The sequence below is a fragment of the Lepidochelys olivacea genome, assembly GCF_965140295.1.
Source record: "Lepidochelys olivacea isolate rLepOli2 genome assembly, chromosome: 5".
Taxonomy (NCBI): domain Eukaryota; kingdom Metazoa; phylum Chordata; order Testudines; family Cheloniidae; genus Lepidochelys; species Lepidochelys olivacea.
Window position 1 is genome coordinate 114,689,258 of NC_140415.1, and position 144,179 is coordinate 114,833,436.

General features: G+C 41.3%; 2 long non-coding RNA genes across 2 annotated transcripts in view; one reads left to right on the forward strand and one right to left on the reverse strand.

The window, feature by feature from the left end:
- The first annotated feature begins 46,143 nt into the window (after positions 1–46,143).
- On the forward strand, positions 46,144–110,373 carry LOC311521351. Its single transcript, XR_014711864.1, has 4 exons — positions 46,144–46,248; positions 48,898–48,973; positions 109,511–109,657; positions 109,826–110,373. It is a non-coding gene; the product is annotated as an uncharacterized lncRNA (long non-coding RNA).
- Positions 110,374–136,577: 26,204 nt separating this feature from the next.
- The window catches only part of LOC311521221, a 15,184-nt gene continuing 7,582 nt past the window's right edge, over positions 136,578–144,179 (reverse strand). The window contains exon 3 of the long non-coding RNA XR_014711826.1: positions 136,578–136,964. This is a non-coding gene — a long non-coding RNA (uncharacterized lncRNA). The remainder of the gene's footprint in view (positions 136,965–144,179) is intronic.

Consider the following 144,179-nt stretch of genomic DNA (forward strand, 5'->3'; position numbering starts at 1 on the left):
TGCTGCAGTCCCACTTCCCCCTCCTAAGGGTCATAGAATCACAGAATATCAGGGTTGGAGGGGACCTCAGGAGGTTATCTAGTCCAACACCCTGCTCAAAGCAGGACCAATCTCCAACTAAATCAACCAATCCCCAACTAAATCAGCTAATTAAGTTCCTTCTCTTTCCTCCGGTGCAGAGGCTGGACTAATCAGGCAGCCAGGGCAGTTCCAGAATACCCCAGCCATGCTCATCTCCAAATATACCCCTTGTGCTGTAGGGAAGGAGGCCTAGGAGCTGTCTCTGTGTCTTCTGAGAACTCCCCCATGCAGAGGTAATCAAGCAGGGGATGTAGGGATGTTTTGCATCATGTGAGTGGTGCTAAGGTAGCAGAAACAGGGCAAAGAATATGTCCTAAAGTATTGATTGTGGCCCCAGGACATTTTTAAAATAATATGTTTGGCTCCAGGGCTGACAAGCTTGAATATCACTGGAGTAGCTGTGGGGAGGGCACAGAGTCAACTGACAAACGGATACAGTTGGAGTTATTATAACCTTGATGTTTTCTAGTGCTCTGGCCCTGTGTCTCCCGGTGCTGCTTCCTCAGTTTGCTTCAGGTTTGCTAAACCTACCCTAAATAAGCACATGCTGCTTTCAGAGTGTAACTACTCTTGCATTTTTCTGTGATTTATTAATTTTCTATTTCCTCTTGGATTGTAAATCAACAAGGATGTACCAATCACAAAAAGCATTTACCCAGGAAAGAGCTTTGCGCTCACATGGGTAAAATATATAAACATAAAACCTTTGGAAAATATTGAGAGAATGAGGGCACATAAAACTTCACACTGAAGCTGATCAGGCAGGCTGTTCTTTTGTTTGTTTTTAGCAGTAAAAAACTGCAATAAGCTGTAATATGCAGCAAGTACTCCAGGAATGAGGCACACAGCTGACCTATCATCATGCCCAGAGTCATTTCCCTAGGGAAAACGGCAGTGTTTTCCAAATGGAAAACTTTTTTATTCAAACTACGTTCCATTTCCATTATGTGGGTGACAGTTATAGCTCTCTCCCTGCCATAAAATGGTTCCAATCCACATACAATCCTATCTTTATTGTAACAACACCGCCAAAGCTGTGGCCCAAAGACTTCCAAGACTGCTATAAAAAGGCCGCGAGGTGTTTGTTACAGTTTCAGGGTAACTGCATCTGTATTCTCCCCTCCATGATCCACTCCAGTGGTTTCCAGTCAGGTCTCAGGTATCGAGTCACCACCTGTCTTTGGACTTGTGGCCCATTCCCTTCTGACTGGGGATTTTAAGGCTGCACAGCATCTGCCTTAGACTGTGAAATCCCTAGAAAGCCAGTCTGGCTAAAGCTCAGTGCCTGCACTTTGCTTTCTCTCTGAGATCTATGAACAATGTATTGCCAGCAGTTACAGGTTATCACACATCTCTTTCTAAGCAAGCATGTTTATTCTTAAAGTAAACGTACTACAGAGAAAACAGAGAAAATTATAAAAGTTCCTATATGCATGCTTATCAGAGGTCACCTATCAGCCTTATGGGGCCATAGTAGGCCAAAATCTTTTTAACTGTCCTGCAAGGGTTGAGGCTCATTGTGGACAGAAGGTCCTGTCCATTTGCTGGATCAGAAAGAAGGCTCTGTGTCAGTTCAAACTCTCCTTTTATACCAAAAGACCTTTGTATCCTAGTCTCTGGAAAGCCCATCTTGAACCAATCTATGCAAACCATTTCAGGGCGTAGTACCTCTCTGGAGTTGTTTAGTCTTGGTGACTCACTTTAATCACCACCCACTATTTTTAGTTTCTGGGGGAGCTGTGGTATCCATCCCCCATGGAGTAGAACATAATCATTCATAAACCATTCATATATTTAATAAAGTAACCTCCCAAAGACACTGCATGGGTTTGCAATATCTGTCACAGCATTCACAAAGAGAAAGGAGAAAAGGTAAATGGATGGGGTGGAAGGTGGGCAGGATAGGTCTTCAATGGACAATTTTGCTCTAAAGAGCAGTGAAGCAAAACTCACAAGGTGCATTTCAGGAGCAAACTCAGGTGCACTTGGAATATCATGGAAAATATTTGAAGGCAGGAAAAGAATAATTTAGAATGTGAAGTTAGGAGTAATGTGGGGACATTGAGCAAAGGAAATTTAAAGATGAATATTAGGAAAAAAATTTAAGCACTAGATTCTTTAAAATGTGGAACAGACTCCCAGTCTCCATTCTAGGAACACAGGAATTACCATACTGGATCAGACCAGTGTCCATTCTAGTCCAGTATTCTGTCTGTGGCAATGGCCAGTAACAGATGCTTCAGCAGAAGGTACAAGAACGTTTCTTCCCAAATCCCCTTAGTTAGAAGTTGTCTGATGCAGGAGGATACACTCTTCTTGTTCTTGTAGTCCTTACTCTTATTAAGATCTAGTGTGGTGAATGGAAGAAGAGATTTATATTTGATTCAGATATGTGGGTGAAAAATCATAGACAAAGAACAATTCTAAACCCGCTGGAATTATGAGTCTTGATCTCCTATTGGTAACTATCCTCGTGATTAACAGCTGAGCGAAGACAAGTACTGGAAACAGAACATCAAATCCATGGCAAGTTGCAGTTCAACTTTTAGCTTTCTAACACACAAGAAGACAATTAGTTTTTCTTTAGGATTTGATGATTTATAATAGCATTAGTGATCTCCAGGTCAGACATTTCCTGGCAGCTAATGGCTGGTTGGGTTAAGAGCCCTGAGCTTTATATCAGACCCTCTACTCATCCAGCTAGTCATTAGCTGCCAGGAAATGCATGATTCAGAGGTCATTATTGCTTAAATATTGCCTCTAAAAGCTTTTTATTACTAGCACTTCGTTTTGCTTTTGTGCTGTATTAGCAAGCCTAAGTAGTAATACAATTAGCTATAATAACAAATCAGGCCAATAATAAGAGTTCTACAGGCAAGGGACAGATCCAAGAATAATCACTTTATTTTCTACACATTTCCAGTTCAGGGTGTGCTATTGACACTGTAATAAAGACAAACTGAAAAAAAAGAATCAAGTGACCTAGTCAAGGCAATTAGGAAGGAGGAAAAGTCCCACTGTCGGAGAAAGAGATAGAGAATACTACAGTTCAAAAGTTTTAACCATGTTAGTCATATTCCTCACAAGAGGGAAATCCATAGGTAAGTGATGCAGAGCATCTCAAATGATATTGCAATAGGTATCTCATCATCAGTAAGCTCTTTGGGACTGCCTTTTTGCTATATATGTGTAACCGTGCCTTCCACAATGAGATCCTGATTCCTGATTGGGGCCATAATACAAATATTAAATAAATAGTATTAAATAATAAATAATAATAATGTGCTCGTGATCAGACTTTGCCAAAATCTAAATTATCTGCGGGGAAAGATTTCAGCTGAACTTTCCACTGAGAAAATGACAACAAAACATTCTGTTTACTCAACCTGAATAGAAATGTTTTGTTTGGGAGCGTCTGCCTTCCTCTGAGTAGCCACAGTGCCTCTTGAAAGTTGTAGTTCCATGGTCCCTCCTGCCCCCATTCTGTCCTATGGGACCTCCTCTCTAGCTGCATGCCATCCCTCAGGATTCACTATGATCTCACCCGGGGGGCTCAATAGTTCAATTTTTCATCCAAAATAGGGACAAAAACAAATGTCAATGTATTGGAATTCCTGGAAGGCAGAAGTTCTAATTTTTTATCAGTTCTAATATCCAGGAAAAATATGTCAGTAATTTAAGGGTAAAACACATTACAGGGATGTTGCAATTATCCTCAAAACAAGCACAAACCCAGGGAATTCAGAGTTAAGTTAAACTTAAACTTAAGCTCTGGACATGCACATTTAAGGCACCCAATCTCAGCCCTTCCCTGTCATGATGGGGGGTGGGGGTGAGGGGAGGTAGAAAAATGAATTGCTCATTAAAAATCTTTCCAGTCTAACCTGCAACCGCAAACATTAAAATTCCTTAATCGGTCATATAGTTATTTCATGGCATCACTACAAGCCCCACTTAACAATGATCCGAGCTATTGACCTGATCTTGTCTATTAGTCTGTAATAATAATTAGATATAACAAGCATTAATAATTTAACCTAATTACAACCTAAAATCTTCAGTATGAACAAGATTTCAATTAATCATCACTATATGGAAGTTTTGAAGGCTATCCCATTATTAAGTTGATTTGGGACCAAGAATGGTGTGACATTATGTGCTATATTTCTTAAAGGTTCCATTTTAAAAATAATTTTAACTCTAATTAAGGGATCAAATACTAAATTATCATAAAATTCATTAAAAAAATCAACGAGTAAGCACATTTCATTTGGGGAGGACACACTCTAGTCTCTGTAAATGACAACAAATACATGACTTACATGCAAGACTCAGCCTTTACTATGGAGTTGCAACCAGATCCTGCATAATTAACGTATTTTGAGCTTTGGCACAGAAAAGGGGCCTGGGAGAGAAATAAAGACACTTCTCCAGAGGGTGGACACCTATCAGATCCCTGAATATAAGAATGGTGTGGCATACCTTTGGGGTAGACACATTTGCGGCATGAGGGGAGGTTGCTAGCAGAGCCACTTCTGGTGGAAAAGATTGCACCTTAGTGTTGTGGAGATATATGTATACCTAGACAGAGCAGCACAGGTCCAGGAATTTTAACAAATGTGGACTAATTGCTTAAAGTTTTGGCATAGAATTTGAACCCACTCTGCTTTAGGATACCAGGTGAACACATTGCATAAACCTACTAATATTTTAATCAGTTCGGCATAAATTCCTCGTGCAGTGTTTTTCCTTTCATCCTTTTTTCTTTTACAGTAGCTGACAACAACCCATTATTTTTGCCAGGTGCAGTCAAGATTAGCCATTTTGCTCCTCATACCTACTTGTTATCCCCATTCCGCAAAGCAATAAGGAGACTCAAACCATAGTTCTTGACACTAAAGAGCCTCGGGCTTTTAGTGCTAGCTCTCTAATCTGTAGCACTGTTGTTGTACAGCCTAGTCAAGAACAGGATCTTGAAATATGCTGTTTTGAATGCTGCATTTGCGGTGACATTAATTTGGAGTTCTGGCTGATGTGTGTGGCTTACTGTAAGTCTGAAGATTTGACGAGTTTATGTGCTTCCTGAACACCTAAGCAAGAGCTGCTTATTTGGATTTGTTACTGGAATCTGGAATAGCTGACTGGCTTGTCTAACAATTCAGGTTTGTATCTTTGCTGTAAAGGGATTTTGAGTTATAAACCTGTTATTTCATCAAAAGCTCTGTTGACCTTTGCTGATTCATTATAAGAAAGAAAGAAAAGCAAACCTTGTGTGGGCCTTCTAATTATTGTGCCAGTCTTCGTGGCAGGAGCTGCTACCGTTAGTTTTGTTACACTCTCCATATTACACATTGTCTGTAATACACAGATTGAAAACCAGGAAGGGGGAAAAACAGGGTCAATCTTACAATACACAGTAATTGATCATATCCGGTGCATTATACACGAGCCTGTCTCTGTATTACCCTGTCTATTGGAGATTCACTGCAAAAAGTTGTGGTGCCAATAGAATAATTACTCTTGCCTTGTCTCTCTTTATCAGCCTCTGAATGTGTGTCTGAGTGTCCATTGCAATTCATCATGCTCCGTTACTACTATAAACCATGCTGTATGGTAAATCTCCATTTACTTATGATTAATTATTATTATTATGGATTAATTGCATTATACTAGCACCTGGAAGCCGCAATGAGAGATTGTTATGCTAGGCTCTGTTCACATATGCAGTAAAAAGGAAGTCGCTGCTCCAAAGAGCGTACAGTCTTAGCCAGTGACGAGACACAATAGACAGATGAAACAAAGGGGTGAGGATGGGGCAGGAGGGAAGATAAAGCATTAATAATAATTCTCTCATGTCTTTGTAGATAGTAGCTGTGCATATAGTTTAGCTCACCATCTGCCTAACTGTTCTCAATTTGTAGCATTCTGTAGCCATCATGACAGCAATGAGCCTTAAGTAGGTATTTGAAGGAGGAGAAAATATTTTAACTAATGATATGAAAATGTGGAGAAGTGTGAGGTTTCACAAAATCACTTGGGGATTTTTGGTGATGGGGTTTGGTAAACAGAGGAATCCAGGAGGATCCATATACATAGATATGTGGCCTTCAGTGAGAGTTGCACCTGTTTATGCCAACTGACTATGGTGCATGCACAAAAAAGCTGAGATAATATTCGGTATGTTTGGGGGATAGAAATAAAGTTGGGTCAAAGCAAAGGACAATCCCCCTAGTCATGAAATACTGTTGAGCAGTATGCCCATGGGAACTTGCTAAACCAAGAGCTCGTAATAAAATCTCAGAAGTGCCTAACATATGGGACAGATAAGATAAATGCAATTTGTAGCCCTTAAAATGTAAGCGGTTAAACAGGAAGGGTTAGTAATGGTTAATTATTAATAACAATCTTAAGCTTCTCATGGACCAGAGAAGTTAGAAATAGGAAAGACCTATTAATTTGTAGTGCTGTGGACACTTCGATTACATCTATACAGCAATTAATAAACACAGATTACATCTACACACCTCTGGGTGGCCCAGGACTCAGGCTCATGGGACTCGTGCTGAGGGACTGTAAAACAGCTGTGTAGACACTCGGGCTCGAGTTGGAGCCCGCGCTCTGGGACCCCACGATGGGGAGGCGGTTCCAGAACCCAGGCTCCAGCCAAAGCCCAAATGACTACACAGCAATGGTTAGCTCCACAGCCTGAGACCTGCAAGCCTGAGTCAGCTGACCTAGGCCATTTGTGACTGCGCTGTGGCTCTTTTATTCCAGTGTAGACGTACCTTCAGGGCATGATTCGGTCATACCCCCTGTCATAAATATAAAGGGAAGGGTAAACCCCTTTGAAATCCTTCCTGGCCAGGGGAAAGCTCCTCTCACCTGTAAAGGGTAAAGAAGCTAAAGGTAACCTCGCTGGCACCTGACCAAAATGACCAATGAGGAGACAAGATACTTTCAAAAGCTGGGAGGAGGGAGAGAAACAAAGGGTCTGTGTGTCTGTCTATAGTCTGTCTTTACCGGGGATAGACCAGGAATGGAGTCTTAGAACTTTTAGTAAGTAATCTAGCTAGGTATGTGTTAGATTATGATTTCTTTAAATGGCTGAGAAAAGAATTGTGCTGAATAGAATAACTATTTCTGTCTGTGTATCTTTTTTGTAACTTAAGGTTTTGCCTAGAGGGGTTCTCTATGTTTTTGAATCTAATTACCCTGCAAGATATCTACCATCCTGATTTTACAGGGGGGATTTCTTTATTTCTATTTACTTCTATTTTTATTAAAAGTCTTCTTGTAAGAAAATGGAATGCTTTTTCATTGTTCTCAGATCCAAGGATTTGGGTCTGTGGTCACCTATGCAAATTGGTGAGGCTTTTTATCCAACATTTCCCAGGAAAGGGGGGGTGCAAGTGTTGGGAGGATTGTTCATTGTTCTTAAGATCCAAGGGTCTGGGTCTGTAGTCACCTAGGCAAATTGGTGAGGCTTTTTACCAAACCTTGTCCAGGAAGTGGGGTGCAAGGTTTTGGGAAGTATTTTGGGGGGAAGGACGCGTCCAAACAGCTCTTCCCCAGTAACCAGTATTAGTTTGGTGGTGGTAGCGGCCAGTCCAAGGACAATGGGTGGAATATTTTGTACCTTGGGGAAGTTTTGACCTAAGCTGGTAAAGATAAGCTTAGGAGGTTTTTCATGCAGGTCCCCACATCTGTACCCTAGAGTTCAGAGTGGGGGAGGAACCTTGACACCCCCATACCCAACTAATGCACACTCTGCTATGGCTTATTGGGTCATAAACACTACCCTGGTACACATGCAGTGTGTTGAGCCCTTGACTATTAATCACATATTAGATATTAAAGCACAATATTTCATCTTGGCCAAAACGGAGCACTTTGTACCCAGAAGAATCCCAAAATGTGTTACTTATTTTCCTGTTATGGGGCTGGGGTAGTAGTTCCTCACTTAGGACTGAAAGATAGTTTCTGTTCTGCGGGAGAGCTGGCGCTGTCTGCACGCACTCTTTTGGGGAACTAGTGGTAGTAACTGTGGGACCCTATTAGTGGAGGCAGGGCATGGTGTTTTTAACGTCATTTCATATAGGTTTGGGCTTAGTTTTAGACCAGACAGAGTTAGAGGAATATTGCCCATGTCTTTCTAGCTTTGCCTGGCCCAATTAATACATACCCCTAATATTTACAGCCTTATAAAATCACTAAAGAATCAAATCCTAGTGTGAATCATGCCCCTCCACGTTCACTATTTAAAAAGTCATTGCTGGTAATAAGTAAATAACCAGAGTAACCTTTTAAAGTTCAGTAATAGATCTGGATATTCAAAATTCTTTATGAGCTTGACACAATGCCCATTTAGTCCATGGAAAGGCTCCCTTTCACATCATTGGCATTGGATCAGGCCCTATCTACACAGCAGCTGGGAGGAGTAATGCCCAGCTCAGGTAGATGTAGAATCACTTGCTCTATACGAACTAACACCTAAATATAGCAGTGGGGCTATGGTTGCGTGGGCGGTGCCTTGGGCTAGCTACCCAAGTACAATCCTGCCCAACCTCCTGGGTGTGGCTTCATCGTGAGCTGCCACAGCCACATTGCTATATTTAAGTGCTAGTTCAAATAGAGCTAGCGTGTACATGTCTACCGGAGCTGGTAATTACACTTCCCAGCTGCTGTGCGGCCCTACCCTCGGAAGGGCAATGCAGACTTATCGTCATCATAGTTTGTTGCACCAAAACCACAGCCAAGATCTGGAGTTATCACTTATCGTAAATAGTTCCTCCAGAGCATAGGCGCTGACTCCGTGGGTGCTCCATCCCCAGAGCACCCACGGGGAATAAATGGAGGGTGCTGAGCACCCACCGGCAGCCTCTTATCAGCTCCCCTTCCCTCCCTCCTTCCCTGTGCCTCCCGCTTGCCACAATCAGCTGTTTCGTAGCATGCAAGAGGCTCTGGGAGGGGAAGGCAGAGGAGTTAGGACATGGAGCGCTCAGGGGAGGAGGTGGAATGAGGCGGGGGGGCGGGGAGAGGTGGGGTGGCAGTGGGGACTTGGGGGAATGGTGGAGTATGTGGGGGGAAGGGTCTGGGGCAGAACCAGGGGTGGAGCACCCCCCGGGAGATTGGAAAGTCAGCACTTGTGCTCCAGAGTACAGGATGTTGATGGGTGCACTGCATCAGGCAGTGTTCAAGTATTTGCCTAGGCTCTCCACATTTACATTTGGGGGTCATTCCTCCAGCTTCCACTTGGTCATATTGTCACCAGTCTTTGCCACCCCAGCTTTCATGCGATTTAGGCTACACCAGTGTCTTTGTTCGTAGACAGTGCCTGGGGAGGTGGTGGTGGTGGAGAAATGTTGTTCTGAGAGAACCAGTTTCTCCAAGATCGTCGGCATTTCCTGCCATTTTGTTATCCTGTAGCTTTCCACAGTGGTATTTCGGGGTAAGGAATTTTCAGAGGCAGAGCTCTTTCTGGAAGTCAGCCTCTTGGGTGTTGGAATGTGTCTATATAATAGGCGTCCTGGATCATGAACCTGTTTTTGGTGTCTCCTTTCTACTGAAGGCATCCCACCTCACTGAATGTGGTGCTATCCCTGCTAGGCAGTATAAAGACAGCATGGGAGTCAGTTTGATCTACTGGATTGGTTGAGTTCAGTATTAATTTTCTGTGCCTAGTTTGGGTATGACCATTCAAGGGAACAATACTCTGCAACTGAGTAAAACAGGGCATGATTGCTTGCTCGGAGTGTTTTGGGGTCAGCTCCCCATTTTGTGCTGGCCGGTTTTTGAAATACTCAATTCCTGGAGTTCATTTTCTTTTTCAGCTTCTTGATGTGTCCTTTGAATGCCTGCGTTTGGTCTCATGTGACCCTCAGGCACACTGGATGTTCCTCAAGGATCGTGCCATCCCACAATGTCTGCAGTTTTTGCTTGGCCTGATTGCAATTTAGGTGGAGGGCGCACACTTGTGTCTTGCTATGGTTTGCAAGGACATGAGGATTATTTCTTACTCTTTTCCCAAAATTCCAAGGGATCTTGATTTAACATGTAGTGCAAAGGATGGTAACAGTAACAGTCCATCCTCACCCCCTAGGACCACACTAACGTATCAACAGAACTCTACTTTCTAGTATGGAGCTTGAACCTATAAACCTTTTGCTTTCAAGAAACTAGAAAGGCGTCATCTTGGTGAAGATACACTGAGATAAATTCATCCCTAAAGTAACTCCAAGTCCCTGTATATTTGGGTTTTTTCTTTGTTTGTTTATTTTTGCATGTATTTCTAGCATTGGCAGGACATTAAACACATTCATTTCTTTGATTCATGGTCCAACCCCTGAAAATAGCAGCATACCAGAAGCAAATTTTCAGCTTTGAATTCTAGTCAATTAGTTTTAAGCACTTCTTTTCTAAAACATTTATATGTAGACTTAATTGGAGTTAGTGTCTCCACAGAAAGAAGAGCAAACTTTTGAGAGTGATGGAGGTAAGCAGCATCCAGAACAGGTCCAGTTTATAAAATCTGTCTGGAAGAGATACCACTGCATATCTAATCCTATTTAGGGCTACTGGGTATTCTTTTGGAGTTCTGGCTAACTTGGAAAATATCATTTAAGGGATAATAACTAAGTTACATGGGAGAAAAAGGCAGAGCTGTAATTTTCTAAAATGTTTGTGGGCACTCGGAGTGACTCTTATTTTAATCTGCCAGTAGATTTTAAGGCAGGGTTTTGGAAAGCATGGGGAAGTCTATAAAAGGCAAAACATGCTATTTTGATTATCTAAAACATAGTAAATGGGTTAATTTGTATTTTGAAAGCCTCTTGCAGTACACTCGGTAGTGGCTACCATTTGAATCCCAGCCATCTTTGCATATCGGCTTTTGAAGCCCCAAGAGCTTTTGCCATTTGTTCCGATTAGGTCTGTCTTCAGCAGATAAGTCTCTCAGGTAATTTGCAGCACTGGCACAAAATGAAGTCCGTTTGATGGTCTGAAACTTGAAAATGTCTCTTACCCAGTTAATTAATGCTGCTCTTTTTAAATTCCTGTTCATGTTTCGTTTTATGTGCTGTTCTCTCAGATGTGTGAACCCCAATGCACTCATTCCAGGAGTTATTTTCCTGAGCTTGTAAAGAGTTGCTTCTTATGTGAGTAGCTGTACTTTTTGCCATGTGCTAAATAATGGTCTGCTTTCTTTTTTACATTTGTATGCCCAGGCACACACTCCCACCAGATCATTTTAACTTCCTATTATGTGTGCTGTAGCATTTAAATCTAAACTGACCTTTTTTAGGATTACTCTAATATTTTACATTCCCCAGCATGTCTTAGATTATTTAACACCAGAAATAAGCACACGATATGGAAGACTTTTGCTTTCTTTAATATTATGGTTGAAGTTGGGTGCTCTGAAGATTTCCTTTAAATTTATAGTTTTTTTCATTGAATCTGGCACTGCTAACATTGAGCACAGAAGAGATTTCTAACTGTTAAAGCACTGTATTCTTAAAACTCTTGTCTCCATTATGTAGTTACTTTATTAATACTCTGCTTAAGCTCAGGCCTGAAGTGAATGCTTAAAGCAACAAAGACAAATGTCTCGGTCATTGATGTGTAGAAACAGAGAAATCGCACCCATTCATCTTAGCCCACAAGTGTGAAAGTTCAAAATGTAAGAATCATTTCTCAGTATAAATATTCTGTGAAATGTGTTTGAAATGTGTTTGCAAATGTCAGTTCTGAGTCTACAGCAGTTGGCAGCCATTTTGCAAAGCAGTGATACTACTTGTGTATGGCAGCCAGCGTAAGATATTTTTAAACCAGTACTAATGCAGAACGGGTACTGTTTAACAAACAGAAATAGACGTGATTGAAAAATAAAACAAGCCTTGTAAAAGACACTGGGAACTTATGTATTTAAGGGAATTCCTTCCCCACCTTTCTCCTCTACTTCCACTTACCCTGTGAGCTGATTCCAATTAAATAAGGGGATGATATAGTAATCTATCCATATAGGACTAAATGTTGACTTTTTCTACACATTCTCTAAGGAGGAGCAATAGAACCCCAAAGCATTTACTAATTAAATATTTTAGTATCTTTAACTAGCACAGTGCATTATTTATCAGCACTGATACTTGTAAGCTTTTTAAAAACTCTGGGATCTTCTGAAGTGAGTGAAGTGTATCAATGATTTTCATTGTATAACCATCGAAGAAATGGGGGAAATAGCAATAAAAATATGACCCAGAAACAGAATAGCCAATGTTGTCAAAAACAGTTTGTGATACTTTAGATCAGACAAATAGTTGTTTAATGCATTTTCCCCCCAAATCAATAACTGAGATTGGCAAAAAGAAAAGGAGGACTTGTGGTACCTTAGAGACTAACAAATTTACTTGAGCATAAGCTTTCGTGGACCCACTTCATTGGGTGCATAGAATAGAACATATAGTAAGAATATATATATATATATATATATACAGAGAACATGAAAAGGTGGAAGTTGCCTTACCAACTGTAAGAGGCTAATTAATTAAGATGAGCTATTATCAGCAGGAGAAAAAAAACCTTTTGTAGTGATAATCAAGATGGCCCATTTAAACAGTTGACAAAAAGGTGTGAGGATACTTAACATGGGGAAATAGATTCAATATGTGTAATGACCCAGCCGCTCCCAGTCTCTATTCAAACACAAGTTAATAGTATCTAGGTTGCATATTAATTCAAGTTCAGCAGTTTCTCTTTGGAGTCTGTTTTTGAAGCTTTTCTGTTGCAAAATTGCCACCTTTAAGTCTGTTACTGAGTGGCCAGAGAGGTTGAAGTATTCTCTTACCGGTTTTTGAACGTTATGATTCCTGATGTCAGATTTGTGTCCATTTATTCTTTTGAGTAGAGACTGTCTGGTTTGGCCAATGTACATGGCAGAGGGACATTGCTGGCACAAGATGGCATGTATCATATTGGTAGATGTGCAGGTGAACAAGCCCTTGATGGCGTGGCTAATGTGATTAGGTCCTATGATGGTGACACTTGAATAAATATGTGGACTGAGACTGGTAATTCTATTGTACTTGTTAGGTACTGAAAGCAAGAATTAATAATTGGATCAGTACTATACCTCAAACATTAAGGGATTTTATTCTGCCTTTATAATTTCAGTTGCAGAACAACCTCTCTCATATTTTCATGCTGTAGATCTTTGCTTTGTTGTTGTAAATTGAGTGTGTTTGGCCATCTGGCCATCCAATTTTTCCTAGTTTTTGGCTAGACAACTGCTTATTGATTGTTTTCAATCCTGTGTACAGTAAATGTAAAGGAATGAGTGTCTGACACACTGCCATGGCCCTAGAGAGGGAAGTGCAGCTGAAAACATCTACTGAACTGTACAGCCAAAGCAAAAAAATTGATATGAAACAGTTTCAGCATCAAAAGTTGCTCTTATTACTCATAGGGGACAAAGCTTGATACTACCACATAAACACTAGGAAATACTGCCGTGCTATCTCTTGGGTACAAAGTGAGTTGCGTCATTAAGCTAGCGTAGGCTCAAAGCAACCCATGAAGTCAGAATTTAGGAGCAAACCCTCATTTGGTGGCCTATGATTCCACATCCAAAAACATATTGAATTCATCCTAGCTTCACAGTGGTGTATTTCCATTGGCTTCAGTGGAGTCACTCCTGATTTAGACCCACCTAAGGAAGAGTAGACTCTTGCCTGTTGTGTTAAAATGCACTGTGTACCTAAACTCACAAGTAGAATCAGTTGGGAATTTTCCAAAGAAATTTTTTTTGTTAAAAATGTTGATTCATCAAAACCAGGGTGGAATTTTTTTTGGGGGGGGGGGAAGAGGGAGACCGAGAGATATACCCCCACATCCCAGAATAGTCAATAGTGTGGTGGTTAGGACACTCACCTGGCACATGGGAAACTGAAGTTCACATTCCTGGCCTGCATTAGGCAGAGCAGGGACTTGAATCCAGGGCTACCACATTGCCTAATCACTGAGCTAGTGGCTATTCTGGGGTGTCTCTCTCACTTTTTTCTCTTTGTGAAAAACTTGCATCATCCAATGCACAACAGAAAAAAACCTGAAATCTCAAAAATAGTTTCAGAATGGCAAAAATATTTCCCACCCCAGTCTACTCACAACCCATCTATGAATGAAATCACAACACATCTATGAATGAAAACACATTTGCTTAATCTTTCCACCTAGTATTTGGGTGAATAATGTGTAGTCCCTCAGGCCACGTGAAACCTGCAGCTTCATTTGGATTATGGCCACTGAAAGCTCCTCTAGAGGTGCTGTGGAGTATGTAATTTAGGGACTGCTAAACAATGTAAATGTCTTGCTTTGTATGATGCTGAGAGCATCCTAATTACATCATTCTTTTTAATTTCTAAACTTCCTTACACTTCTTACTTTTTCTCTATGGATACTATTGCAGGCTTCTTCATTTAAAAACTGCTGCGGTAGTATCAATCAATTCTACAGTGTAGAAAACAAAGCTAAGGACTCTCATGAGAAAGTGGTTCCATTTAGATTTGGGGCGAGTTTGAACATTTGATACAAATTAGAAAAATTAAGATGGCCTTTTGGCATTTTGGAAGAGACAACTGCACCAGCTCAGTCTAGAGACTGATATTGCATGTGTCTCACTTCATATCTGTGTCAATTACTAGAGCAAACCTATATTTTTGTGTAACCATAAAGAGTATGTCAGCAAAATTCCAAAGTCCTCACTTTGATCCACTGATTTTTTACTGGATTTTGGTATTAGTTGTGAATCTCATCTTATATTTTTGAAAAATTTGTGAACCCTCTAGGTCCCTCTTTTTACCACCCTTGCCTTTTGTGTGACAGTCACCTGCCCATCTACAACAGGTTCATTTTGAAGGTCTGCGGCACAGGTCACTGCTCCCCAAACCTAAAAGGCCATGCTGGAGTGCGGCATGAGCAGGAAGCCCCTGGCTCATGTTGCTAGTTGAAGGCAACACTGAATATGGGACTAAGAGAAACCTCATAATCCCTAGTGTTTAGTTAATATCAGAAGCTCGGTGATCCTTGTGAGTTTCCCTGTGAAAAAACTTTAGCCCATGTTTCTGTTCTGAAAAGTGGCTTAGGGTTGGCCTATAAAGTTGGACCAGTGTAACTAAATCAGGTAAAAATTGACAGTTTAGGAATCCATCTTGATTTTCAGATTCTAATTTGCTGGATTAAGCTAAATCTATGTAAATGAGGCTTAAAGTGGTGTAAACGAGGTTTTCACTGGTATAAGTAGATTAATTTAAAATTGATTCAGTTACACTGGTCCAATTTTTCTAATATAGACAAACCCTTGGCAAAAATAGTACAGTGAGGATCCAATGTTTATTGTCTTTCAATTACTTCCTTTTATACCCAATTTATAAATTGAGGGAAAGCCCGTCTTCCACCTGTGGAAATCTAATGTACAATCAGAAAATCAAGCTGGGTTCTTTCCTGCTGACCCAAAATTAACAAACATTCTGTAGCTGGAACTTAGTTAATAGGTGTGATGATGAATGAGCCAGCACAAAATCTAGCTCACTCTTTCAGAGATGTGTTGGCTCTGCAGAACTAGCAGAAGCATAAAGTAGAAAAACTTACTTTAGTCAGTAATATCAATAATTATGCTCCTGAATACAGACAGAGAACAGTTTAATCAACTAAAACCTTCCCAGGTAACAGTTACAATATCAGCACCATAGTCACCCCAAGGGTGACTACTACAGGAGAAACAAAGGACATCTAAACAAACCAAGGGGTACATTGGCTCTCTTTTTCTTGAGGACATCTACAATGGTCATAAGTAGTGCTCCTGTGCTGACAAAAGTAACTCATGCCCACCTTGTCTCTGACAGTGAAAAACACAAACAACAAATACAGTGGATAGATGAATTTCAATTGTGGAACAAACCACTGCTGAAGGAATTATTTTGAGAACAAGTGGTCATGTAATCAGAAAGACATCAAGGTTCACAGACAATAATTACTGACTGATTTGTTTGTGGTTGATGTGTTTTATTTTAATTTTAAAAAAAGATCATAACTGATACTGACCCCCACTATGTGATGGGATATTAACATCGGAACTTGGACCCATGATAGATGAGTAGGGCCAGGAAATAGAGTTCAGTCTGTTACCAGCATTTCTGTGTGTTATATCTTTATTATACAGCTGTCACCCACCCCAGACTCCCACATGCACTTGTCTCCTCACAGTTTCCTATCTAATAAGGCAGAAGGCTAACTATCTAATTCATTTAGATCAGCCTGGCGTCAGTCCCCTTGAAAATAATGAGAGCTGGTGGCCCTTTTGAGTAAGGGCAAAAGCTTGCAAGATTGCTGCTGAGCACTGGGACATCATCTGGTCCATTCTCTGCCTGTGGCACACAATAGTTTAGTCTTCTGAGGGCTGTGATACTTTGGTCCAGGTCCAGTTGTTGGGCTTGGAGTGGAAATGGCTGGGTGATGTTAGTAACCTGTATATATCAGAGGTCAGACTAGATGATATTGTGGTCCTTTCTAGCCTTAAACTCTGTGTATGACTATGACTCTATTAGATGCTTTATAAAAATATCTAAAATTGTGAGAATTGCAACACTATTGTTCGAGTTGGCAACTCAAGATACTTTCAAAGGCAAGCAATTCATTCCCCTCCATGTAGACAGATCCTAGACGATACTTTAAGTGAACATAGTAGCGAATACATAGTTTTCACATCTCCCAGTCTTTTCATGAGACTCAAGATTTTAGGTAGTGTTATGGTTTGGGTTAAACCACATTCAAACTGATGGGCAGCCACCCTCCCATTCAGGCTAAATGAGGGATCAGGAGCAGTTAAATGTCTGTCTGTTTCATAATAGCCCAAACAATAGATCCTCATGTCAAGGCTGAGCAGAAGCCATGCTATGGGAGTTGAGAGGTTTCCTGGGGACCGATATAACAAACACATGGACCAGGGCATTCATTGGTGGTGCTGCGTGTTTGAGAAAAGCAGGGAAAAACAGGGCCAAAAAAGCCAAAGACAAAATCACAACAAGTAATGGTAACATGGCCTTTAGAAAAGCTTAGAGAAAGCTTTTGACTGGAAAGGGGCTTGGAACTGGGAGCAAAGACACACTCTCTCTCTGGTTTGATTCCTGCAGTGTTTGAGAAACTAGGACTTTGGAAATAAACAGCATTGCATAAAAGAAACCCCTGACTCCATCTTCAGTTTCTCGTCCTAATGTAAACCTTCCCCCAACACCCTGAATTTGGCTATCCACTTGGGTCAAAAATGGGTAACAGTATTTCAGACAGCTGGAATAATCTTTGTGATCCCTGCCCCTTATTAAAAATGGCTTCCATCTGCTAATATTTATAGTGGGACTCAAGGCAGCCTGCCCTCAGTTATGAAAGCCAAGGTTTCCCTTCACCCTTTCCGAGTGGAAATGTAGCTTCCCCTATGGGCAACTCCATTTCTCCTTGTGTTGAAGTTAGGCAGGAGATGGGGTGGGAGGGTTGAGAAATGTGAGGGGACAGGGAAAAGGAATGAGAAGCAATAGGAAAAGTGCAGGGGGCGAAGTAGAGGAATAGTAGGGTGGCAGAGAATGACGCTGTGAGGGGCCAGGGTTGGAAAGTGTGGCGTGAGAAGGCAGGGGGCAGAACACTGGTGGTTCTCAGCTCTGAGTGACCTTTGTGCTGTTCTAGCTGTGTAAAGGGCACTGAAAGGCATCTCAGGCAGGCTGCTGAGCATTATCTCACTGCCATGAAGTGCTACACCAGCTGTATGTCACCCACTCATCTACTTCACATATAGAGGACAAATCATGTTCGGAAGGCGTGTGGAAGGGCTCAGCTCCAGCCCTTAGGATGCTGTAAATTATACCGGGGGGAGCTTTTTGGCTCCCAGAGGCCCATGATCAGGCCTTACTTCCCCCACTAGCTATTCTAAGAGTGAGCCTGGAGTGGATCATGTTCTAGCTCATCATTTTTGAACCCTTAGGGTTGGTAGTACTGTGGGAATACATGTGCCAACTGTCAAATACTGAACTGAAAGAACAGGTACAACGTAGCTGTCATCTTTGTGGTACACTGTGTGTGCCATTCTGTATGGATTAACAAAGATGAGCCTATAATGCAAAAAAAAAAAAGCCTAGGAGTATTTGACTGAATTGTTTCAATTAATTTACTTTGGCTGTATTTATATCCTTGTTTTTGTTGGCTTCCTGGGGATGTATATGTGAACAGCATAAAGGATTAGGGAAAGTTTTCCACCAGCATTTCCCTTAGAAATCTGATTAAAAGAGTTACATTTGTACAGTAAGTGAAGAAATAATACTAATACTATGTCACTTAAATGAATTATTATTAACCAGCTCAACTTAATGTTACATAGCAAGCTTTTGAGCTAAACAATTGTAAAAAGATAATCAAAAATATCTTTGAATAACAAACAAAACTGAGAAAATCGCAATCCATTTGAAGGCGTTCTGTTGAACAGAATAAAGGCAAAGTCTGTAGAATAAATCTAGTGATTAGGCTGTAAGTGCTCAGATACTGAGGAATGCAGTTTAAATACCTACATACATGAAATCCACCATTAAACAGAATGGCTGTGGTTTTGTTTTTGGTTGTTTAGTGTGTGTTGGGATTCCCTCTGTGACCCATGGTGCCTGGGGCAGCCCTCTCTGGAAATGCCAATGTCAGGGCAGGCTGCAAAAGGGAGAACAGATACTCCCAAGACTGGTGGGTAACACTGAAGTTAAACCTCCCAACCAGTCACAAACTGTGCTTCTGATCCTCCATACTGGTTATTAAGAAGCAAAAAAAAAGAAAAAAGAAAAGAAAAGAAAAGAAAGAAAGAAGTCACACAGCCCCCTTTGTTGCATTCCAGTCTCTGGCTCCCAATCAGCACCTAGGTTCAATACAGTGAGAAGTTATTTTAAACTCTGCTCACCTATACAAAATGTTCTTCTGACCCCAAAGGGTCAGCCACAGCACCAGGTCAATAGAGGTTTGGATCTTACCCACTATGCTTCCAGCCAATCCTATAGTGTCTAAAACTAAAGGTTTATTATAAAGAAAAAAGAAAGAACAAGAAGAGAGATGTTAAATGGTAAAATATTCACATACGTATAAAGTCTTTGAAGTCCATATATCAGGTTCTTAGCAGTATTGATCAGTTTGCTGGCTTCAAAGTCCCTCTGGAATACATCCACAGCTTGGATGGGTCATTCAGTCCTTTGTTCAGAGTTTCAGTTTGTAGCAAAGTTCCTCCAGAGGTAAGAAGCAGGATTGAAGACAAAATGGAGAAGATGCAGCTGCCTTTTATAGTCTTTTGCCCTGTGGCCTGTGCTTCCTTTGTTTCAAGCACAAACTGCCCAGCACATGGCTTGAGTTCTGTCCATAGGCATGCCTTGCTGAGTCATAAGGTGTATCTGCCTTGTCTCAATGGGTCAGTTGAATAGCGGATGGTCCTTGATCGGCCATCAAGAAGGCTAGGCAGTGCTGATCCCAAACTGTCTGGAGGTGTCATCAAGAAGCATAGCACAAGTTTTGTAATACAGATATACATACATATCTATAACCCAAAATACAAAGCTGCTACAAACACATAAACAAGATTACCATATATGGCAAATTATAGCATATTTGGCACAACTCATTGCAATTTTACAATATTGATATTCATAATATCCTAGAGTATCCCCCAGATTCCTTACAGCATCACACCCTCTAAGACTTTTTCCACTTGGCTTCTCCAAATTCTCCAGAATACCTAGTCCAGTTCTGGGAGAACACTTCATCCAGTTCTCTCAGATCCAAAAACCTCAGTTTAACTCCAGCTTGTGACTCGGGTTACTTTATTAAGCATGTAACAGCGCTATGCCCATGCTGGCCCACCCCAGATACAGGGGATTTAGGTACAGGGTGATACCACAATTCCAAATCATGTCACACTACACAGTTTATATACATTTTTCCTAGCTACTAACATCTATACTTCTTGAATCAAATTGGTTGGATATCGTACAGATCATGTAAGGATCAAATTGCTTTTCAGACTGTGTAAGGACCAATCACGTATATCCTCACCTTATCTATATTTCAAGTTTATCAGTTCACTGTGGTCCTACTTCTCTCAACTACCCTAAAAACACCATTTCCAGCCCAGTCTGTCACAGCCTTGTTTACGGTTTAACCTGGCATTCAAACAAGCTATATGCAAGTTTATTCATGTCCAACAAGATCTATACCTACAGCGTGGAAATTCAGAAAATCTGCCATAAATTTTGAAATCTTTTCAAAACTAATCTAAATGCACGTGGAACTCCTTGTTCTGGAAATTAAGCAAGAAATCTCATGGCAATAAAATTTCTCATGAGATTTTCTATAGTTTTTAGTTTGTAGTAGTTAGTTTAGTTATCTAGTGGACAATCACTTTTATGTCTTTCTTGGTATGTTTTCATATTTCTATACCAGATTTTCTCATATACCAAGTTCTGCTCAGTGCAGGATGGAAGGTGGCCCCAGGTTATGGCTCCCTCATGCTCATGGTACATTTGTCCTTTTCCAGGTCCAGGCCTAGGAGGAGCAGTCTAGGGTCTTCTCTAACTTACACCAATTGGCAATGATCTCTAAGGAACCATATAAGTTCAATAAGTGTATAAGACCCCCCCCCCCACACACACACACACCAAACCTGGCAGCTCTGCTGAGATCAATATAGGTCCTGGGGATCCTCAGGAGGTCTGAGCCATCTGTACCTCTACACCAGCTGTGGTTTCTGGCAGCCCCTTGACCCTTATTGGAACCAAGCTACCAGATACTGCCCCTGGTTGTAGCTGACTCCAGGTGCCGGGGGCCCCATTAAAAGACACAATACAGTCCAATGATGTATTATCCTTTCTAACTAATCACTGTAGAGCCAGAGTGGAGATGGTGCATCCCCTGCCCACTTTGTTTTCCTTGGCCTGCCCACTCTTCACCTCATCCTCAGAGTACATGGAGGTGCCACTGTATGTTCTGGAGGAGGTGGTGATGGAGCCACCCCTGAAAATACTATTTTGTGTGGTAAGCAGGGGATCCATTTGTGGAAAGGATCTTCCGCACATGTATTGGGAGGCACAATCTCAGCGAGGATTTAGCTGTATGTGAGTAGTTCTATTGAAATCAATGGGACTACTCACATGAGTAAGGACAGCTTGTGTGAACAAGTACTACAAGATTTGACCCTAGTTGTAACCATCTTGGGTTCATTAAATAACAAACCAGTGAATGAGAGAGGAATAAAACATTAATAAAACACAGTATCTCTAGTGAACTGCTGCACACAAGCAGGCAGTGTTCCCAACCCCTGGCTTCAGGGCAGATCTCCAAATTACCACACTCACAACACAGTCCCTTATGAGGGAGCATCTCCAAATTGCAATCTCTCATAACCATATCTCTTCACTAGTTCTATCAAGGTTAGACACTGGGTTCTTTAAAATCCCATCCTTACCAAAGAGTCATGAGAAATACATCTACATTGATTAACTAGTACACACTGTATTCTTTTAAAACTGGATTCCATAATCTAATTTGTCTTTCTAATTGACCATACCTATTAATTTCAACTCTATGAACAAGCAATATCCACATAATAACAATTGTATATATAGGCAGCAAATAGGAAACCCACACATGGCCAGCATTCAGTAAGCAGTGATTGTTTGAATCCACAGAACAGCTCATATAAATGTTGCATAATGTTAAAAGTTAAACCCTTGATAACAAACATTTTAGATGGTCTTAGAATCAAAGTGCCCCTAATAATTAATTAGTAATAATAATACCTACCTTTTGTTTAGATTTTTGTCATAGATTTCAGAGCACATTTCTTCAAGGGAAGTCTGGAAAGGAATCTTCATCTTTAAAAAGTCTTTGTTTAAGTTTAAGTCAGGACGGGCTTGCTCCACGAATAGTTATCTGTTGGCAGACCTTAATTAGATGGGCTGTTCACAGTTAATGACCCAGTCCAAGTAGTCATCAGCATGGGAGGTTGTTACTTCATCTCAGTGACCCTTCTGCCTCATACAGTATAGACTCTTTCCCAGCCAGACAAAGAAACCTTTGCCAGTAAATCTATGATCACTGAAATGTTTCACCCAGAGCAGAGAGTAGTGGAGCTTGGAGCTGAAAGCTGAAGCTCTTGGTAGCATCTTTTATCATCCTTCTATGAGGGGTTGAATCCAAGGAAATCACATTGTTCCTGGCACCCCTTCTGGTTTCTGTGCCTTTCTGTCAGCTAATTACCATTAGGAGAGCAAATGAACTAAGTTCAGCCTAAGGTCTATACTATATTCAAGGCCAAAAAGCTGTCAGTGAGCATTTGGCATAGCAGAACCTGGTCTTATCTTTCTTTCCCTCATTTGCGTAACCTGCAGTGGCTAGGGGGGCTGAAAAAAATGGGTGCTGTTGGCAAGGGAAATGATGAGGCCAGGGCATTCAGGCAGGGGCTGCTTCACTGCATCTCCTAAACAGCTTCCATCAGCAGGAATCTTACGGTATATCCCCTTGCTGATTTCAAAGCTGTCTTCTCTTGGCAGAAGTGCCGAGAAAGGGTAAAAAGCAGAAACACCCTCCAGCCCTGTGTCAGGGTGAATCACACCTATGGTGGAAGGTGCAAGTTACGTCTTCATGTGCCAATTTCTGTTAATCCAACTCAATCTGCATAATAATCTCAGAATTAACTGATGTAACTGTTGCAAGATCCTCATGTAATTGCCCCATTCCACCTTAAGTTTTAAGAAGCAAGCCTTGGAGAAAATATGTCAACAACTTGACCTCAAAAGCTAATTTGTTCTCAACAACTTTCATCAGCTGAAGTATGACCCGATGACATTTCCTATAGAAATGAATGCCTGTTATTCAAATACTGCAGATGTCACCTCCCTCTGAGCATTCTCATCTCAAATTCATAGATTCCAAAGCCAGAAGGGACATTTGTGATCATCTTAGTCTGATCTCCTGTATAACACCGGCCACAGAGCATCATCAGAATAACTCCTATTTACCCTGACGGTTAACAGTTTACACCTTATTTCTGAATATACACCTAATATATGAATTTGTTTAGCTTCAACTTCCAGTCACTGGACGGTGTTATACCTTTATGTGCTAGACTGAAGAGCCCATTATTCAATATTTGTTCCCCATCTAAGTACTTATGGACTACAGTCAAGTCACCCCTTAATCTTCTCTTAATTAAGCTAAATAGTTTGAGCTACTTGAGTCTATTATTATAAGGCATGTTTTCTAATCCTTTACTCCTTCTTGTGGCTCTTCTCTGAACCCTTTATAATTTATCAACATCCTTCTCAAATTGTGGACACCAGAACTGTACACAGTATTCCAGAAGAAGTCTCACCAGTGCCAAATACATAAGTAAAATAACCTTGCTATTCCTTATCAAGATTCTGTTGTTTATGCATCCAAGGATTGCATTAGCTCTTTTGGCCACAGCATCACACTGGGAGCTTATGTTCAGCTAATTATCCATCACAACCCCCAAATATTGTTCGGAAATCTCATTTTTCATATATTTATGTTGTTTCTAATATCTAAATAATTAGAGACTTTTAAAATGCAGCTCTTATTTCCCCTCTTCTTCCCCTCACACTCAAATACAAATAGTTAAAACAATTTGCTCTTGTGGGTCATGGGACATAACTCACGGAGTCTACTGTTAAGCCTATTATTGAAACCAGTGATTGTACCATAGTGTTGAGAAGTGTTCTTTAAAAATATTTACATTAGAAATTAGGAAACCAGCAAAGTCAAATCTAGCCAAGAACTTTACCACTTGTGTAATGTTGAAGTAATTGGGACTATGCCTATTTCTATGTCTATTAAAGTTATGTACATGCTTTGATGGATAAAGGCTCATCATCAACTTGAAATCTAGTTACTTTCAAAAATATATATATATTAAAGTAATTTTAGGTACTACAGCTGACCCCAATCCCCCCTGACCATTTTGTTTGTTTTACAGTCACATTTTCCTATGTTTAAAAATGTTTTTTCCCTCTCCTATTGCTATATGAAAGACTCACACAAACAATAGGAAAAGCTGACTAACTCAATTGACAGGAGAAATTGTGAAACTGACTATACACTAGATTCTGTCAAATGCATGAAGTAAATACACTGAAAAAAAAAGATGTTGTTTCTTGTCTTTCAATTATTGTAATTGTAGGGGTTACTTGTACCAAGAGCAGGTTAAAAAGAAATTTTGGATAGAGCTGTAATTTTAAAATTATGTAAGTTTACATTAATTTAATGTAACTCGCATAGACACATAGTACTAGTAGACAACAAAGAAACTTCAGTTTTAGTCATGGTCAATATGAAGAAGTTACCTAACTTGCTCCTCAAAAATCCTTTTTTTCTTGGTGTTTATTACATCATTTATAGTGGTTGGTGATTTTTTTTTTACTTCAGCTATTCTGCAAAGTAAGCCTAAGTCCACCATTCAAAACAGTGTCTTCCTTAAAGATTTTGAGGTGAATGATGTTGAGCTGAATGACATGACAAGCTGATAATGCTGACTGTGTAATGGCACTTATCACCATTTAAAATTATTATCAGTTTATTTTTATAGAGGTGTATAAATTGTAACGTTAGTTATGATACCTGTGCTTAACTTAATTACATTGATATACTGATGCTGTCAGATATCATTACTAATACTTTATAGCACAATGTAAACCCATTCACTGTGTCTGCATCTCAGAAAAGAGACTTTATGGTGTTCAATGGCCATCAAATTAGTTCTTGAAAACTTTGAAAACTTCTTTTTGAAGTGTGCCATAAGAAGTAAACATATTGTTCTTGTTTGGGGAGTAGAGTTTTAATTTAATTTTAACATAGTGAATGCCAGTGAAAATGAGGTAGAATCAGAGGCTAAAATAGGGAAAGAACAAGTCAAAAATTACTTAGACAAGTTAGATGTCTTCAAGTCACCAGGGCCTGATGAAATGCATCCTAGAATACTCAAAGAGCTGTCTGAGGAGCTATCTGAGCCATTAGCAATTATCTTTGAAAAGTCATGGAAGATGAGAGAGATTCCAGAAGACTGGAAAAGGGCAAATATATTGCCAATCTATAAAAAGGAAAATAAGGACAACCCAGAGAATTACAGACCTGTCAACTTAACTTCTGTACCTGGAAAGATAATGGAGCAAATAATTAAGCAATAAATTTGCAAACATCTAGAAGATAATAACATGATAAGTAACAGTCAGCATGGATTTGTCAAGAACAAATCCTGTCAAACTAACCTAATAGTTTTCTTTGACTAGGGTAACAATACTTGTGGATAGGAGGGAAGTGGTAGATGTGGTATATCTTGACTTTAGTAAGGCTTTTGATACTGTCTTGCATGATCTCATAAAGAAACTAGGGAAATGAAACCTAGATGGAGCTACTATAAGGTGGGTGCATAACTGGTTGGAAAATCATTCCCAGAGAGTAGTTATCGGTGGTTCACAGTCACACTGGAAGGGCATAATGAGTGGGGTCCTGCAGGGATCAGTTCTGGGTCCAGTTCTGTTCAATATCTTCATCAATGATTTAGATAATGGCATAGTGAGTATACTTATAAAGGTTGCAGATGATTCCGAGCTTGGAGGGGTTGCAAGTGCTTTGGAGGATAGGATTAACATTCAAAATGATCTGGACAAACTGGAGACATGGTCTGAAGTAAATAGGATGAAATTCACTAAGGACAAATGCAAAGTACTCCATTTAGGAAGGAACAATCAGTTGCACACATACAAAATGGGACGTGACTGCCTAGGAAGGAGTACTGCAGAAAGGGATCTGGGGGTCATAGTGGACTACAAGCTAAATATGAGTCAACAGTGTAAAACGGTTGCAAAAAAAGCAAACATCATTCCGGGATGTATTAGCAAGAGTGTTTTAAACAAGACACGAGACGTAATTCTTCTGCTCTACTCCACGCTGATTAGGCGTCAACTGGAGTATTGTGTTCAGTTCCGAGCACCACATTTCAGGAAAGATGTGGACAAATTGGAGAAAGTCTGGAGAACAGCAACAAAAATGATTTAAGGTCTAGAAAACTTGATGTATGAAGAAAGATTGAAAAAATTGTGTTTGTTTAGTCTGGAAAAGAGAAGACTGAGAGGGGACATGATAACAGTTTTCAAGTACATAAAAGGTTTTTACAAGGAGGAGGGAGAAAAATTGTTCTTAACCTCTGAGGATAGGACAAGAAGCAATGGGCTTAAATTGCAGCAAGGGAGGGTTAGGATGGACATTAGGAAAAACTTCCTAACTGTCAGGGTGGTTAAGCACTGGAATAAATTGCCTAGGAAGGTTGTGGAATTTCCATCATTGGAGATTTTTAAGAGCGGGTTAGACAAACACCTGTCAGGGATGGTCTAGACAATACTTACTTGTTCCATGAGGTGCAGGAGACTGGACTAGATGACTCTTCGAGGTCCCTTCCAGTCCTGTGATTCTATGATTCCATGTTTTATTATGACTTTTTTGTATTTTCCATCAAAGGGCACATAAAAGGAATTGTAAAGGGTTGCAGGCCCTGCAGAAAAATATGAATGTGCGGTGAGCTTGATGATTCTGATTATGTCATTTGCACCAGTGGATGCTGAAACTGCAAATTTGCTGTGTAACATAATACTCATGCTATTATGTAAATAAATCTAAAGATTTTTTTCAGGATCTTGAAAAGAAAAAGGCCAAAATTAAGCCGATATTAAGATTACTTTGAAAGTAATGAACGTCAACATCAATTTTTTTAAGCACCATATCTTACCCAGTGCGAAGAAATTGTTCATGAGCCCATGAGAATAGAGGAATTTATATGTGGAAGAGGTTGAGTATAGGATATTCTGCACCCTTGTTACTAGAAAGAAAATGGGGTGCCACTTGCCACATAACTAAGGATCATTAAAGCAATTATTTAGCTCACAACAGTATTGGACTCTGAATCTAATGGATCAAAGCATAACATGAGAAGAGAATAATTTTTTTAGAAAATGGGCCATTCCTAATATTTTACAATTTTATGCAGACCTTTTCATGATCTCCTCTGGGACTTCATTGTTGCTCAGCTTGTTGCCTTACATAGGGTGAAATTCACTCCACCCACAGAAAGCATGAATGCACAGGATTGGGGAGGTGAAACCCAATCTCCAAGTCAGAGCCAGAGTCCAGGGCTTCTCTTCAGCCCTGTGCCCCTAGAGCTGTTCCACATTATGCTATCCGAGCCCACTGTGTGGATCATTGAAGCCACTGAATCCACATAAATAGGAATCCCCAGACTTATCGGGGCTCAATCCTCCTTATGATTTACCATGCAAATGAAAGACCAGCATGGAGATGCTGGCATTGGTGTGTAGGAAGTGCACAGATACTTCTGCCTAGTCACTCACCCATGGCTCCATTGCAAAGCCACTCTGTGGTTCTTAAATGGCGCAGAGGGCCTTGAACTAGCTTTCTTCATAGGGGTATTTTACCTTATATTGAACATCACATAAGTATTCTTTGGTTATTGTTTTCTTCAAGGCTTCTTGTGAAGAATTTCATGTAATCAAAAATGATTTAATCAAAAATAGTTTCAAGGGAAATATTTCAACCAGCCCTAATCTTGGTGTCTCTCCATGGAGGTCTGTGGTGCAACACCCAGGATGAACCTAGCCTACTGTCTTACCTTTTCCATAACGTATAATCTCTCCCTTTGGGCTTGGTTATTGTTGGTTTTCAGATTCTGCAATTCTATGCCTGAAATACATATTTTCTTTCTGCTGTTATCTAATCTCAATAATATTGTTTTGCAGCATCAGTGAATGTGCATTTTTTCTTCTTGCATAGCTGATTTGGAGAACTCCAAAAAGCAGCCTGCTCTAATGTTTGAATAAAGTTTTGCAAGGGCAAATTTACTTTCAAGTTAGTACAATTCAGTGAGTTTCTATCTTCCTTAGTTTGATCCCTGCCAGTCCATGTCTCTTCATTACACTTGGGTCAGCAACTTTAGAACTGAAATGCCTTGCAATCAGAAGCACACTGGGCAAATTCATCCCCAGCATGACTCTACTGCAAAGAATTTACACCAGGGATGAATTTGGCATAATGTCAATGAATTACTGTTGTTGGCTCTCTAGCTCTTCATTTTTATCATCCTTGATCGCTTCTGTTGGTATTTAAACTTGAATGGTTGTCAGATTTATTGATGTTGTTTTGAAGGTGGGGGTTAAATAAACTTGACACTAGCTAGATTATGTCCAGAATAAATGCCACTCTTTAGTCAGCTTTCATTTCTATCTTCACATACAGAATCAAATGTGTATATCCTGAATGTGAGGTGGTGGGCTAAACACATACAATATCCATTAGAATAAAGTGAGAGCGGTGTGGCTTAAACCTCATGCCCCAAATTCAGAATATAACCCATGAGCTTCCTTCAGTGTAGTGGTGAAGTGGATGCAGTTGGTTTCTGAAAACACAGAAAAATTTGTGATTTGATCTTTCTATTATATAATTCCCAGTTATTACAGGGTTTGGCTGTTCCATACAGTGATCTGATTTTATGCCTTTGCACTTCCTTTTCCTATGCTGACATCATCAGGAGCTCATGAAGGCTTTGGTGCTGCTCTATCATCATCTTGGCAAATCATTTTCAAAAAATGTCACTGACTTCTATGGGCACTATCTAGAGTTCCTAGGACTCTTTCTAGCATAGTGGTTAATGTAAACGCAGGGTCTATGGCATGAATGGGATTTTAAACCAGCTCTAAAAGGGCAGATGAGAATTCCTCTGATGGAGAGGAATCCACAGCTAGCGTAAAGCTGACTAAGTGAGCTTTACCGTGGTCCCATGTTCAAGGGTCATGTCAAGGCTGGCGAACGATGGGGTGGAAGTATAAGAGGGGCCAGAAGGGGTTGGGCTACAGGGTGGTATACTCTGCAGGTCCTTGGCCAGCAGAATGGTGCCTAAGAGGCCGTTCTAGCCCACATAAATTAGAGCAGACCTGTAGTTCCTTGAAGTTGTGCTAGAGGCTAATTCATCCACAGCAGGTCACTGAATAGCAAATGTGACAATGTGCTATAGTATCTAAACACACACACACACACCCCGTGGGACCTCAGGATAGTGAAACTGAGTAGAGTGAATATCCACAGATATGCCTTGATTGTGATTTGAACCACATGAGGGAGCAAGAACCCTCTTTACATCCTTCAACACGGGGAGTGTGAGCCTGAGCATGCAGGAGTAAGTGGGTGCAGCATGCCTGCTTGCAACTGGATAAGGAGTGAGCAGTGAGGTGTTGGGAATAGGCAGAACCTTCTCCCTATGCCCAACCCCCAATCCCTATCCAGCAGAGGTCAGCTAGCACTGAGCTGTCATAATTTGCTGCTGCCGCTATAGGCCAGCGCTACATTGCTGCTACCTGAGGTGTCCCTGGGGCACAGTGCCTCCTAGAGTTGTTCCTGGGATGATGCAGCTCACGCACCCCTTTAGCTCAGGGCTGTGCTGAAAGTAAATGAACACTGTGAATTGTTTCAGTGTATTGCAATGTGCAAATTGAAGTTCTAGGACATCAGCTTACAGGGATGCTGTTCCATGGAACACCAAAAACATCACTAACAGAAGGTTCACTCTCTCTGTTCTCTCTGCATCATACCCACACATGGAAACAGTAGTGACCTTGCTAAGGGGAAAATACAATTTCTTCATAAAAAAATCACTCACTTTATAAACAAAGAAAATATAGAAACAAATTTAGTTCAGAAGACATAAAGCATGGTCTTACAACAGTTCTATTCCCTAAAATAGGTCAGCTTTCTACTTTACCTTTCCATGTGGTGGAACAGTGGAGTTCTTTTAACTAAATTATTAATGTATTTGATATTCATGCAAAGGAGCTTTGTTGCGTTTTAGTGAGAGTTTTGCTGAACTAACAGAAACAGAGATCTTCCTTTCACAGAGATTTTCCTTTCAGAGTGAGTCTTCATAGTGACTATATTCTCCTTCTCCTTTAAATACACCCACCCACCCACCCACCAGAAGTATATTTTATTCTTTGTGGGGAGGAATATGTGTATGTGTTTATATGATATACACACACACGCTCTAAATGGTAAACAGTGATCATTTAAAGCCGTAAAATAGCATTTCAGGGGAAAAAAATAAACATTAGTGGTGTAATTCAAGAACCTCTAAAATAGCAAACAATTATCCACTGTGTCTGGAGCAGTAAAGATGGATAATATAGCAATGTGATTTAAAAATTGATCTTCGCTCCACTCAGCTGAGCATAAAGGAAAATATATGACCTGCTGAAGAGACATAGTGAGCCTGCAGCATATAGTAGATCACTGCCACAAGATAGAAAAGGCTTTAAAAAGACCTTCCTACTAAGAATGTAGTTTTCTCTCTGAGGTAAATTTCTAGCTAGACTTTTACTTGACCTTGAAAATCTAAAAGTGTAATCAATGATCATTGAATAACAGCTGTACAGGTACAGTGCATCACATACTTTTTCCCCCGTGCACATTTACAGATAATGCAGCAACACTGGCATAGGGGTATGACTGTCATGTCTTCAAAAGGGCAGCAACCCATCTTTTCATTATGCCCCAGACCACAACTGTGGTTATTTTCAGTCATGTTACCCCTGCAGACTACTAGTGACTTACGGCTGGTAGGCTATTATTTCTGAAGCCAAACACAGAACGCCAAATTTTCAAAAGATCTCCATGCACAGCAGTTCCTGTTTAAGCACCTGAAAATCCAGCCTCTGATTTAGAACTCAGCTCTCGTTTACGCAACTAACTGAAGTGACCACGATTTTCAAAAAGTGCTCCACATTCAGCAGTCCTCAGAAGGCGCTGTTGGCTGCCGAGCTCCTTTGAAAGTCCAGCCCCTCAATCGTAGACACCAACCACTTTCGAAAATCTGTCCCAGAGATTTCAAATCTCATACCAAGACACTCTCACACAGCCTAATAAATTGCTGATTTATACTGATAGCTAAAAATGGATGTAATTGCTGATGGACATGGCAGATATTGGACCAGATCCTTAGCAGTATTTGGAGGGTGTAATTTTCTTAACTTCAGAGGAGTTACATTGATTTACACCAGTTGAGGATTTGGCCTGATTTTTAAGTGCCCTTTAAATTTATGATGTCGAATAACTATGTATCATTATAAATAATAGCAACAGTAGAAGAATGTCACTGAATCATTAGTAAAATGTAAACAATATTTTACCACATTTGACCCGATATGCTCTCTATCTGTTACTGTATGTTCCTATTGTATGAACAGAATCAAGCAGACAATACATTATGGTATTTTTAGTAATCAAAGAATGATACTGAACCAAATAATTCACTAATTTAATTGCTGGGCTTTCCTGCTCTCAGCACAAAGAACCCAGTGAGAATGCTGAGATTTCACATACATCTTTCACTTCATCTTTTATGCCGATCTTAACAAGTTAAGTGGCCATCCTTTCCACCTTTATAGAAATTGCACCAAGCTCCTATTTTTGTTTTTTAAATCCCTATTTATCTGTGGATCTAAAAGGACAATATATATTATAGCTAGTATACATTGGTCTTTTACGAAAGACATCTACAAAGCAAAGCTAACTTCATGGAAAATACAGGTCTTCACAGCACTTTCACCAGCTCTTCATCATACAGCTGTGTTCTATTTTCTATAGTCTTTTGTCAGAATTGAAAAAGAAGAAATCTATCTTCATTCAGATCCTCTCTACCTCAAATGAGAAATCCATGGAGGAGTCTACATTCCATTAGTTGAATAACAATTAATCAGACAAGAGCTCACATAATGCCGCAGAAAATCTACAACAGAAGCCAGCCTGATCTCCAAGGGTCGAATTCTGATGGCAGTTAATATTAATGTATTATTTATGATTTTTAGTAATACTTCCACCAGCAATATTTCAATGGGGGGTTACATAGGTGTAACTGGGAGCAGACTAGGGCCCCATGTCATCATTTTCAAACTGTCAAAACAAGTCTTCATTTGGTCACTGCTTTCTTTCAGTTCAGCTCACCAAGGCAAGGGATTTGGACTTATCTCTTACACAAAAGTTCTGTGATGACTGACAGGAACCATGCCACAACTCTGTAGGTACCAGTCTCTCTCCCATGGGAACAGCTCTGTCCTACTGCGACATCCTAAAGAGAGCTAGGTCTAACACTGTCTCATATTCAACCTGTTTGCTTTTCTTTGAAACATACATATCCCACAAGCTTCATCTGCTAGTCAGTCACTGAATTCTTTGTTAAGGGAAATGGAGACATCTTGTCCATTTCTAAGCACTTGAGCAAGAATTTTTCTCCCAAATAGTCCATCTCTGATGCATCATTAGGAATTCCATGTACTTACTAGATGTTCTAGTTAATTAAACAGGGCAAAAGACAATATTACCACTTTTAAACTTGTGCAATTCTATTGGAATTCACTGGAGTTATGCTGCTATAAAACTGGTGAAAGTGAGATCAAAATCAGCTCCAATTTCTTTTTGAAAGTTTTCCGTGTACAGCAGACTGAGTTATAGCTGCCTACAGACAAAGGATTAACCTGACTGCTAACCCAGACAGCATCCTCCAAAAAAACCCCACAAAAAACACTTTTGAAGACATTTATGGAAAGCCCTATAGAATTCAATAGGGTGAAGCCAGTAAGGTTGTATGGAAATTGCTCTAAACACCTGTACAATTTAACAGAGGATAAAATAATTTCTATAGGATTTTTTGAACCACCCTACTACAGACACACCAATCTTTATTCAGTTCTGTAGGGTGGTTCAAAAAAGCTATTTAAAGATAATTTTCTATTAACATCTCTGAGGACTTATCCATAAGGGAAGAAATTGGAATTTGCACACAGTAAAGGTGGCAAATTCATTTTTGCAAGTTTTCCCTCAATATTTGCATCTCCCATCTCTCTAGTTCTTTTTTCTGAATGGTTCAAAGCCCTTCTATCAGCAGCCTTGTTTCAAAGCACACAGAAAGAACTCTCTCTATACAGTTTGTTAATGTTAGTGTATGGTAAAATAGTGGTATTATAGTTCCATTGTTCCTAATATGATGAGAGAGAGAGCCACTCTAGAGTGGCTGACTGCCTAGGTTATTCTCTCTAAACTACCCTATTTATGTAATGAGAGGAAATGTAATTTTCAAGCTATCTGCTCACTTGGTTGGAGATCTATGACTGATGCATTAGGAAAAGTATACACAGCTTGGCTTAGTGTTACCTTTTTTATACTGATCACTTCATGGAACTAGTTCTATATCCTGAGGACCCCACTGTGGAGCCCTTATCTTGGAGAACCCTGAGGGTGCAATCTTGCCCGTTAAAGTTAATGTGAGTTTTGCTATTAACTTTGATGGGGCACAATTTTATCCTGAGAGCTTCCCATTCAGTTCAATGAGATTTCGACCAGGTCTTTCCAATATTCATGTAAGAAATCCCACTGACTTCAGTGGGAATAGTTGTGTGAGTAAGATTTCATTAATTGTTCCAATGTAAAAGCCACTTCCCTGACTGCTATTTGAAAAAAGCTAAATGGGAAGCTCGTCCATGCACATGGTTGGGCAGTTCAGATAGAAAGGAAATTGAGAAATGGCCTAGGCACCCATGAAGTCCTCCCGTTGGCTTAAATACTCCAGCCTCTGCAAGTGGCGGTAGCATTGTCGGCGGGAGAGTTTCTCCCACCGACACAGCACTGTCTACACTGGTGGTTAGGTCAGTGTAACTTCTGTCACACGGGGGGTGGTTTATTCATACCCTAGAGCAACATAAGTTATGCCGACATAACCTGTAGTGTAGATACAGCCTAAATATGGCAATGGCTGAACCATTAGGGGGCTTGCTTGAATGCTACCTTTTCCTCTGAGGTATGAGCAAACAGCTGCTGCATTCAGTAGCACTTCAGCGGTGGCTGGGGTTCTTCTCAGGTTTCAGTTTCTGTTAAAGAGTCAAACCAGGAGTGTTAAACTGCTTCAGATTTAGCGTTCCTTTTAACAAGCTAAAACCTGAAAGGAAGCCAGCCTCCTCCGAATTGCTGTTAAATATGGCAGCACGGTGGGAGTTCCAAAGGGGTGAATGGAAAGGGAAGTGGGATTTTTTTGGTGCTCTAAAAGAACTGCAGGATTTAGGCTGAACTTGCTATGCCTGCTCTCCCCCAACCCCATTTTGAAATAGTGGGGAAAAGTTTTTCCATTCTTCTGAGTATGCCTGGGCAGATGTAAAACTGACTTCTTAATATTTACATTGCTTATATAAATAAGACGATCAGGTGATGAATCTGTTGTGGCAATGGAATGCCTATATCCCCTGGGAGAGATTCAAATCTTCCTATTTAGTTTATATTTTAACAGCTTTAATATTTAATTCTATGCTTTTACTTCATTTAACAAATTTATTTCTATACACATTTATTTAGCAAGTACCACACTAGCATCTGAGTGCCATGAACTTGTTTAAAATGCAGTTGTTACCATTTAAAAAGGACAGTTTTGGTCTATGACTGCTGGTGGCAGGGTGCTGCTACAGAAGCACTTAATCAGCTCCTGCCACTCCAGCCCCAATCAAGGAGAATGGGTTGGGGCTGGGTGAACTGCCCTATGTTTGCCTGGTAATGGACCACACCTGCCAGCCTCATTAGCAGGAACTAAGAGTGGGAGGTCAGGCTTAGAGGGAGTAGGAGCCTCCTAGTCTGTTGCTGGCCTGGCCTGTGGTAGGCCAAGCTGTTGTAAACCCTGTATGTCGTTGGAAACTGGTGGTATAAAGAACACGGGTGTTGCACCAGACTGAAGTGTCCCTGATTCACGGAGGAGAGTGGCCAAGGGGCTGCATCTGGAGGGGCGCAGTGTGAACCCCGTTACACGTGGGGGCTTGTCCAGGATCTGAAGCCACGCCAGGGAGTAGCAACCCGAGAATGGAGGGCATCATGCAGATGCTTGCTATGCAGCAGGAGGAGCTGCAGAAGATGCTGCAAGCTTTCCAGCAATCCCACCAGGTGGAGAGACAGGCCTTACTCGCCTGGCAGGCCGAGCAACAAAAGACCCTCCAGGAATTCATCCGGGAGCAGGACAGTGTACAACAGCAGCTCCTGCACCAGTTGGTGAATCCTCCAGGAGGAGATGGCAACCGCGCACAAGGGCCAGGATTCTGTAAAATGGGCCTTGACGACGACCCCAATGCCTTTCTATGTGTAACCCTTCTGCCCGTCAGAGTTGGCAGCAACAAGAGCCGGGTTCAATATCTAGGGGATCCATTCCAATAACACAATGCAAACCGGCTCGAGCCCCCACCCAGTGACCTGGGATAAATATATACCACCCCCCGCTGGGCGCCTCCAAGAGGCAATACTTCCCCTCTCGCAAGCACCTAGTCTGAGTGTAGCAAAAGCCTTTTAATAACAGAGAGAAACAATGTGGCATTATGTTTGGGAAACACCACCAACAGGATTCATAACACAACCCATGAGCAAAAAAAAACCCACCCAAAGCAAATTGGGGCATGCCCTTTCCCTTTGGTTCTTGAGTCCAGCAACCCCAAATCACCCAAAGTCCCAAAAGTCCAATGCCCCAAAAGTCTCTGTCCCTGGTCAGGGCAGCCCCAGAGTTCGAAAGTTTATCTGCGGAGCTTTACCTCCTAACCTGGGTGGAAATGGGACGGGGGTAAGAGGCACCTTACATGATCTGAAGCTGACCGCCCCATAGCTCCATAGCTGCGCTCCGCTCCGCCAGCCGCCCCACAAACTCCTTCGCTCCGCCAGCCGCCCCACGAACTCCTTCGCTCAGCTGCGCTCCGCTCCGCTCCGCCAGCCGCCCCACGAACTCCTTCGCTCAGCTGCGCTCCGCTCCGCCAGCCGCCCCACGAACTCCTTCGCTCAGCTGCGCTCCGCTCCGCCAGCCGCCCCACGAACTCCTTCGCTCAGCTGCGCTCCGCTCCGCCAGCCGCCCCACGAACTCCTTCGCTCAGCTGCGCTCCGCTCCGCCAGCCGCCCCACGAACTCCTTCGCTCAGCTCCACAAGCAGCTCCTGCCATCCACAAACTGCTCCACCAGCCAGTCCGCAAGGCACTCCAGCCGGCCCACCAACCGCTCCACAATATAGCTTCAGGCTCCCCCACTACTTAACACAACACTCAGTGATTTCAGCTCTTAGATGAATTCAGCTTGTAGTAGGGGAGCCCCAGTGCTGGTGCACTGTAAGCCCAAAATGAGCTCAGCAGCCTATAGCTAGACTTCTAATGAAATCAAAATTAGCTCTGATATTCCACAGTGGAGAGAGGAGGAAGTGCAATCAGCATGTAAGGCCCTCACCAAGGGGCCCATGCCACCAAGTGTTAATACTTGTGCCCAGCCTCTCTCCCTTCACACAGTTTTGGAACCCATGACCCTTGCCTAGCGAGTGCTACTTAGTTGATGGTGAATCCCTCCATCATAACAAAAGGCCACGTACAGTTCCAAGCACAGTTCCCATAATTAGGGTAATAACAATTTATTCTTCCTGCCCCAATAACAGAGACACTGGGGATCCCACAGCAGCCAAAGTGACCATTTGGGCAGCTATGGTCTCATTTTAGGCGTGGTGGGTGTGCCTATGCAAATGAGATCGGCCCCTGAAGTTCTTTTCCACAACTTGCCACACCTCACCACCAGATGTCAGGGTGGAGCTCATCCTGACACTGCTTACATATGTACTTTTGAATGGGTAGCCATGGGCGCCGAATGCGACAAGATGACCTGGGCCCTAAAACTGGTCCCCCATCTGGCCAGAGAGGCACAAGTAGCCTACATGGCCCTAAGTAATGAACAGGCCAAAGATTACGAAGAAGTGAAGGCGGCAGTCCTGGACTGGATGGGACTGTCTGCAAAGTGGGAAAAGTTTTGGGTGGCCCAGTGGACAGGGGGTTTGCGGCCCCGAGCTTCTGCCCAAAAATGTACGGACTGAACCACATGGTGGTTAAGGCCAGACACCCAGTCAGTGGAAGAGATAATGGACTGGGTGATTCTGGAGCAATTTGTGCAGGACCTCTGAGAAAACATCTGAGTCTGGGTCCGGTGGCACCAGTCGAGTACGATGGAGGCCACGGTTAAACTGACTGAACAATATGCTGAGACGGACTTTCCTCAAAGCTCAAAGGGATGGGCAGTCGGGCTGGGACCTGGACTCGGGGAAGAAATTCCAAGACACCCCCGCCCCGGGGAGGAACCCAGAGCGAAAAAAAGGAAGAGGCTAAAGGAGTCCTTAGTCTCCCAGGCCAGTTGGTCTGCTGGTGATGTGGGCAGCCGGGACACAAAAACCTAGATTGCTCAGAAATGGAGTGTGGGCTAGCTGAATTCTGTGGCTAGATGAATGGCAGACGGAGAAAGCAGGGGCGAGGACTGGCCACCATCCCCATGTGGGTGGGAAGTCCCAGAGGGACTTAGTGGACACAGCCTCTGCCCACTCCCTCATTCAAGGGCTGGTGAAGCCCCAGTGGTTGATCCCCAGAGCAAGAATGAGGCTTAAGTGCATCCATGGGGATTGGAGGCCTTACCTTTTGGCCCCGGTGTCCCTGGAGGTTGGGGGCTGGTTTGCCTGACAACAGGTAGGGGTGATAGTGTACAGGAAGAGTGGGGAAACCCCGTTGAAAGGTGGGGAAACCCCTATGCCCCTCGGCCCCAGTGAGGGGGAGGACCCAGGTTCCCAGAGAACAGGAGAGCTAAACCCTAGACAACAAAGGCAAAAAGAAGGCGGGGGAAAAACAGGGGGTGAGAGGCCAAAGGAGTGCCCCAGTATAGGACACCCAGGGAAGGAGGCCCGAGGACTAGAAGGGGAAGCCCCCAGGGAATGTCCGAAGATAGAACCTCCAGGCAGGGAGAGCCAGATCCCCCCTGGGCTGGGTAACTGAACCTGAGGCCCCAGGCAGCCAGGGCGATGTCCAGACCCACCCAGCTCTCCTGTTGGGCAGAAAAGGGGGGGCAGCTGGGAGGACAACTGTGAGGCTGAGACATGTGGGCAGTCCGCCCCATACCCAGTGTGCCTTCTGTGGGTGGGGGATGGACAAACCCTGTGAGGAGGTCCCTGGGAAGCACCCAGTAGGAAGTGGTGGGCTCCCCTGGTGCAACCTCCTGGGCAGAGGAAGAAGGGGACGGACCAGGCCCCCGTCCCAGCTCTTGCTTAATTGGGGAGCAGTGTGGCAGAGTGCTGCTACAGAAGCCCTTAATCAGCTCCTGCCGTTCCAGCCCCAATCCGGGAGAATGAATTGGGGCTGGGTGAACTATGTTTGCCTGGTAACTGACCACATCTGCAGCCTCATTAGCAGGAGCTATAAGGCTGGAAGGAAGGAAGAGAAAAGGGGGGCAGAGACTAAGAGCAGAAGGTCAGGCTCAAAGGGAGTAGGAGCTTCCTAGTCTTTGCTGGCCAGGCCTGTGGTAGGCCAAGCTGTTATAAAGCCTGTATACAATAGGAAACTGGTGGTTGGTAGGAAACTGATCACAAATAAAGAACACGGGTGTTGCACCAGACTGAAGTGTCCCTGATTCATGGAGGAGAGGGGCCAAGGGACCAAATCTGGAGGGGTGCAGTGTGAACCCCGTTACAATGCCATGCAATGGTATCTAAGATATCAAAGTTTTCTGCTATACCTAATCCAGGATATAGCAGTGGTGAGTGTATTGTAACTGTTGACTTTTAAAATGTTCAGTACATATAGGGTCTGATAACACTTAAACCAGTGTCTATTCAGAGTATTACGCTAAATGGACTTACAATGATGTAAATCAGAATGAGTCAAGAGAACACAAAATTGGTAAACAGAATGAAAACCTAACCTCACTCCAGCTACCACTAACAATTCACTTTGTTACACAGCAAGTATTCAGGAGCAGGGCCTGAATATGCCACCAGTGCTGGGAAGAATGCCTCAGAATAAGCCTTTCTCTGTAACCTGAAGGTCACCAGCCTGTGAGCAAATTGCAAATTTGGGTTCCTCCCTGGGGAATGTCCAGCTACTGTCTCTCAGCAGTTGAGCCTTAGAGACTGAGGGTGGGATTTTCAAAAGTACCTAAATGACTTAGGCACCTAACTTCCCTTTGAAAGTCAATGGGAGTTAAATCCCTTTGGGGATACTAGGATGTAAACTCCCACAATGAAAGTTGGGCACCTAAATACCTTTGGGGAGCTGGGCCTAGGCACCTAAGTCACTTAGGCATTTCTGAAAATTCCGCCCTCAGATACAGTGCACTGCAGCCCAGATAATTGTTACAATGACCTACCCATCCAATGAGAACACAGCTCCAAAAATAAGTGTTCAGAGCCATATTATAATCCAGACATCTGGAATGGTAATACCCATTGTAGCCTAACATTTAACAAAAGACAAAAACAGTTACATGGCATTTTATAAGTGCATAGGCACTGACAGCTGGATAAAGCACTTCACTCTACAGATGTCAAGGCATGACATTTGGGGTAGCTGTTGTGTGGGAGGAGTGCTCTTTGTTCCAGTGTAGCTGAGGAAGAGGAGGAAGAAGGTGTACAAAAATACGCCTTTAAGCAGTAATACGAGAAGTTATTGGATTCTCTGGGACAGAACACATGCAGGTCTACTGTGCCCACTCTTGGTGGGAACAGAAGCCGTGGACTGAAGCATCAAATCAAACACAGCCTGTTGTGAATGAGTTCAGCACACAGCACAGTGGGCAGACAGGGAGCTGAATTTGAGTCCAGCAGAGATGACCCATTACCATTACCAGATGACGTAAATAGAAAAACACAGTAGATGCGTCAACAGCAGCGTCCCGCCACTGGAAGCATTTGTGTATATCCATTGAAGAATCCAGATGCTGAGCTGCTGTAGCTCCACTGAAGTCAATTTGCAGTATAAACACTGACCTCAGTAGTTACTCTGATTTACACCAACTGAGGCTCTGGCCCTTATCCTCTGAGTCTTTGGGCCTCTTTCTGATTTCATGTCATTTTTACAGTGTTGTAATTCCACTGATTTCAATGGCAATACTTCTGATTTAGGAGTATTGCTAGAATCAGGTCCGTTATCTCTTAGATACATGAACTTAATGACATGTCTCATGACACTAGCTCTACCCCCTTGGGCATATGTCTTATAATATAGTCTTTAATAACATGACTACTGATGTCTCACATAATACAATATGATATTTTTTAATTGATGTAACTACATGTATGTAACTTGTTTTGATACTTCTTTCATTCTTGCATACTAAGAATTGTATTGTACCATAACTATTTTCACTGTTATCATAGTCCAGGCTTGGGTTAGGGTTTTAGCACCCAAACCTAAATTGGGGTAAATCATTGTTGCTCAATTGGCTATACCAATTTATCTGACTCATGCACTTTTCAGTCTAACTTCTCTTCTCTCTAAGGAACTGTATGTATGCATGCATTTTAATAATTTGGTCAATAGGCATATACTACTCAATTTCTTTTCAACCACCACACAGCCTAAATTAGCTGCTTTATCCCTGCGATTGCACCTAACTACAAAGTTTATTTACCCCTTACTTCCTCCCCTCCCTGGTCTTCCCGTTCCACCACTCCACACACACTGCAGCCTTTGTTACGTGCCGTTCAGAGGATGAGGCAGTTAACTCATTTAGCTAAAAATGTAGGTGACAAACATTTTTTCCCTATTACTCTATGACAGTTGTTTGTTCATTAACTTTAGTTGCCAACGAGTTTATACATGCTCGTCTGGCACATGCCACAGCCATTTGTTCCAGGACAAAAAAACAACAACCTTTGTGGTTTACCCTAATCTGAGCTAGTTTTCTGCAAAAGGGTGGTAGAACCTATTGCAATGGTAGTTTATAGCCCTCTATTGTGTAACATCATTGACCAAAATTATAATGCATGCTGACAACTGAATCCAAGTCTGCATTCTTTTTCAAACTCTCCTTGACTTCAATAACATTAGTCATGCATATGAGCTGCAGGAATAAGCCCTAGAGCAGCGCTACTCAAAGTGGTGCCTGTCCGCGAGCCATCGGCTGCCGGTCTGCGCGCACATTGGAAAAAAAATTGCCGGTCCCCCATATCAGCTAGCTCGAGAAGCACTGCCCTAGAGGACGGTTACATGGCTTCTCTGATATAATGCTAGTTAAATTAGCCGTCATAATGCCATCAGAACCCATTATAAAATACTCCTTTATAGCATGTAAAGTCCAAGAGGCCTATAAATAGCCTCTTAAATTTCAACATGCTCTGTTGTCTCCTCTTTTTAAATTCAAAACATCTTGTTGATGAAAACTGGCATTTTTCTAAACAAGCACGTGTGTGTGTGTGTGTGTGTGTGTGTGTACATATAAAAGGAGAAAAATATTTTGTTTGTATAAAATTTTCCAGTTTTTAAACCAAAATCCTAAAGCTTTCAGGTTTTTGTAAACCAAAATAACCAAAACAGATACTGGAACAAATTATCAAACAATCAGTTTGTAAGCACCTGGAGGATAATAGGGTTATACGGAATAGTCAGCATGGATTTGTCAAGAACAAATCATACCAAACCAACTTAATTTCCTTCGCTGATAGGGTTACTGATTTAGTGGATAGGGGAGAAGCAGTAGACATGATATGCCTTGATTTTAGTAAGGCTTATGCATCCGATGAAGTGAGCTGTAGCTCACGAAAGCTTATGCTCAAATAAATTGGTTAGTCTCTAAGGTGCCACAAGTCCTCCTTTTCTTTTTACAGATACAGACTACCACGGCTGTTACTCTGAAACAGTTCCACCTGACATTCTAATAAGCAAATTAGGGAATGTAGTCTAGATGAAGTTACTAAGGTCTGTGCATAACTGGTTGAAAGATCAGACTCAAAGAGTATTTTGCCATGGTTTGCTGTCAAATTGGGAGGCTGAATCTAGTGAGGTCTGCAGCGTCAGTGTTAGGTCCAGTACATTTTCATTTACGATTTGGATAACGTAGAAGAGTTTGCTTATAAAATTTGCAGATGACACCAAGCTGGAAGGGGTTGCAAGCACATTGGAGGACAGGTTTAAAAAAGTCAAAATGATCTTGACAAACTGGGAACTGGTCTGAATTCAACAAGATGAAATTCAATAAAGACAAGTGCAAAGTACTTCACTTAGGAAGGAAGAATCAAATGCACAGCTACAAAATGGGGAGTAACTGTCTAGGTGGTAGTACTTCTGAACTGGATCTGGGGGTTCTAGTGGACCACAAACTGAATATGAGTCAGTGTGATGCAGCTGCAAAAAAGGTTAATATTAGTCTGGGTTGTATTAACAGGAGTGTTTTATGTAAAACACAGGAGGTAATTGTTCTGCTCTGCTTGGAACCGGTGAGGCCCCAGCTTGAGTACTGTGTCCGACTCTGGGCACCACAATTTAGGAAAGATGTGGACAAATTCAGATAGTCCCGAGGAGAGCAACAAAAATGGTAAAAGATTTAGAAAACCTGACCTATGAGGAAAGGTTAAAAAAACCTGGGCAAGTTTAGTCTTGAGAAAAGAAGACTGCCCTTATTGTAAGACTATTATCGAGAGGATAGTGATCAGTGGACATGGAGAACAATTGAAGGTCGGACAAGAAGTAAGGAGCTTAATCTGCAGCAATGGATATTTAGGTTAGCTATTAGGAAAAACTTTCTAACTATAAGGGTAATCAAGCTCTGGAACAGGCTTCTGAGGGAGGTTGTGGAGTCCCCATCACCGGAAGCTTTTAAAAAAACAAGCTGGATAAATACCTGTAAGGATGGTTTAGGTTTACTTGGTCCTGCCACATCACAGGGGGCTGGACTTGAGGTCTTCCCTTCCAGCCCTACATTTCAATGAAAACTGAAAAACAAGAAGTGTTTGTTTCAATGAAACCTGATTTTTTTTCCAATTCTTCTGTTAAAAAGAAAAAAAAATGGAAGTTTTCTCAGAATTTTTTTTTCTGGGCAGCTTTAGACTGTATCCTTTCTAGGGGTGTGCAACTTACTTAAGGTTACAGTTAAATTTTTGTAGCTGCTATGGAGAGGCTTTAAAAACTAGTTGCTGAAGTGGACAGTTGACATTCCAGTCTTTACTCACCTTTACATTATGTGGCTTTTGAACATATGGTGGTGAAGGCCAACCTTCTCTGTAGGCATTCTTTGATCACCAATGTTCTTCATGAGGCCAAGTGTGTAACAGATTAATGAGAACTCCTTTAATCAAGGCAGTGAGACGTGATGGTGAAGAACAAGTTTCATCTTATTTATTATACCTTCTATAACACTGAAAAGGTAATAGAAGGTATGCCCTAGAATAGGGTATACTGCTAGTTTCATTAATATTTTACTTCACAGTAAAAGTATACTAGGAAATTCTCCCTCTCCTGCACCTGCCCATGTACCAATAAGTTTTGTTTATTATGACTGCACTGTATGCGTATCCCCCAGCACTCACTATAACTTGCCAACTTCCATCCCCACAGCCATAGGGCTCAATGTAGGAAGGGTTCTTTGTGGGAGATCTTTTCTTTGGCTGTTCCAAAGTAATGGTAAGGAACTGGAGGGAATGTTGCCAGGGTTACATGAGGCAGAGCCACATCTAAAAATGAATCCAGCTGCTTTCACCCCATTCCATCTGTCATGTGTATATGCGTGATTGTTCACAAAGGTTTGTTCAAGTCAACAGGGATCAAAAGTTTCATTACAAAATCAAAAACTGAAGAAGTCTTGAAATCTTATGCCTTTCCAGAGGCAGCAAACACATTTTGTTTTGAGCTTTGATTAGACGTTTGAGGGGGCCTAAAAATGGTTCAGATGAAACTCAGCTATAGTCGTTTAGTTTCTAGATTTGAACCTAAGATCGAAATTTACTCATCTGAGTTTTGGAATGAAACTTTTGCACACTGCTAGTATTTCCTTCTTTAATTTCACTTGTGACCAGCAGACAGAACTTTTGTTGTTGTCCATGTTTGCTCACTGGGTTCATTTGCCATATGCAAGTGTTCATCCTTTTAAACAGTACAGAGCTCTGCAGACAGTTCACTTGGGATCGGTCTTCTAAATGATGCTGCTGAAATAGTAGAGCTTGTGGGGGAAGGAGAAGTGGTCTAGGGAAATTTTGTTCTCTATAGTTCAATATTTCATACCTGATCTATTGTAGCCCACTGGCTGGAAAATACTTTATTTTAGACAGAACAAACTTTTATTCTGGGAAAGCCATTTTAGAAGGCTGTTACCATACCTGTGATATTTGAAATATGAATTCATAATTCACAGCTTATCAATAAAAACACATTGACTTTCACAGAGGTTGTCTGGTGGCTTCTAGTACAGCAGTACAAACATTTACTTACATCATGTTCACAGCTGATAAACTGCAGTTGCTAACAGTTTGTTAATTAAATCTTAGTTAAGCTTTGTCCTTCCTGCTTTTGAGCAAACCCTTAACATCTGAGGTTGCAATTTGCATGTATCAGTCAACACAACCACTGAACAAAGTGCTTGTTTAAGTAATAAGATAAGGAGGTACTCTCTCCACATTTCAGCTTTGACTGCCTCAGAGGTACGGTTTCCCAAGATTCCTAGCTGCTGCTTGTTCAGGCAGCTCTGTGGTTTGCACTGCATATTAATTTCTGTCCAACATGGGAATTCAATTTGTACTGTACATTTCATTTCTTCACAGATTTAGATTTATTTCATGTTCTCTGCTTTTAATTAACTCTCTGGCACAGCTGCTGGACAGGATATAAAAACTCATTGCTCTCCCTGTGTATGAGTACACCACCAATCATTTACCACTTAGATGGTGGTGCAGTAGCTATCAGTTTCTATGGCAACCAGAGCCGTGGTGATTGATTCCTTGCCAGTATGGCATCACCACAGGGAGTGAAGCTTGTGATTTTTGTATGCTTGCAACATCCATCTAATTAAAATGGGATTAGAGAATCATCCCAGTATATGTTCAACAACTACACTGCAATCCATTTATGTAAATGTCAACACTATTCAACACAGTAGTCAGAGTGTTTATGAAGAAATAGTTGCTTTGCTCTTTGGTATTTTGCAATGGGTGAGAGAGGGAATAAAAGGAGAGAAATGCACACAGCATTATTTTGGCTAGTAATAAAGGGAATAAAAGTAGCCTTTGACTGATGTTAAAGCTTTAAACGAATAACATCCCATTTCTGAATTTGAATTGTGCACACAGGAAGCAAAAATGACAGGACTATTATGGCTCTGCTGATGTTGTGATGGCTAACCTGGAAAACCGCACTAAGCCTGTCTTGGCAATTGGTTAATTAATTTAGCATGAATTATTTATTTGTCAAAAGCTCTTAATTCATATGATTGATTTTAGTTCAGTGGTATCCCCCGAGAGCAAAGTAATCCTTGTGCTCTCATAATTTCTTTCATACAGCATTCCTCAAGTCTTCTAGCAGTTACTTGGAATTTTGTGAAACCTTATGTATCAGGTGAGATGACAGACACACAGTATGCAAGGAGACTCCAGATGAAAAGAGAAACTCAGGGATTTTGTGAAGGACTAAAAGTGAAACTAGGTTCTTTGGAGGATTGTTAGATGTAAATGAAAAGAAAAAGGGAAAAGAAAGGCCAGAGGGTAACAGATCTGATGGGAATTTTTCTCTCTATATCAGTGTTTCTTCTGCATAACACTGACAAAATAGTCTGTTAACATGAAATATGGTACTTTGCAGTACTTAATGGTCTCGTGTCAGTGTGCATTTCACTTTGCAATGTATTTATATATTATAAAACTTAGAAACATTTTATAAATGATAGATAAACCTAATAACCCTTGGGATTTTATCTAAAATCCCATTAATGTTGGTCACATGGTCAATTTTAAAACATAATTCTATTTGCCACAGGCAGCAGGAAAAGGATTATGTTGAGGTCAATACTGCACAACACATGTCAGCACTCCCATGTCAGCACACAGCTGGGTCTAGCCCAAGATAAGAATCAGTACAGGGGAGGGAACAAAGTGGCACCAGCTCAGGAGCAAATCCAGCCTCAAGTCTGGAGGCAGAACGCACAATAGGGGAGAGAAGAAGCACTGCTGACTCCTTTGAAGAGATGACTTTGGTGCAGGTAGGATACAGAAAGGGGAGCAGAGTGAGAGTGGGGAGGTGGACACAGAGCAAGCAGAAGGGAAAGAGATGGAACTGAAAAAAAATAGTTGTTTGAATTTTAAATAAATGCATACAGGCTCCAGGTGTTAATATGCTACGGTGAGGGGCATGGTGTAAGAACTTGAACAGAATAGGGACAATAGTAATTGCATGCATTGTCCCTCAAAGGAAAACAGTTCACTTGATTGTACCTACTGCTTCCAGCTTCCAACAATGTACCACAAACCCAGGAACTATTTTGACAGCACTGCTGCCTCGGAACAGTGTTAAGTGCTCTTTCCCATTGCGCTAGTGAGTATTTATATTTTGTAGGTATGCATTAATTTAAATACCTAAAAATAAACAGAACATATGGCTACACCCCACTGAAGTCAATAGCTGTCTGCCCACTGATTCCAGTGGGTTTGGATCAGGTCCAGAGTGAGTATCTACAGACTATGGGTCAAATGCCAGCAGCTATTTGATACCCACAGGAGACTGGACACACCTGAATTGTGGCCTGGGACGTGTATACAGGTTGGAGTGACAGCTGGTTGGAAAATAACACACCATTTCTGTGAAGCTATAGGATTCTTTCCACAAGAATAGCTCTGCCCAGTGGGCTGGGTGGCTACAAAGCCATGCCTTCTTCCCCATCCACACCATGCTAATCGCTCCACCTCAAGAGAAACATGTCTTATTTCTGCTGATTCAAACACATAGGGAAAAGTTAGAGGTATATATTTCAGACTAACCAATTTATTTGAGCATAAGCTTTCGTGAACTACAGCTCACTTCATCGGATGCTGTAGCTCACGAAAGCTTATGCTCAAATAAATTGGTTAGTCTCTACGGTGCCACAAGTACTCCTTTTCTTTTTGCGAATACAGACTAACACGGCTGTTACTCTGAAACCAGGTATATATTTCGTTATATATTTTTTATGCTGTGTAGATGTGTTTTGGCCTTATGTTATCCATAGCATCCATGACTGAATTTAAAAGCTTACATGTAATTAGTTATATAAAACTCCCAATTTCCATGTAATGACAATAACTTGAAATCTTGTAGAAAATTAACAGAATTTGACAAAACTGAGAAAACATTAAAAATGAGAAACCCAGTATAACCAGTGTGTATGAAACTGGGTCATAAGCACAGTTATGTTACCTATAGAGCTGGTTAAAGCTTTTTTTGCACAAAAAGAATTTCCTTGAAAAATATCTAAATCAACTTTTTCCTTTGGAAAATGTCAATTTCAATTAATTTTTTCCATTTTCCAAATAGAAAATTCTAAAGAAAAAAAATTTTCAGTTGACATTTTGAAATAAAATGAGAGGTTTTGCTTTGTTTATATTTAAGATGTCATTTGAATTTGGTTTTTGAAAATCAAACTTCTCATTTTCAAGTTTTTGGAATTTTGGTTTCCTCTCTTTTTAATCACAAGAGGGGTAGATGTGATTTTTAAAAAGAGATCAAAACCAGAGAATGGAAAACCGAACTTTCCATTTCCAAAAGCTTTAACAAAATGACAATTAAAATAGAAATGAAACTAAAAGTTTTGTTTCATTTTGACAGTTTAAAATGAAACAGAGTCCTGCATACTGCACACATACAATCAAGATGAAAAGTGATGAGAGGGCATGTTTGCAGTAGAAACCAATGCCTCATAAATCCCAGCACTGGTGTGACTATCATCTTTCTATGGTCTGCTAATAGGAACATAGTGTATAGGAATTGCTTAGATCACCTTAACCTTCATCCAGTGTTGAGAAAAAAAGTTACATTACCTGTGTCATGAGGGAATTTTGTCCCCCAAATAGTCAGAAACTGAGAACAATTCTTTAATGTCTTTAAACTACGATTTGAGGACTTCAGTAGCACAGATATAGGTGTGAGGTTTTTTGCAGGAGTGGTAGGTGAACTTCTGTGGCCTGCGTTGTGCAGGAGGTCAGACTAGATGATCATAATGGTCCCTTCTGACCTAAATATCTATGAGTCTATGAATGTTTTATGTGAAAAAACTTTAACTAAGCAACTAAAAGAATTAACAGGAATCTCATTCAGTGAGAGCCTATATGCAATTTTCACATACCATCATCAACAATGTGGGGTGTTCATTGCATACAAATTCACTGCATAGTGCACACTGCTTGGAGCTCTTCTAGTAAGCAACCTTGGGCGAATGTGGCAGCATCCACTGTCGAGTTTTCTAGGTGCTCCTGTGGTGGCTGGTTTTCAATGATAGCCCAGGGATAAAAGTGCTGCTTTGATGGGCATCAAGGATTCTTCTTTTTAAAACCTGCATCCCCGTGTTGTTCCCTGAGATGGATAAGGAACAAGCACCTTCTTTTTCTTGGTCAAGCGCGATGCCAAGCAGGGTTCTCGCTGACCTAAACAATGACCCTTGCAATGCCAGCAAAAAGCACGTCAAAGAAAAGAAACACTGGCTGTGGATTTATCTTGCACCTGCAGGAGTACATGTGTGCAAGATGTTCCATGTTATTGACATTACTTTTAGGGTCTTCGTCGTGAAGAATCGGGGGTTTTCTTTTTATCCCCTTCTACAGTCGTGTCATGATGTATTGTCAATAGCATTATTACTGACTTGCCCTTCTTTGGAACATAGGAAACCGGAGTGAGTTGCCTTGGAAACCCAAACACTGATGATTTTTCTCTGCTGCAATTTGGATGCATCTCACCAGGTATGTCTAGCTCTTTTCAATGGATTGTTCCAACACAGGTCAAATTTCATTCAGCAAGCTGAATACTACTGAATAAGTTATCCCCAAATACATTTCTTCTAGTCTTATGCTAGGGCTGAACTCAAGCTTTTCTCTGTTTGTTTATAGATGAAACTGATGTACAAACAAACAAACAAACAAACGTGTTTTTCCTTCTCGGAGAAACTCTCAACACCATCTACTACAAAGTCACTATCATCTAATACATTGTCATCACATTATGACTCCCTTTCAGAATTGAAAATCTTTTTAATGTAGTCAGAAGCAGAATATCATGCCCATTTGTTCACCATCTCAAATTGCACAACACAGAAAATCACCTCAAGAGTCTCCTGAGTGTGCAGTATTTGGAGCACAATACCTAGACCTAAAATCTCTTGCAAGTGTTGGGCAAAGGCTACCAGCATCAATCCACTGCATGTTGAAGATACCTAATAAGCCAGGATTTGAAGGGACTAACCTCCCTGGAGCACCTTCTCCCTTAGGGTGACTATATGCAGCAACCAGTGTCACTGCAATTCATTGTTAATTAGCACATGCTAACTATCCTTCTCACTAAAAGCAAATGTGCACACAGAACTACTAAAATAGAGGATAACAGTGCAACACATTTAGGGTACATTTGTACCCCAGATACTCTTGATTAGAAAAAATGTTTTTAGTGTTAAATTAATTTTTTTCACTGAGTTGTATTCATCTGCTTAGGTGACAAATGTCCTAAAATAGCATAGCTGGAGTTCATGAAATATCACAACATATATGCTTGTGGGGTACAGCATTACCCCACAAATGTAGAGAAGGGTTATGTAGTTTGAGCCCTCCAGTGGCTCCCACAAATGGTCTTCTGTGTTCCAGTCATTGCCAGACCAGCATGTAGCTAGGCCTTGTATGATGTTTATAGCTACTAAACATGGCTATTTGACCCCAACTGTGCCCATGCAGTTCCTTCCCATTATGCATGTTGTATAAAGAGCAAGAGACAAAAGCTGTCATTGTAGTGAAGGATGGTATTCTAATCTAAGAACACAGTGAAATAGAGACTGATTACCAAGACTTAGTGTTATTGAAGAGAAAATTGCAGCTTGCAGCCACTGAATCTGAGAGTTAACTACACATTTGGCAAAGAGGTAAAAAAAAAAGGGGGGGGGATTGGTTTGATAGGTCAGAGGACTGGCTTACATATACAGAGTGTTTGTCCAAGTTTAACCTACCTGATGCCTAGCTACAAATGAAGATTGAAGAGCATTAAAAAGGGAACATTAGTCCATAGCTTCCTTAAAAACATGTCACTCAGGTGTCCCCTAAAATGTTATTGTGCCAAAGTTAGGGATTCAATTACATCACTGAAGTGCAAAAATGAAGATCTTAACTCTGCTTCAAGTGCTTTTCTCAACATAAACTTCACTATCGAGTCACTATGTCACCATAATATTGTGGACAGGGCTGGCCCCAGGTGTTTTATTATCCAAAGCAAAATGTGGTTTTGGTGCCCGCCCCACATCTCAAAAGATGCAAGCAAATAAAAAAGAAGTGGAGGAGATTTGGCAGCCCCAAGTGGGATGATTTGACACCCAGGCCAGCCTCCTGGTTTGCCTGCCCCTGAGGCCTGCCCTGATTATGGAGCTGTACAAAACTACAGGGAAAATATACATCAAGTAATGAACAAACTGTTGGAACAAAATGAAAATTCTTTAGTGGTATAAGGATGATTCATGGGGTATCACTTCTGAAGATGATTCAGCTTTTCACAAACAGACATTTCTGCATATTATATATGTCATGCATCACATAACGATGAAAAAAATCAGCAAAGATCCCACAGAATGGACTTCTGAAGTTTTACAATGTACCATCTATGAAGTACTGGTTTATAGACTGGAAAAAAAGAGTTTTTATAAAAAAAATGGAATCCTTATAAACTTTTAAATCGACTGTTCCTTTCACTGTACTCCCTATTACCCCAGCTTTGCATCACAGGATCTGATAGCTTGGACCTCTGTGCCCATCCAGAATCCAGTTGATTCCACAGAAATCTGTGGTAGTGGATTCTGATGCTGGGTCAGGCCCATGTTTATAAAATCATACTCGTTGCTGTCTGTTCGTATACTCATTTCAATAGAGACTTAAATGCTATAGATCTAATCAGGGAGCAGAAATAGTCCAATATACTGTAGGTAACCAATCACACACAATAAATGAATAGCAAATTATCAGATAGAACAATCCATGGGAAGAAAATCATTTGTTCTGATTATGTGTCTAGTCCCTTCCAAGTAATGAATATATTAGCAGAAATGAGGTTCAAATTGCAAATGATTCATTAACATAAAATAAGGGCAATGAGTGCAGCATTTGTAGCAAATGTTGCTCACAAAGAATCATCCAAACATCTGCACTTACCAAGAAAGTTAGGCACATTCCCTCACAAAGAGAATGGAGACCATCTCCCCACACATAGATCGTTTCCAGCTCCCTGCATGCTCCAACAGACACACAGTGGTCTGCACCCGGTGGTTTTCTTTTTTGTTTTTAATTCACAGCAAAGCAGTCAAATTGTCTTTCCTCCATTACTAGCAACTAAATGTAACGATTGTGAAAGGTGCCAGCTAGACAGTCTCACAAACAGAAGGCGTCTGTCCACAGAAGCAAGTCCACTCAAGGACGATAAGGCCATTGCAGAGAAACTAAATGAATTATTTGCATCAGTCTTCATAGTTGAGGATGTGAGGGAGATTCCCAAATCTGACCCATTATTTTTAGGTGACAAATTGGAGGAGCTTCCCAGATTGAGGTGTTTGCAACTAATTGAGGAGGTTTTAGAACAAACTGGTAACCTAAACAGTAATAAGTCACCCAGACCAGGTGGTGTTCACCCAAGAGCTCTGAAGGAACTCAGATGTGAAATTGCAGAACTACTAACTATAGTCCGTAACCATCATTTAAATCAGCTTCTGTACCAAATGACTGGAGGATAGCTAATGTGACGCCAATTTTTAAAAAGGGCTCCAGAGGTGATCCAGGCAATTATAGGCCAGTAAGCCTGATTTCAGTACCGGGCAAACTAGTTGAAACTATAGTAAAGAAAAAAATTGTCAGACACATAGATGAACATAATTTGTTGGGGAATAGTCAACATGGTTTTTGTAAGGAAATCATGCCTCACCAATCTACTAGAATTCTTTGAGGGGATCAACAAGCATGTGGACAAGGGGGATCCAGTGGATATAGTATATTTAGATTTTCAGAAAGCCTTTGGCAAGGTCCCTCACCAAAGGCTCTTAAGCAAAGTAAGCAGTCATGGGATAAGAGGGAAGGTTCTCTCATGGATTGGTGATTGGTTAAAAGTCAGGGGAAAAAGGGTAGGAAGAAATGGTCAGTTTTCAGAATGGAGAGAGGTAAATAGTGGTGTCCCACGGGGTCTGTACTGGGCCTAGTCCTATTTAACATATTCATAAATGATCTGGAAAAAGGGGTAAACAATGAGGTGGCAAAACTTTCAGAGGATACAAAACTACTCAAGATAGTTAAGTCCCAGTCAGACTGCAAAAAGCTACAAAAAGCTCTCTCAAAACTGGGTGACTGGGCAACAAAATGGCAGATGAAATTTAACGTTGATAAATGCAAAGTAACGTACATTGGAAAACATAATCCCAACTATACATATAAAATGATGGGGTCTAAATTAGCTGTTACCGCTCAAGAAAGAGATCTTGGAGTCATTGTGGATAGTTCTTTGAAAACATCTACTCAATGTGCAGTGGCAGTCAAAAAAGCTAACAGAACGTTGGGACCCATTAAGAAAGGGATAAATAATAAGACAGAAAATATCATATTGCCTCTGTATAAATCCATGCTATGCCCACATCTTGAATACTTCATGCAGATGTGGTCACCCCATCTCAAAAAAGATATATCGGAATTGGAAAAAGTGCAGAAAAGGGCAACAAAAATTATTAGGGGTACGGAATGGCTTCCGTATGAGGAGAGATTAATAAGACTGGGACTTTTCATCTTGGAAAAGAGACAGATAAGGGGAGATATGAATGAGATCTATAAAATCATGACTGGTGTAGAGAAAGTAGATAAGGAAGTGTTGTTTACTTCTCATAACACAAGAACTCGGGGTCACCAAATGAAATTAAGAAGCAGCAGGATTAAAACAAACAAAAGGAAGTATTTTTTTCACACAACGCATAGTCAACCTGTGGAACTCTTCGCCAGAGGATGTTGTGATGGCCAAGACTATAACAGGGTTAAAAAAAGAACTAGATAAATTCATGGAGGATAGGTCCATCAATGGCTATTAGCCAGGATGGGCAGGGATGGTGTCCTTAGCCTCTGGGTGCCAGGAGATGGATCATTTGATGATTATCTGTTCTGTTTATTCTTTCTGGGACACCTGGCATTGGCCACTGTTGGAAGACAGGATACTGGGTTAGATGGACCTTTAGTCTGACCCAGTATGGCTATTCTTATGTTCTTTTCTTCACTCAGCTACAACCAGGGCTTTTTAGGACTCCTTTATACTGCTACAGCCCTTCTACATGATGCAAAGGGGCCAGAGCATGGATAAAGGTCTCACCTATTTCTAAGGCCATTTTATAAGTGCCTGTCTTACACCTGTGCTCCCATTCCATAAATAAAAATACATACATAGTATTTTCCTATCTCTACCTCTAATTTAGTTTTGGAAATGGGAGTGATATTAGTGTGTTTCTTTTGTTCAGAAAATGTTTTGTCTGTGGTTTGTTTGAATCTTGGCTCCAGGAGAAGTATTGCCAGAATAAGGACAAAGGCTTGGGCCCCTTTAATATTTGGGTATCAAGACACTTTTATTTTCAAAGCACATCCAAATGTTTCACCACACAGGCCAACCCACACAGGCATTTAAAGTAAAACATGAAATCTGTACAAAAGGCAAACCTGTGAAAAATCTTATATATTTTACTCTTATGTGGGTGATAGAAATAATTACCTCTAGACATATCATTGCACTGCGCACAGTTGGCACACAGGAGATAGCCAGGTGTTGGATGTGATAGGAATGTGCAGCCTGATTATACCTACTAGAATCCAAGTGCTGCAAAATATCTCTTAAATGAAATGGGGGCAAGAATGTAAAGATACCACTTAATTTTTCCATCTGCAGCTAAGTTATGGCAGTGTTTCAAGATGAATTTGTTAATCACATGGGACTTGGGCATGTATGTGGTAATTAAAGGCTAGAAAAAATTTCTAGCAGCCAACAATAACTATCCTAATATGATTAAGTATTTTTTCTTCTTCCTTTGCTAGTTTCGTTTTCCTTTCCCTACTATCTACCCCAATTTATTTATGAGTTTTAAATTTAAAGTCAACACGCTGCTTGTGAAAGGCTCCAGATTCATGACAGTGGAAGCGGAAGTCATTCAGTCTATGATTAAATGGAATTCACCCCTGTGCAGAGGGCCCAGGCAAGATTCGTATACAACTTCAGTCACACTTAATCTCTCAAGATAGTGTGAGTAGTGCACAGGCCTTGGGTAGGCCCTCTCCACATGAGCGGATTTCTCCTAGTCAGTGTATCCACAGTGGCAGTACAAGCTTCTCCATGCTATCCTGCCAATGTCCTCATCACTTTCATGCAAGGATGGGAGTCGGATAACAAAGTTCACTTGTCTCCTCACCTCATTGCTGAGATTGCTTGTACGGGTGCTAAACAGTGTTGATTAGGATTAGTTCTTAAGATATGGACATTTGTTCACTGAGACCATCAATTCTTTGATAAAGGCTCCTGAAGAACCATCAGATGGTAACGAATTTGTATATCCACTGTATTTAAATTATAAAGCTATCTTGCCTAAGTCCACAGCTAATTGCATACTTTATGTATTATTGAGCAACAATGAGGTCTAGGCAATTAAAAACAGAACATGGAGACAAAGCCTGCCCCCCGAGACCTGTGTTTGCATGTGAACAAGGTTTTCCATGAAGGAACAAGAGTTCTCATTCTTGGTTATATTCTCTGATGTTCATTTTTAAAAAAACTTTCTGCTAGACAATGAAGAAGCAGAAATGCTACCATATAATTTAGGTCATCCCAAATAATGAACAATAGTCAAAGTAAACCGTTCACAAACAACTCCTATTGTGAAATGTGCTTGTGTAAACTGTTGTTATGAATGGACTGAATAAGGTCCTGATCTCAAAATGATCTTTATTATGGATACAGAGGTCCCCCCACACAGAGCTCATAGTAATGTTGAGGCCTATATGTGTAAAACTCTGTCAATTTCTATTTGTGAGCAGGAAAATAAGGGATAAATTAGTCAGATCATTTATTTTCAATGAATAATTTGACTAGCTTTAGTAATATTAGTGCATGTCTTTCTCATGGGGCTCACTCATCATTAAGGCACTGCCTCCAGGCCCCTCTGGGGATTAGCTGCTTCAGATACCTCCTCTGGTGGTGTCTCCACCCATCTCTGCAACTCCAGGTGCTCTTTCTTCACAACTTGGCTCTTTGGTTAGATTGCTGTGTGTGTTTGCCCCTTCTGGGGTATCAGAGTCTTTTAAGGCAAAATATCCCAGGCAGTCTGCTCTCCACTGCCTGGTCCGTGCCACTTCCCCAGATCCATCCTGTACTCCAGCTTCCAGCTCAGGGACCCTCTACTCAGCAGCCAAGATGTTTCCCTGAGCCTCTTCCATATCTTCTGGCTCTCTGGATTTGCCAACCCAAAGTCCCTCCTCCCAGGGAGTAACTGTAGGCTACTTGCCTCTATAGCCCCCAACCACCACACCAGGAATGACTGCAAACTACTTCCCTACAGCTAGCTCCCTCTGCTATCAGCTTCATGCCTTTATAAACTGAGCTCAGCTCCTTCCTCCTCAGCTGCACTCCCTCATTCCATCAGAGGATTACTTAAGCCACCTGATTCCACTCAGCTGTGGCCTGTTTGGTTAAGTGGCCCCCTTCTTACCCTACATTAACCCTTTCAGAGCAAGTGTGGGGTGAACATCCCATCACAGTCTTCCATAGTATATGTCTACTACCTCTGTGATAACTAGCTGGATGTACATTTATCACAGGAGAGTGCTTCACATACAGAGTAGATTGTAAGGAATGAAGATCTATATCTTATAGCCCTCGATTCGATAAGCATCTAGAAATTAAGCACCTCACCCAGCACCTGTTGAAGTTAATGGTAGACTCCAACACAAGTGCTGGAAATTGGCATCGTGGAGGTGCTGCCGCACCCCCTGGCTTTAAGTGATTTCCATCATATACAGGGTTTACAATTTGGTTCTGCATCCCTACTATACAAATTGTTCCAGCACCTCTGAATTCCAATTGACTTTAGTGGCATTGTAATAGGCCGAGAGAATCATTTGCAGTAACACATGCATTTCTTTTACATCTGGAATTTTATGTTTACCTAATTTCCTTCAGTTCTTACAACTTAACAACACTTCTCAGATGACCTTGTGGCAAGTAACTTCAATAACAGTTTCCTTTTCATATTGATATTATATTTTTGCCCCTCCATTCTTGTGCTCTGCAAGAGACCTTCCTTTCTTGTTTTCTTCTAAATTCTGTTTTATTTTTATCTGACACTATGAAATACAGGGCATATTTTATCCACGATAACTAGGAATTCTTCACAGTGCAAGGTTTTTGTTTTTCATCTTTTTGAAGAAAGACTTTTATTGATTTTTGCATATCAACAAGTACAGAATGCTTCAAAGAATGTTATTACCGAGATAAAAAGTAAGGAAATCAAAATCACTGTGGCTTTGAAGAACATGAATAGAAAGCCACAGATATTGTTTGGGTGAAGCATCATACTAAACATTGACTATAATATCATTAGCATAGGTCATATAGTTGAATCCAATGGAGTCAACAACCCAGACAGTCAATAATCAAATAGCAAAAAGCCCGGAAATCACACTGCCAAAAAGATGACAGGACAGTAGACTTTCATTAATTAAGAGGATGAAGCAAGAATTAAGTGTCCCATTGCTAGGACATGGGCCTCTAAGCAGCAGCATCTTTCCCTTCCAAAAGAATCAGACTAGGCCTGAGCCAATATTTCACAATGAATAATGTATCCAAGGAATTTAACCTCTTTCTGCTCACCATGAATCTGTGAATAAATTTCAATGTACTTGAACTTATTTGTTGTTCAGTCTTATCTGGGGACAGGGCTAGATTGTCACAGTTCTTATTCTGTTTTGCAAGGGAGTAATGGGGAGGAAAATCCTTCTTTGCTTTCCTGCTCGGATTCTGCTTCTGGTTCTGTAGAGGACATTAGAAGCCATTTGCCCAATACTACCCACCACATGCAAGTGGGCAGATTGGGAAGGGGCGGGGAGAGGAAAGAGCCCTGGCTCCACCCTCTATTCACTGATGAAAGTACCTGGCTATGCACACAGCGGAGAGTTAGCTGCTCCACAAAAAAGAGTAAATTAAGTTATTCACCTACCAGACCAAGGGGACAGTCGGAGAGGAATTGTGACTCTGAGACAGTTTCTTCTCTGCCCTTATTGCCTGATCTATTAATTATGTATTAATTATATTGATTATTCAATAATTTCTAATCAACACTCTGAGATTTGGTAGGTTCTCGTCCCAAGATCAGGCCCAGTATTTTAGCTGGGAACCCCAGGGTGCACAGTTGCAACACTCACACTTAGGAAAAATCCCTTCTGTATCTACAATAGTTTTATTAACACAATTAGCAAAGTTACAAACATGCCAGGTCAGCAAGGTAGATAGAGACAATACAGAATGTGTGTCTGAGCATCCATATGCTCACACCATCCCTTGCAGAACAACCTGAAGTGTCAGTCATTATATTCCTCATCACCATAGCCAGTGGTTGTCATCCTGGCGCTTCCCAAGAGTTACATCTCCCAAGGCACACAGGCCGGGACACCACTACACCGAATGCATATTCAGTAGGGGTTTCATCCCCCTTTCCTTTTGTGCAGTTCCTCACCCTACTACTGGTGGGGGCCCTTCTCCCATAAGTTACTAGACCTTTTACCTCAAGCCTATTAACATATACATCAATTAGTTTCCATGGCACTCTTGTGGTCAGATATCTGATCATGTTCCTAATTTAAAATATCCCAAGCTGGTATAAACTAGCATCCTGTGGTTACCTGTCAGCAGTTTAGTCATTACAGCATTCTATCTTGTGATATGTTATAATCTCCTGGTTAACTGCTTATGTCAAGGCTTTAGGGGCATTATATCTTGTTTAGCTAAGCTATTATCTTACAGGCCTTGTTGGCTCATTACCTTACTGCTTTAACTTATACTCACGCCATGCCAAGCAAATACCTCTACCCATAGGCTATCATCTGCAAGTGGGCCACTGATGCTATGTGTCACCCCTAACTGAGGGAGGATTTTGTAGTCTCCAAACCCTGTTCAGCTATGCCCTAAATGAAAATCTGATTTTTTTAATGCTAAGAATTGATTGCCAATATTCAGCATTTTAGCTGTGTTTCTTCATTGTTGTTTCGCAATTAGTCACCTGGTATTTTTTCTGTTTCCTGATTGGATGAGGATGCAGAGACTTCTGGGCCACATGCTCGCCACTGCATATTTTTGCAAATAAAATGATCACTCAGGTTTTTGCATAAAATAAACATGAAAAGGGGTGTGAAAATGCTTGCCAGAGTCATTTAACGATATGTTGCTTTTATTCATCTGGCTGAAAGCAGAGCAGGCAACTGATTTTTGAAAATGTAGTTTAGTTTTGTGAATCAAAGTGATTGCAAATAAGATTTGCTTTGATGTGCAAAAATAAAATGCATTTACAAAAAAACAAAAAGAAGTTTCTGTTCCTTTAAGGAAATTAACCCTGGGTCCAGAAATTTGTTTCCTAGGAATGGGACACTTAACTCTTCTTCTTTCTTTCAGATGTGGGTTATATATTTTATTAGCTTCTCAGTGGTCAAATATTATTAGAGTGACAGGTTTTGAATCTATCAAACTGTATGGGGCTGTTGTCTAGCATACTAACCATTATATGGGATTTGAGCACATCTGGATTCTCTGGGACTGGTATATGGAATGCATAGAGGTAATGTATAATGCAGAAACCCTAAATGATGGTGTGATGGGTCAGCTGCCCCTCACTGGCAGAAAAGGGGTTACAAGCACCCCTAACGAGGCTTCTCCAGAGGCAGCCAATTAGAGAAGGGCTGAAGGGAGTAGGCAATCAGGGCCAAACAGGCCCATATGAAAAGGGAGCTACAGGGCAGAGGAAGGCAATCCTCTGCTGGGAGCCTAGGGTGGAAGGACAGTGTCTCTGAAGGGCTGAGAGAACTGCCAGCACCGTGGACAGAGCAGTGCTGCTAGCAAGAACCGGGGTAGCCAGAGACAGCGCCTGGCTGGCTGGCTGCTGGGGTTTGCAGGCTGAGGCTCTGAGGAAAGGAAAAGAGAATGCTGGGGCCATGAGGAAGTGGCCTGACAACTTGCTGCAGTAGCCACTAAGAGGGAAGTGGCTGAACATCAGACTGCAGGTCTCCTGAAAAGGAGGAGCACAGTGTGTGGCTCGGCCAGAGGGCTGCGTCACTGAAGAGGATGCTGCTGTCCTTGGAGAGATGTGGGCCCTAGAGTAGGAGTGATGGTGGTGAGGCACCACCCGAAGAGGGCAGACTACCATGCAGAGCTAATTCCCAAGAAAATCAGCAGGAGGCACCCCAGTGGTAAGGAACGCCATTACAGATGGGTTAATCATGGATCTCAAGAGTCTACAACCAAAGAACAAAAAAGAAATTAAATCTCATTTAATGTCAGGCTCTGGGTTGTTGTAGACAATTAGGGTCATATTTATTAACATTCATCAAGATAATCCACATTACAAAGATGGTCTAAGGTATCTTTTTTCCCCTACATCTGCTAGGCTCTTAGTTTGAAACAGAAGAGATGATATCTTTAAGACATTACTTTATAAAGTCAGAGGGGTGGCTCTATTCCCAGGGCTATCCAAAGAGGAAAGTCTATCAATTGCCTTGTATTCTTGCTATGGAATCAACAGAGTTTTAAATATAGGAATTTGGCTTTAGAGTCTGTGTCAGCTCAGTTTAGTGGTGTTCCTAATGGTCTCACATGTTTCTTCTCTGAAGTTTCTTACCCGCGAATAGCTCTGAACCAAATGCTGGAATATGATGCACAAGTCGTACAGAGACTATCAATGGCTCCTAGATATGATGACACTAGGCTCATTGGAAATACCAAAGCAACGGACTTATTTGGCCTGGGTGTAATAAAAATGAACATCTCAGATAAACTGTGCAGTGTAAGACTAGCACAGATATTTACATTTCCTTAAAAAGCAAAGTTAATTTCTTTCTAATCACTCTTCTCATGAGGGCCAACATTTTTATCCTTCTATCTTGTGAACTGGATCAGAATGAAAAGTGAGTGCAACTGACTTGATGTCTAAAAGAGAGAGGGGGAAAATGGTCAGATGGAAAGAGGAAGTTGATTCCAACTCCTGTTAAAATAGTGACAGGAAAATTCCCCCCCCCACCTTCTCATTTGTATAATAAATTTTTACTTTATGTGGGTGAAAATATCATCCATAGAGCCTTCAGAAGCTCATATCTGGACCCTACTGTTGTGTTCATGGCATACACACAGAGAAGCTATATAAAAACTTATAGTATTTATACTCTAACCTGACTTTCAGGGTAGTTACCAATGACATTATTTCCGCCCCAGTTCCATTACAGAGATGTGTGAGGCAGGGCTCTCCCCCTTTTCCTCTTCTGTTTGATTTAGCTCTAGAAACTTTAGCTATTGCCATCTGAGCAAATCAATACATACATGGTTTCAGGATGGGCGAAACAGAGCACAAGAATATGCTCTACACCTCTAACCTCTATTAATAAGTTTGGATTCCTCTCAAAATATAAAATTAATTGGGTCAATCAGAAATCTTAGGCATTAACAAATATGCCCATACATTGGGATTTTCAATGACAACCCTCTTTTATGAAATATTTAGGAATACTGATTCCCAAAAACATTCAGGATGTCCTTAAGATAAATATAGAACCAATTATTGCCAAAGTGGCTAATGATTTGGGGGCAATGGCATTCATTGACCCTCAGTTTGAGAGTCAAAATTTATGTATAGAAAATGAATGTCCTTCCCAGAATTTTGTATGTCCTAAAGGGTCTAGTCCTCAAAACTTATTTTAAGTAATTCAGTAATATTTCAGAACGTTCCACTGGGGTGCAGGTAAGAAATCTAGATTGACTCTGAAGAAATTACAGCTCCCCTTATCTCTAAGGGCATTTTGCTTTCCCAGCTTGGAAAATTATCATAACTCCATTTTGGTAAGCCAGGCATCTTTGTGGCAGTTAGAGATAGAATAGAGATCTGGCTACACAACTATATCTAATGTTAAAAAACAGCTATTGAACTGAAACTATTGCTTATTCACTAAAAGACATTTTTTCAAATACACTGGTCCCCACGTAGGCTAATGGTAATGGGCCTCATAGATGCTGACCACTGTTGGAAATGTAACTCCCTTCATGCTACCTGAGCTCATATTTTTGGAACTGCTCCTGTATCAAAAATTTCTGGTATAAGGTGGGTCAAAGGACCAATTTGATATTGGATGCTAAGTTGGAGCCGTCCCCAGGAAGTGTCATTCTTCTTGGATATATTCCTGATACATGGAGATTACTTGATAACAAGGGTAGTGTGTTTCCAAAGTGTACCTTTGGTTGCTAAAAAATGTATCCTGCAAAAATGGAAAAGACAGTCCCCACCAAATATTGTTGCCTGGTTCAGTGATATGGATGACCTCATAGCTAATGGATGACTGACATTCTGCAGAATAGGAATGCCCCAAATACTGAAACTATTTCAGCTGGCTTTTTAGAGGTCTATTATTAACATAGATTCAGAAGATATATATGTTGCTTCCCTTCCCCTAGCTTTATCCTAGCTGTCTTTATATACTTTGTATGTTATGATGAACCTGGTATATTAGTGTATCTGTTGTATTTGGAAAATTAATAAAAATTATAAATATGAAAACATGAAATATTCTTCCTGGAAGGTTGCAACATAACACTAATTTATTACTTAGAATTCTGAACAATAAACACACAGAACCCCAAAAGAGAGAGCGAGCGACAAAGCTCCCTAAAATAGAGAGGCACAACTCACGCCACCTGCCTGTCTGCAAACTAGCTGCTGCTAGCTCCAGGTCGTATGCTTCTCTATAGTCTCTTGTCTGCAAGCAGGATCAGGAAAACCACAGAGAATTTAAAGTTATAGATCACAACTTTAACAGTTTTCAATACATCACACTTACCACTGCAATACCTTGAAAAAGTCTATAATATACAAATCTCTGGACTTGATTTGCAAATTCTCTACTGACAGCTTTTTCTGTTTTTCTGCTGGACTGCTGGTAGTGTCTGGGTTCTTTTCCTTGCTGTTTACATAAGCCCTAGCTTTTGACTGCCTCCGGTTCATTTAGACAGTAGGTGTTATCTGGATATTGTAGACTTTAATCACCAGGCCTCTGAACAAGGAGGAAGATAAATACCAGAGAAGGAAGAAGGCCAAAAGGCTAACCAACAGGAGGTCATTGTTATCTGAAACCTTCTGCTGCTGGAATTAAAGAGGAGAGTGCTGAATGGACTCTTTCCTTCTGAAGCTGCTTCTCTGAGATCTATCTTCTTGAAAAGATTCATAGGAGTCAGATGCCCCCAAAACTACTCCCCCTAGTTCAAACAGTTTTTGGTTGCTGTGGACAAATTAAATACAATTTTACTTAACTAGAGTATGTGAACTATGCTTCATTGGTATTTCATTCACTATGTAGGAAACCTGTGAATGAAGTTGGGCAAATACATAAAAAATGTTCTGCAAATATTACCTCAGATAAAACATTTAGACCCTAATCTTGCAAGTTGTTTCATGAGATCAAACTCCTGCATCCACACAGATGTCAGTGGGGCTCCATACCAGTATAAGGTCCATTTACTTAGGGCATTTTTAGGATCAGGGTCTTAATTCATTTCCATTTCATACATAGCCCTTTTGTGCTCACCTATTTCTATGAATATTCTATTAAATTAGTTTACTTTGCAAGATTGTTTGCTGAAACAGATAATTTTAGGCTAGTGTTCGAGAACATTGTGAAAGAAAACAATTTTTGAATTCATAATCATATATGCACAGGAAAATTGATTCTAAAGGTTATGAATCCCCAGTCAAGGAACAGAAACAATAATAGGTTACCCATGTATTCAATGAAAGTTGATCAACATGTTTCCCATTTTGGCAGCTAGTTAATAAATAATCTATAGACCAAGTACTATAGAATGAATTAAGTGATTTTCAAATAACAAGAATGAGAAAATTGTAACCTGCTTTCAGCCAATTTGAAAACAGGAAAGGAGACAAAACTGACTGAATAAAATATTCACTACAGAGTAATCAGAGGCCAAAGCTTGTCCATGAGGAAAGCTGGTCCAGTGGCTGGATGACTAGTCTAGGACTTGAGATACATTTGGTTCAATTTTCTGCTCTGCCACAGACTTCCTGTGGGACCTTGGACAACTCACCTAATCTTTTTGTACCTCTGTTCCCCATCTATATAATGGGATAATAGCACTTCCCTACTTTACAGGGGCTGTTGTAAGGATAAATACCTTAAAGGTTGTAAAAACATGCTACGGTAATGGGAGATGTATAAATACTTATGCTGGATCAGCGGTCAGGAAAAAACATTTAGTCATACAGCAATGGCAATTTTTGGCTTTATGAAGTAATGGGACAGATTATCAGTGGGTGTAAATTGGTATAGCACCATTGACTTTAGCAGAGCTATACCAAAGTATGTCATCTGAGAATCTGGGTAAGAACCGTTGTGCACTGTACCAGCAAAGCACTAAAGTATATGAATAGCCCCAGTGAAGTTAAAATAGGTCTTAAGTGGAACACAGGCAGCTAGTAATTTTTATGCTCTATGAAGATAGAACCTTTATTCTCCATGTTCTGTCTTCATCTTTTTGCTCTGTTTACCTTTTTGCATTTCATTCAGCTTGCATACAGTATCTAAAATGGACAGTTTCACTAGCTGTTTATAATTAGCTTTCACTGACTCACTGTAGTGGGGTGGATTGGCCGCCCACAGATCCAGAGAGGGAGGAGCCCCTCATTGAACCCTGGTGGGCGGAGCCACATCATGCTCCACCCTCCCGCTGGAAGTCAGTGAGGGGGACCGGAAGTACAAAAGGCAGGCCAGAGAACCCAGTGGGGAGGCAGTCGCTGGACGAGCCAGATGCCTCCTGTAGCTCCGGAGCTGGGAGGCTGCTGCAGACCCCCAGGGAGCCGAGGACTGGCCAGGACCACCAGGGCCATTTACGGACCCAGGCACGGAGGAGCCGCAAGCCCTGACAGAGGTCTTCTTCCCCGACAACCAGGATGACCCTCTACAGAGCCAGATACACCCTGAGGGGGAGATGGGAAGTGGCGCAGGGGTAGCCGACCCCTGTCTGGCTGCAACGCTGATAGCAAGAGAGTCAGCTCTGGGCTCTGGGCCAGGACACAGTGGAGTGGGTGGGTCTGTGTCCCCACTGCCACCCCAACCCATGGGTGGCAGTCTCCCCCTCTCTTAGGCAAGACTCCTGCACTTGCTGGCCCTCTGCCAGAGATAGGAGGCCCGACTGTTTGCTACCAGCCTGAGTGCAGGCCTGAGCGAGAGACTCTTTGCTGCCCCGACCAGGGGTTGGGGCTCCGTAACTGTGTTTGTTGTTCAGCCCTGATCACAGGCCCAAGCCCACGCTTCCTGTCACCCCATGGATTCCCCATGTCAGGCGACCTCCAGAGACATAGTGGGATGGATTGGCCGCCCTCAAACCCGGAGGGGGAGGAACTCCCCTCCCCAATGGACTACACTCAGACATTAGCACAATGTTGTTGTGTTTGGGTTTCCAACACTGTGGGAGGAGGGGACTATTTAAATGTGATCTTAAATTAAACAATTTCCATTGTTCAAATTTTAATCATGTTTAAACTTTTCTATGAAGAGTAGATTTGTAACTGTACTTTAGAGCTTTACATCACCTGCCAGTTTCTTTAGCTATTTTTAAGTTCTCCTTCAAAATGCCCTCTTTACCTACTTAGTTTTGTCTTCCCTTCTAACATGGCACAGACAATCTTATCGAGAGCTGTTGATTTTTAAACAGGACCTGGAAAACTATAATGACAGCAGTAGTTTTGTACCCTGGGTAACAGAAATATATACATTTCTGGCACATGGGCTAAGTTTTGTATGCTACACCCAGGTAAAATGAGACTTTGAAACAAATCTGGAGACAAGATTTAATTATTTCCTCATCCCCTCAGAAGACACAGTCTTGAGACTGCTCTTCAGATTTTGATGGGTCAGTAGTTTTAAATTGAGGCTGTTAATTGCTTTTTGTTTAGTTGATAAATGAATAAGGCAGAAAGGTTAACAACTTCTTCAGTGCTCATTGCTTTCTCTTAACTGCAGTCCTGAAAGGGGGGAAATCATGATAGAAGATGTACTGATGTTAGGAGGAGGCAATGTGCTTCTACAAGAGAATTTTGCAACCAATTAGTCTTTAGTCTGCACCAAACATTGCTGTTGTTGTGGGTTGGGGAATATTTGGTAAGTATCTGAGGGAATCGTATTTGTAAAATAGCCATTAAGTTTTTGTCTGTATACTGTAATCATTCTGCATCTGATCCAGCTCCCACTGACATCAGCACAAAGACTCTCATCTACTTCAGTGGGATATGATGCACCATGCCTCTAACCAATGAGGATTTTACACATGGGCAGATATATTAAAGGCCAAATCCTACTGGTTTTATTCATGAAAGTAGTCCCGTTGATACACCAACTATGCCTGCTTTGGGGTTAAGGTTGCTCAAGTATATTTCCTATCAATGCAACAAATATAAACAAGGAAATGGCCAATTAAATCACTGTTAACATCCAGACCAACATCTAATCAAATGTCTTATCAACTAAATATCATCATACCCAAATGTACTCAGAGTCAAATCCGCAGTCGGTGTGACTCAATGAAGCTCTCTTGACCTCAATGAAGCTATACTCATTGGCCTCAGGTGAGAATCTGGTCCCCTCACCTCCACAGCAAACTCCTTTTCAGTTCCAACATGGTCCAGTTCCTCCAGATCAAACACATAACCTTTGTTCTAAACTCAGTACAATTCAGAGCTCGTACCAGACACACTTTAGAAAGATGTGTTGTTTCTATCCTAAACCTAAACTTACTGGGGGTCAGGTGGGAAGCCAAGATGTTGGGAATGGGGACTGAAGGTGTCTGGCATATAGAGAATGTAATAATAGTGGGTCAGGGGAGCAGAGCTCTGATAGGAGGCATCAGAGGTTTGGGGGCCAGTCTAAGGGGTAGGGTTTGAGTTCAGGCAGGTGTATGCAGGGACTGGCATGGGAATGTGGAGATCTGGTAGGTGGGGAAATGGCATGGGTCAAGATCAGGCTGCATTTAGAGATACAAGGTTAAGCTATATTTAGATTTTAGGCTTCCAATTGAGCTCTGCATGGATGAACACATTGGCCTAGATTCATCCACCTTTGCTAGCATTGAGAAGTAGCTAACTTCACAAGCATCCCCCCTGAAGCCAATGGCTCTACATACTGAGAGGAGCTACTCAACATGAATAAAAGTGTCAGAATCTTGCCTATTATAATTAAGGCATCTGGTTTGGCAGGTGGAGGAATTTATGATTTAACCTTTATAATGCAGCAGTGCCTAAAAACTATAACCAAAGAGGGGACCCGTTGTGCTAGTCACTGTACAAACATCATAAATGACAGTTCCAGCCAGAGTTTAGTCTGAAACATAGTCCCGATTGTGGTTGTTTTTAAATTGCTCTAAAATGTTACAGAAAAAAATAGGAGTATATGTGACAATGAATAAAGGTTTTATCAGCACTCATTGGCAAGTCCTGCATAACTCACTCATGGCTTCACCCCATGTGAGTAATGCTGCCATTTTCAATTCATGCAGAAAAAAACTTTTATATACAATAGCAAGCATTCCAAATATAGTGGCAAAATCTATGTGATATACTGTGGAATCATATATGATGAGTTGTGCCTACCATGCCCCTTTGAATGTCTCACCTGTCTTCTGTTCCAGAATACATCTTCCCAGGGACTGTTTGTACCATCTGCAATTCCTAAACACATTAACAGGTTTCAGAGTAGCAGCCATGTTCGTTTGTATCCACAAAAAGAACAGGAGTACTTGTGGCACCTTAGAGACTAACAAATTTGTTTGAACATCAGCTTTCATGGGCTACAGCCCACTTCATCAGATGCACAGAATGGAACATATAATAAGAAGATATATATACACAAACAGAGAACATGAAAAGGTTAGAGTTGCTATGGCAACTTCCAGAGGCTAATTAATTAAGATGAGCTATGATCAGCAGGAGAAAAAAAATTGTTGTAGTGATAATCAAGATGGCCCATTTCAGACAGTTGACAAGAAGGTGTGAGGATACTTAACATGGGGAAATAGATTCAATTTGTATAATGATCCAACCACTCCCAGTCTCTATTCAAGCCCAAGTTAATGGTATCTAGTTTGCAAATTAATTCCAGTTCAGCAGTTTCTCATTGGAGTCTGTTTTTGAAGCTTTTCTGTTGCAAAATTGCCACCTTTAAGTCTGTTACTGAGTGACCAGAGAGGTCGAAGTGTTCTCCTACTGGTTGTCTCCCACTGACAAGCCATTTACAACACAAACTTTGCTTCTCTACAAAGGAAGAAAGGACACTAAACTATCTAAACTGCTACATGCCACAAGGAGCCACAACAGTAGTTCCCTTATCCACCCAAAAATATTGTTAATCTTTCCAGCTATACTCTTAGCCAGCAGAAGAGTCTGTCCTATCTCAGGGCCTCTTCTTTTGTCTCTGCAGGCCCACAAACATGATACAGTTCTGCAGTGACCTAGAATCTGGCTTTCAACGTCTCCGAATCAAAGAATATTTCCAACACACCTCTGAACAACATACTAACCCACAGAATCCTTCCTACCAGCACTACAAAAAAGAAGGATTCTGCATGGACTCCTCCTGAAGGTCGAAACAACATACTGGACTTCTACATAGATTGCTTCTATCGACATGCATGGGCTGAAATTGTGGAAAAGCTCCATCACTTGCCCCATAACCTCAGCCGTGCTGAACACAACACCATCAACAGCCTCAGGAACAATTCTGACATCATAATCAAAAAGGCTGACAAAGGAGGTGCTGTCATCATCATGAATAAGTTGGAATATGAACAAGAGGCTGCTAGGCAGCTCTCTAACTCCCCATTCTACAGGCCATTATCCTCTGATCCCACTGAGGATTACCAAAAGAAACTACACCATCTGCTGAAGAAACTACTGAAAAAGCACAGGAACAGATCTGTGCAGACACATGCCTAGAACCCTGAGCAGGGTTATTCTATCTGCTACCCAAGTTCCATAAACCTGGAAATCCTGGACACCCCATCATCTCAGGCATTGGCACCCTAACAGCAGGATTGTCTGGCTATGTGGACTCTCTCCTCAGGCCCTATGCTACCAACACTCCCAGTTATTTTCAAGACACCACTGACTTCCTGAGGAAGCTACAATCCATTGCAAAAAGAAAAGGAGTACTTGTGGCACCTTAGAGACTAACCAATTTATTTGAGCATGAGCTTTCGTGAGCTACAGCTCACTTCATTGGATGCATACCGTGGAAACTGCTGTAGACAGTATATACACACAGAGACCATGAAACAATACCCCCTCCCACCCATGGTCTCTGTGTGTATATACTGTCTACAGCAGTTTCCATGGTATGCATCCAATAAAGTGAGCTGTAGCTCACGAAAGCTCATGCTCAAATAAATTGGTTAGTCTCTAAGGTGCCACAAGTACTCCTTTTCTTTTTGCAAAGACAAACTAACACGGCTGTTACTCTGAAACCTACAATCCATTGGTGATCTTGCAGAAAACACCATTCTGGCCACTATGGATGTAGAAGCCCTCTACACCAATATTCCACACAAAGATGGTCCACAAGCTATCAGGAACAGTATCCCCAGTAATGTCACGGCAAACCTGGTGGCTGACCTTTGTGACTTTGTCCTCACCCACAACTATTTCACATTTGGGGACAATGTATACCTTCAAGTCAGCAGCACTGCTATGGGTACCTGCATGGCCCCACAGTATGCCAACATTTTTATGGCTGACTTAGAACAACGCTTCCTTAGCTCTCATCCCCTAACGCCCCTACTCTACTTGCACTACATTGATGACATCTTCATCATGTGGACCCATGGAAAAGAAGCCCTTGAGGAATTCCACAGCCTGGACCAATCCGCATAAGCTGTCCATTTCCTGGACACTACTGTGCTAATAAGCAATGGTCACAAACACCACCCTATACAAGAAACCTACTGACCGCTATACTTACCTACATGCCTCCAGCTTCCATCCAAGACGCACCACATGATCCATTGTCTACAGCCAAGCTCTAAGATACAACCGCATTTGCTCCAACCCCTCAGACAGAGACAAAGACCTACAAGATCTCTATCAAGCATTCTTAAAACTACAATACCCACCTGCTGATGTGAAAAAAACAGATTGACAGAGCCAGAAGAGTACCCAGAAGTCACCGACTACAGGACAGGCCCAACAAGGAAAATAACAAAACGCCACTAGCCATCACGTTCAGCCCCCAACTAAAACCGCTCCAGCGCATCATCAAAGATCTACAACTTATCCTGAAAGACGATCCCTCACTCTCACAGATCTTGGGAGACAGACCAGTCCTCGCTTACAGACAGCCCCCCAACCTGAAGCAAATACTCACCAGCAACCACCACACAACAAAAACACTAACCTAGGAACCTATCCTTGCAACAAAGCCCGATGCCAACTCTGTCCACATATTTATTCAAGTGATGCCATCATAGAACCTAATCACATCAGCCACACCATCAGGGGCTCATTCACCTGCACATCTACCAATGTGAGATATACCATCATGTGCCAGCAATGCCCCTCCGCCATGTACATTGGCCAAACCAGACAATCTCTATGCAAAAGAAGAAATGGACACAAATCTGACATCAGGAATCATAACATTCAAAAACCAGTAGGAGAACACTTCAACCTCTCTGGTCACTCAGTAACAGACTTAAAGGTGGCGATTTTGCAACAGAAAAGCTTCAAAAACAGACTCCAATGAGAAACTGCTGAACTGGAATTAATTTGCAAACTAGATACCATTAACTTGGGCTTGAATAGAGACTGGGAGTGGCTGGGTCATTACACAAATTGAATCTATTTCCCCATGTTAAGTATCCTCACACCTTCTTGTCAACTGTCTGAAATGGGCCTTCTTGATGATCACTACAACAATTTCTTTTCTCCTGCTGATCATAGCTCATCTTAATTAATTAGCCTCTTAGAGTTGGTATGGCAACTTCTACCTTTTCATGTTCTCTGTATGTATATATATCTTCTTACTATATGTTCCATTCTATGCATCCGATGAAGTGGGCTGTAGCCCATGAAAGCTTATGCTCACAAATTTGTTAGTCTCTAAGGTGCCACAAGTACTCCTATTCTTTTTAAACACATTAAGACAGCCACTAGTTAAAAACAAGCAATTGACCCGCTCCACTCCTTCCCTTCTATTTTTCCCCAGTTATGCTGGTCTGACATACAGGACAGGCAATATTCAGTGCTACACCAGTGAGGTTTAGGGTGAGATTTGCAAAAGGGTGTGATTTTAATGGTAGCAGACGTAAACTAATGAGGAGCATTTCAAATATCCCTATCCTTAGTGTCCAATACCTTGCAAATGATCGGGGCTGGAAATAGGCATGATTATACCATCAGAAAGGGGAAATTCCCAGCTTTGAGTATTTTAATAAGGAATAAAGTTCTCTTATGAAAAGTGCTAGATTGAAAAGCTGTGGGAGTGATGAACGGGGACAGCTTTTTCTATCACACCACCCCAATGGTGTGCCTCAACCCTGACCTAGTAAGGCCACCTTTCAGGATGGGTTAAGGTAACTCTGGCTCCATATGCAGAGACTGCGGAGGAGGATTCCAGCAAGTACCCTTGCATTGGTGTGAGGTTATAATAATACAATAATTACTTAGCTCATGTCTAGTGCTTTCAACAGTAGATTTCAACGTGCTTTACAAAGGAGGTCAGTATCATCATCCCCATTTTACAGATTGGGAAACTGAGGTACAAGGAAGGTACTGACTTGCTCAAGATCACCAAGCAAGCTAGTGGCACAGCCAGGAACTGAACCCAGTTCTCCCACACCCCAGTAAATACTTTGTTCATTAGGTCAAACTGCTTCCTGATATGGTCACCTATCCACCAGGAGCAGAGTAGAGTCCCCTATACCTCCCTACCAATTCATTTAATTTATCGCCAAACAATGTTCTGATAATCTGTGATTGGTTTATTAGATAAGTTGGATCTTTTTCTGTATCTGCTGTGATAAATGAAGGTGTGTGTGTGTGTGTGGGGGGGGCTCCCTTTTATGGATGCCCAGCCAGCCAGTTAGCTATAAAGTCTCTCTTGGTGGCTGCTTGCTTTACCTGTAAAGTGTTAAAAAGTCTCCCAGGTAAAGAAAAGGCAGTGGGCACCTGACCAAAAGAGCCAATGGGAAGGCTAGAACCTTTTAAAATGGGAAAAAAGCTTTCCCTTTATCTCTCTATTGTTCTCTCTGGGCTGGGGAGACAGGGGCAGCTGGAATGCTATGTAAAGTTTGGACCAGATATGAAAATTCATCGTCCATACCTGGAAGGATTCATTGGGACATGGAATATTTAGATAGACGCGATTAGGTTTATTTCTTTTATTTTCTGTAAGGCTTGTGGACTTATCTGCGCTAACCCCAGATGCTTTTGTTTGCTTGTAACCTTTAAGCTGAACCCCCAAGAAAGCTATTTTGGGTGCTTAATTTTTGGAATTGCTCTTTTAAAATCTAGCAAAAGCCTAAGTTCCAGATGTATTGTCTTTCTTTTTGTTTTTAATAAAATTTACCTTTTTAAAGAACCTGATTGGTTTTGTGTCTTAAAAGGTCTGTGCATATGTTTATTTTTTAATTAGCTGGAGGCAACAGCTGGGTTTCCCCTTTGCTTGTTTTCTTTCTCTGCTTCCCTGAGGGAGGGGTGGAAAAGCCAAGGGGCCTCAGGGAAAACTTCCCAAGTGAGTTTTTCCAGGATTTGCAAGAGGCAGTTTTTCACTTGGGTGGTGGCAGCGTTTACCAAGCCAAGGTCAGAGAAAAGCTGTAACCTTGGGAGTTTAATACAAGCCTGGAAGGACAAGTATTAAATTTTAAAAATCCTTGTGGGCCCCCACCTTCTGCACTCGAAGTGCCAGAGTGGGGGATCAGCCCTTACATCTGCAAAGATACAGCATAATTATCTCAAATTGCCTATTATTCAATGAAGGTTTCCTTCCATCCAAAAATACCTTTCCTTATGGCTTGCTATTCATAATTCAAAATCTAAAACTTAATGCACACAGGTGGTGGGTACTTACCAAAGCCTAGGCTATGCCTCCCACACAGTATGCCAGGCAGCACAACTAAACCATTGTGGAGCATACCCTAAGCCCCACCAGGTATAGGGTTAGCATACCTTACTCTTCCCTTGGGGTAAGCAAGTTGTGATTGAGTCACAGTTCAGTCCCTTGTTTGATCCTGGAGCAGCACAAGTCCATGTTCTCCTTTACTCAGGGTTCCATGATCTATCCCTTTAGGAATCTCCCCCATCCTACCCTCCATTGTCTTCCTCCCGCTTAATGGATACGCAGCTAGCATGCTGACATTTTTGTTGTCTCAGTGTTCACTGTTAACCTTGTCCTTTTCCCCATTTGCTTTTTATCCACCTGTTGCTGTCATTGTCAGCGGTTTGGGGCAGGATCTGCCTTACACAATGTGTGTACAGTGTCTAGTACAATGGAGTTCTGATCCCCATTTGTGGCTTCCAGACTTTATCTTAAGAGAAATAAATAATAATAATCAGGGATCAAATAATTCCTTTTCCTTTCCCTTTGTTGCTAATGGGAAGAACATCTGTCTCTGCCATTTTCTCTTACTTATGGCAAAAATACCAAAACCCTCCTGATGTTTTTGTAGCCTTCCTTAAGGAAAAACAAAAACACTGCAAAAATACTCTTTCACTGCAAGAGTTACTTATGAATCACCTTTCCTTTCACCTCGTCGGCTTCCTTTGTAACTTGCCACCTTCTGATATCCTTTATCTTAATGAAAATACATGAACCTCTGTTTTAACTATATGCTTTAAAGAGGCTTAACTGGCTATTCAGTCTTGTGTGCGCTCACTGCTCCTGATTAAGTCTCTCTTATTCTACTTACCCGCAGCAACAACACTTCCAAGGATCAGGAAAAAGGTATATTTTGTTCTATTTAATGAGCTTGGGTCAGAGAAACTCCCTCAGCAAGGAGTCCAATTCATTTTAACAATTATAGAGCACCATCCAAAGATGGAAAGACACATTGTATTAAATCAAGCCTGAAACTTTATATATGTGCTTTGCACTGATAAAGGATAAAATAAGAGTGAAATGTTTGCAATAGGCTCCCCAGAAGTTTTTGGTATTTTATAAGAGTATTTTTGAAGGATCATTTTGGGGGTCTTTCCATTTGTACAATGCTTGCAACTTTCTAGAGTCTGCTCAAATTCTTTTATCACTAAGCTCGTCTTACATAACTATTATTATTCAGGCTATCTTGGAGTTTGTTCCATTAAAGTTAAGGCTGATTTCATTTGTCATGTTACAAACCATTGTAGTCTCTCATCACGTTGTTATTTTTTGCTTTAAGTCAGCTGATCATGCAATCCCAACTGATTTCGGAGATGATTTGATACATCTCAGGTGCTGGTGTAATCCCAAAGGGAAGTTAAAGATGCAGTGTTGCTCTTTTTACTGAGCGTCTGTTGTATTTGTCGTATATAGTCAGAACACTGATATTTCATTCTTAAGTGGCAGCACTCTGATCTCAGAGTTAAGTCAACCAGCCACAAACCTTCCTCTCCAGTTCATTTGCATGCTTCAATTCTATTGGATGAAATGAGGCAGAAGGGTGTGAGTAGCCCTTTCTGAAATCCTTTGCCTATGGTGCTCAATCACAAAGGGGCTAATCCCTTCCCAAGTCATCAGTGTTGTGGGTGTATTTTCATACCATCTTCCACAAGCAAGCTGCAGTTCAGTCCTAAATCTGGTTCCTCAGTTCCCCATGTTTAAAATGGGAATAATAATCCCTCCCTCCTTCAAAAGGGTGTTGTGAGGATAAATTATTTAACATTTACAAGCTGCTCACGTAATACAGCGATAAAGACAGAAAAACCTATACAAAAATATTAATCTTCTGAAAAAGGTTAACATTAGCCTGGGTTGTATTAACAGAACTGTTGTATGTAAGACATGGGAGGTAACTGTCCAACTCTATTCTGCACTGGTGAGGCCTCAGCTGAAGTACTGTGCCCAATTCTGGATGCCACACTTTAGGAAAGAGGTTGACAAATTGGAGAGTCCAGAAGAAATAAACAAAAATGATTAAAGGTTTAGAAAATATGACCTATGAGGAGGAAAGGTTAAAAAATGGTGCATGTTTAGTCTTGAGAAAAGTAGTGAGAGGGGCCTGATAACAGCCGTTAACCTATTAGAAGGCTGTTATAAAGAGGACGGTGATCAATTGTTCATGTCCACTGAAGGTAAGACAAGTAGTAATGGGCTTAATCTGCAGCAAGGGAAATTTAGGTTAGATATTAGAAGAAAAGAAAAAACTTTCTAACTATAAGGGTAGTTAGTCTCTAGAATAGTCTTCCAAGGGAGATTGTGGAATCCTCCTCATTGGAGGGTTTTAAGAACAGGTTAGACAAATGCCTGCCAGGGATGGACTAGATTTACCTGGTCTTGCCTCAGCATAAGGGGCTGAACATGACTTCTTGAGGTCCGTTCCAGCCCTATATTTCTATGATCTTAACTCTAATAGACACATGAAATTAGCTCTTACCAGATGTAAACCTGTGGAACTCCACTGAAATCAGAGGGATCTGATCCATGATTTTCTAATCTTGAGTTACACTGACAGAGTTAATTAATTACCAGAGAGAAACAAAACATCTGGCAAAGCAGTTTTTCATTGATTATTTCTGCTAAAATGCCTTAATATCAGAGACTTATAAAATGTCAGTAAGTGAAACAGCATGCACATCTTTTGATAATTTCTTACTGTAGCAGAGTTAGACACGATACAATTTCCTCTAGTAAAAAGGAATCAAAAAAGCAGCCTAAGAAGTCTGTACTTAGTGCTCATCTCTCTAATGAGAATTAATGGGAGTTACACACTTATGCAGAAGAAAGAATAAAGCCCGGAAAGCAAAGACGTCCGGAAAAATATCTACAATGTTAAAAAAAAATGTTCTATACATTTATGGTCAGATTAGTTTCACCTGGAAATGCACTGTGAAATGCGTGAAGTTAACTGAACCATAAATCATGTTTATAGTTAGCACTGTTGTTGTAATTGTTAGAATTGTTTTTAAGCAATAAAAACAGTTTATTGTATACGCTGATAATAGACCAAGTGACTCTGCCTCGCAGCTACACAAACTGTTTGTGTCAGTCTAATTGTGAAAATAGGCCTTTTAATAGGGCACAACAGTGGAACCAAGCCAATGTTACAGTTACAAATATTGTTTTTGACCAGCAATGTAGAATGTTAAAGCAATTACTTGGCTGTTATCAAACCGATGAAACTGGGCAGTTAGGATGAAGCTTTAAATAGGGATGAACAAACCTGAGAGGAGCAATACAACCTTACAAGAGGCCTGATCAGAAGCCCATTGAAGTCAATGGAAAGACTCCCTACTGACTATTTAATTCTATAGAACACTATTGCTTTCAAACTTATTAATTTCTACAGCTGTTTTCCATAAAGTGGTATTTGTATCCCTTGAGAATCTGTCATAGAGTAGTCCAACTCCACCCCCTTCTCCTCCTTTTGTTCAGATACCATATCTATTCCCAGTGCTGAAATAAATCCCCCAATGAGAAATGTATATTTTTACATCCACCTAGGTGTTTTTCCCACCCAGATTTCCTCCCTGCCACTGCTGTGGCTTGCTTGCAAAGACCTCTGGCTTACATCCATCAGTCCACAACCATGCTTCCAGTATACTCTCTCTCCAGCTGTTCCCTGACTGAAAATCCCTTACCCCTAGGCAGAACGGTCTTTGCATAAATCTCTCTCCCTGCTATCACCCATCCACCCCCCTCTGGTTATTCACTCAAGAGTCCATTTCCCACAAAGAGAATTGCCCCAATATAGCCTCTCGCCACATGTTAAACTCCTAGGGCCATACTTAACTCTAGCATTCCAATTCCACTGAAATCAATGGCTGAAACTGTCCTTATGACTTTGCATTATAAGGCCTATTTCATATCCCTATTGCATAACAGAAGAACACTATGGGCTACACTTTCAAAACTACGTAAGTCATGTGCATCCCTAAAACCAGAATGTGTGTGCAAATGCATACTCAGATAGGCATGCAGATTAATGACAAAACAAACCAATTAAGATGTATGTCATTGTTTCCAAAATGGGCTCATAAATGAATGCAATGGGCTGGCAGGAGAAAGGGGACAGGGATCTTTTAAGGATCTGTTCTGAATTTGGGTTATGGGAGAGGGAAAAAGGGAGACAGACTTATCTGAAGAAAACTAAGGGGGGGAACAGGAAGTGGCCAGCCCAGGCAGGAGCAGTGACCGATTATGTGCACGGGGGATGCCCAGCGCGTTCTCTCTCTCATCAATTACTAATTAGCAGCAGCTACAACGAAGCAGCAGAAGAGCTCTAAGGAAATTAGAAAAAATGGGTTTCAGAGCTCCTAACATCCAGTACAGCAGGGAGCCTGCCCCCCCTTTAACCCTCAGCAACAGACTGGGACCTGGTGCTCAAGGCGGGTGAGCAGGATGCCAGCCCTCCTATATAGGTAGAACTGATTAAGGAATGAATGATTACTTGCATTGTACAACTGTCAGGTATTCTGTGAATAAAGTTGCGGCCTAATTAAACCACATCCATTGCCTTTTGTCTGCCTTCCTGCATGGAGGGGACAATTATTATTGGTGCCCTTTTTTGCCAAGCAATAGTTGAAATCTGGGGCCTTGTGGGGCAGTTTCAGTTTGCATGAGAACTTGGGGATAGAGTTAGGGTATTTAGAAAATGTACATGCCCTATTTCCTTGAACAGGTGCAGCTGTCTTTTGCCAAAGCCTCTGACCAAGCATCTCTGCCCTATTCAAACAGGTCTTTTGCCTCGTTCTCTCCAGAAAACCTAGCAGACTCACTTTCGGCTCACTGCTCAAACAAGTTTTGTCTCAGCCCTCTTAGCCCCAGAGTTTGAACATAGGAAACCTCACTTGTGCCACTCTTCCCTCTGAGTCATACGATCTTGCCAAGTAGCTCCAGGCATCCCCCTAATGGCAGGCCATTAATGCCTTTCATTACATTTAGAAATAAGCAAGGAAATAGAAGCCCCTGAAAACAAGCAATGCTGTATAGGAAGCTATATCTTCTAGATAGTAACGCAGGGCACATCTACACTGCACCTCAGAAAGCATCCTATCCTGTGCATGGAGCTCAGTATAGAACTCTAAACATTACTGTGTAATGTTTGATCTATTCATTATGTATTAATTATGTTGATTACTTAAGAATTCCCAGTTAACACTCTGAGATTCGGAAGGTTCTTGTCCCAAAATCAGGCCCAGAATTAAAATTACGGTTCATTTGGGAATCCTGAAGTACATGGTTGCAACATTCATACTTAGGAAAAATGTTCTGTATTTGTAATTTTTTTTTTTTAGTTAGTGAAGTTACAAACCCACTAACCCAGTGAGGTAGGTAGAGATAATACAGCATGTGCATCTGAGCACCTGTATACTTACATCATCCCTTGCAACAGGCCCATAAGTGTTAATCATCCTCCTCATCACCACCAGTGGTCATCATCCTGGCATCTCCAAGAGTTACATCTTCCAAGGCACATGAACTGGGCTACAACTTTAACAACATGTCATGCTGATGCCATGGCATGTTTGGTAGAGGTTTCTCCTCTTTTCCTTATTTGTAGTTCCTCATCTTACTAATTCTGGGAGGGGGTTACTAGCCTGTTTACCTCAAGCTTATTAGCATATATGTCAATTAGTTACCATGGCACTCTTATGGTCAGATATCTGCTGATGTTCCTAATTTAAAATATCCCAGGTTGCTATAAACTAGCATCTTGTGGTTATCTGTCAGCCATTTAGTCATTACTGTAGCACTGGCAACAGGCTAGCTCAGGTCAAGACCTCAAAGAAGTGTTAAGTGTACCAATTCACTGATGGGCAAACTTCAAAGGAATGTTAAAAGGTACTATTGTATATCTAGCCCAGAGGTCTCCAAATTGTGGGGCGCACTCCCCTAAGGAGCCATGAAGGAACATTCAGAGGGGAAGGGAGCAATGCAGGGCCTAGGCCAGCCCCCACGGGGGAATGGTGAGGGAGTGCCCCTTGGCCCCGGCTCCCGTCCACAGCCTCTGCCCCCGGCGGGGTGTGGGCAAACTACATTAAGTCACGCCTCCCCCTTACCACTAAAAAGTTTGGGGACCATTGATCTAGACTATTCACTTGTTTAGGTGTTTATTGTGTTTGTCTTCTTCTACCTCCATCCTGTGTAATGTATTTTAGTGTAACTCAATTAACCTGTTGTGCTATATCCTTTTTCAGGTCCCGTAACTCTGTAATTATATTTGCATATTTACTTAATCAGCATTAGATCAAAAGGCCTATATTTAAAGGTTTAGATGTGAAGTTACTTCATATGTAAAATCTAATGAAGAATTGTTCCTGGCTATCACATTGTGTTTACATTATCTCTAAATGACCAGAATTGAAGCCTTAGAACTTTGATTGAGAAGGTTGTTGACTTCTAAGCATAGGTCATTATGTGAAGGACAACAGAAGACCCACAGACGGTCTGCTTTTAGTAAACAGAGCAAGACCCATGTGGTGATGAAAATACCAGACTGATTTCAACTATCAAAAGGCACATGGGGAACAATTCTGCATCTCTGAATCATCAGAATGCTGTCGGGGCATTCTAGATAACAGACAGAGGTTTCCAAAAATTTTTTGGGAAGCCCTGAGGAACTTATGAAGAGATTGTAAGAGACTGGCAGACTATTAAACCTCTGCTATAATTTGGACTACAAACTCTGATCCAACTGTAATGTATTTTATCTGCTTTAATCTTTTAATAACTTTCTTTTCTTAGCTAATTTTTAGTTTAGTTCACTAAAGAAATGTCTTTGGTGTGAGATCCAGAAGCATCCAGTGACCTGGGTGAGTGACCAATCCTTTGGGGTTGGAAGAATCTAGTATATGGTAAAGAGAAGCTAGAGAGCGAGTCAGGGGACTATCTGTGACTCCAAGGTAAAACTAATATTATGATCCAGGAGTACACTTTTGCTACTGCCTTGGTGAAATCTAATGATAGAACGTACCACCAATCTGGGATTTTTGCCATGGTTTCTGACAGTCTGGCCTGAGTTTAGCACTCTTAGCTGTGACCCCCTCTAGGTACCATGACAATTACAACATTCTATCTTGTGATCTATTATATTCTCAAGTTACCTGTACATGCTAAGGCTTTTGGGGCCTTATGCCTTGTTTAGCTAAGCAATTATCTTAAAGACCTCAAGCCTGTAGGCTCATTGCTTTTCTGCCTTAACTTATGCCTAAGCCTTACCTAGCAAATACCTATGCCTATAGGCTACACTAGACATTACAGCTCAGGCTGGAGCTTGGGCTCTGAAGCCTGGGGTGGAGGGGGATAAGCTTTAGAGCCTGAGCTCTAGTCTAAGCCACAAGATCAAAGCAATTTCTACAAAGCTAATTTAGAGTTCTAGAATGAGCCCCAGTAGCACAAGTCTGTGGACCCAACCTGGGAGGCTAGCTCCCAGATGCAGGGTAGCCATGGCCTAAACATCCTGAGTTCTTCTGCCCTTTACCCACAGTGCCCGTTCTATTAATGGTCTTCTGTTTCATTGCCTGTGAATACATGTATCAGAAACAATGGACATGGAAGGGGTAGGATTAAGGTATAGATATATTTAGAATGATCACTGAGGACATAAAAGGACATACAAACCTGCTAAAATGTTTTAAGTCCCTCCTGTAGGGTCAAGCCCAGAGTGCAGTAATGAGAAACCACCTCTGCCACTAGACCCCTTACTTGTGGAGCCCTATAAGTATTAATTCTCTATCGGGTCCTATTCAAAATCTACATGCAACCACTGAGTAAATTGGTATGATGACATGGACTAAAGTCCCAGCAACATGTAGAGGATACATTGTTCTTCTTACCATTCACCACATACAGCTATGCCACTATCACCAGCATAGCCCTGCTGATTGGATGAGATCAGTTCACAGATGAACAGCTAGTTGAAGCTGGCCTTGTGGAAGATGGATTTTGTTTTACAGCAGTGCTTAGAAGCTCTGGCAGAGACTGAAGCCCAGTTGTGCTGTGCACTGTACGAAACAATGAAAGAGTTCCTGTACCAAACAACTTACAGTCTAAATACACAAGACAAAGGGTGTGAGGGGAAGACATAGGCAGAGAGGGGAAGTGGCTTGTCCAAGGATACACAAGTCAGTGGGAATAGAATGCAGGCTAATATGGAGTCAGCTGACTCCCACTCCAATATCCTGTCCTTTGGACCATGCTACCTGTGTGTTTCTTACTTTCTCCTTAGTTTAGATCTGGATGGGTTTGTTGTTCTTAATTAAAAGAAAGTGCTGGGAGTGCATAGTGATTTGGTCTGACTCTAAGACCCAGCTGATGGCTTGCTCCCTGACAATCAATGAGCCCAGCTGCACTGCCTTGGAACTAACAGAGTGGCCAGAGTCCCTGACTGGCTGCTGGTTTAGCAGCCCTGCTAATAAGCCTGGCCCCCAGAGCAGACCAGTGACTGCTCAGTGTGTACCATAGCTGTAGGTGCGCTCACTCTTGTTACAGTCCCTGTTCTCTCGAGCTTCAGATTTCTACCTTCAGTCCATGGCTCTGCCTCTAGCTGATCCCTGGGATCTGGCTTCTGTCCTTCTAGTACAGATTCTTGGCTTGTTTCCTGGACTCTGCCCATCCTAAACCTAGCTCTAACTGGTAGGCTGGACAATTGCTTCCACCACTAGGACTGACCACTCATAGCCCAGTTGGCTATACCCCACAGGTATCTGACTCTCCCTCATTGGCTGCAAATTAAATCATCTGGACTGGCTACTCAAATCAAGAAATTTTATTGGAATCAGAATTTGAATGGCCCTTATTGGCATATAAATCTAAAATAGCAGTTGTTCTCATTGTACAATTACATCTTTAAGGCTCTGAAATTGCAAGAACAAATGGCTCTGTCAAACATGGTTTTAATACATAAAAGGGGGAAGATTTATTCAGAGTGTTGTTGATATAGGCCAGCTGGCTTACTCTGTACAGATCTTGAAATACTTACCAAAGCACTAGCCAACAGAAACACTGATAGCGTCATGTCCTCAATATGTATAGACGAACTAGGTTTGATGCCAAGCAGCTTTTCTAATACATTCAATGCTGTATTCAATTAAAAATGCTATACATTTGATCACATGCTATACATTTGATCACAAGGTGGATCAGTCCTCTGTGAACAATGGGTAAATTGTCTTGAGTCTGGAAAATTATTTGACTGGATAGAGTGGGATGAAACTCTGGAAATCCTCCTCAAATTAATTTTTGGAAATAATTTGTTTAATCTCAGTGAAAGTTCTCTATACTTCTCTGCAAACCAGAAACACTGTTGGCAGTATTTTTGTGCACCATTTAAATTCTCATGGGGTTGCAGACAAGGTTATCCCCTCTAGCTCTCTCTGATCGCCTCCCCCTCCCCCGCTTTTTGTTTTGCTTTTAACTAAATATTTTACAAGAATGCCGATCTAGCAAGACTTTTATAAAAATCAGTCTGCATGCTGACAACATAGTTTGAAGTCTGAGATGCAAAAAGCTTTCTGCAAGAGAAATTATAATTCAATTGTCTCAATTTTCAGGACGTACCATCAATATTTTCCTAGCCTCCTTTTGGCCCACCAACTAAACAATCTCTCAAGTAATTGCCCTTTTCACCAGGCTTCAACTAGATTAGAGCATTATACTATTTATCACAATATTCAAATTACTCTTGGTAGAGAGAATCTCATTCTTCCTGTTTTCCATCCTTAAATCAGCAAAGGCAGAATTTAGCAGGTGGGACTGACTCCCTTCCAGCGAGGTGTAAATTGGACTATGCTCCTGTGCAAGGTAGTAAGATGGACTAAGCATCCACATCATATGTCAATATGTAGGCTACTTAATCCTACATGCCTGTACACAATGTTTAAGCAGAGCTACATACCCGCTTACTCTCTCCCCAGATTGGGAATGGGAGGAGTCTTAGCCCCATTCCCCTACTCACTGGCCAGTGCAGCTGAGCCAGTTTGAGTTATGAGTAGTAATTTACTACTGGAAGCAATAAATCACTACTCCCCAGAGGCAAGTAGGAAGCAGGGGAGTAATTGTGACTCCTAAGAGCGCTCTAAGCCATCTGGGGCTACTCCTTGGGTAGTGCAGTTTACAAACCATCCCTCACTCAGCACTGTGCCTAAAGCCAGAGTCTAGTCCTTAGATACCAAATGAAATCACTGTGACAGGTTGGATCACAGAAACCCCCTTGGGACTGCCAATTGATGTGCTGGGACTACCCCGAGCCCGTTTTCCCTGGCAGCTTGGGATTTCAGAACCCTGCCTGGTTGAGCCAGACACGGCTTGCCTGCTACAACCACAGCCCCAGGTCTGAACCACGTCCCTCAAAAGCATCAGGCTTAACTGAAAACAGCTTAAGAAGTGTTCCTGTCTCCAACACCCAGATGCCCAGTTCCCAATGGGGTCCAAACACCAAATAAATCCATTTTACCCTGTATAAAGCTTATACAGGATAAACTCGTAAATTGTTTGCTCTCTATAACACTGAGAGAGAGATATGCACAGCTGTTCCCCCCCCCCCGGGTATTAATACATACTCTGGGTTAATTAATAAGTACAAAGTTATTTTATTAAATACAAAAAGTAGGATTTAAGTGACTCCGAGTAATAACAGACAGAACAAAGTGAATTACCAAGCAAAATAAAATAAAACATGCAAGTGTAAGCCTAATACAGTAAGAAAGTGATTACAGATGAAAATCTCACCCTCAGAGATGTTTCAGTAAATTTCTTTTACGGATTAGCATCCTTCTAGTCTGGGTCCAGCAATCACTCCCACCCCTGTGGTTACTGTTCTTTGTTCCAGTTTCTTTCAGGTATCCTTTGGGGGTGGAGAGACTATCTCTTGAGCCAGCTGAAGACAAAATGGAGGGGTCTCCCAGAGGCTTAAATAGACTCTCTCTTGTGGGTGGAGACCCCCTCCTCTCTCCTATGCAGAATCCAGCTCCAAGATGGAGTTTTGGAGCCATAGATATTAAGGTCAGAAGGGACCATTATGATCATCTAGTCTGACCTCCTGCACAATGCAGGCCACAGAATCACACCACCCACTCCTGCGATAAACCTCTCACCTATGTCTGTGCTATTGAAGTCCTCAAATCATGGTTTAAAGACTTCAAGCTGCAGAGAATCCTCCAGCAACTGACCCGTGCCCTGGAGGAAAATTCCTTCCCGACCCCAAATATGGCGATCAGCTGAACCCTGAGCATATGGGTAAGATTCACCAGCCAGATACCCAGGAAAGAATTCTCTGTAGTAACTCAGATCCCACCTCATCTAACATCCTATCACAGGCCATTGGGCTTATTTACCATGAATATTTAAAGATCAATTAATTGCCAAAATCATGTTATCCCATCATACCATCTCCTCCATAAACTTATCCAGTTTAATCTTGAAGCCAGATAGGTCTTTTGCCCCCACTGCTTCCCTTGGAAGGCTATTCCAGAACTTCACTCCTCTGATGGTTAGAAACCTTCATCTAATTTCAAGTCTAAACTTCCCGATGGCCAGTTTATATCCATTTATTCTTGTGTCCACATTGGTACTGAGCTTAAATAATTCATCTCCCTCCCCGGTATTTATCCCTCCGATATATTTGTAGAGGACAATCATATCTCCCCTCAACCTTCTTTTGGATAGGCTAAACAAGCCAAGCTCTTTGAGTCTCCCTTCATGGGCAAGTCGCATGTCCATGAATGACTGAGTTCCTTATCATCCAGACCACATTCCCAGGAAAGCTCAGATGTGGATTGGCATCTCCAAATTCATTGTTAGCTTAAGTGTTTCTTGATTGGGCACTTACTGAGAATAGTCTTTTCTCAGGAAGTTGACCAACTGCTTCACTGAGGCTACTTAAAATTAAACAAGTACATAGCCAATATACATAACTTCGAATACAAAAATGATACATGCATACAAATAGGATGAATATTTCCAGCAGATTATAACCTTTGCAGAGATATGTTACATGTTGGCATATCTAGCATAAAACATATTCCAGTTATGTCATGTTTACTTTCATAAGCATATTTCCATAAAGCATTATGGGGTGCAACGTCACAATCACAAAAGCAGTTATTCTTCCTTGTGGATGTGCAAAAGATTCAGATTAATTCAAAATGCTTGTATCTCTACAAAAGAGGATAGGGGGGTTAAATTTCCTGTTTCAAAGTGCCATTGCTGGGCCTGTAAATTATGCTATATTCTAGATTGAATACATACCTGCCATGGCTTTAGTTGTGCTAATATTGCACATTCATGTTAATTGGTTTGTACTAACATCTATCTCTCCTTGCTGTAAACCTGAATAAACTTCCACAATGGGCCAAAGAGAACTGAACTATTAAAAACACCCTCGAGAAAGAAATGGCTTTGCACTATAAATATTGTGTGAATATAAAACAGACACAATGCACAACAATCCAGTTTTATCATAACTGACACATAACTAAACTGCCTAGCAGTGGACACACAATGGTCTGGTCAGTTTAGCTGACTTGAAATACTTTGATTTTCTTTCAAGAAAATCTATTCTTCCCTCTACTCACTGTTTCAGGTATTTGAAAATGAGGAATGACATAAAGTAAATCACAAACTTTCTCCTCCTGAGTTCAGGCTCCTCCTTTATAGATACTTACTGAGAAACAATATTTGTCTGATTTTTTTCTGTTCTGAGTCTCTGGGTTCATGGGCCTGTAGTTCCCTCTCCCTTTCCCTTTCCCTTGACTTAAGGCCAAGTGGAGAATAAAAGATTTTTTGTCTTGTATGCTGATGATTCCTGGGGATTTCATTAACCCTCTTAGAGCAGCCACATAGGTTTATTATAAAATCAGTTATAAACAGTTTACTAGACTAGGGGCTACATTTAAAACCTTTAAAGCACAGCCTCATAGAAGAGACATTGTGAAGGTACTCCACCTCATCAGCAACTGCTACAGACACCAGATTCTGTCCCTGGGAAAGAGTTCAGAGTGCAAAAGGACGGAATCAGATGCAAGTTTCCATTTCACACATTCATTCTATTTCAGAAAGTCCTATTGTGAAATGTTACTGGACAACAGTACTCAACTTTGTTAGTGCTGCACTGGAGATTATTCTAATTGTAAGAGCTATCAATGGATACATTGTAAACAAATAAAAATAAACAAACTTAGACCCATGCCATGTGACCTAAACAGTATTCAGATCATTTGTTTTAAAGTTCAAATAATGTTACAATGATTGTTAGCGCTCTCCATCTTCTGCCTTCCAAACAAGAATTCAGAGACCTTGAATTTAAGAGCTATGAAGATGATACATTCAGAAAATAAAGGAGGAAGAGTATTATGCAAACAGGTCCTTACATTTTGGGGGTTTTGCCTTTTGAGTACCATCAACTCACCAACTTTTCCTTTCATATGATTACTCCAAACTTTTGAAGGATCTTTCTTACCTTATTTATTACCATCGATTGGTTCTCCTGCCATTGGAATTACTTTAAGCAATTTCTTTGTTGACTTGGCCTTTTAAACCTCCTGACCATTGACTTTGCATTTAAATTCTCATAGAGCAACAGACATGTTGGAAACTATGCATTGTCTGTGTCTCCTTTCTTCTGTGTCTATCCTCTTATCCCCCTTCCTCTTCTTTTGTCCTTGTTTCTTTCTCTCTCTCACTGTTGCATTATGCCATTGTGGATCCGTGATTAATGTTTGCACAGTTATTGCTTTTACTTATCCTATATCAACATTTTCAATAAAAGATTCAGAAAAAAGGTAGAGAGTGAGGCCTAGATGGGATTATACAGGGGCTGAATCAACAAGATACTTAATTGCATGTGTACGTTTAGTTTAGTTGGTACTATCTTATGCTTAAAGTTATGTGAGTCCTTAGGTTCCTTGCCGAATCTAGGTCATAGGCAGGGGAGGACTGTGCCTCATGATTACAGCTGGCCAAGTATTACAAAAAAGAATTCAAACATTTATTTGAATGGAAACCACAATCTATTTCCACTGTGTTTAGAGCTCCTTTTACTTGCCTTCCTCCAAAAGGAAAGCAAATTTTTATTCAGAAGAATATTCACTGAAAGGAGAAAATGCCAGAAATGCTGGTGTGAATGCATGTTTGCATGGATATTCGCACTGGAACCATCTACATGGCCATCTGTAAAACTCTGTAGGTTTGGGAGTTATTAAAAACTAACATGTGACTTGGGGACCAATTACACAATGCAAATAGTACATTACAAAGAGCTAATATTTTAAGCAATAGCTACAGTGATTAATCCAAGAGCAATCCATAGGTTGAAGTTTCCTTTTTAAAATGCCAGATTATTTTTTAGAAGTGGTTAAAATTAAAAAAAAAAACCATAATTTGAATAAAATGTCCTTATGCAAAATTTTTCATCATGAAAAGTATCACCATTTTCCAACCAGCTCTAGTTGTTACAAACCATTGATCAAATAATTTTGAATATCTAACAAATCCATAAAATTCTGAACACCCATTCCTGATCTCTCTCACTTTGGCATAAAGCAGAAAGATCAACATCATCAAAAGCATTACACAAGTGTAAAATTGATGTAAGTCAGAGTAGAATTAGACTGAAAGAGACTTTGCAGGAAATTCAAAAAGAGGGAAAAATGTGTCAATCAAATAAATGGTTTCCTGCAAACCCTTTTTCATAGCTTCACTCATGATGGCTCTAGTTGGATAAGGAGGGCCCCTGTAACCAAATGAGCAGGTAGATGGAATCAATTTGGGAGACTCACATTTAAAAGGGTTTAATGCTACAGGTACACCCGTAGAACTATACTAGCAAATCCCCCTAGTGATGATGCAGCTTATACCAACAAAAGATCATGTAACTTATATCAGCGCCTCAAATGGAATAAACTACATACAAGCAAAAGGACTTTTTTGCCATATATACAGTGTCCAAAATAGGACTTTTTGTCAGCATAGGTATGTTGGCAGGGAGTTTGATTTGAGCGTACTCCTTACTGACAAAGCTACGCTGGTACAACTTTCTAGTGCAGACCAGCCCTTAATAGAGACAGAGGCAATATCTCAAAGATCTACCATTTCAGGGAAGCATCCAAATGTGTGGAGGATTATGAAGATAGACTAAAACTTTGTGATGTTCACCATTGCCAATTTGAGAGTTCCTCTCAAAAGAGCCCTGTTGTGGTTGTTAGTGGCTAACGTCATGGTGGTATTTGGCTTTCTAATCACTGAGCCTTTATCAACAATGTAATAAAAGTACAAAAGTCAGCTTAGTGCTGCATACATCACGAGTTGCTGCATCTACGTTTGTGTTATTCTGCAGAGAACAAGCCCATTTTTCACAAAATACACTAGATTCAGATAGAACATGACTGTGTTACATCTTAGGTAATTTTCCATTAGGGCTGGGAGCTGTTGATTTAGTCATTTGGACATGGTGAAATGAGTCTTACTAAATGGAAGCGGAATCATTCCATCACTAGAATTGGCAGATTTTTTTTCCTATGGGAAAAATGCCCTTTAAAAAAAATTGTTTGTGGACAAAAATGTCAACATTGCTTTTTTACTTTGTGTGTGTGTGTAACTTTTTGCCCTTTTCCTCTTGATATATTTTTCAAAATGTTTAGCCAAATCCCTGGTTTCAGTTAAAAAAAAATAGAAAAACCTCATGAAAGTCAAAAAAAAAAAGGGGGGGGGCAAAAAATCAAATCAACTTGAAATGTAAACATTTTGATGAAAGTAGTGTTTCATTTTTTGACCAGCGCTATGCATCACAGAACAGACTCTAACCGATGTAAACTCCCAAGCTTCAGTAATTCCTGGAGTAAATGACTATTCTTTCTCAATCCAGTGAATATCATGCTCCACATCTTTGAACTTGCATATGTGCATGAATCCCAAACTTGTAGGTTGTTTTTGCAAGCATCTTCCATGTGCAGTGTATGCTTTCTCTCAACATTAAAAATGTGCAACAAAACCCAGTTCTTCACAGCAATACTCATATTTAGTCATTTTGAAAATCTATCCCCACTGTGGGGTAAATCTTCAGAAAGATGCATCTGGGTTGTTTCTGCAAACATGTAGTTCCGCATACAGAAAAAGAAAATGTGAGCTCATTTATATTTTCAGTAAATGTTGCATATGACTGTAAAACAATTCCATCCCTAAATGACAATGCACAAATGGATGAGCTAAGGTGTGCGGTCATTTACCCAAGGGCCAGTTTTGAAACCTTTACTTCCAGTAACGAGCACTTACCTGTGTAAGAAGCTCCATTGTCTTTAAGAGTTCCACATAGGGACCTTTAATCTCCCAAGTGGATTTTCAACACAGTTAAGGGACAAACTTCCTTCAAAATATGAAGAGAGGCTTTTCACACTTCCAGCTATATGGTACTGTTAAGACACAGCCTTATGTTGCGGCTGGTTCAGAGGCACCATCTCCATGGAAGTCATCATAGTGAAGCTTCCCATAGGTGTATCAAGTGGCTTCTTGTGCATTCAGCCACTTCCCTAATCTCTTTGGAAATGCCAGTAGTCAGAGCAGTGTTAGGTTATGTCTACACTACAGTCACACAGCTATGGCACTGCAGCTGAAGCACTGCTGTGTAGATGCTTTCTACAGCAACAAAAGGGGTTTTTCCATTCATGTAGGTAGTCTACCTGTCCGAGAGTTAGTAGTATACTTCTCTCAACCGAGCTGCTTCTACAGTGAGGGTTAGGTTGACCTAACCATCTTGCACAGGGCACAACACTTTTCACAGCCCTGAGCGACGTAGCTACGTCAATCTAAATTTTAGGTGTAGACCAGGCCTAAGTCTCACCTGCTTCCCACAGTCTCTGAGTGTAAGGACTGCTCTTTTGCCTATAAAGGGCTGAACACCCTCAATTCAACAAGGCCAATGAACTCAAATTAAGGTGGCAATGTGAGAAACAGCCTAAATCCTGGTTTCAGATACAGTTGGACGGAATGAGAGCTTGGGTCAGTACAGTGGAGGGAAAAAACGGATTGGTTCCAAGTCAGAGTCAGGAGAGTCACTCCTCAAAAGCCTGTTCCAGAGAGAATGAAAGAATGGGGGGAAGAGACAGAAATGTGTTCTAACTGGTTTGCCCATTCCTGGCCGAAAGCTAAATTGAAACTGCTACAATTAACAATTTTCGTTGTCACAGTGAATACTTGCTCAGATGAAGGAGTTAGTCACAAGGAATGGAAGTTTAGAACTGTTAATTTATATGTTAAAAAGTTCCTTTTAATTAGAGATGGATGAAAACTTTCCCATGCAAAGCAAACCTGACACATTTTGGCTTCTTTCCATGCTGGCAAAAAGAAAGTGTGTGGGGGGTGGGTGGGGAGGGGGGGAATAAAAAATTACATTTTTTCCATGTTTAGTTTAATTTGAGGGTTAAAGAAAAAAAAAGAGGAGGAAGAAATGGCCTGATTCTCCTATTACTCACACCACTATAAATCAGGAGTGATGCTATGAAAGTCAATGGAGTTACACATCGGTAAAACTTGACTGAGTATGAGAAGAATCAGGTTCAAAATTTGTGCATCCCAGTGAGGGGAACAAGTCTCAAGTTTGGCCAGTCTGGGAGCAATATATCAGATGCTGTACTTATGGCAGGGACAGAGTGAGCAAAACAAATGGGAAAGTAGGTGGGAAAAATCAGGAAGAAGAAACATTTGAGACTGGATTAACTGGTCTGCCAAAATCACTTTGTGCCCCTTTGACCAAATGCACCCCCATATTCACGTCCTACAAACCATTGTAATAATCTTTGTACAAAATATGCCTTGTAAGGCATCATTTGAAAACCAATAACTTGCTGGTCAGTAGTATTATGGTGAAATGTATGTAGCAACATTATATGTAAAGTTATGAAACCCCCCTGAATGATGTTGGAAGCACATGTTCAAACCCATGTAACCCCTATTAGGCAGGTCTGGTCAAGCAAGTCTTAAACAAAGGAATGTATGTTTACCTCAATTTACATATAAAGTAGTAAACAAAGTCCTGGAAACAGCAAGAGGGAGACAAGGCAAATCTGCATTTTAGCAAACAACAACATGAAACTTCTTTTACCACAAGACCCCATGTCTCCATCCTCACAGCTGGAAGGAACTTTATCTAGGGGTTACCCTCAGGAAAATGCATTTCAAAGGGTGACTGAACTATACGGGTATGTCCACTTTGCAATTAGATATCTGTGGCTGGCCCATGCCAGCTACCTCAGGCTTGCAGGCTTGGGCTGTGGGGCTGTTTAATTGCAGCATAGACTTCTTGGCTTGAGCACCCTGCGAGGTGGGAAGGTCCCAGAACTTGGGCTACAGCCCAAGCCCAGAAATCTACACTGCAATTAAACAGCCCCACAGTCTGAGCCCTGCAAGCCTGATTCAGCTGGCATGGGACAGTTGCAGGTTTTTAATTACAGTATAAATATACCCGAAAAATGAGGGACAAAACCACCTCAAGTTCTCGCTCCCTATCCATCTCTCTCTTTTCCACCAAAGATGACAAAAAAAACAACCTATGGACCTTGGGGGCAGATCCTGACCTGAAATTGGTCAGTCCTGTTGCTGGGAGCATGTGGTAAGAACTTCTCCTTGAACCCAGTCTAGTTTGGCAAGCCTTTTATCTTTATTTCTCTTGTAACTATTTCTGACTTGAATGCCTTGTACTTGTATTCACTTAAAATCTATTTTTGTAATTAAATAAATTTGTTTTATTCTTTAATTTAGACTAACCCAGTGTTGTCTTTAAACTGAACTGTGTGAGTAATTCCATTTATGATAGCAAACTGTTGTGTATTGATCCTCTTAGAGGGGGAAATGAACCTAATATATCTGGACTGTCCAGGAGAGGGCTGAACAGTGCAAAACACATTTTTGGTGGAAAATTTGGGACTGGAAGTGTGTTGGGATCACCCCACAAGTAGGAACCAAGGCTGCTGGAAGTCAGAGTGTAGCTTATGTTTGCTAACAGGCTGCTGGGGTTAGAGTTACTGGACCAGGGCTGGGACTATACACAGACACTGAAGGTGTAACCTTCCTGCCATTTGGCTGTTTGTGAAGAGCCCAGGTTGGGAGCTACAGCAGCAAAGCATTGTGAGGTACCCCAGGTTGCAGAGCACAGGGAGACAGCCCCTCACTGGCCTGAATTGCACCCCAGAGTGTCACAGCCACTTACACAAGACAGAGAGAGACTAAAATAGCTGGAGAGTACCCCTGGTGTGAGTGAAAAGAGGAGACCTGTCACAGATGCAAAGGGAGTGCTGGAGCAAGGCTGCATTATGCCGGATTCTCTGCTATTGCAGAATCTCACTCCAGTGGTGTAAATTAGAGGTATCTCCCTTCCATTTAACAGCACCAGGGCCAGGTGGCTAAGAATCAGAGTTTGATTGCAGTGAAGAATCTAGGCCATTGACTACTCTAGTAAAGCTAATAGATTAAATTGGGTAATAATTAGTGTTGGGCTAGATCCTCTGCTGGTGTAAATCAAAAAAGCTTCACTGACTTCCCTGGAACCACCCCTATTTAGCATGCTAAAAATGACTTGCTGAGTGTGTTTCATTTAGGGATCCATAAGCTTCCAAGGTGACTGAGGCACAGCCTCTATGGCTAACCACATTCCAACAGGTTTTTGTTATTACTTTAAATTGGTTTGGATTGAAATAAAATATACTGAAACTCAATAACTTCCTGCTACCCACCTCTAGCAAATATGCTGGGCAAAGACTCTTGTTTCAGACTGATCCAGATAAGTACCCTACCTAAATTACTTCATGTAAGGCCATGAAGTAATTCCTTTCACCAAGACAACTACCCTGAGAATCTAATCCTTTGTATTATATCCATCCAGCTGCTCTTTCCATCACGAGATCTTCCTTTGACTTGAACACAATGTTCTGTCACTTCTCCTGTTTGGCTACAAACTGATTCTCCACCACTTGCACCATTTATGGCTGTGCAAAGTAGATGTAATGTGTCACTATTCTGGTTCAGTGGATTTCAGCACCCACTTTGCACTGGTGGAAGTGGCTGCACAAGGAAGTGGAAAATCATGCTTTCATCTTTTCTAACCTAGTCCTAGGGCTTCATTCTCCACTCAGTTTCTTTATGTTGATGAAACTCCATGGAGAAAATCAGGCCCTTTCCCCCTTTAGGGAGAGCTTTTCAGAAGCACAAAGGACAACGGTTAGGCACTGAGTTGGGTGCTTCCCTATCTGTATCTTTCAGAATCTACCCTTTAGCACCTAACTATGGAACTAAGGCACCCGGGCAAAGCTGGTCAAAATGCTCCCTTAAAAAAGAAAATCTGCCAGAAAGTGTTTTTTCAACTAAACAGAAATTTTCTCTCTCACACACACATACACATCACCATTTTTTGTACAAAAGCTTTGTTGAAAAAACCCAAACCAATCTTTTTTTTTTTTGAATTTCAGATTTTTTCATTTTTCAATGAAAAAAGCCACCAAATAAAGTGATTGTTGTTTACTTCAAAAAATTATGGGGGGAGGGAAATGGAATGTCCTAACTAGCTCTACCCTCACATTTGAAAAATTTGGTCGGTGTTTTTATTTTAAATGGAAACAATGAAGAAGCCTTTGCCACTAAATACACCTGTTTCCTTTTCAGTAACTAACTATGGCAGCCTTTGCAAACACTCATATAAATGGTGGCCACTCTTTGTGGAATGCCCTTTATATGTGGAACCCAGCTGCTGCTGCTGCTAAGCGTCACTCCAAAAAAGAGTCTCTTTTTTGATTCTAACCCTTCACTGCGATCTAAGTGTTTGCTTTACAGCATCGCTTCAAGTTTCTAATCTAAGGCTAATGAAATGTCGACACTTACAAAAGCCACGGGTGTGATCCGCAAGGAACACAGCAGTTCGGTGAGCATGTGAAAAATGAAATCAGACAATGAAAATAGACTATGGCACCGAGAGCTGTAAGGCCAAATTATCTGCGGGTGTCAGTGCACTGATTTTGGTGCAGTTGTGCCAGCAGAGAATTTGTCTCAAAGAGTCATTTTGAGAGTGAGTGAACTATAAGCAAAAGTGTGTTAACAACCGCCTGTCTAACATATGATGTTGGGAGGGTTAGACTTGACTGACCCTTGTCCAGTGTGCTATGAAGGTCACAAGAGGCCTTCTCCCATTACTCCCCCTACGAAGGGTAAGTCACAGTTGCTGGTCCTTCCACCACCTCCTGGTATACTAGCCCTCCACTCCAGCCAACTGAGCTGGCCAGCTGCAGATAGAGGAGCAAAAAAAGGGATGGTGCAGCACCCACACTCCCCTTGTGCTTGATGGCACAATTCTTCTCAGAGCTCTCCTTGGGGTGATGCAACTCTACACTCTCCCAAACTGGGTCAGTGTCCAGTGGGCAAAATCGGTTCCTAAAGTGTAAACTCGCTCCCCAAAGAGCTTGAAACTTCATATAGTGTAGTATGACAGTAACTCTGAATTATACTTCCGGCAGGTTACACTGGGGTTCTGCCTTGCCTTATGCAGGAAGCAGTAGCTACTCTCCATTTCATTATTTGTGTTACAGTAGTTCCCTTTCACTTTATTCACTTTGATTCTCTGGTTCTTAGACCCTCTAAGCCCTGGTCTACACTAGGACTTTAGGTCGAATTTAGCAGCATTAAATCGATGTAAACCTGCACCCGTCCACACAATGAAGCCCTTTATTTCGACTTAAAGGGCTCTTAAAATCGATTTCCTTACTCCACCCCTGACAAGTGGATTAGCGCTTAAATCGGCCTTGCCGGCTTGAATTTGGGGTACTGTGGACACAATTCAATGGTATTGGCCTCCAGGAGCTATCCCGGAGTGCTCCATTGTGACCGCTCTGGACAGCACTCTCAACTCAGATGCACTGGCCAGGTAGACAGGAAAAGAACCGTGAACTTTTGAATCTCATTTCCTGTTTGGCCAGCGTGGCAAGCTGCAGGTGACCATGGAGTCCCAGAATCGCAAAAGAGCTCCAGCATGGACCGAATGGGAGGTACAGGATCTGATCGCTGTTTGGGGAGAGAAATCCATGCTATCAGAACTCCGTTCCAGTTTTCGAAATGCCAAAACCTTTGTGAAAATCTCCCAGGGCATGAAGGACAGACGCCATAACAGGGACCCGAAGCAGTGCTGCGTGAAACTGAAGGAGCTGAGGCAAGCCTACCAGAAAACCAGAGAGGTGAACGGCTGCTCCGGGTCAGAGCCCCAAACATGCCGCTTCTATGATGAGCTGCATGCCATTTTAGGGGGTTCAGCCACCACTACCCCAGCCGTGTTGTTTGACTCCTTCAATGGAGATGGAGGCAATACGGAAGCAGGTTTTGGGGACGAAGAAGATGATGATGATGATGAGGTTGTAGATAGCTCACAGCAAGCAAGCGGAGAAACCGGTTTTCCCGACAGCCAGGAACTGTTTCTCACCCTGGACCTGGAGCCAGTACCCCCTGAACCCACCCAAGGTTCTGGTGCTGCATATACTGCTGGATAATGTGTGTGGTATTTAATGTGCTCCTAATTGCCAAAGTGAGCTGAACGGCCTCTATGCTTGCCTTGGTATGGCGTCCGCACAGAAAAAGGGCGCGGAATGATTGTCTGCCATTGCTCTGATAGAGGGAGGGGCGACTGACGACACGGCTTACAGGGTTGGCTTCAGGGAGCTAAAATCAACAAAGGGGGTGTCTTTACATCAAGGAGTATTTCAGGCAGGACTTCACAGAGGGTTCTAATAAGAAATGGTGCACCTAAGTTACTGTTCTTATTGGAACAAGGAGGTTAGCCTGGCCTCTGATTGATACATGGCTAGATTCACCTCGCTGCACCTTCTCTGTGAGTGACTGCAGTGTGACCTAGAGGAATGAGTCCCCTAGACAGGGGAGGAGGCAAATGAGTACAAAACAAATCTGGTCTATTTCTTGTTTTGATCCACTCCATCTATCTTTTTTCATCTTTGGCTGGCAGCAGATGGTGCAGAAGGACTGCATGCCATCCACATCTCATGGCTGCTCGGCAGAAGATGGTACAATACGACTGCTAGCCATCCTCATCTCTTGCCTGCCCGGCAGAAGATGGTACAGTACGACTGCTAGCAATCCATATCGCCTGCCTGCTCACCATAAGACGGTTCAATAGGACTGACTGCAGGACTAAAGAGAATGACCTGGTCAAGTCACTCCAAATTTAGTCCCTGCGCCCATGTCTGCGCAGGCGCTCCCAGACGACGTGGCCAGGAGCACCTCGGACATGACGATGACGGCTACCAGTTGTATTGTACCGTCTGCTGCCACAAGGCAAGGGGTTGCTGCTACTGTGTAGCAAAGCCGTACCGCGTCTGCCAGCACCCAGGAGACATAGGGTGACGGTTACCTGAGCAGGCTCCATGCTTGCCGTGGTATGGCGTCTGCACAGGTAACTCAGAAAAAAAGGCGCGAAACGATTGTCTGCCCTTGCTTTCACGGAGGGAGGGAGGGAAGGGGGCCTGACGATATGTACCCAGAACCACCCGCGACAATGTTTTAGCCCCATCAGGCATTGGGATCTCAACCCAGAATTCCAATGGGCAGCGGAGACTGCGGGAACTGTGGGATAGCTATCCATAGTGCAATGCTCCGGAAGTCGACTCTAGCCTCAGTACTGTGGAAGCACTCCACCGAGTTAATGCACTTAGAGCATTTTCTGTGGGGACACACACACACTCGAATATATACAACAGATTTCTAAAAAAACGACTTCTATAAATTCGACCTTATTCCGTAGTGTAGACATACTCTAAGGCAGGAAAGGGAAGTCACTTGTCCCTGGCAGTGTACGTGCATCCCCAAGAAACTTAGTGTATTCTGCTCCTTTAATTACTGTCTCTCCAAAATGAAGGCTTTTGTTAAGTCAAGATGAAGTCCTTTAGCATTACAGGAGGAAAGCTTTGATATGGAATAAAAGGTATTGCAGATCTGAAATTGTACAGCTCGATCTGCAGTAGCAAAGTAGGAGATGAATGCATTTGTTTTCTCTGACCTTATCAGGTTAAGTTAATAGCCTTGGTAAAATTAATCTATATTTTAAAGTTTCTAAATATCTCTATCAAAATTACTAGTAGTTATTTCCAGCCTGAGAGGAGAACCAAATGAGAATTTAATTTTTAAGAGAATTTCATTTTCTAGTCAAAAGGGATCACAATTACAAAGAATCAGCTGACTTTTCCTCCTTAAATTCTATACAGTACTCAGGGGACTCTGTACAATGGCTTGACACAGCATACGGGAAAAATGTATTCAAAGGTCATTGCTAACAAAAGCCTGAACTCGTTTATTGTACCTCTGTTGGCAAAAGAATGTCCTTCCTTCCCTGTTATGCAGAGGATAGGAAATGGCACAGTATGTGCATGCATGCATGTACTGTCTATGTACAGTAGATGAGCAATGGAGATCATTCACTATCACTGAATAATGAAATGCAGCTATTTGAATGGCTATCCATCATTTTTTTCCCTGTAGCTATATTAGCCGCATGACTTCAAACCCTTTCTCCAAAGTCATGAAACAGCATTTGGAACTGAGCCCAAGGAAGCACGGATTCTATTCTTGTTCACACAGCTTCACACATTTAAATGTCTCATCTGGGGGAAGGAGGTGGGGCGGGGGGGGGGAATAGCAAACTTTTCACTTAGCATTGATTTTCGTTAAGGCCATCTAAGATAATCAAAGTATGGAAATAAGATCAGTGACAATAACAGATTATATAAAGAGTGTCTGAAATCTATGCCCACTCTTGCACAAATCAGAATGCCCACAGTCAACTGAAGCCTGTATTATGTACAGAAAGGGTCATCTGCTGGCATCAGAACACCCAGTGACTTCTGGGAAGCTATTTTTTTTTTTAATATACTGCAGTGTGGGCATGAAGGTGGGTGGGAAGAGATCACCTCTTTAGTTAATGATGCTGTATGAGACAAGCATGAGGGTTACACAAGCATATTGAAATGACTCTGCTTTGTATAGTACACTTCTTAATGAGCATAATCATGAGTGCCCAACATATTATCTACATTAGAACTTGGTTTTACCGCACACAGCTGCTGTTGCTCAGAGGTTTTAATGGAGCATTTGCCAATCCAAAGGAGATTTATGGGTTTCTTCCATATGCATCTTATACTTGCTTATGCCCACATGGACACAGAAATAACCTTATATATATATATTCAGTATTTTGCCCTTGTCTGTTCACCGCTAGCTCTGAGAGCCCTAGTTTATGTAACTAATCCCTTGATGTAAAGTATGTATAGACCCACACAAATAACTGGTAACATCTAATTAAACTAAACTGCAATCAACAGATTTTATCTTTTGACTACTGTGTAGCAGGGAAGCTTTATCTGTTGAAAATTAACTGTAAGATTGGCTTGACTTTTTAAAGGCACTATGTGAGTTTCTCATTAGCCTTATTATCATTTCTGAATCATAAATATGTAAATGATGAGTTTCACACGGGAGATTTAATTCTGTGCTCTTATTTCTGATGAGCTGGAAATACACTCTGGCTCTGTCAGATAATTGGTAACACTGCACACCAAAAGGCATTTCCCTACGCTTCATCAGAAACAGCTGAAATTAAAGAAGGCAGCACTGTTACATCTTTGACAGTTTTGTAACACCAACTTGTTAAAGTTTTAACTCAGCCATTAATATAGCTTATGAATTATTAATACAATTTCTATGTCATAAATTTAAAAAAAAACTGGAGGTTTGAGCCTGGAGTATAAACGCTCTGGGAAAGAGTTCTCCCCCCCCCCCCTTTTTATTTTTTGATCTGCTTTTGAAACAAAACACACCCATTTAATTTGAGTAAAGGGGAGGGAAAGTCTCCAGCTAGTATTTGCAATGAGTTTGTCTAAAGATTGCAAGTCCCAAACCAAGCTCTTTTTGCTGGCAACAATTTTTTTCCCCTGAGCTGTGGAGATAAATGTGTTTGTTTCAAGTAATAGCCTTACAAATTGATGGAATGACAAAGTGAGTGGATGTCTCAAAAGTAAATGTTTGTTTGGCAAAGCTCTGTAAAATATTCGCCATGAAACACAAAACCACGTGAAATGCGGATGACTTCAAGTTTCATTAAAACACTGAATTTAGACCAGGGTAATTGAAACATTCAGGGATTTTTTAAAAAACAAAAAGCAAAAACACAAAACTGGGCTGAGTTATGGGTTCACATCAAAAGCATGTCAGGTCCATGGTTTTGAATGATTTCAATGTAAAACAAGGTGGAAATGTAGCTGTTTCCATAAAGTTTTGCAGAACAAAATGCAAAATTTAAAGAGGTGAAAAAGTGTAGAATGGAGTGAAAGTTCAGAAGAAGTCCCTAAGCCTGTTCAGTTCTTGGCCTCCCATATGACGGAGGGTTCCAGCTGTGATTTTGTGAGTGAGAGAGAGCGTGTGCGCACACACACCTGGGTGAGTGAACTGACACATCTGCACTAAGAATTGGATTGAAGCCACAATGTCTACACTGCACAGTTAGGCCTGAGGGCAACCATCCAGGTTGAGCATCTGGGGTCTCAGCACTCCCACCCCTGGAAAGCCATACCTGCGTTACTGTGTCCTCAGTGTTTCTGCACTTACCCATCTGTGTCTGGGGCATAGGGTTCTTTGTGCTGAGACACTCTAGGATTCTTTCCTAGTAAACTGGGTCAATTGCTGGAGAACTTCCAGTCTTCCACCAACTCCCTGTTTGTCTCTAACATATACTATGGAAGCACATATAAAAGGCTTACCGTCCAAGTGCATACCTACGGTTCTGGAAAGGTTTGTAAGCCCATTCTGATGCCAGTACTGATGCAGCTTTACTGCAACTGGTACCCAATTTAGCTTGGGTATGTCTACAGGTGCTGCAATTACAACTCTGACTGCAGTGTAGACATATCCTAAGAGCCTACACCGATAGGTAAACTAGAAAGAAGACTGCTTCACCTTCTCTAGTATTTAGGGAGCACAACCACCATTCTGGCTATACCCTGCGCAGGATGTTCATGGGATGGGACTTCCTGTTTCTGTCTCTCCCTTTTTCACTGTTCCTTATGATCTGATCAGAGCAGACAGGACAACGGCTTTTAAGGTGCACCTGAAATACCCATACCCAGTAAACAGCTTGTGTACTCAATTTCTCTCTCTCTCAAAAGAGCATACACAATGAAACAATCAAAACCATCGTTGTCTAATGCTAATCAGTGGTACCTTTGCCTTCTGGATACCTAAGCTATGTTCAAGGTAGAGCTGGGTTTGGGGAACACCGACAAATTACAGACACTTTTTCTGAACTTTTTTATGTCCCACCCCCCCAACGTTTTTCAAAAATTAAAAATGTCAGCCATCTTTATGGCTTGTTGGCAAGTGGAAAAAAATTCCTCAAAATAGGTTTTGGGAGCTGGGTTCTTTGTCAAAAATTAAAAATATTTTGACCAGCTCTAATTAAATGTGACCATTAGTAAACCATGTTGAAGGAATGAGAGTTAATATACAGTGCAAGGTTTTGGCATGACATGAAAGGGCCCAATGTAATTTGAAGGCCAATGTTTTCATACTTGGCTGCCTAAAGCCACTGTAATAAATGGCCTCCATTTAACAGGTGTTAAGTACAGATAGCCTACATTGACTTCAGTGAGAGTTGCTAGTGTCTTTCATCTTGAAATGGCCAATTAATTTCTTAGGGTGAAAATCAGTTGTTTTCTATGTGGCTTCCTTTCTTTGGCCTTATACCTTGGTAATATTTATGAAATGCAAGTATTAAGAAACAGTAAAATAGGGACAACCATAAATTATCTATGAAATATTGACTTGCTCCATAAACTGCACAGGTATTGAAACTGGACTTTCCTACTCTTATTTCCACTGGAATAAAAATTTACAACCTTTCAGATTATATTTTTTCCAATCATAGTGTTTCCTGGCTATCAAAGCTACGTGAGCCAAATTCACCCCAGAAGAGCCAAACTGAGTGTAACTATTGACTCCAACAGTGACGTTATGATTGAGTTTATTGAAATTCACTAATCCAAAGTGCTGGGTGCTGAATTTGCTAATTAAACTTCTGGTGAAGATACAATGCTCAGTTTGTAATCTCACTATTATTTCCATGGTAACAAAATGCAATGTCACAAGCAGAGGCTTATTGGTATCTTTGCTGTTTGGCATGCAGCCTCCAGGGTTGCCTAGTGTCAGATATGCCATGGGGCTACTTTGTGATTTCAGTAGAACTTGGGGGGTGGGGTGAGGGGAGAGAGGGTTTGAGAGAAATCAATGGGATGCTGCCACAACGGAGAACTACCTGTTCATTAGTTATGGCTACAGTAAAGGACCAATTCAAGTACAAGAAGCTGCAGCTAAGCTGTGAGAAAGCAAATGCAATTATCATCACTAATAGCAAACAATGTCCCAATATATCTGTATGGATCAGGTAAATGACAGGTGATGGATGCAGCATAAAATAGGTGTTAGATTAGGGATTCTCAATCTTATTCATAGTGTGGCCCACATGGTAACATGTTCATGGACCATCTCCCTTTCAGCTGGTGACCTAACAACATTCTTGCTGCAATTGCTTACATAGAAAACTAATATTAGGCAAGTATTTAAGCTCTCTTTGAATTCAGTTTACCAGCTGGAACCCAGTTAAGGCACTAACTATCATGTGACGAACCAGAGCTCTATCTGCTACAGGCAAGTGCTCTATAAGACTACAGTTTGCAACAAACCACAGAGGGAGAGAGAGGATAACAAGTTCTCCTTTTAGTTGAAAAGTGTGTGTTAAATGTGTGTGGACTCCACTGCAGCCTCTGAAATTGTGGCTGCAAAGTTTTCACAAGCAATTATTTGCTCACAAATGAGTATCGTATATGCAAGGTTTGTAGTTTTGAAAGCACAGAACCTGTGTGTACAATTTTAAGAGTCAATTTTACAAGTATAGCCATTTGCGGAAGATTTTAAAAGGAGGCCTGAAGTTCGTGTGCAAAAATATGAGTAGAGAGTTATCACAACTCAGCGCATAAAAAAAATCAGACTTCTGCACATACAAATGAGTATTTAAAAATCTAAATGCTCTATTTCTACTCACAATTGTGGTTATCACATGCACAAATGTTGAGAATGCAAATACAAGTTCATATTTATGGAAGACCAGGTTTTTCCATCTACTTAAAATTTGGCCTTTTGTGACATCATCAGCATAATCACTAGTAATTCAAGATTTGACAAATGTTCATGGAGCATGAATGCCTGGAAATTGGGGTGGTACCAAGACAGTACAAGGAATTAATAAAGAGACACCCTGCAACTACTGTCTCAGACAGAAAAAGCCTCACTGACTTATCCTGTGGTCTCATCTTTCAGCTGAAGTAATTTTTAGCCATTCTACATCTGAGACAAAGATGGAAGTTCTCTTCTGCAACCTTGAGCTTTCATGGGATGCCCTGCCTTTAGTTCGGATCCTGAGAAAATTACAGCCTCTTGATTCATTTAGCAATTTTTTTCCATATGTTTACTACTTTCACCAGTGGGATTCTGTAATATATATTATCTTTTCTCCCCTGTAGCCTTGTTCTTTAATCTTTATTCAACAGATATGCATGTCATCATTTCAGGGAGATAGCAATCTAATTTTAGGGAACAGAGACAGAGAGAGAGAGAGAGATGCACTCAGGTTCAAATGGAAGAGACTATAATCAGGGTGACATGGAATCTCTAGGTCTAGTCTCAAAGTATTTTAATGTGGACTGCCTGTGGTTGAAGGAGAAAAGATGACATTTGTTTTATGTCTGCGGAAATCAGTTTACACTAGGCTTAGTCTCTGTAGTTTGGTTTTTTTTTAAATTCATCCTTCAATAATTTTTTAACATCTCAAGCATAATTAGCAGTTGATGCGGTAAACAAAGCCAAGCAAAGCACTGCTTTTGTCTTGTATTACATTTGTTTTAAAATCACAAACCAGCAGGGGCTGGTTCCTTCTTTCCACCCCCCCCCCACCCCCCCTGACTTTCAGCCTGCTCACAATTTTTCTCTTGTTATTCAAGGGAACAAATATATGGCTTTAGTAGGGTACAACAACAGAAATACCCAAGCCTTCAAACTAGCGTAAACCTAGATGATTCCAACTTGGTGTTCACCCCCAACCCTGAATCTCACATCAGGGAGAATTTCCTCAAACATTAGAGTAAGCCATACATTTGCCCTCTTCTGCTTTCTGAGTCACACAATGATGATCATGGATTCTGGTGTTTCTTGCATAATAATGGCACTGATGGCAAGTTTACTTCTGAATTTTTACTATGATGAGGGAGTGGCCTCTCCAAAATTAAGATTTACTGTTCATTCTAAGCCTGATTTTGGCCCCCCATTTTACAAACTTTAAAAAAAAGCTTCCAAGTTTGCATATGTGGTTTGTGGACAGCAGGAAACATTTTTGCCCAAATGTAGGATGACTCAGATAAATCATTTTTAGAATATTAGGGTTGGAAAGGACCTCAGGAGGTCATCTAGTCCAACTCCCTGCTCAAAGCAGGACCAATCCCCAGTTTTTCCCCAGATCCCTAAATGGCCCCCTCAAGGATTGAACTCACAACCCTGGGTTTAGCAGGCCAATGCTCAAACCACTGAGCTATCCCTCCCCCCAAAGACTGAATTCAGGAGGGGCCTGCGGGGGAGGAGTAGGGAGAGAATGTTCATGTATTGAAAATTATTCAAAAACTATTTTTGAAAGGTCTTATTTAAAAAAAAAGGACAAGGTGAAACTTATTTGTAAGACCTTAATAAGATCTAGGGCCACATTCTTGGTCCTTTTCTATCCTGTTTGTGCTTCCTTGGTGGAGCACAGGGCACAAGGAGCTGTCTTAACTAGGCAGAGGAGGATTCCCCTTGCTTAGGGCTTTCCCCATGTGGTAAAACTAGTATAGATGTCCTTACACCAGCGTCTCATGGTCATCCCACCATATGTGTTATGCTGGGTGGGGCAGGGGAGGAAGTAATTCCAATACAATAACCCATTCCTGCCATCTTCTCAAGCACCCATGGAATCTTCATCACCTCTGCACTCCTTCCTCAGCTTCATGGCTTCTGTGTCTATGGCAGCAGAGCCACGGGGAGAAACAGTTAAACCTCTCTTCTTGCCAACTCCACCTACTGCTGTCTTGCGAAATGAAGTCATGCCTCTGCTGCTGTCACCTGGAGGTATTTTGGGGCAGTGAAAAGGGTTCAGAATCCCCCTCTCGTATTTGTGTGTGAAACAGCTCTCCTTTACCTCCATGTCCCTGGGTCTAATACACCACGTATCTTTCCCATCTCTGTCTGTAGCCTTCTCTCACTAGGGATCCCTCAGGGGCAACATGTCATGGAGGTTTCTCCACCAGCAGACTCTTCACTAACACTTCCTGCAAGGAACTTTGCACTTGGACTCCTTATCAAAGAAAACAAATAATTGGTCATGAAGAGTATATGGTTCCAGTCTGGAAAAATTAAGATCCATCAGATTTGAGCTAAGGAAATTGAAAGAGGGGAGCGAGTATACCGCGGACACTGGTTTTGATAGATCCTTGCTGTGGACCTGTCTATCTCAACTAATTTATAAAGGTAATATTTTCAGAAGGGCCTCAGTGACTTGCGTTCCTGAGTCTAATTTTCAAAAGCAAAATAGGCATTAGGAGCCCAAACCCTTAAGGGTGTGGCTACATAACACCTCATGCTCATGGGGCTTGGGCTGCTTCATTGCAGTGTAGACCTATGGGCTTGCGCTGGAGCCTGGGTTCTAGGACTTTGAGGGGTGGGAGAGCATGATATAAAGTTATGAATTTGGGGTGGCTTTATTACTCACAAGGAGCAAAGTGACAAGTGAGTTATATGGTAATTCCAAGTAGGTGACAAAGAAAGACAGTCCAGTGGTTAGGGCACTAGGTGATTTGGGCACCTTTAGTTCAAGACCCTACTCCTCCATACTCTTCCTGCATGACTCTGGGCAAGTCACTTAGCCTTTTCGTGCCTCAGTTTCGCATCTGTAAAATGGGAATAGCAGCACTTCCCTACCTCACAGGATTTATTATGAGGAGATATATCTATATAAAGATTATGAGGAATTCAGGTACTACAGTAATGAAGACCAAAAAACCAGCATAGCTAATAATGCCTCTGATGTGCAGAAGTGCTTTGCTAAATCAGAACCAAAACCTTCCAATCTAACCCCACAGTCAGGTATTTTCTGTATACCACACAATCTACAAAAAGATATTTAGTAAGGTTTTAGAGGGTTTTCAGTGGCTTTTTTGTTTGTTTTTGAATTAAGACCACTACTTGTTTTCCTCCACCAATAAAGCCTGGTGACTAAATAATCATGAGTCCAGTGCTTAGAAGGAGGGTGCGGGTGGGTTGATGGAAGATTAAAACTAAGGCATTCTAAATAGCTTTTCTATACATACCACTGACATATTTATAATAGGACGATTTGGACAACTCAGGGAGAGAAGTGCAGTATTGGCTAGAAACAAGTACTGTATCTAATTCATTCCTTGCCAGACGTATGAAGTCCCTTATCTAGATCTGTGGTGTTATAAGATATTGGACTTTAAACCTGTCACTGGTCCAGGACATTCCCATCCTATGCCTCAAGCCAGTGTAACTTTTGGGGGATGGGGGAAAAGAAATTCCACATTTGAGGGAAAGGATGACATTTCTCTGGTACATTGCTGTGTTTTTTTTTTAAAATAAACAGCTGATTGAAGCAGCTTACAGAGGTTTTGGATGTTATAGTTTCAGTGGAGACAGCTCAGCAGGCAGAATGCAGGTGATGCACATAAAGGGGCATTGTTAATACTTTTATTACATCTGTTGCCTACGTATATGTGTGGTAGGATTTTCAAAGGAGCCAGACACCCAAATCCACTGACATTTGATGCCCACATATAATACATACATGTGTGTGATCACACACAAATATGTAATGTAGTTCTGTGTTTACCTATATACTCCATTCAATGCATGTCAGTGTCAATGTTATTCTTTTGTGTAAGAGTGTTGTTGTTATGTACCTAGGTCACTTTTCTTTGAATTCTCCTCTTGTCATGCAAATTGTCAGCCTGGTCCACAATTATGAAGAATCCCTGATTGTAAAATAATAAGAGTAAAGTCAGTAGGAGACTGACAGGTGAATTTATAATGCATTTATAGTGTGAAGCTGTCCATTTAACCCTTAACAATATTCATTTTCTTCACAGTGTGCAAACCTTGTCAGTGGTTTGAAAAAGCTATGAATTTAAATAACCTTAAGCAGTTTGAGAAATTAATAATTTGATAGGTATATCTGGCAGACATTTTAAATGTCTCACTTCCTCCCCATCACCACCGCCCAATAATTTGCTTCAGGGTTTTTGCCAAATTTGGGATTACAAAGAAATGGAGAGGGGGAAGGGGTATGTGTGGAGGGAAATCAAACAATCGATGTTTTTTTTATTTGCCAAACGCCACCTTTAGAATGGATTCAGAAGTACAGACTCAGCCCTCTCTCTCCTCCTTCCTGCATGGATTGATCTGAAAGTTAAAGGAGTGTTAAAGAAGAAAAAGACTTTTTCAGAGCTTATCAAAATGAATATTTAATCTGATTCAGATTAAATTGGTGAGTTGTTGGCACCTCTCAAGCCAGTCTTTATTGTTTTGTGATGCTTAATGCTTATTTCAATATTAATGCAGATAGTGACAGCCTTGCTAAAGCACTTTGACTGACAGCCCAGAGGTGGGGGCTTTAGTGAGAGGAACAGAACAAATAGTTTCCCCTCTGGCTGCAGGCTGTGAATGCAGAAAAGCCTGATAGCGACAGGTGAACCATAGTTACCAGGTTCAGATCAACTCAACCTGCCTGTGTTTTTGGTGATTTACACACCAGGCTCTCTTTGCTGAACAGAGGGTTTTTGGCTGAGCAGGTGTAAGACTAAAACATATCTGTCTCCTGCTGAAAGTGTTCCCACTACAGTACAGTTAAAGGTTTATTTGAATTGGATACACAGAACAGAGTAGCCAGTGCCACAGTTTACAGAGATGTGCACAGTATAAACCGCAGTAAGTATAGCAGACAACTCCCTGCTCTAAACTTTCATCTTTTTATATCCAGCAGGCAGAGTAGGTGTGAAAGAAGACTGTGTAAGTGAGTGTAGGTGGAAGCCAAGGTTCTGCACAGGGCTGTGAAAGCTTCACAGAAACCTACTTTTATGAGATGCTAGCTTTTAAAAAAGGAAATTAGAGGGATGCAGTATGTCAAAGGGAAAGCTACCAGCATGCTGCAGTGAGACCAGGTGGAAGCTGTTGACTCACCTCTTACAAGGAGCTGGAATTAACACAGACTCTTCATTAATATAGCCAACTATCAACTGTGCTGAATACATTGGGTCAGATTCACCACTGTGTTGTGAATGCCATGTAATGCCAACAACCCAGGTGGGCTGTCAATTGTGGGGATTGAACCTTGGAGTTCTGAATCTTGATGTGGGAGCCTTTACTGCCTGAGCTAAAAGACCTACCACTCACAGCTGAATTTGTAGCAGGGTCATTCATCGCTAGGAGACCTAGCCACTACCAGCAGAGGACAGTGTACCTTATGGAATGGACACGGCTTCCATCTAGGGTAACCAGGTAGCAAGTGAGAAAAATCAGGACACCTTTTGGGGGAGGGGGGGCAAGGGGTGTATTTGCATATACAAGACAAAAACCCTAGTATCATGACATATGGTTACCCTACTTCCATCCAGTTTTAAGCTAATCCAAACACACTGATAAATTAAGCCCAATGAATGCTATCAGCTTTATTTAGCCCTCTGGTTTGATTCCCATGTAAACCAAGGCACCTTTACATCACTGACAACATAAAGGAATCTTAAAGTAGAGGTGACTGTAATTTACTCCCAGTTTAAAGCAGCCTTAGTGTAAATGGGATGAGACTCAGGCCCTGGGGAGTTAGTGTCCTAATAGAAGACTGCATGGGAGAAGACCCAAGCCCTCTGACTGGGCATCTTGCCAGAACTAATTGGAAACCCTGTCTCACAAAGCACTGAATCTTGCATAGAAGGTGGGACTAGAGTGTTTTGGTAAATGAGGTTTTCTCCCCCAATGGAAAATTCCAACTTGTCACCAAAAAACAAAATGTTTTCAGACAACAACATTTATCCGTTTGACGGTTTTCACCCAAAATGCCCTCAGTGAAGCTCTTGGTTTTCAGATGAAAATTTGATTTTTTTGGGAGGAGGGAGAAATAGACAATTTGTGATTTTTTAAGTGAAAAACCAATTTTTGGTCAAAAAAGTTTAAATGGAAAATTTTCAGCTAGCCCATATTGGGACAGGTAGTATGGGCTCAGTTTCTACTTGGGCTGGTTCAAAGGTCTACTCATCTTTTGAAGAGGATCACTAGTTTTCTGGGGTTTAATGGACCTAATACCTGATATGAGTAATTCTCACTTACAAGTACCTCCTGTTGACTTTGGCTCCGTGTCCTTGCTACATATATCAGGCAGGTTGAGGGGAGTACTGGCAGTTACACTAGCTGAGAGGAATGGGCTTGCAGTTTGCAAATAGATGTGAAAAACTCTCACCATGGTGTTGGGGTGATATGAGAAGTGAATTGAGATACATACATTTGGGAAGTGCAAGAAGATTAAGTGAGGAAAAAGCAAAGTAGTGACAAAACAATCTCCAACTGGTTTTATATAATTTTCATCCAGCATTTTGCAAACTATTTGTGTTTGAGAAGATCTCCTGTTTGTAAATTTTAAGTTAACAGTCATCACTCTCTCATGTTCTATTGCTGATAACGTGACAGGAGCCACACCATACCATTGCTGTTGAAAACAGCACAGTAACTAATTATGCATTAGGAATGAGCAAAATGTACCTTTTTTTTTTTTCAAAGAAAAACATTTGGAGTTCTGTAATGGCACGGCACCCACCTCTCACAAACACCCCATTTGGTCTGGTGTGTCTGCAAGTCTTTAATAGTCCTGGCAGTGGTATTGGGCTGTACCCACAGAGCTTCCTTCCTTCTGTATCCACAGAGGCAACAGTGGCCCAATCTGAGGCCAGAAGGGCCCAGAGAATGCAAAAACAAGTAGTTCAGATCCCCTTCTTGGGGTTTATCATTGTCCAGTTATAGGCCACTTCCCCAGTAGTGTATTGGGGTACCTGGGCTCACCCATTACTCCAGGTCCCAGCCCAGAGGCCCTAAGAATAGCAGTGTCCCTGCAACAAAACTGCTTTCAGTTCCCCGGGCCACTTCTCTCCCCCCGCCCCCACCAGAGCTTCACCCTTACCTCAGGGCTCTTTATATTCAGGCCCAGCAGCCAGCTGGCCATCCAGGAGCTCTTCCTGCTCCCCAACTCCCTGCCAGCATTGAGCTATCCATGGTACTGCAATTCCCTTTAGCCAGCCAGGAACACTATCTGCACACCTCTGACTCCAACAAAGAACTGACTATGGGCTGCACTTCAACTCCTTTTAAACTAGCCTGCAACTCTCTGATTGGCTAGCCCCTTGCAGCCTCTCCCGGATTGGCTGTTTCCTGCGCAGTCTCTCTAGGCTGCTTGGAGGACTTAGCTCCAATGCTCCTTTCCTGGGGAATCCTCAGATCATTATTTACAGACTTCAAGTTACAGAGAATCCACCATTTACACTAGCTTAAACCTGCAAGTATCCCGTGCCCGAGGCTACAAAGGAATCTCCTTCCCCCAGGGAATTGGCTGGTTTTAATCAAACCTTTCCACTAAATATCTTTTGTCTCCTCCTCCAGGTCAGCAGCTTGGTGCACCAACCTACTGAGATAAGATGCCTTCCCATTAAGATGCCTTAAATCCAGTCCTGCTACCAGAGAGGAATACCAGGCCAGTCTGAGCTCTATGAATCTATGCAGTACCCAAGCAGTTATTTCACTCCTCAGGTCAGTCCCATCCCTACCTATACATTTTGTTTTTAATTAACAATGTTCATGTGACCATTTTGCTATTATTTTCAATAGGCAATACAATACTTTTGGAAATAATTTAACTTTCTTATTCGATCCATTTAAAAATAATTCTTTTTAACATTAACATGCATCTTTCTATAGAGGACTAAAGACCTGATACAAAGCCCACTGATGGCGATGGAAGACTGTCTCTTTCCTTCAACAGACTTTGAAGCTGACCTTAAATGTGTTGCTGAGCTAGGAGTAATAGAGGAGTTGCCAATCCTGGTCCCAGTCTGGAGAGTTCTGAGTGCCTTCAGCTACTGAGAGTTAAGCTCAAATCAAGCAACTTGCAAGATCAGGTACTCTCTATGATACAGGCAACATGAACCTAGGATCTACCCTTCTCTTCCCCCCCCCCCCCATATCTTCTTGTTTCTGTCAGTTTCAACAACTCTACTGGATTCATACTAGGAATTATGTCTGTTTATATGAAATTCACTGGTGGTATTTTAGTGATTTCCATAAGCCTGAAGAGGAAAAATAGTTTGACCTCTGAACACACACAAGCCTGATGGTCTCATGGCATGGAGGGGCTTAAGACCTCATCCCCCTCCTTTTGAAATAAATGAAAAGAATGACTACAATGGGAGCTGGGTAATGTCCTCAATTTTCAGAGTTCACTTCTGCGTCATAGTTTGCTCCAGGCCCCTGGCCATATTGTCCCACTTACATTGCGTGCAAGTCCCTATGACAGAGTTGCTCCTGCAGATTAAGGACAGTTTATGGAGTCCAGTAAGCAGTGCATGGAGCCCATAGTGACCAGACAGTATTGTGGACATTAGTCAGACTGCATTTGTTGAATGAACCTTGCTGAGCAAGTTTTTTCCTCTTTTTTATTTTTCTCCACATTCATTTTAGTTCACATTGCATACTGGAGACCTGAGACTTAATGTTGTTAAGAAGAGAGTTTATTATGAAAGGACTAATCAACTGACTGCTATGTATGTAAGAGGGATTTACAGCTGAGAAATGCTTTGCAGAGATCCCAAAAGCTCACCCACAGAGAGGTTTCCTTATAGCTCATCATGTATAAACAACCCTGGCTTCAGTCCTGCAATGTGATCTAGGCGGGTGAACCTTTACACCTTTGACTTTCGTGGGATTTCAAGTAGGAGTACCGCCCGATTACAGATGTCTGTGCACATAGATCAAACTGCAGAATTAGGGCCTATGAGAGTTCCAGTTCAAGTCTTAACTGTGCAAGTGTGTGGACTTCACACACACAAAAATCCACTCACACGGAATAGGCAGAAATCTCTGCAAATCAACTAAAATAAGTTAGATTTTTTTTAACTTAACCAAGTGCAGCATCTGTACAATTATTTTAGAAGAGAAAAATATCCCAATAGCTTCTCTATGGCATTTGCATGGCTGAAAATTCTACTGTAATAAAAATTATGCTGCAAGACTGGAAGTGACATGATGTTTGTAGCCCTAGCCTACACTTAGATCAAGCCTACATTACAATTAAAGACAACAACAATGTACATTCTGCTCAATTTAACCACCGTTGTTCAAAATAAAGTTACAGTGAACAATGACAAAGGGTTGATACGCTACACGAGAGAGCTTGCCTTTTAAGTCAAAGCTGAAGAAATACAATGCAAGGGAGGCAGTCTTTATTGTGAGCCTCCCAAACAATTTAATTAGGGTAAAAACAAAGAGAAAAATACCAATCAGGAGTTATTTTTTTTGTTGATTCAATCTTCAAAGCATCTTCTTTTCCAAAAGCTGGCTCTTTTCTTGCAATAGTCAAAGGGGTAAAGGGAAATCTGTCTCCATTTTATGTATGCTAACACCTGACAAGACTTACATGTGCATTAGGTCTTTAGAACAGACTGCAGCCTGGTCTTTGTGCTGGGGTCTACTTAAGTACAGTGGTATATATGAATCTTTGATCTCCAAGAAATTGTGGGATCAAAGTATTCACTGTTTTGGTTATAAATCTGTGCTAAAATCAACTGATTATAGTTCTGGCCAAGGAAAAGAACCTGGTACAAATGCCTTTGAACTCATGTCATTCCAGGTAGTCGGTGCACTTTTGAGTTAATTAGCATTTCTTTGAACTTAATTTCTTTACTGTTGCATGGTCTGGAATAGATATCAGTCACTAATAATCTATTTCAAATTCATTTTCAGTGCTGCTATTTTGCAAGCAGAGTATGAGATATGAGCAGAAATTTGCTGCTGTGTAAAGCTAGTCTAACAGTTCCTAATGTGTAGTTCTCAACTATTATTAATTGGCAAGCCTTCATCCTAAAGCAAACACTCATTTCTACACTATAAAATGAAGTTGTTAGGTCAATTTACAACATTGTTAGTGTCCACACTATCCTCCTCATCTGGAGTGCTTCCACTGAATTAAGAGGGGCAGTGCAGGGGTCTGAGAGCCCTAGCTCTCAGCTCCACACGCAGCTCCCTGCCAGGAGCCTGGCTTCCCCCCTAGGCTGTCGGTGCCGCACTGCCAGGAGCCAGGCTATCCCACCCCCCCCACAAGCTCCTGGCAGGGAGCTCTGCACCTGGAGTCCAGGTGGCTCCCATGGGGAGCCTGAATGGAGTCACTGGGCTCCCCAGGGGAAGCTAGGAGCCTCCAAGGCAGCACCCAATGGGGAATCCAGGTCACAGCACGGCTAGGAGCAGGGAGTCCAGGCAGCAGCTAGGCTCTGGGGAGCCGGGACCCAGGGACAGCCTGGCTCCAAGTGAGAGCAGGGTGGGCACAGCCTGGCCGGGAGCGGGGAACCCAGGGGGCATCTGGGCTCTATCTGGCACCCCCATCTGCACAGGGGTGACAGCCTGTCTTTCTTGTCAATTTCATGGCTCCAGAAGAAGTGGAATACTGAGACTATATTAAGGATGTACTCCTCTTCATCCATCACCACCTCCTGTCTAGTCTCTTTATCACATACCCTACAGAGGTGCCCTATGCCTGTTAGAGAACATCTACACAGCAATTAAACACATGCAGCTTCCCTGGGTCAGCTGACCCAGACTCGCAAGGCTTGGGCTGCCGGGCTGTAAAACTGCTGTGTAGACATTCAGGCTCAGGCTGGATCCCAAGCTCAGGGACCCATGCCATGGGTCTATTCCAGCGTATATGTACCCTTAGGCAGCGCCTACTCCCTAATGCTGCTCACCAGATGACATGGGGCTTCCATGCGGGTATATTGCCTACTGCATAATTACAATGAGGAACTCTTCCCATAGTTAGTTTTCTCTTGCAGTCCAAACTCAGTGAGCTTAACTCCTGGAGCACATATTCTTATTCAGGCAATAGCTGTCCACTTCAACACTGGTAGCTCCATCTTACACTCTGTGCTCTACTTCCTTCCCATCCCTGAGGGCATCTTACTAACCCTGTTGCATTGGTTTTATACATACACATTATATATGTGGGTTTCAAATATTTCCAAATCACTCTGTATATGACTGCTTTTCTGTGTGTGAGTGTGTATTGTTATGGGTTGAGTTAAATCTCACTTAAGCTGGTGAGTGTAACAGTCATCTTTCATTCAGGAGAAGTGTAAAAGCAATTGAGCTCCTTTATGGAACCAGATAGCAGAAAACAATAGGAGCACCACCCAAAACATGGGCATATTGCAAGACTCCAATAGAAACTATCATAGAACTGCAGAGTTTTTCTTGGGGCTGATATAGCAAGTGCAGGGACTAGGTATTGATTAGTGGAGGTGTGCGCAAGAGAAGCGGCAAGAAATGCCAGAGAAACAGAGAAGGAGAAGAAAGCCAAGGACACAGAAGCATTGGTGGGGCAGCCCTGAGAAAAAGCTTAGTGAGAAGACTTTGGGGGTACAAGGATGGTTGAAGAGAGACTTGGAACTGTGAGCAAAGAAAGAATCTTGCTAGATTCCTATTGTATTCAGGGAAACAGGGCTTTGTTTACATTCTTTGTAAATAAACAGGATGCCATTAAAGAAACCTGACTCTGCCATCAATTTTTCCAAATGGAAACAACCTGCTAGACCTAATTTTTCGATAAGTACTCAGGCATAAAAAGGGTAACAGTGTTCTAAACCCACATGCATACATACGTGCGTACATGCATACCACATGCATACATACATAATATACACAAAAAACCAAATCATATGCAGGGAGATGTGCAAAAATTCAAACTCACATACACACAGCACAGATTATCACCACCTGCGTTGTCCTCTTATCAACATCTTCATGCCACCACTTTTTAGCACAAAAGTCATGTTCTTAACGAGAGCCACTGGGAGAGAAATACACAAAATTCACTCACAAACACATGCAGCTCATTAGAAGTTTAGCATTATAAATACAAGTAATACTTTGTCTCAAAGAGCATCTGTGGCTCCTCCATTGCTCACCTCTGAACCTCAGTAGAATATGGTTTTGATTTGAAAGGAAGCACAATTTTTTTTAGGTGGGGAATGTACGTAATTTGGATTCTTTCCCCACTTTTACAGAAAGAGAAATTACTATTTAAATTACAGATTTGAAGTTGTGTTTGAGGTGGGAAGATGCCATAAATTGTAACTTCACCCTAGGGTACTGTGGAAGGGTCACTCACTACCCATAGCACTGCCTTGTGGCCAGGCATGGTGTAGCCAGGCATGCCTTGTGGCCAGGCATGGTGTAGCCAGGCATGCCTTGTGGCCAGGCATGGTGTAGCCAGGCATGCCTTGTGGCCAGGCATGGTGTAGCCAGGCATGCCTTGTGGCCAGGCATGGTGTAGCCAGGCATGCCTTGTGGCCAGGCATGGTGTAGCCAGGCATGCCTTGTGGCCAGGCATGGTGTAGCCAGGCATGCCTTGTGGCCAGGCATGGTGTAGCAACCTCTTCAGCTCTAGCTCCCCTGTCTACAACCACGCCAAGTCTGCCCCTTCTCGTCACTCAGCCATCCAACCAGGTCTGACCCCTTCCACAGTAATAAACAATCCAACATACCAATAGTCCAGTGACTTTATGCCAGATCTTCAGCCTTACCTGGGCTCAATAGTCCTGCATCGCACCCCTGCATCAAAAGGGTTTTACACTCCCTTCCTTGGAGGCAGGTAGAACCCAGGCCCTCTCTCTTCTCTGGGTTCCAGGCCAGGACCCTCTACTAAGCAGCTAAGGTTTGCTCCCTCAGACTCACTCTCGCTACCCTACAGTCACTTGCTACATTCATCTGCCACCAGGGTCCTCTCAAGCAGCAGCTGCTCATTCCAGTGTTTTGTTCTGGGAGGTTCCAGCTCTTTGCACTGCTTCCTCCCCTAGTCTGTGGATGGTGAAGAGTCCTCCTCAGATACCCTGACAGCAGCCCCTCTCTGCCTGAGCTGCAACTTTTTATCCCATTTGTTGCTGGTCAAATAATGAGCTGCAGCTGGAGAAGTAGCCACTCAGTCCATTATCCCCTTGGTGGCTGTTGCATCATCAGGTCTATACATCCCATGACGGGTACTACTCTCTTTTACCTTCCCCAGACTCCAAGAACGAGGAACACAGACTGTTTTGGTGCACGCTGTGATACATACAGTTGCGTTCCTGGTCAACGGAGGGAACTGCATACTGTTAGTTTTCAGACATTTGACCAATTGTTAGCCCTAACTGCATTCATGACATGGAATCCTCATCTGCGTGCCTCCTATATGGCAATGCACACTGGGGAACTTTTAGTGCACAGCAACAGGGTCCCCAGGGGCACTTAGTGTGCAGCATGCTTGAGCACTGTAGTTTTACATTCCAGCTTGCTGTGTACCAACTGCACATTTAGATATTCCCCATGTGATGCAAGGCAAGTCACTTAAACCAAATTTTTCACCGACTGTCACAAATTGTGCATTCCTCATTTCCTAGATGACCAACTTGAGACCTTAGGGCTTTATAGAAGTGTTGAGCACTCAAAACTGCAGTTGAAGTACACGGGAGCTGTGCTTTGAACATACGAAGCGCTATATAATGCTAAGCATTCTGAAAACTGAAGTGTCTCAAATTGGGCAACCAAAATTAGTGGGTGCTTTTTATCCTTAATCTCTCTGTGCCTCAGCTCCCCGTCTGTAAAATGGGGACACAGTAATTGTGAAGATAAATTAATGAATGTTTATGAAGCACTCAGATACTATAATGGTGAGCACCATAGAAAACCCTATGAAGGAATTAATAGTTCTGTCTTCAGAACAGAGTTTGAATAGTGTGCAGCAAGTAAGACGCGGGGCTAAACATCAAACGTAGAGGATAAAATAAAACATTGAATAGTTGCGTATTAACAGAGTACTATCCATTCTGTGCACTGAATGAAGCCTGTGGAAATTTTTTTATGTAATCATGTAATTAAAGACTGTTTCATAATTCATATGCACAAGGAGGGCAAATTAAGATTGCAAAGTCAAGAGCACAAAAATGTTTTCTATATGAGTGCTATAATTATTTATAAACAGTCTTAATGATAAGTCCTGTGCCAGCAATTATAAAAAGTCTGACCAACATTTTTATGAACATAGAAACCAAGTATAGAGATCCAAGATATCTATTTCGGCCCCAACTCTACTGCTTCTTGATTAATAGTTTTCATCTTTTCTGGACTAAAACCATTAATTTCTCCAGCACAATATTCAATCATAAAGAGAATCATAGAATCACAGAATATCAGGATTGGAAGGGACCTCAGGAGGTCATCTAGTCCAACCCCTGCTCAAAGCAGGACCAATCCCCAACTAAATCATCCCAGCCAGGGCTTTGTCAAGCCTGACGTTAAAAACCTCAAAGGAAGGAGATTCCCCCACCTCCCTAGGTAACACATTCCAGTGCTTCACCACCCTCCTAGTGAAAAAGTTTTTTTCCCAATATCCAACCTAAACCTCCCCCACTGCAACTTGAGACCATTACTCCTCGTTCTGTCATCCTCTCCCACTGAGAACAGTCTAGATCCATCCTCTTTGCAACCCCCTTTCAGGTAGTTGAAAGCAGCTATCAAATCCCCCCTCATTCTTCTCTTCTGCAGACTAAACAATCCCAGTTCCCTCAGCCTCTCCTCATAAGTCATGTGTTCCAGACCCCTAATCATTTTTGTTGCCCTCGACTGGACGCTTTCCAATTTTTTCCCATCCTTCTTGTAGTGTGGGGCCCAAAACTGGACACAGTACTCCAGATGAGGCCTCACCAAAGTCGAATAGAGGGGGACAATCACGTCCCTTGATCTGCTGGCAATGCCCCCTACTTATACATCCCAAAATACCATTGGCCTTCTTGGCAACAATGGCATGCTGTTGAGTCATATCCCGCTTCTCGTCCACTGTAACCCCTAAGTCCTTTTCTGCAGAACTGCTGCCTAGCCATTCGGTCCCTGTCTGTAGCGGTGCACGGGATTCTTCCATCCTAAGTGCTAGAGAACAAATCCTAATCCACTGGGGTGGGTCAAACATATGTCTTGCAGAGTAATTCAGTCCAACCCAGTAAGAGAATAGAAAACAGGTTCAAATCCTATAACATGTATGGTAGGCAAAACTCACATGCAGTGCTGCTCAATGTACTTGGCATGTCCTTTTTGAAGTAGAATGTAGTACTTAAAAGGATGGTGCTTGAAAACTGCTGTGGTGAAATTCTGAAGCAAGTGGGTTCATAATTCTGTGGAGAGAGCAAGTTAGAAGATGGGAAGTTTTCCGTGGTAAATATTTACCATTCATGCCTGGTGGTGTCAGGATCTCTCCTCAAGGAAAAGGATTACAGGAACACCACTGCAATTTTTACTCCCTTTGAAACAAATGTACAACTTCCCATAGTCCTGTTGAGTTGCTGTCTTTGGAGCCTTAAATTTATAACAAGTTGGAGGAAGAATATAGTGCCTATTTGCTCAGAACTAGGGATATTCCATTGTCAGCTCCGGGAACGACGTCAAGAGGAAGCAATTAAGCACGTGGAAAAAAAAAGATGTATGCAATATTTTAGACTAGGGCTTTGTAAACAAACTATTAAATATATGATTCATGTACCTCATTCATCTAGAAATGTTCAATCTATGCTGACACAGTTCTGTAACACTGAATAAATTAGTAGTGCATTTGGCATGTGTAACAGTTTCCTTCCACCACATCCCCTCAATAAATAAATAAATAAACTTTAAAACCCTTTGCTTGAGCATTCAGTTTATTTCCTTCTATTGCCTGTCAAGAGATTTTATAAATTACAGAAAAAAGGATATTTAGACAGAATTTAAACTAACTGAATTATTTAATAAACAGATGCCAAGTGGATGCATAATTTATTTTAAATGTGTGTAATGGAGCTTTAAGGATCCAGGACTCTTTAATCAGGAAGCCTCTCTCTCTTTCTTGTTTGTAGCACTCAGTTACTGCCCTACAAATACCCCCACCCCCACCATTATGTAATACAGATATAATTCAGGTCCTTCCTCTTTAAGGGTCACCACTTGCAAAGTTCTGAGAGCTTTCTAGGACGTGCTGAGCACCCTCAACTCCCAATGAAGTAATTAAAGATTGAGAGTGACCGTAACATGGTTGTGAAATGTCACCATTCTGATTTGGTTGTATTTAATATACTCTTTGTATATGTACATCAGGGGCATACAAGGTGCAGAACAGTGGAGATCAGGTCCTTGTTTCTCTCTACAATACTCCCATTTCATACCTAAGATCTGCCCAGTCTTCTCATCTTGTTTCTCACTCTGTACCAGATGTGGTGACTAGGGGCAGGCCCACAGTGGGGAAAGTGTAGAGTTTCATCACCTTAGGGGGATCTCTGGGAGGCATTGTTACTCAGAGATCCACGATGTCTCCCTGAGCACTCAAACTCCCAGTGGGAGTACAGTGTATTGCTGCAACCCTGAGGAGAGTAGCTCTCTGCCTACTCCTTATTTGCTTCTTCATGTTTTTTCCACTCACTACCACCTATGGTTGGAATGACCTTCTTGCTGTATATCATAAAAAAGTAGGGCTAGAAGGGACCTTGAGAAGTCATCAAGTCCAGCCTCCTGCGCTGAAGCACAGCCAAATGCCAAGACCACCCTGACAGGTGTTTGTCTAACCTGTTCTTAAAATCTCCAGTGATGGGGATTCCACAACCTCCCTTGGAAGCCTATTCCAGGGCTTCATTGTCTGTTGTAGTTAGAAAGTTTTATCCTAATATCTAACTAAATCTCCCTTGTTGCAAATTAAGCCCATTACTTCTTGTCCTACTTTCAGTGGATGTGGGGAACAATTGATCACCGTCCTCTTGATAACACCCTCACATATTTGAAGACTTATCAGGTGCCCCCTCAGTCACCTTTTCTGAAGACCAAACATGCCCAGTTTTTTTAAAACTTTATATGTATTGAAAACCTGACATATGAAGATATATATCTATATATAAATATAGATATATATTTATCATTTTTGTTGCTTTCTTCTGGACTCTCTAATTTGTCCACATCTTTCCTACAGGGCAGCACCCAGAATTGGAGACTCCACTACACTAGCTGAGGCCTCACCAATTGCCTCCCACATTTTACATACAACACCGCTGTTAATATATCCCAGAATGATATTAGCCTTTTTCACAACTGCATCACATTATTAACTCATTCAATTTGTAGTCCACTATAACCCCCAGATCCTTTTCACCAGTACTACCACCTAGCCAGTTATTTTCGATTTTGTAATTCTGCGTTTGATTTTTCCTTCTTAAGTGTAAAACTTTGTGCTTGTCTTTATTGAATTTCATCTTGATGATTTCAGACCAATGCCAGTGTTGTTCTGAATTCTAATCCTCTCCCCTCCAAAGTGCTTACAATCCCTCCCAGCGTGGTGTCATCTCTCCACTTCATTATCCAAGTCATCAACGAAAATATTTAGTAGTACTGGACCTGAGAGAATCCTGTGAGGTTCCACTAGATACATCTCCACATTTTGACCCTGAACCATTGGTAACTACTCTTTGAGTAGTCTTTCAGCCAGTTGTGCACCCACCGTACAGTAATTTGATCTAGACCGATTTCCTTAGCTTGCTTATGAGAATGTCATGTAGTACTGTGTCACATCTTCACTTCCTCCCTCAAATTCCTCCTCTAAACACACTTGCCTCACATCGCTGTCTACTGTGGACTTCCACTCTTGTGCTATTTTTACTTCTACTCTCCCTTCCTGCTGCGTACTCACTTAAAATAATTTTAAAAAGGACTTAAAAGCTTTGTACACAACATAATGGGATTCACATCATCCATTTATTTATACCCTTGTCCTTCCATTCCTTATTCCACACCCATCTTTTGTCCATTGCCATCATTCCCTCCGTTTGATTAAAGCACTGATCCTGCAAAGACATACAAATGTACTACTAAACTTTAAACTCAGGACTACTACTGAAATTTATGGGATTGTTCAGGTGCTTAAAATCAAGCATATGGTAAGTTTTTTCAGGGTCTTACACTGTAGGCTCTTGAGGGTGGAGACACCAATATTTAATGATAATAAAATATCTTAATGATAATGGGCCAAATTGTGAAGCCCTTCTTAGTCCTTACTCAAAGGGAACAAACTCCTATTGGGTCCAAAGGGATTTTGACTATGAAGTTTAGGATTTTGCCCAATAAATAATAAAGGGGCTAGACTGTAAACTCCTTACCCTCATTAGTTAACAGTTGCCCACAATAGGAATAATCCCACTGACATCAGTAAGACTACTCACATAAGTAATTGCTTGCCACTGTAAGAGATTGACAGGCTATTCCATACTGTAGAAAAGTTGGAATCCCACCAACTGTATCAAATAATACTGGTCAAGGAATGGGTGCTAAGATATACATATTTTCATTAAAAAGTGATCTTTGATAAGCAGCAGAGCCACATATCCACTGATACTTCAGCTTAGAGCCTTTCTCCCAGGAAGGAGTCCTAAGCTTACTGTGGAAACTAGAACGAAAACAAACAATGAGATCTCAAAAGTTGTCACAAAACAAAATTGTCATCCTCTGGCCAGCCTCTGACACACTCATTTGTTGTGTCTTGTTTCAAATTAGATGATATACTATCTGCAGCAGGGACTGTCTATTCCTTTATGCAGTACAGTACCCGCCCCATGAATTCACCCAGACCACAGTATTTAAATCTGGGAACTGGCAACCAGAGCATCCAAGTTGATCTTCAGCCTTGAGATGGAACGGATATTGAACTAAATGTATCTTCTGATTCATTTGAGAACCACAGGGCTGGTTAAAACAGCTCTGCCCTGGATCATAGGGACCCCATCCCACAAAGGACAGGTTGAAAAGCTAGTGTGATGTTTACTGCTCTTGTGCCATGGGGCACAGAGTAGAAGCTGATTCATGCCAACTGAGAACTCAAGGCACTGAAGAGAGTATAGTGTCTCCCCCTTTATCATGGTCCTGGCTGGAATATATGGGAGGTTTGCCCTTCCACCTGTTTAACAGGAATCCTCCATTCCCCAAAGTCCTTCCCATAAACACATGCAGTTTTGGATACATTCCCTGTTATCTCTCCTGTAGGTCAAAACCATTCTGCTTAAGGAGTGTGGGGTGGAGGAGGTTGCACACTGAACCTCAGTCCCTGTAGACGGGGTGATCCTCATGAGGCCACAGATTTGTTTGAGTAGTTCAGGAAAATAAGCAGAAGGCTATTTATTAAAGGCGCTGTCCTTTGGATAGAAATACCACAATGCTTCTGCCCTCTCTTAGCTCTCACAAATGAGCCAACCTGGAGATGTTTCCACATATGCTGTACAACAGGTAAACAAACCCTGACGTTAACAGGGGCCTTAGGTGGGAGTGAGTTGTTGCTTACAATACAGTACACCCTGGGCAAGGCTAGCTGGAAAAACAGTCACTTCTTGCTAACAACCATTTGTAAAGCACCTGGCTGAAAAGGAAAGATTTCTGCAAACATCATACCCCATGAGAGCTCATATACCTGGTGCAGTGGATTTCAGTGGCTATGTATCATCATTTTCTGCTTCCATTAGAGAGGAACATGGGCATTGACATTGATTGACATGCACACAAAAAGTCATATTTTGTAGGCATTTTAGCTGGTAACTCAAAATAGCATTCTCACCATTTCCATTCCCTCACTAATTTCCATTTTCTGGTGTAATTTTTCATTTCATTATCACTCTGTGTTTTCTCTTTATATACTGCACTCACTTCATTTCTTCCTTTCATTTTGCTTCCTTTGATACCCTAACAGCTGGGTTTAAGGAAGTGTTGCTTTTATTTTTTGTCACTGGAGGCAAGGAAATTAGCACCTTGATGGAAGACATATTGCATGGCGCGTATCAGCATTACAGAGATCTTAAACACATTGCACTTTACTGTGATTACAAAAACTTAGAGCTGGCACCATAGTTTTCAGCCATTTTACCTTCCTTGCCCCCCTCCATAACTCTTGCAGAATTACAGCCATAAACATATATGTTAAAAAAAAAGGCAGGCCGAGCCTCTCCCTTGACATTATTAAAGAATGGCAGCAATGGCAAACCTTTGGCATTACTGATTTTAGAAATACTTCATAGGGCTAATACATTTATTTTACGTGCTCTCTAACTACAGTCTTGCAACTAAAAAAGGCTGCAGTGTGGTCCCATTAAGTGTCCTAGAGATTAAAATGATGCATATGATTCTATTTTCAGAGTAACAGCCGTGTTAGTCTGTATTCGCAAAAAGAAAAGGAGTACTTGTGGCACCTTAGAGACTAGCCAATTTATTTGAGCATGAGCTTTCGTGAGCTACAGCTCACTTCATCGGATGCATACCGTGGAAACTGCAGCAGACTTTATATACACACAGAGAATATGAAACAATACCTCCTCCCACCCCACTGTCCTGCTGGTAATAGCTTATCTAAAGTGATCATCAGGTTGGGCCATTTCCAGCACAAATCCAGGTTTTCTCACCCTCCACCCCCCCACACAAATTCACTCTCCTGCTGGTGATGATTCTATAGGTCAGAAGATGGATCGTGAGCTTTGTGAAGGGAGGGGACAGGTGAGAAAGATGCCCCCCCCCTTTTGAGATGCTCAGCCTCAGGGACAAAGAAGCTAGTTGCGCTTGCTCCTGTTCCCAGGAATCAAGGCTCTGAAAAGGGGGCTGGAAGGGGTTTACGAGCCCACAGAACAGGGCCAGCATGCTGGGGTGGAAATGTGATGGAGGGAAAAGATTGCCCAATTTCACGTGGAAGAAGCAGCCATGTCGGCAATTGTGCATCTTTTCATTGCCCTTCCTGGGGTGGTGCAGCTCCTCAGCATTCCTTATGCAGGGCTCTGGCTTCAGAACCATGACCTAGCTTCCAAAATACACACATCTCGAGAGAGAGAGAGAGAGAGATGAGTGTCTGAGCTCGGAAGGTCCTCAGAAGTCTGAAATCTCTGGGGGGAAGCCTGCTTCTGAACCAAAGACCAGAAAAATAAATGGCTGCCTGTGGAAAGTCAGCAAGCAATGCAATTCTTTTAGACAAAGGTTTATCTAGCCTGAAAATAAATGTCCACTACAATAACTTCAGGCACTGTCTGAATAGTAACTAAATTCACAACACCCTGAAAACTGGAGTCCAAAGGAAACCATGTGTCAAACAGTGATCCCAAACCACAAACTAGTAATATGTAAAATCATAGTAATCACTTCACACTTATATGTGCACTTTTCACTCTGGAGAAACCCAAAGCATTTTACAGATTGTATGCCATAAAGAGAGATCACTCACCAAACAATGAAATGTAGCCAACTCTGGGGAAAACAGCAGCAAATTCTGTACCAGCAGCCCATATCCAGCTGGGCTTTTTTTTAAAATGAGAAGCAAATAATTGTACTCCAAATAATGCCACAGGGGAGAATTAGGGGGGCAGAAAGTAATCAGCCAATTTGAAATTTGACCAGGATGAGCTCTTAAATGACAAAACTAGTAACGACCTTGGGGTAACAACTCATTGGGGGTGTGGAGCAAAGGTCCTCCCCCAAGAAATTGCATTGCAACATCAAGCAGGGAAATTAGTTCAGTTCAAAGGAGAGAGTTGACTCCATAATCCTGATAGACATCTTCAGCATTCAAATAGCAGATTCTGCAAATATGGGGCCCAGTTCACTCCTTGAGTTTTGCCAGTGCAAGATAGAAGAACCTTGCTTCAGGGCACCAGCAGCAGAAAGTCCATCAATCCCTTACCCTCTGTTCTCATTCTGTCACGGGGCTTTTAGTTTTATGACACAGACCTATGCAGGTGGGGTAGACCTCAGAGGGGGAAGGGCCAGGCAGGCCACGCGTTGTGCTGGTTCATCTCCTCTCTTGGACACCCTCCACTGACAAAGCTCCTCTACATCCCTGGCTGGAACTTAAATCTGCTGTCTCCTGGCAGAACTCCCAGAGTCAATACTAATGGCTGCCACTCCCCCCTCCCCGAAGGGGTAAATCCACCATTTGGTGCACGTGTGGTGAATAGAAACTTCAGCCCCATTGTGCCCATGGGGAAGATCTGGTGCATGCTCTGTAAATAGGTTTACCCAAATCAAACAAATTCCTCTTTTTTGTTGGAAGGAATAAACCTGCTAAAAACTCAGAAGTTTGCTTTCCAATCCTCCACAGAAATATACAAAATGATGATAAATTGTTACCTGGAAACCAGAGGGTTTATTCTCTTTTTTTAATGTGTAGATGACAAAGTTGTGATCAGCAGAGGCTTTCAAGCATGACCCGCTCAGGATATAAATTAGAGGGGACTGCTGGCAAAGAGTTCTCCAGGATGGCCCCTTTCTTTAGGAAAGTTCTTCCTCCCTTGGGGCCAATATAGCCCAGAACGGTAGAAGTTCAAGGTTACGCTGAAAGGTTCATCATTTTAAGGGAGGCATTAGAGGATTGGAAGAATGCTGCCTGAGGTCTTTAATGTGGGATGGGTATTCAATTACTTTATCTGTGCAAAAAGAAAAGGAGTACTTGTGGCACCTTAGAGACTAACCAATTTATTTGAGCATAAGCTTTCGTGAGCTACAGCTCCGATGAAGTGAGCTGTAGCTCACGAAAGCTTATGCTCAAATAAATTGGTTCGTCTCTAAGGTGCTACAAGTACCCCTTTTCTTTTTGCGAATACAAACTAACACGGCTGTTACTCTGAAATTTATCTGTGCAGTATGTTTTATCTGGTGTTTGGTTCCACATTAAGGGCTAACTGCGGGTTTTCTCTTGTGTGCAAGTAATTGTGCTTTTAACTGTCTGGGTGCCTAGAGCATTAAATAGGTGCCCTGTTCGGTTTGGTTCTATAAATAATAAATAAGTAATGGTTGACTTCCATTCATGTAGTTACTGAACATGTGGCCCTTGAAGAGAGAAATCTCAGGTTGCAGCTAATTGTGTGCAGAAGACTCAGCAAGGCAACTTGATCTAGATCAGTAGTTCCCAGCAAATGGCCTGGACCTGACTAAATACTTAAGAACATGAGTTGTCCCACTGTGATCAAACTACTCATGTGCTTAAAGTTAAGTATGTTTTTAAGTGCTTTTCTGAACTGGGCATATTTGAGCATTTGTACAAATTTATCCAACTAAGACCTCTGTTGGATCAGGCACCATTTCTCATTCAACTGCTTGTAACTCCTGACTTTCATTGGAACATGGGATAAAACAACAAGACTGGTGTCTGAATGTTCCCAGCCCCATTGGGCAAGTCTACACTGTGCAGTAAGCCTGGGCTCTGACTCAGGTTTGAGCCCGAGTCCCCACTTCTGTCCACACACAGACCAGTCTGACTCAGGTCAGCAAGCACTCAGGACCCAGGTCCTAGATCTCTCTTTGTGGGGGAGGGGTTCAGAACCCAAGTCAGACTAAGACTCAGGTCCAAACCCTGTCATTTTTCAGTGTGGATGCAGCTCAAGCTTCAGACTAATGTCAGAAGGTCTGTGTAATGCAGTATGGATGCATTAGCACAGCTCCAAGACCCAGGTCCAGCAACTGTGAACCAAGATGTACAGTGCAGTGTGGATGCTCCAGGGCAGGCGAAGAAACTCCAAGTCCAAGTTTCAGAGATCTGGGTTGACAATGCAGTATAGACATACCCATAGAATATTCGGGCATGTACAGGTGAATGGGAGGTGGATAGTGGTCGCGTACCAGCATAGAGTATCAAGACTCATCATGAAAACTGGGAGGAGGATCTTAAGGTTGTCTAAGGACTGGTGAGTCACAAAGGCCGGAAGCACCAGTACTGGGATGCATATCAGTTGGTAATCATTCCTATACTGTACACTATTAAAACCTGGGCTTCACCAGCTCACTTCTGACACTTTTGACTAGAATCTGAACCTCTTTGTTCTTGTGGATTCTGACTCCCTATTTCAATGCAAAAGTCCCTGACTCTCTATTCCAATCTAAAAAGGAAATTCCTTCTGCAGCCTTTTTTCTTCTATCCTCAGGCAGAAAATGCATCTTCTTTTCAGCAGCATGTTATGTATTCACAATTTTGGAAGACTCTGCCTGCAATTCAGAATCATTTTGGCTTATTAAAAGGGCACATACTGTACTTCATTATCAGGGATGCTGTAAAATTATGAAGCATTTTGGAGAAAATTGCAGGATATTTAGACTCATTTCTTGCTGAAAATATGCAAAATCCTTTGGGGGAAAATGCAAGCAGATGGTGTTTGAGGCAGTCATTGTTTTCTTATGTAGCTGTAAACAAATACTGTAAATTAAAAACCACAACTGATCTTTAGGAAAGCTAATCCCAAATAAATACATAAAATTATTTCCAACAAAGAAAAGAAACTCTAAACTCTCAGCAGTTTTAGCTCCTCAGTGTTTTATTTCTCCCATTCCTCAGAGCACCTTGTTTGGGGATCCTTCAAGTTTGTGGGTGAAACTCTTGGGATGCATTGTCACCTGGTGGAAACTGTCATAACTCCATTTGAGTTGATGTGACAATTGACACTCAGTGAGGATCTGCCCCATTGTGATGAAGGCAATAGTGCCTCTCTTGTTCCCAAGACTGCCACACTTTTAGTCATTCCATCATACCCATCCTTTTCCTTTTTTTAGTAAATCATGACTCCTGTGTTCTATTCTCAGCTCTGTGTGGCCGTGACAATTTACTAATAGCTCTGTGCCTCGGTTTACCAGTCCATAAAAGATGTATAATACTACTTCCCTACTTCCCAGGGTTCTGAGAAGCACTTGGATCACAGTCTATAATATTTGTAATATTAAACATCCATTGACTTCAGTGGACAGCATCAGGTGCTTCATAAGTGCAAAATATTGTCAACATTATTATTTATCCCAGCCCTCTTGCCTTTTGTGCCTGGGCAAACCTATGGTATTCAGCAAAATAATAGTAATAGGAACAAGAAAAGAACTCTTTGCAGAAGAGAAAAGGAAGGGAAGCTGGACTTGCAAAAGCTCTTTATATTGATTATTTTTATTATTTCTTTAATAAAGTGCTTTTGCAAATCAACAAATTGGTATACAGAAGTCTGATAAAACAATTAACAACAACTCTAAAATTGAAGATATTTTCTCAGTTACATTATTCTTGGTTGTATTAGCAGGAGTATTGTAAGCAAAACACGGGAATTAATTTTTCCACTCTACTCAGCACTGGATAAGGCCTCACCTTGAATATTGTGTCCAGTTCTGGGCACCACTCTTTGGGAAAGACATGGACAAACTGGAGAAAGTCCCATGGAGAGCAACAAAAATGACTAAAGGTCTAGAAAACATGACCGATGAGGAAAGATTGAAAAACTGGGTTTGTTTAGTCTGAAGAAGAGAAGACAGAGGGGGTGGATCATTATAACTGTCTTCAAGTATACAAAAGATTGCTAAAAAGAGGAGGGTGATATAATTTTTTTCTGCTTATCCAGTGAGGACAGGACAAGTAGTAATGGGCTGAAATTGCAACAAGGGAGATTTACAGACTTATTGTGGTATAATATACTACCCAACATGAGTAAGGGCTTGTTTATACTTACGGCTAAATCGGCACTGTGTGATTAACGCTAAATAGGTGTTGATTTAGCAGGTCTGGTGAAGACCTGCTAAGTCGATGGGAGAGCGCTCTCCTGTCAACGTCTGTACTCCAGCTCCCCGAGAAGAGTAAGGAAGTTGGCTGGAGAGCGTCTCCCATCAACACAACGTGGTGTAGACACTGCTGTAAGTTTACCTAAATTATGTTGACTTCAGTTATGTAATTTATGTAACTGAAGTAGCGTAACTTAGGTCAAATTACAGCTTTAGTGTAGACCAGCCCAAGGTGTATTAGAATCTGGCTCTTAGATGGTAAACTCTTCAGGGTGGGGACTGTCTCACCATGTGACTTTACAGTTCTTAGCACCATGGGGCCATGATTTCAGCTGGGACATCTAGGTGCTACAGTAATACAAATAATAAATTATAATAAGAAGAATAAAAAAAGACAAGTCAGAAACCGAATAGAGGTTCTGAGCAGATGTGTAAATAAACAGAAATCAGGGACTGGCACACCTGAATGCTAGGATTAAAACTAGAAAAATTAATCACAATTGTAGTTTTAATTGCACTGTTAAACAATAGAATAACAATTGAAATTTATTAACTATTTTTGGATGTTTTTCTACATTTTCAAATATATTGATTTAAATAACAACACAGAATACAAAGGGAGAACAGGCATTCTTGTGGCACTTTTGTAGCCTGCACTGCAAGGCATTTACATGCCAGATATGCTAAACATTCGTATGTCCCTTCATGCTTCGGCCACCATTCCAGAGGACATGCTTCCATGCTGATGATGCTCATTTTATTTGTGACTAAACTCCTTTAGGGAGAATTGTATGTCTCCTACTGTTTTACCCGCATTCTGCCACATATTTCATGTTATAGCAGTCTTGGATGATGACCCAGCACATGTTGTTCATTTTAAGAACATTTTCATTGCAGATTTGAGAAAATGCAAAGAAGGTACCAATGTGAGATTTCTAAAGATAGCTACAGCACTCAACCCAAGGTTTAAGAACCTGAAGTGACTTCCAAAGTCTGAGAGGGATGAGGTGTAGAGCATGCTTTCAGAAATCTTAAAAGAGCAACACTGTGATGTGGAAACTCCAGAATCTGAACCACCAAAAAAGATAATCAACCTTCTGCTGGTGGCATCTGACTGACTCAGATGATGAAAATGAACATGCGTCAGTCCACACTGCTTTGGATGGTTATCGAGTAGAACCCGTAATCAGCATGGACTCATGTCCTCTGGAATGCTGGTTGGAGCATGAAAGGATATATGAATCCTTAGTGCACCTGGCACATAAATATTTTGTGACACTGGCTACAACAGGACCATGTGAACGCCTGTTCTCACTTTCAGGTGATATTGTAAACAAGAAGCGGGCAGCATTATCTCCTGCAAATGTGAACAAACTTGTTTGTCTCAGTGATTGGCTGAACAAGAAGTAGGACTTGAAGCTCTAAAGTTTTACATTGTTTTATTTTTGAATGCAGTTTTCTTTTACATAATTATACATTTGTAAGCTCAACTTTCATGATAAAGAGATTGCACTACTGTACTTGTATTAGGTGAATTGAAACATACTATTTCTTTTGTTTTTTACAAAGCAAATAATTATAATAAAAATAAATATAAAGTGAGCACTGTACACTTTGCATTCTGTATTGTAAGTGAAATCAATATATTTGAAAATGCAGAAAACATTCAAAACTATTTAAATGGTATCCTATTATTGTCTAACAGTGCAATTAATCACAATTAATCACGATTCTTTTTTTAAAATTGCCTAACAGCCCTGTTTAGAACCTTTCATTGAATTCTTAGCATCATCCAAATGTACATATCAGGCTGATGACTAGCAACAAATAAACCATGGCATGAGCATAAAGAATGCTGGAGAACAAATGTAACTCTCTCTCGAAGGTGGGAGAGCGTCACAGTCTTAAGGCTCTTAAAAATCCGTAACATGACCTTGAAGTTAATTCTCAGTTTAACGGGCAGTCAATGTAATTGAATTAATAATGGCGTAAGTAAGCCGCATGAATATAAACAGCCTAAAGTGTATGGACACAGGAAAGAGGGAGTCCAACAAGCAGGTGAATACTAAACCAGTCCCTTCATTTCTTCTGCATTGTGCATTTCCAACCCTCCAGATCCCATATGAGTCTGTGATCAATTGTGTAGAGGCTGCCAATTAGATATAAAGCTTTACAAGTTCATTGTTGATAATGTCAGTGCCATGAAGAAAATTCAGGCCGGTTACAATGTGTGGTACAAAGCTATCTAAAATTGTAAGTGTGGGCGTTTCAAGCATGGGTCTTATCTCATTTGAAATTGAAATATGTTTGCAATGCTTGAATGTGGGAAGATTAATTATCACCTCTGTTTCAAAATAAGCAGTAGAAACCCATCACAGGAAAAAGGGGAAGTGACATTGTCGACAGCTAACAAGAAAGGTTTTTTTTCAGCTGGAAAATAATGCAAAAAAAGAAACAAATGCATTCATTTCTCTAATCTGCAGCCATAGGAAAATGGTATTGGATAACAAACAACCCTCCAACACAATCCCAAGACCACATTTTTGTTAATTGACAAGTAGCAGCAAACTAGGATATTGAGCTCATTTTCATAAGCCTACTGATTTAACCATGTTTCAAGCTTTCTACTTTCCTAAACTGATTCTAGCTCCTGAGTCCTTCAAGCAGGTAAAATGGATGCCTGAAGGTATCATGATGCAAGTTAGAAGGTTAAAAAATGCACACTACAGTACGTTGCACTCTGATATATTTCAATAAAAGACCAGGAGGCAGCAAATGTTCCTGTGTACTGTTTGAATACAGCTGTCTTTCAAACTGTAGGTAAAAAGCTCCCTCTCATGCTCCAATGGTTGGGATCAGACCCCTTTGATATTTCATATCCAGGGTCACTTACAAAGATGCTTCTCTATTTTTTTAAAGCAATCTGAAGTTAGTATTACCCTAATTCAGTGTCAAAGTTTCCTCATATGATTTCCAAAATGGCACTGAAAAGCATCCCTCTCTTGGTTTAGTTAATGGGGTTTGAAGATAGCAAGGTCACTCCCTGCATCACATATTACAATAACGAGATGAAAGAGACTTACATTCAAGACCGTGGAAACAAGAAACCCATCTGTGTTTCTCTGTCTCATTTCTGGTTGATCAGTGACAATAAGGTACCATTTTAGAGGAAAGTCGACACAGTGATTAATCAGAGTGTAATTGAGCATGGGAGAGGCTTGTGTTAAAAAACTGTCAGGATTTCAGCTGTAACAAAAAAAAATTGATAAAAAAAACCATGGGAAATCTGCATGCACACTTTCCCCATTTCATTTCACATAACCTTGCACACATGCATCCTTCCCTCCCACCCCAACCCCCCGTTTGCTTTCCCTCCACCTCCACATTTTGTTGGAATACCCATTTTTGCACAAAAATGCTTACTTTTGCATGTTTACAATGTAAAAGTCACCTTTGCTTGGAAAAAGGGGCAGTTTTCAACCCAACTCATTTTTATGGGGATTTAGTGACATTTCCCACATAAATGGGCCAAGTTTTCAATACCTAGTAGCACATGAAGAACCTCGAGTTTCAAGTCATTTTTCATTTTATTATAAATATTTCACATACTTCTAGTCATGACTCAGATGAATCTATTACATTTGTCCTGTTCACCTTCCTTTTGTAACTTGGTATTTGGTATAAAAAAGAAAAGAAAAGTTAGTGAACTGACGTTGTGCATATGTACTGTCTTTTGAGTTTTCCTGACTTCCCTCTCAAGTTTTTTCAGAGCCACTATAAGCCCTACAGGGACAATTTAGCTTAGTCAAAGTCAAGCTGCCTTCTATCAGCCTCTTACATCTTAAAGAACAGTAATCATTCCTGAAACTGAACGAGTTTTCTGATATCTTGATATTGCTGATGTTGAATGAGGCAAACAAAGTCAGCTTGATTCTCTTAAATTCAGATTAATCTGTAGTGCATAAAGTAATAAAAACATTATTTTGACTATCAAACTGAGCAGATATGACAGCAGTCATCAGGGGAAAACGTGTGTCATACACATACATAAACATGCCACAACAACAAGCTGCAATGTTTCATACCGAGTCTGCTTTCTTCGCAGGAACACTTTGCTGCAAAATTGCCTCTGGAGGGGGAAAAAAGTAATGGCTTGTATTGTCTAGAAAGAGGTAATATAAAAATGGATTGTTTAGAAAAATAAACAGCAAAAAGAGGCTTTTACAATGAATCACCTGAATGAATGTCGCCAACCTGCCACCAAGGGCTGCATCATGAGTGGCTGTGTGCATGCAAAGCATGTTGTCAGCAATGCAAATTTAGGGGCATACAGCTAGGGCTGTGCAAAATCTACAGCTGGAACCCTGAGCCCACTTGAAATCAAGGTTCTAGCAAAACCTGTGGACAATCAGCTAAGGATCATGAATAACTAGACTTTGACTTACGCATTTTGCACCAGCTAAAATGCAAAAGAGTTATGGAGAGAGGCCCTAATCCTGCACTATTGAGGTAAAGCTGAGCTTGGCAAATGACTTCAGTGGGTGCAGGGTCAAGGCTGGAGTCATTTTTGATACCTACTAGCTTTTGGGTGAGTAAAGAGTAAGCATTAGCTGCCCCTCCCCTTACAGACATTTATTAGACTTTGGGGCAGTGGTGCTTACCTGGTGCTTGCACCAAATTTAACAGATAGGATAGTGGCCACTTAGGAGAGGTCCTGCCTGATCAGATGCTCCTATCATTGTTCCCCTGTCAACCAACACAATAAAGGTAAGGTTGGGAGGATCGGAGGACATAGTCCTGACCTTGATAGATGGGATGGTGTGCAGGTCACTGGGCAAGGAGTGTCCCACTGGGCAAGAAATCCCCCCGCGGTGGGAGTTTTTGACAGTTTGGGAACTATAGAACATTCATAAACTGAAGCCTTCTGACAACTCACCCATGCACCACTTTAAAATGTTACCATGTGGATACTCTGGAGGCGCTAGTGACTGGGCACACAGCATATACTCACGTTGCCTGGTGTGAGGAACATTCCAGGCGGATGATCTGTTCTGGAAACTAAAGTTACATTGAAGGAGAAAATCTTCTGGGATTTACACACCAATATGAAAAACATATTTGTGAGTGAAAATATCCTGTTTGTTCAGGGGCACAAGAATGCAAAACATTTTTATTGCTTGCCACCAATTAAGTTTTGCAAAGATTAAGTGCCAGACTTGTAGGCAGTAAACTAACCACCCCACCCCTAATTCACTTCTTTTGCCCAAATCTGGAGATAATTCAATCATTTACCAGGGCAATTGCATGCTACATGTGCTACAATTCTACTTATTTCAGAGTAACAGCCGTGTTAGTCTGTATTCGCAAAAAGAAAAGGAGTACTTGTGGCACCTTAGAGACTAACCAATTTATCTGAGCATAAGCTTTCGTGAGCTACAGCTCACTTCATCTGATGAAGTGAGCTGTAGCTCACGAAAGCTTATGCTCAAATAAATTGGTTAAATTCTACTTATGTTGGTGTGGAATTAAGGATTGGCCTTCCGCCTTAAAATCTTCATACTTCCAGCTAAACTAATGCTTATGAGGTGGAGGACTCATGTGTATGTGTGCGTGTACCTGACTCACTAGATTAAGATTAAGCTGTGCAGGACACTTCAATACACCTTCATGTCACATCACATCATCATGAATTGTAATTAGTATATTTTACAGAGAAACTAGTTGAGGCTCTGATCCTGCACTAGGCTCCATTTGCATGGAGCCCTGCAGCTGTAGGTAACCCTGCTGATATCAACAAGACTTTGTATAAGCTGAGGGGTCCATGCTAGTAGAACCCCTGATGCAGGAATGGGATATCAGGGACTTTTTAAAACACTGTACTGATACTATTTTTCATGTCTACCAGAAATAGAAACAAAAGACTTACACGACTAGGAGGTAGGTTTTCACAGCTCTTTTCCAGTGGTATAAAGCACCTGGTTCTAGCCCTGATGGTTTAGGAGATATTGAATCTTAGAACTGTTACTGACCCAGGTCCAGATTGAACAATGCCCATTCTGTACCTCAGACCAGTGTAATTTTTGCAGGGAAATTCCACTCTAGGGGACAAAAAGAAGAACATTATCGTAGTTGGATTTTTGTTTGTTTTAATTATCACTGTTTGACAGTGGTTCAGAGGTTTGGAATGTTAGCAGATGGATTGTAGAGTGCAGGTAAAGCAGTGAAAGATGCATGCTAAATGCATGCATCACATGGTTCTACAACATATCACATGGATGTCACTATCACATGTATGATGACAGCTATAGACATAGATAAAGTGAGAGAGAACATGGCGTTTTCAGGAGATTGAACTAGACCATAAGTTCCCACTCTGAGGATCATGATTATTGTTCTTTCCCCATCCTGCTAAATAGGAATGGGTTCCTGTCTAAACCCTGGCTATACGGGGGGGGGGGTTGGGGCGGGGAGAGGCATCATATGGAAAAAAGATTGAGTACCAATGAACTAGGCATTCAGAGCACTCTTCTCTAATGAGTAGGCTCCTATTGAAGTAAGGCTCTTGGAGATCATGTGGGGGGGTTGGATGCAAATTTTCAGTTTTTTTTAATAGAGTAGCTGTAAAAGCAAAAAAAAAAAGAGCAGTCCCTCTAATTTTTATTTATAAAATATTTAATTTGTCTAAATACTTCTCTGACAGACTTTAATGGTTTTAAAGAACTTGTCATGATCTAAATGAAAACAACACATATGTAATAACATTTTAAAAGCCTTGCTACTTACCTAGTAGACCATACCAAAATCTTTAATGCTGTCGTAGTTGAATTTGTGAATGTAGATAATTTTTAAACATGCATTGTGTGTCACATGGAATAAATCTAAAGGAACCATTATACTTTGTCCTGTGAATCCCCATGTATCTCCTCCAAATCAAGTACACAGTATTGTGTCACTATTTGCTTTAGGGCCATACAGTGTTCTGTACTCATTTTACACATGGGACCTCATTCGCTAAAGCTGGTACAGAAAGATCTACACTGAATTGCTCCTCCTTGCACCAGCAAGGTCCCCTGCATCCCCAGAAGGGCAGGTAGCCAGTGACAGCCTCCCATAGGTTTTATGTTGAAGGGTCTTTCTCTCTCCATGGGGGGATCCATAAGATTTGAAACACCATCCGTTGTGGTGCACCTCAGATCAGGGAAAATCCTTAAGTGCTTGGAAAGCATCTATCACATACTAGGCACCAACATAAAGAAACAGTGATAATCAACCAATATACTCCTCACCTACATTTCCTTTCTGGACAATGCCACCCAATCTTTTGATTGCCTTGTTCTGCTGCAGCCTGATGCCTCAGGGGAAAAGAGGTTGCATCCATTTTAGAGGGCTGGGAAACCATGTTATCGGCTTATTATTATGGGTTAATGAATGGTTTACTTGCAGTTGTTCAGAAGACAAAGAAACAAGGTGTTGGGTTTTTTTTAAGGTAGTGACTTATGTACATTAACAGAAAATTAACAACAGCCAACCAAAATGGTAAGCCACCCCCTCACACTTTCCCATTAAAAGAACACCAAGTGATAAGAAGGCACATTGCTACAGAGGGTGTTCCTGGAGGAGGTGGTGCAGGAGTAGCAGCAGCTACAGCATTTGACTTGGAAGGGTACAGAGGGATATGGATCCTACCCACATTTCTCAGCAATCCCAGTTTAAAAAAAAAATGGAGGAGGATGGGAAGATTTAGAAGAAAGGCAAAAGCAGTGTTGCATCACTTCTCCACCATTTCCCCATTTTATTCACTGAATAACCATGAACATCCTGGAACAGGTCTGGGCCCTTAGATTGCAGATGTATTAAGTGAAATCCTGGCCCCGCTGAAATCAATGAGAATTTTGACATTGTCTTTTGTGGGGTCAGGATTTCACCCAGTGTGTTCAGTACAGAGGATCTGAAAGAATTTTATTTTTTTGAAGTAAGCTTTGTTCACTTTTAAAGCTGAGTTAACAGAATGGCTCGTCCCCTTTCCGCCCCCTCCCCCACCCCCACACCTTCCCAAGGGTGACTCCTCCAGATACTCTTTCTTCAGTGTACCATTTGGTTGAACAAAATTCTTCTGATGTGTCCTCTGTTGGAAAAGGAGGGGAAAGCCCTCCAATAAGGATAAAATAGAAAAAGCCAACCCCCACCTGGATGCGAGTCCACACTCACATTTTTTGCTAAACGCTATGATGTGCAAAGAGTCTAAGGATGCTAAAATGATCCATGCCCACTGACAGAATCAATTTCTGGGCATATTTTTCACCAAAAGAACTATAAAGTGACCAAGTAGATGGCTGGAAAACTTACTGGGTTTGCTGATGGGATATAAAATCTTTCATTTCCAATATAAGTCAAATTGAACTGAGATGGTAATGACAAAAAGCTGTCACTGGTCAATGGCTGGATGCTATGCTATATGAAATGAGTTTGGTGGTCCAGTTGCCACTCACTAAATGATCACATCAAAGCAATCACGCCCTCTATTGGCACGCATGGTAGAGGTAAAAATAGCAAGGCCAGGGACTGAAAGGCATAGGGCATGGCCATAGTAGTGAGGTACAGTGTGGAGGGAGTAGGCACTATTTGTTGTTGTACCCATTGTGCAATGGAACATAGGTTTTCACTTTCCAGGGATGTCAACCTAGCTCTCTTCAGGGGCATCAAGTTCACTTAAAATATTAAATTTGCTTTTAAAAAAATAACTAAATAGATCTGTAAAATAAAAACACCACCAGCTTTTGCTTTTGCTTCACATTTCACCTCAGAGCAGATTTATTTTGCAGATGAAAATAAGGGCTTACAATACAGTGGAAACATTGTCAGAACCTTAATTATTGTTTTGAATAAACAAGGGATTTTAACAAAGCTAGTGGCTTCGGAAGCAAATCTGTACAACCCGACAAATATCCATTGCATTACAGTTTATAAAACACGGCTACAGATCACCATTTAAGGTAACAGAGATCTCCATAAATACCCAGGAAAACCATAGTTTTGCAAAGATTTTTTTTATCACACAGACTTTAAAAACTGGCACTGTGAAACAAATGTACATTCTTATCAGCATCATGCATTACAGGGGTTATGCATGCAGCCCTCATCTGTTCCGAGGCAAGTCACATTGTGGTTGTTTGCAACTTTAACCCAACTGCTATTTCAGCAAATGCTCCTGGAGGGACATCTTGGAAACTGGAATGGAATGAATAATCTGACTGGAGAAATAATCCACTGCCTGGAGAAATTCAAATAAAACTTCCTTCAGATGTCATTTACATTGCTGCAGACTCCTAAAAGATAAAGCCTGACCTATTTTTTTGTTTTAAAATTTGCTTTGCTTTTTTTTAAAACTTTTTTTATTGGTAATTGCTGCATAGCCAATTTTCTCTCCATTGTTTTGTTCATTATTGTCATATGTTTATGCTGTGCTTTCACCTCCTTGGCTCCATTTTCTTAAAGGAGTGTGACAGAACCTGCTGAGAGTCTGAAACTGAAACAGCCAGAAGCTCCCCAGTACTCAAACTTGCCAGAGACAGCAGGGTGCAATGGTTAAACATCACAAGATGAATGCAAGTTTTCCTCTAGCTGGGGCAAACACCTTCTCCATCACTAATGCAAGCCAATAGCATATACATGTATTTTCATCACTTACTTCATCACATGCTGAGCTGTGAACTCTCTGAAAGTAAAAGGCCATTCTCTAATTTCGCAAATCAGATGTGCATTGAACTACAAGCTGATGTACACAGTATGTGCAGCTATAACAATGCATATCTGGTGTTGTACACACATGGTACATACTGTTCCAGCTACACAAAATATTTATGTGGTAGGAAATGTACAGTAATAATTTCTGCATAGGCATTTCACCTCCTTGGACTAATTCACCCTTTGAGTTATTTCCTTTTATCACCTGGTCCTCATTGCTACTCTTTTCTCTTTCCAAGTCTTTTACGTGCAGTCCATATGCAGTGCTGAGATATTATTGAATTGAAAATGTTTTCATGCAAATAATATTAACTATAGTTTTTAAATTCCAGTAAATCAGTTCTTTCTGAAGAAGCTCCTGTTTTACATAAGCAATGAAACTGGCCACATTAGCCAGCTGAATGCCAGAAAGGGAAAAGGCCCTTAAAGAAAATACATTTTCCTCTTGCCGATAGGTTCAGTTAGAAAGCAGTGCTTATCTGCCCTATAAATGATGATTTTGAGTAATCTCACCTATGGGAAAAGGGCTTAATTGATTATTCTGAGGAAAGTGGCAGGAAACTCAGCCCTACAGATGGTTCATTCTTTTATCTTGGTTTGTTGAACTGTATATTTGACATGGCAGTGGATTATATTTAGTACTTCACAGTTTTTGCAGAAGAATTTGTGCAAGCTTTTGGCACAGGTAGGCACTCAGGTAATGTACAGTTAAATTGTAGGAGCAAAACTAGAGGAATGGGTTGCTGTATGCATTAAGAACGTTTGCAATGACATTAAATATCTTCTCTGCTTCTCTTCCCATTCACTTCTCACTGCTGCCATATAGGGAAAATCAATGCTCTTTTATTGTATGTGATTTAGAAGTTATGACACAATGGGCCTGATTACTCCACTGTCAAAGAGGGGAAACAATCTGAAAACACTTACACGCCCCCACCTTCCCTCTGCACGCTGTCTCTGTAGCAACTTCAGCTCATTCCTCATCAAGAGTGGTCAGAAAATGTTTGAACCACCTTCCTCAACCAGGCATCTCACTACCAGGGCTGCCCTTTACATAATATAATTCTATAGAAGCCCAGCCAGCAGAGCAATGCATTACATTGTCATATCCCTTTGCTTCCCGCTGGCGTAGCAGAGCTCAGTTTTGGGGATGTGCTGGACAGCTGCATGCCCACCCTGTACAGAACAGGGATTGTGGGTTTATACACAGCAGCACCTTTTCCCTGGGTGGACTCTGCTGCGCTGGGCATTGCACCCTGAGTTACACTGACAGAAGCTGGCATAATCTGGGACTCTCATTATTTGCTATTGTGCATGCTTCATTCTCCTTTTATTTACACCAAAGTAACACTCTTAACTCGAACGATTTACACCACTGCAACTGAGAAATGAATGAGTCTCTGTGTTTCTACCTCGTTACTATGGTGATGGTGCATTAGAAATGCAGACGGGCAACGATATAGAAATATATAAAGGGTAAAAAAAATCCCTCTTACACACTTTTACTAGCTTCACTGTCCCATAACAGGATTTGTATTGACAAATTTCCTTCTGCTCACTAAGCAGCAGCTGGAAAGGATTTTAAAATCCCAGTTTAGAGCATTTCCTTGCTTAGCTGGTGCAAAACAATTCAAACGTAGCTCTCATCAATATCTGATTTCCTATGTCTAACTCCCATTTGTGCTTTTGAAAATCTCCACCTAAATAAATACCTGACTCACCCATAAATCAGCGTATAACTTCATGTCCAGAGCTCAAGGTAGTTTTGTCTTTCTCTAAATATTATATCATTAAGAAGGAGAACAACGTGAGAGAGACAATAATATTATATAGAGGGGGAATTGAGGAAAAGTCATTTGTCAAATACAAATAAGGGTAAACCTCAATAGAACAAATAACCCAGTAAAAACACAAGGTAGCTAATAGGAAGGAAGGGCAATCATGGTTTGGATAGAATAAGAACCTTCCATCCCTCCTGAACCATCATCTAAAACATAAATCGATCCATTTCTGAGGATCAAAAAAGTTCATTTAATAACTTTCCCACCTACTTCCCTTCATTATTTTTCATTCCTCTGTTCTGGATGGGAATGGACACAGAATTGTTAAAAGATCAGGAGAGAAGCTGCTCTTATGTATTCCCAGCTCAACCATTGCAAGAGCCACTGGAACTCTCACAAGATTGCAGAACTCTTTCCTTCTCCCAGCTGGCAAAACCAAGGTAATAAGCCTCCAGTTTAGGTGCTTATCAGTGCCAAACCCGTGGATCAAACTCTGGAATAGATTAAAAGCATTCAACAAATGATACCTCTCATGAGATTTTTTATGTGATTTTTAGTCATTAAGTTAGGCTTTCTCCACTCCTGGGAGATGGGAAAGTTTAGTAGCTCTATTTTAGGCTATGCACAAACAACATGCCATATAAGAAAGGAGGTTACAAGGGCTGAAGAATACAATGTAGTATTTATTATTTGTTATACATTGTTTATGTAGGCCCTGATTCAGCAAAGCACTTACATGCTTAACATTGAGCACTTAAATCCTATTCAATAAGGAACTACTCATGCTTAACTTTAAGCACATGCTTAAATGCTTTGACGAATTGGAGCCACAGTAACCTAAAGTATTTTAGACACTTAAACATACACAAAATAATACAGGTCTCTGCTCCAAAGACCTGACAATCTAAATTGACAATATATAGACTAAATGAGCGAGATCCTGTTGTGATCTATGACAATACCTATTTATTTGTACCATTTTCCTTACTTATTCTCTGTGTGAAAGGCTATGCATTTGAAAATTATATGAAGTGGTAATTATTAAGGCCAACATCCATTTCTGGTAATGTTCTGCATCTTTGTAATAAAACCTGAAACCATGCACAAATCTCCTAAATTTAGAGGCTTAGCACAAACCCGAGAAACTTAGCTGGATTTGTCAAAAGGGATGTCAAACTTTCATATACCTCAGACCACTTAAGAGCAAACCAGAGGCAATTATGTATTTGACAGAAAAACAGGTGAAAGTCAGAATCAGCTGAGCAAACATATTAAAATTAAATTCAGAGGTTGCAAAATGATCTGAGTTGAGGCTTTAGAATGTGTTTGTATGGACTCCTGCAAAATGAAACTGCCAAGTTAAATTTGTAAGGATATCATATTTATGGGCTTTGGAGAAAAGTCTAGATATACGTAGAAGCATGCTCTTTGCACTCATCAGTACTGCCCTCAGATTTATAGGCCTATGTGTTAGAATGTATCTTAGAGACTTCACTGACTCACAGGTGTGCATGGCTTCATTTGAGAAGGGTGTGTTTTGGTATCCAAATGCATAACGGACAATGGAACGGAGCCCTGGCTTTCTGCCCTGCAGAGCCCAGGGATCATTGTAACCATTCTACTTATTTAGGCTGAGATTTTCAAAGTAATCTTGAAAATGTACACACCCACATTCTATTGAGATGAATGGAGGATATGTGTCCAAACCCACTAGATTGCTTTGAAAATTTCCGTCTTACAGGTTAATGAAGACAAAACATTATTAATTCTGCCTAACAACATTTAAATGATGAAAAGCTCTTTTTCTCTGCAATGCTCAGATACCTCAGTGACAGACTTCAACATAAGATGATGGATGGACAGACAACTGTGCTTAGAAAGTAACATTTACTAAAATTAGCATTTCTGAGCCTTCTGCTGGCAGCTAATCATTCTTGCTAAAAACTGGACTTTGAGGTGGGGAATTGAAACCCAATATCAAAGATGCAAACCAGTTTCCATCTTGCTTAAATAGAATTTTAGAACATTAAGTCCATTCCTCTGCCCACAGAAGATTGTTCCATATGAACATTTCAACAGCTTCATCTGGACTAAGTATGAATAACTCCAGTGATGCAGTTTCTGCCCACCCCTGGTAGAGACTATTCCATATTCTAATTGACCATGTTGTTGAGACATTTTGCCTGGTGTCCAAACTCACTTTTCCTGACTTTCATCCCATTACTTCTAGTTATTCCTCCCCAAACTGCTCTAAACAATTCTTCCTCCTATTTTAGTATGCAGAAAAAGAACGTTACTGTTCTAACATTAAACATTTTGTTTAAATATTAAACAGTAATGTTCCTCTTTTCATGGTTAAGCCAGTTATAAGGCAGGGTTTAAATTGGTTTACAAATATCTGACATTGAGCTCCTGTACAATTGGTGTCACAAATGATGCCATCCCTCCTCCCCCGCCCCTCCCCCGCTCTCCAACAACATGAATGCCATGCTGAAACTTTCACACAGGGATGTTTCTTTATTGACAGGACTGAGGTCAAATAGAGTCAAAGTGAAATTTTTACAGTGCTGCCTTAGAACTTTCAGAAGCTTTGTTATTTAAATATTTATTTATTAAGAAAATGACATGACGTGCATCTTTCTAATCATAATCAGTCACCTGGTGATTATTTTAGAGAGATGAGATTCTCAAGTGTTAGAATATGAATATAAGTATGCTATTAAAATTTTCATGCAGACTGTGAGAATACCCACTGAGAGCATTTCCTCATTTCACTGTTTCTGAAAAATAATCCTAAATGTTTAAATATGGGCTAAATACAGAAACTTCGGTCTTAACCTTTGAAGATTTTAGGAAGAAAGGCTAGATTTGAATCCTCAGATCCAGCCCTGTGATTTAAATCTGGATCTAAACACAGAAGGAAGGAGACAACTTTCTTGTTCCTTTTCAGATGTGGTAAAAATCTTTCAAGAACCATTGTTTTTACAGTAGAACCTCAGAGTTATGAATACATTGGGAATGGAGGCTATTTGTAACTCTGAAATGTTCATAACTCTGAACAAAACGTTATGGTTGTTCTTTCAAAAGTTTACAACTGAACATTGACTTAATACAGCTTTGAAACTTTACTATGCAGAAGAAAAATGCTGCCTGATTGCGTACTTTCAGTTCCAAATGAGGGGTGTGGTTGACTGGACAGTTTTAACTCTGGTGTTCATGACTCTAAGGTTCTACTTTATAAGATTTCTACTGTGCTTGATCAAAATCTCAAGATTTCAGCTCCTTCTAATATGAACCCAAAATTTTGCTCTGATTAAGTCACAAACCCAAACCTAGCCTAAAACTAATCTGGATTTAAATATGGCTTCTTCAAGGACTCGATTCAACTCAGTGTAAAAACTCCCATTGACTTGAATGATGCAACATCAAACTCCAGGAGATCTGACCAAATACCAGCAGGGAAAGGAGGGGGCTTGCAAATGTTTCTCAAATACGGGGGTTTTGGTTCTATACCATCATATTTAAGCTCTTTAGTATTTGAGAATTTATGAAGCTTTGAAACTGGTCTGCAGGACCGAGTCAAGTACACACATTCAGCTTTAAATAAATGTGTTTGATAGAGAATACATGGATTTAACATTAAAGCTTGTTAAATGTAACTGCTGACACAGCTGGCAATTTCTGAAGCTCAGATACCAATATCGGACACTTTACAAAGAATCCATAATCTGCCATTTCTTCGTTGGTGATTTGTGTCAAAAATTCTCAAACACTCTTTTTCACTATTTGTGAATCTAATGGTTTGCAAAAACTTCACAATAGAGTAAGCTCTTTGGGGCAGAGACTGTCTTTGTGTTCTGTGTTTCTACAGCACTTAGCACAATGGGCTCCTCATTCAGCCCCCAACCCAGGTGTGTTTTTGTGTATGTGTTTGTTTTGAGTTTTTTTGTGCTGAGGAGCTGAGTTGGTTGAACAGGATTTGCAGAATACAAAATTCAGTGAATTCTGGCTCATTTACTACTATTCTTTCTTTATTTGTATCCTGGGAGCCCCAGTCATGAACGAGGAGCCCATTGTGCTAAGTGCTGTAGAAACACAGAACAAATACTTCATTAAGCCCTATAACACCCTGGTGAGTTAGAGAAGTGTCTTCACTCTTTTATAAAGGGGGAATTGGAGTCAGAGCAAGATTTGTGACTTGGTCTGAGTTAATGAGAGCTGAGAATAGAACCTTGGAGTCCATTCTATTCCTCTAGCCACCAAACTACAGTGCCTCACATATGAACAATAAATTTTATTTAAAAACATAGAATATTCGCCAGTATATTGGAGCACAATACATTTTTATCCCAACTTTCTATCACAGTTGACCTGGACTGGATTAGAACGATCATTTAAAGGAAAAATGGCTCAATACCCTACTACCATGAAGTATGATTAGTGAGGTAATGGGTGCCCAATCTGGGTTTCCCACATACAGAAATCCAGCAGTTTTACCTAATTTGTCTTCATACAAAAGCACATTTGGAGAAAAAGACTGGGATTTTTAATACTCGAAATGGCCCCTGCCACATAGCAATACCCTTTAAAACTATGGTCCAGCCATTTTGTTAACTCCATGGCCCACAAACACTCCCCCTCATGGTGGTCGCCTCTTGCATTATCTTCTGCATCCAGCACTGCTCATCCATATAACCCCTCTACCACCCGAATCCGGCCAGAGTTTCAGTATAGCAACCACTCACTGCCACTGCACCTCTGTCAGCATCACCACTGCCCACCCCTTGCCCTCCTTCCTCCCTTGCAGTGGCCATCAATTACCTAGCGCCACTCTCCACACTAGCTCCTTTTATTTCTCCCTCCCTGTATCCGTATCTCAGACTCCGTATCCTTGATGGATACCAAAGCATAAGACTGGCTACTTGATGATTTCCAATGTTGGAAATCATTACTTCCTTGTT